Consider the following 128,980-nt stretch of genomic DNA (forward strand, 5'->3'; position numbering starts at 1 on the left):
AAGGGCACATACCTCGGTTACAGACTCCTACCCAACCTGGGCCCAGGTCAGGTCTTCTGCAGGAGGCAACCAATTGATGTGTTTCTCTCACATTGATATTTCTCTCTGTCTTTCCCTCTCTCTTCCACTCTCTGTAAAAAAATCAATGGAAAAATATCCCCAGGTGAGCATTGCTAAATAAATAAATAAATAAATACTGCTGAAATTGTATAGAATGCAGCCAAAACAGTAATAAACAATGAGTGCTTAAAAGAAAAAAAGAAAAAGGGAGAAAAATGTTACCTCTTAAGGTACTGTTATGGGCTTACTTGTTTCCCCCAAATTCATATGTTGAATTCCTAACCCTCAGCACCCCAGAATGTGACTGTATTTGGAAATAGAGTCGTTAAAAAGGCCATTAAGTTAAAATGAAGTCATTAGGGTGGACCCTAATCTAATATGGCCGGTGTCTTTATGAGAAGAGAACGACTGTGACAGAGACAGAGGCAACCATGTGAAAACAAAACGGCCAGATGCAAATCAAGCTTAGAGGCCTTGGAAGAAACCAACCTTTGATCCTGGACTTCTAGCCTCTAGAACGGTAAGAAAATGAATTTGTGTAATTTAAGTCACCTGGTCTTGGACACCTTATTATGGCAACCCTAGAAAATCTCTATAAGTACCTGTCTGAATCTCCTCAGAAAAGTTTATTATTGTCTCCACCATTCCCCTGGCACTTCACTAATATCACTAGTATCACCCAGATCACATGATATTATGATTTAAAATGCCTGTTTCTTCTACCAGACTGAAGCTGTTTAGAGTAGATACAGAAAATGAACATTTTTTAAAAACATGCTTTTCTTTATTTCAGAGAGGAAGAGAGAGAAACATCAATGATGAGAGAGAATCATTGATTGGCTGCCTCCTGCACGCCCCTTGCAGGACATCCCCCTACTGGGGATCCAGCCACAATCGAACCCAGGCCAACGCTCTATCCACGGAGCCAAACCGGTCAGGGCAGAAACTGAACATTTTTGCAAGCCATGCTCATCAATCTCCCTGTAGGTTTTTTCTGCCTTTTCCTCATGATGGGTCCTTTTTCGTAGTTGGCCACCTGCCTACCCAACCCTCCTATGTTATTTGAGATCTCCATGCTTTGATGGACTCCTTCCTGCTGCTGGACCTGAGCCTAGTCTCTGCCTCACCTCCACCACCACCCTCAGTGTGTCTAGGTCCTCTGAACGTTCCGAGTTTGGCTTGTCCAAGTCCCACCTAGCTCTAATGCTCAAACTAGGAAGGGCAGGTTTATGAGACTTAAGGAAGCAGATGTTGGCAGCCCCTGGGGTTTTCTCAGACAGTAATGAGTGAATTTTCAATGCTTTTAGAAAAGTTTCTTGAATTCAGTGGACACAGGAACATGGTAGAATATGAAAAATATTTATGATTGGTGGGGGGATGTAAGGTAACAGTAGCTGTCTTTCAGAGCACAGGTGTTCTAGGCCATTAAACATTAAAAAATGCAGAGTGAAGGTTTCAGAATCCAGAAGGTGCAGATTGTTCTAAAGTTAAGGGAAAAAGAATTGTGAGGCTTCCAAGACGTAAGTAACTTAGAAAGTGTAGGTTCAAATCCAGGTGGCACAGGCAGTCTATTTCAAAGTCTAAGTTGCATGGAGGGCGTGGATTTGGCTGGTGTCCAACGCTCAGGTGATCTGTTAGGAATAAGTTTCTAAGACTTGATAGACTCAAAAGTAGTTGGAGTGTAGGGTTCATATAGGGGAATTGCCATAACAGAAAATATGACTGACTAGAGACTGGCAATACCAATATCTCTACTGTACCTTATGTAGGTTCTCTGAGATTTACTTATATCAGGACTTGAAAAACTAAGTTATTTCCGTATTATTAATAGATAATCTGAGATTACTTTAGAAATGAAGAATTCATTATTGAGTCAATTAGCTTGTATGATGCAGAGATAAGATTTTATCAGAGGTCCTATGACTTTCTAATTTAGTGATTTAGTGTTGTTGGTTTGTTTGTGTGTGTGTGTGTGTGTGTGTGTGTGTCCTCAGGGCTCAATCGGGATGAGGGATGTTCTGGGTGTGTGGGAGGTAATAAGTTATATAGTAAAAATATAGAGCCAGAGTCAGTGGTACCCTGGTAAACAGCTGGCATAGAATTCAGTGACAGCAACATCTCCAAGTGCTGCTACAGTATCAGACAACAAGCATTCTGGAGTCCAGGTATACAAGTTACTACAGGAAATATCAAGGCATGAAGTGGAAAAGCAGGAAGCCAGTGAGAAACCAAGAGAATAGATCCTGGAAGTCCAAATAAGGTGTAGAGGTTAGAAAGAGGCAAAGTCTTAAAAAAAAAAAAAAGAAAGAAAAGAAAAAATGTGAGAAGCCATACAAGGAGTATATTAGTCAGGGTTTTCCAGAAAAAGAGAACCAGGAGAGACAGAGATAGAGATAGAGATAGAGATGAAAGCAAGAGAAGGAGAAGAATTGGCTCACTTGATGGTGGTGGCTGGGTTGGCAAATTCCAAACCCACAGGACAGGGCAGGTTGGCAGGCTCATGCTGTAGTCTTGAGGCAGAATTTCTTTTTCTCTGGTAAACCCATTGTTCTGTTAAATGTGTTTTCTATTTGTGGGGAGCCAATATAGGATTAAGCCTTGGTCTGACCTGTTGGCAAAGTCACAAACAAGTCCCAGCTTAGAGGGCACAGTCCTCTTAGCATAATTAGGCTTGACCCTATAACGCTCCCTAGATCTTATCTGGGAAGCTAATGGGCTGAGGGAAGTGCAGCAAGAACAAAAACCAGTGAAACTCACAAGAACAGTGAAAACAAGTGAAACTCACAAGAACAGTGTAACTATGGTAACCACTACCTTGTTTACCTCTGACTATAAAATAAAGGCTCAGCCTGCCTTGGGATCTTTCTCTGTGGCCTCAGCCAGGCACAGGAAGATCCAAGGAGACTGAAGAGAGCTAGAGAGCTATGAACGCTGTCTCTGTGTAAATCATTCTTCGCAGACTCAGTCCACACCTTTGGGAACCCCTGGACCGCTGGGGCTGGACCCTGGCATCTATTGATTTCAGGGAGGGAGGGAGAGAGAGAAAGAGAGAGAGAGAGAGAGAGAGAGAGAGAGAGAGAGAGAGAGAGAAGCATCAATGATGAGAGAGAATCATTGATTGTCTGCCTCCTGTATGCTCCCTACTGGGGACTGAGCTGGTAACCCAGGCATGTGCCCTGACTGGGAATTGAACTCTGATCTTCTGGTTAATAGGTTGACCCTCAACCACAAAGCCACACTGGCCAGGCTGTTATTGTTGTTAATTCCTGCAACTGATTAGATAAGGCCTATCCAAATTATTGAGGATAATCGCCTTTACTTACTGTAGATGTCACCATATCTACAAAATACGTGCTTGATTAAATGACTGGTAACTAGGCCCTAGCCAAGTCCACACACAAAATTAACCATTGCACAAAGGAATATAAAAGTAGGAGCACTGGGAACCAGAGTCAAGTCAGACTAGATAGATTGTCATAAATGCAAATGGGCAATTAGAACCCAGAAACACAGAAAAATTGAAGGCATATGTCAGATGACTAAGCAAAAGCCATAAATGTTAGTAATCTCCTAATTTTCAAATTGTAATGTAAGCTTGATCTTTCTTTAAAATAATTAGTAATGACACAACCGCAACAATAATAACAGAATACCCTGAAGTGGAAGCCTGAAGATCTGGTGAAATCTCACTTCTGAGATACCACTAACCAAGGTGATCTTGGGCAAGTGACCAAGTGCCCCTGGGATCCTCTAATCTTACCTGTAAAGTTCACAAGCAAAGTGTTCAGACTGACCTGACTACATATGAAATCACTTGGAGGAATATTAAAAAAACTAGAGGCTCAGTGCACGACGAATTCATGCATGGGTGGGGTCCAGCTAGCCGGCCCTGACTGGGGCCGATGTGGGGGGAGGGGCCACAGGTGGTTGGCCGGCTGCCTCACTCCCTGGTTGAATTCCCGGTTGGTTGAATTCCCAGTTGAGAGGACAATTTGCATATTAGCCGTTTATTATACAGGATACTGCTGCCTTAGGCAAAATTCCAGAAAATTCCAATTCAGTTGCAGTGGAGGCTGGACTTCAGAACTTAAAAAAGTTATTTAATGTATTTAAAAAAAAGAAAAAAGAAACTACTTTGGTTGCTTCAAAATTTACCCAGTGTAGAGAACCACTAGCCAAAGGTGTTCAAATATGTTTTTATTTGTGATTTTTATATGGAGGAATCTTTTTTTTTTAAGTGCCTAAGGGGGAATCAAACCAGTGACCTTTTGGTTCCTGGGTCAACACTCAGATTTGTGATTTTTAAGTCCTGATAGTCCATTGTGTGCAAGGAAAGAAGTTTACAAGCCCCTGAATTAGATTATATTCATAAAATCTTCTAACTTTAAGAGGAATTCCTTCTGCTGCGGTAACTCATGCAGATGCTTCCACTGGTTAGGCCTGTAGGTGCAGTGAGTGGAGGAATTCTGGACCGAGGAAGTGAGGGGAAAGAATAGCACAAACCCTCACAGTCATAAAAGGAAACGTGGCTCTAGGCTGCAGATTTTTCCCTAAGGGAGAAATCACAGAAAAAACTCCAGTTACAGGTAAAGGAATTTAGACATGATTTTTAGAAATATCCTTAAGATTTGTACATCACTGTATATTAGGGTAGAGTCTAATTTTTTCACTCCTTTTAGAGTCAGAATAGTTTAGAATAGTGTTTTCCCAAGAATCTACTGAAGCCTACAGTATTTTTCTAATCTTCACGTTAAAAAAGGGTTCTCAAGCTCTATTTGACCAAGGAGTGTGTCATAGGACTAATGTTCCTTGGAATCACACTTTAAGAATTGCTTGCCTTCGGGTCAAACTGTAAGAACTTAACACCCGCCCTGTACTAGAACTCTCTTTCGCCGTGCTGCTAGTAATTTAGCTTCTTTCATCATAAGTGCATGTATCTATAGAAATAATAAAGTAGTTTGTTTAACTCGTTAGCAAAAATGGACTTGGATCTGGGGAGTTAAAAGACTTGCATTCCAGTTCCCCTCAGGCATCCAGTAAATATTTGATTTGGGATATATAAGCTACATAATTTAAACAATCAGAGCCTTACTTTATTTATCTACAAAATAAGGATACAATGTTTGTAAGGGATATTAAGTTTGTAAGGGACATGAGATAATGTGCATAAAACATGCCAAATTGGGACCATTGTAAAATGCAAGACATAAATTAAGTACTCTACATAGGTGTAACAAACAGAGTTGGAATTCCTACTATGGTTAGAGCACATTTTTAATGTTAGTTTTCAACCATGACATAAAATTTATTTCAGTATTGAAGCTCCCTGGAATTTCTGTAAGGAGGCCTTTTGTTTTGTGTTTTTAGTACAAAACAAAAAGAGAGAATGCACAGTTATCTGAAATGTACCGGAAATAAACTTCCTTATCTCAACACTATTGTTATCACAACTTTTTCTTCTCTCTTGATTGTCCAATCACTAACAGGCTGTGATCTTCCATAGCAGTTAAAAGTCAGTCACTCATAGCTCACACAGTTCTCCTTGCCAGACTAGAAAAAGGGAGGAGTAATCTGTTTCTGCTAAAACAGGTTTACACAGCTAAAAATCTGGATTCTCTGCTGACTTTATCAATGGAAGAAACTGTTAAGAAGAGCACTGTTAAGAAATATAAAATAATTTGTATTGTAAGTACAGCTTGTTTCTTACTTTTATTTTACTTTATTGTAGCTTTGTGTCAAATGTTAAATGTATACTCCCTATTTATTTGTTTGTGTTACTATTTAAATGTAAAGTTTTAAGTAATTATGTTCAGTTTTAAAAGAGCTCTAAGGCAGTTAATATTTTTAATCATATTTAACAAGTAAAAAATTTGAGCAACAACAAATGAATATTTGATCAACCTAAAAAGGGCGGATCTGTGGCAGAACAATTTCCAATGTTTCTTTTAGCATGAATACAGTACAATTACTTCCCAAGTTGCATGTTTATTGCATGAACATTTTAAGACCAGAAAGTGAGAAGTTAAAATTACTGTATCTTATATTCTTTGTTGAAAAAAGGAAAAGAAAAAGCTTTTCTTGATTTTATTACACTCTCTTTCCTTTTTTCCATCAAACTTTCAGGAAAAGGGGAGTTCTGTCTATTGCCTTGGTTTTCTCTGGCTCAACCATTCCCTGCTCTCTAGTTTTGCTTTTTCTGTACTGAAGTTACCCCTCCAAAACCACTCCTCCCCTGTCCTGCTCTTTAGCCTTTATAACAACAGGACATAGATGTTGCTGAGTGTTTTCTTTTGTTTTAAATATATATTTTTATTGATGAGAGAGAATCACTGATCCTCTGCCTCCTTCCAGCCCCCTACTGGGGATGGAGCCTGCAACCCGGGCATGTGCCCTTGACCGAAATCGAACCTGCGACCCTTCAGCCAGCAGGCCAACGCTCTGTCCTTTGAACCAAACCAGCTAGGGCTGAGTGTTTTCTTACTTCAAGTTATTCCTTCCTTTTGTTTCCATGGTGGCATTAAAATTCCCATTTTATTGACTTTTCTTCTTATCTTGATTGAACTCTTCTCAATGTGAACAGTCAAATCCTACCTAAAGATCTTTAGACAATTTCATCTTCTTTCATCCTTTTAAGAGTTGCTCTGATCTCTTCCTGAGTTTCTGTCACACAATTTCAACTGCCTGCTGGCTGGGTCCTCATTCCTAAGCCAAAACCAACTGCATAATTTTCCCACATCTACCCAGCTGCTGTTTTCCCCTAAGTTCCTTACTTTAGTTAATATCACCACCATTCTCTGTCACTCAAGCATTGTCGCTAGGGATAAATAAAACAATGCGTGTAAGCATTGAACCCAGGGATTATAATGAAGTTAATCCTCAAGATGCTTTATTCATTATCCTTCTGGGAACTTCGGAGCAACTCTTTTTAGCTCTTATGCTGTTCATTATATTTATCATATCTTATACATTCAGGAAATTATGAACTCCTTGGGAACAAAACTTACGCATCATTTACACCCCTTTGTATCCTTCTAGTGGTTTACTAGTACATATAATAAAAGCTCAATACTTCATAATCACAGTTTCAAATGTACCCTAATGTTTCCAAATTTCAACGTGTTTCATGAAAAGTTTTTTAGGGTATCTACTGTTTCCAGCACTCTTTATTCAACCAAGGTAAAGCCAAATGTTGGATTCTCAGTAATTTTTGGAATCCCTGCTCCACTTTGTAGATAGCATAAGATGTTTAAGATACACACACACTTCAATATCAAGAAGCTTACTCAGAATTACATAATTAGAGTAAATAATTACATGAGATTAAAAATGAACCTCCTTACTCTCGAGGAGCTTACAGAGCAATGCAGAGAGCAAGCTATAAATATATAGAGCAAGTGCAGAGTCAGTTAGGTGTTGTTCATACCAGCTAGTTTGAATTGCCAACGACTACAGATAAGATGTACACGGAAATATGTTACTTGTAAATCTATGATGGATGAGGTTTACCATAGGAAAGTTTTCCAGTGTTTTGTTTCTTTGCAGTATTCCTCGTCTCGGTCACTGGTGGCTTTGAGCATCATAACAAGGGACTAAATGCTAATTATATATATGCTGGTGGCCCAGTGCACAAAAATTTGTGCACTCGGGGCTGGGGGGAGTGTCCCTCAGCCCAGCCTGCACCCTCTCCAATCTGGGACCCCTGGAAGGATGTCCTACTGCTGGTTTACAGGGATCGGGCCTAAACTAGCAGTCGGACATCCCTCTCACAATCTGGGACTGCTGGCTCCTAACCACTCACCTGCCTGCCTGCCTGCTTGCCCCCAACTTCTCCTGCCACCAGCCTACTCACCCCCAAATGCCACCCCCCCACCAGTCTGATCAGCCCCAACTGCCCCCTGTACCAGTGTGCTCACCCCAACTACCCGCCCTGCTGGGCTGCTTGCCCCTAACTGCCCCCACCCCCTGCTGGCCTGCTTGCCCCAACTGCCCCCCCTGCTGGCCTGCTCACTCCAAGTGGCTCCATATTCTATTCCATTTGTGTCCTTTCCACCCCTAAGTTAAAGCCGTGTCCTTAATATGTGGTTATGAGATGTCTCTGTGACTGAGCTGGGAAACCTTTCATGTTTCTCTTTCCTTTCCTTTCATCTCAGGATAACTGAGCTCTGCGGTTTGTGTGGGACCAAAGGCCCTGGGAATACAATGCTGAGCCCTCTGAACTCATTTTATTCTTTATTGTATTATTTGATTCTTGGGGCTGAATTAAACATGAAAACAGGAGAAAATATACCCTTAGATATAGAATCTGAGTCATTTCCCGGAGATTTCTGTGGTAGTTAACACTGAAGCATGAGACAACTGTGTTTATTGGTCAATTTCCTCAACTATGGAACGAAGGTTGATCCTGCCCCTCGGATCCTTTGGAGGTTGGATATGATGCATCCAGAGGGATTAACTGGCAGCTCTGAGAGTAAGATCAGAAATCCATAGACACTTGTTTCCTTTACCCAGACAGAGTTAGAAAAACACAAATCCTTTTATCCTAACAGCAGCCAGGGCCATGCCTGTGGGAGGAGGAGCAGGGAACCAGGGCTTCCCCCTTGCTCCTTCCCCGCCCTCCCTCCCTCCATCCCTGCACTGGTCCAGCTGCTATGCTACGGTGGAACCCCTCACTCAGGCTCTGGCCCCGCCATGTCACAGAGAGGAGCATGCGCAGTTTCTTGCAGACACAGAAGCAGCTGTGGAGTAAGGAGGTGGTGGTTTTCCCCCTGAGCAGGCGCTGAAGTCCTTGTTGAAGTCTCCACTCCAGAGCCTGAGAGTCCTGGGAGGCTGCATAGTGGAGGCGCCACATTCCTTTCAGTAGAAACTGAAGATTGATAGGAGCCTGCCGGCTGAGGGGGAGGGACCAGGAGGTCTGCCTTGTGCCCATTCCCAATCCACAGTCCTGCTTTGCTGGTGGAGCCTCCTGAGCCCAATGCCCATGGCCTGGGTGCACAGGGGGCGGGGCCGCCACCATCGCCATGTTCCCTCTGAGCCCCGCACAGATGGCTGGGGCTGCACTCAGGAAGGGCTGCACACGGAGTGGGCTGCACACGGGGCGGGGACCCCTGCCATCCCCTTGTTCAGCCTGAGCCCAGCAAGGATGGCCTGGCCACACAGGGGGCGGGGCCCCACTATCGCCTCCTTCCATTTGAGCCAGAGGGCCACTTTTGCCCTGCCACCGGGCTCTTAGCTGCCACTTGGGTTTCCGATCACCGAGTGGCAGGCGGCTTCTTCCCCTTTCACCTGCCAGCATTGTGCCTACATATGCAAATTAACCACCATCTTTGTTGGTGGTTAACCACCATCTTAGTTGGCAGTTAATTTGCATATCGCCCTGATTCGCCAATGGGAAGGGTAGCGAAGTTATGGTTAATTACCATGTTTGTCTATTATTAGATAGGATATATCAGAGAGGAAGAGAGAGGGAGAGAGAGAGAGATAGAAACATCAATAATGAGAGAGAATCATTGATTGGCTGCCTCCTACACACTCCTCACTGGGGATTGAGCACACAACCCAGGCATGTGCCCTTGACCAAAATCAAACCTGGGACCCTTCAGTCCCCAGGCTGATGCTCTATCCCAGGGGTGGGCAAACTTTTTGACTCGAGGGCCACAATGGGTTCTTAAACTGGACCGGAGGGCTGGAACAAAAGCATGGATGGAGTGTTTGTGTGAACTAATATAAATTCAAAGTAAACATCATTACATAAAAGGGTACGGTCTTTTTTTTCAATAGTTTTAGTCATTTCAAACGGGCCAGATCCGGCCCGCGGGCCGTAGTTTGCCCATGGCTGCTCTATCCACTGAGTCCAACCAATTAGAGTGCTAATGATATTTAATGATTGTTTGGTTCGATCCTCTGCACTGATAGAACACCTGCTATAAGGTTACTGACCCTTGGATGAACTTGGAGACTTCATATGAGAATTGTTTTCATAATATTTTAACATATTTTCCTAATTGTTGAATTCACTTCTATTGTAAATGTTAGATATATTAATTTTTCAGTTGATTTTTAGAATTCAAACCAAAAATAAAAATCCAATAGTTTATGTAGGTCTTCACTAATTAAGCAAATTTTGATGTGTGTTGTTTTTTTCATAAGAATGATTTTTTTTAAAAGTGTATTGTATTGTAAAAGACTTTCTTATGTGAACTGTGCATCTGTTGTATTCATAGCCTTTATGGTGATACTAGAGGCCTGGTGCATGAAATTCTTGCACTGGGGCGGGGGGGGGGTGGATTTGCATATTAGCCTTTTATTATATAGGATACATTATTCAGGCTCTGTCATCCAGCATGATAACCATTAGACTTAGTGGATGGGGAAAGAGAGGAGTGGGAATTATATAATTATCTTTAATTATATAACAGTTTAACTCTAGTCATAACATAAAGTCCACCACATTGAAGAACTTTGTCAGCAGTAGTGATAATGAATGTTATGCACAATCTCTGGTCACACATCTTCCAAGTTACCCTAAATCATTTTTGTTTGAGCTGAAGAGCAAAGCAGATTATAGGCCAGCTAATTATTTGGACACTATTTTTACATGTGTTAAATATTCTCATTGTCCTCTGATGGACAGAGTGGGGAGAAAGACCTGCACATAGGAATGAGGTAGTTAACAATTTCATAGTTTTGGAAGGTTTTTAGGTAAATGGTCTTCAAGTAGGTATCTAGTTAAGAAAGAAAAATGGGCAAAGGTAAATGGCTCCTTTGGTTTCATGCGTTTTACTCAATTTGGGATGAAGCCAACTGGGACTAATGTACTTACATTTAAAGATCTGTAATAAATGCCATTTTTAAATTCTTCACAAACCTTTCTTATCAGGCCTTAAATAAAATTATGTCAGGGTTGGATCTGGTATCATGCATAACCAGAACACTGTGTGCCCTTAAAATTCACTGAGGGAGGCAGTTATCTGGACCTTTGCATATATATTTTTTAACTGTAAAGGTCACTTTCCATTTTTCTGTAATAGGTTCTTCTCGCTTTGCTGGTGATTGTGACACTTGGATTGGGCCTGAAGCTTGGGCTCAGACAACTAGACGAGCAAGGTACAGCCCTCAGCATTATTTCCTCTTTCTCCTCACCTTCACTTGTTAAAACGTGTGCCCTCTTCCCCGGGTCTCCTCTCTGCTGCAGGGAGCACTTTCCTAGCTTCTCCTTATCCCCACTCCCCCCCTGTGTCAGCTGATTCCCTGTCATTGCCGGACTTGACACTTTGCCCTCATCCCTCTGCCTCTTTGAGAGTCATATCATTCCTGTGTTTTATCTGATGTTTCCTTACCTTCATAGAGGACTTTGATATTAATATCTAATAATCTTTGTTGTGCTTTTCCCAGCACCTCCTACCACCTTTCCTGAATCTTGATGTCACGTGAGAATTGCTCCACCCCTGAAATCTCATGATTTTTTTGGTTAGGCAGTGCCACATTCCTGAAATAAAAGCTTCACAATATTTTTTTCTTAAGAAGCAAAGAAAAAGTAGGAGGTACATTTCCAAAAATATCAAAACACCTCACATCTCTTGCCATATCTCATTAGTATGAACAGAAGTAAGTAATTTACAAGTGACTGTATAAAAAGTGCTTTCCACAATCTTGTTGTGTATTGTTTTGGTACTTTTACTAAGGGGAAATACAAAGTTAAATGTTAGATCATTTATCTTGCTTTTAATTTGATTGATTAACTTCTATTTTGACTCCAGTGGGGAAAGTTTTATCACTTCTTCATGAGGGAGACTCTTGGTGAGGTTAGATGACGATTTTCCAGTTGTGTTTTCACTTAAGAATTAACAAACACTTAGTAGCCCTAGGGTATCATGGCAACACATGGAACTGAAGAGGTGGAACTGAAGAGGTGGAACTCATTACCTGCAAAATTGCTGTCTTCTCTTGGTCTCTTGGCTATTTTGTTTCTGTACTACAGTGCCAGTCTTAGATCTAACAAACATTGGCAGGCCATTTCGGCAGTATTATTCTGATGTTAGTGCACAAAGGTGGGCATCATTTCTTGGTTATTTTATGCCACAAAGTGCAATCTAATGGCAAGAGGTATATATATACTAATCTCTGAACAAAATCTCCAGCTCTTTGACTCTCTTCCTCCTTTTAGTACACCTACTGGCCAGCTTCCCAGAGTTATTGTTTCATATTCATTTCCTCTTACCTCAGTCTATCAGCCCTTATGTGGCATCACTCCCTTCCCCCTCCCACTCAGGGCATTGGTATGTAACTCAAGCTCCTCTTGGTTAGCGTCCCTCACATGCTCAGCTCTCATTCTTGTACCACACTCTCTCCTAATCCTCAACCCTGGACAATTTTCACCATTTTATGCTCCAATTAACACACTTTTTATGGGCAATATATTTTTCTAGTGTGAGGTTTTTAAAAAATATATATATATTATTGATTTCAGACAGGAAGGGAGAGGGAGAGAGAGAGAGAAACATCAATGATGAGAGAGAATCATTGATAGGTTGCCTCTTGCATGCCCCTTACTGGGGATCTAGCAACCTGGGCATGTGCCCTTGACTGGAATTGAGCCCAGGACTCTTCAGGCCGCAGGCCAAAACTCTGTCCACCGAGCCAAACCAGCTAGGGCTAGTGTGAATTTTTAAAGTAGTTTTTCTAGTTTGAGTTTGTTCATACTTTTTACTTATTCTTTAACGATTGAGCACTGACTATGTGCTAGGTACTATTCTAATTAAGGTAATGCTAATACAGTGGGAAAGAAAACAATAATTCTTCAGAGAGTTTACATTCTAGCATGGAAGACAATAAAATATAAATATGCAAAAATATGTAATATGATTAGGGAAAGTGCTAAGGAATAAAACAAAGCTCTAAAGGGGAATATGAGTTATTTTTGAGTCAAGCTGGGGTGGGGCATGTGTGTGAAATAACTTTTAAGCAAAGAGCTAAAGGAGAACCAAGATATTTTGTAGAAGAACATTCCAGGCAAGAGAAAATAAGTGCAAAGACAAAGCAGTAGCTTGCCTGGCAAGTACATTTCAAGAATGACAAGGAGAACGTTGAGCTAGAACTAAGAGGACTAGAGGAAGTGTAGGCATAAATGAGATCAACCAAAGAGGAGCCAGGTCAAGCAGGGTTTGGAAGGTTAAAGTATGGTCTTCAGCTTTCATTCTGAGTGTAATGGCTAGTGATTGGAGGTTTTGAGCAGAGAATGACATGATGTGGCTTGCTTTTCAACATGATTACTTAGGCTATTATATCATTTGTAAGTGGCAGAGTGAAACCATGAGAAGTAGAGACCTATTAGGAAATAATTGCAAAAATACAGACAAGCTTTATGTCTTGGACTAGGATAGTAGTAGCATTGTAACTGGTGAGATATAGTTGGATTTTGAATATCTTTTTTTTTAAAGTTGTTGACACTATTACAGATGTTCCCCATTTTCTCCCTCTTTGCCTACCTCTACCCAGCCTCCACCCCTTCCTCCCCTGGCCTTCACCACAGTGTTGTCTGAGTCCAAGGGCTATGCATATATATTCTTTGGCTAATCTCTTCACCTTCTTTTATCCAGTCCTTCCCTCCCCCTCCCCCTCTGACATCTGCCAATCTGTTCCATGTATCCATGCCTCTGGTTTTATTTTGTTTGGCAGTTTATTTTGCTCATTACATTCCACATATAAGTGATATCATATGGTATTTGTCTTTCTCTGACTGCCTTATTTTGCTTAGCATAATCATCTCCAGGTTCATCTGTGCTGTTACAAAGCTGCATAGTATCCCATTGTGTAAATGTACCACGGCTTTTTTATCCACTCATCTACCAATGGGCACTTGGGCTGTTTCTAGATCTTGGCTGTGTGGTAGATAGATTTTATTGACAGACTGGATATAGAATGAGAAAGAGAGGACTCAAGAATGAAGTTAAGATGTTTGTCATGAACATCTGAAAATATGGCATTTTCATAATTAGTTGGGGAAAACTTTAGAATAAGTTGGTTTGGGGAGGGTAATTAGGAGCTCAGTTTTGGATATGTTACATTTGAAGTACCTACTAGATGTCCAGGTAGGTAGTTGGATATATGAGGCTGGCTTTAGAAGGGAAGTCTTAGATAGACATACAGTGTGGTGATTATCAGCATCATATGTGTGATTTAAAACAATATGATGGGGGATACACGAACCTCAAAGGATTGAGGAGATAAGGGAGAAAAGAGAAGCACAGAGAACTAGGAAGAAAGTGGCCAAGAATGTGGGAGGAAAGGCACATAACTGTTGTATTCTGGAAGCCAAGTATGGAACACTTTTCAAAGGAGGAGAGTGAATGTAAAAATGTAAAGGCCTTTTATGTAAATGATACATAAACTTTTTTCTTACTTTTTTATTGAACATTTTTAAAGATTCATATAAATTTCTATGTGTGGCCCTAACCTGTTTGGCTCAGTGGATAGAGCATCAACCTGCGGACTCAAGGGTCCCAGGTTTGATTCCCATCAAGGGCATATACCTTGGTTGTGGGCACATCCCAGTAGGGAGTGTGCAGGAGGCAGCTGATCGATGTTTCTCTCTCATCGATGTTTCTAACTCTCTATCCCTCTCCCTTCCTCTCTGTAAAAAATAAATAAATACATTTCTATGTGTGCATCTATTCATATGTGTCTGTCTATTTACTATGTAGTCCTTTTTGACTTGTATCCAACATGCCATTTGACCTATGCCCCCTCCGAGTGCTGGAAATTCAGGTTGACTTTAATACCTTAATTCTACATAAATTCTGAAGGTTCTCTTAGACCTGTGTGAGGTTTTCTTTGTCATATACTCAGGAACTGAATTCCTTTTGCACTTTACCTTGGGTAAGTAATCCCAGAAGATTGCTTTCTAGCCTACCTTACCTTCACCACACATCCCGATCAGTCCTTGAAATTATCTAGCTCTCTCATTTTTGGCAGTGTAAAGTTGGATATAGAGTGCTAACTTTTATTTTGATTTTTATTTCTCTATCCTGCTGCTCTAATTAGTGTTGGTTTTTCTCTTGGTTTGTTTGGTGTATTATGATTGGTGTTTCCATAGCCTCTCCATTGTGCTAGATCTTGTATTTTTGGATCTTTCCCTCTGTTCCCCCCCCCCCCGCCCTATTACTGCCTCATTTTGTTAAAGAACATCCTTCATTAGCTTTCTATAATAGAATGTGTGCAACATATAACTTGAGTTTTGGATAATCTAAAGACATTTTCATCATCCTAACCTAGCACTTGATAGTTTGGCTAGATATTGAATTCTAAGATGAATATAAATCCCCTCTGGAAATTTAAAGACATTACTTTCCTGTCTTCTAGCTTACAGTGTTGCTTTTAAGAAATTTGATACCATTCTGACTTGTGATCCTTTATGAATTTGCTCATTAACACTCTCTAGGAGTTTCCAAGATTTCTTTATTCCTGTTGATCCCTTGGTACAAGTTTTGCCCTGGGAAATTAGGTGGTAATTTTTTTTTTAATATATATATTTTATTGATGTTTTACAGAGAGGAAGGGAGAGGGATAGAGAGTTAGAAACATCGATGAGAGAGAAACATCGACCAGCTGCCTCTGCACACCCCCTACTGGGAATGTGCCCACAACTAAGGTACATGCCTTTGATCAGAATCGAACCTGGAACCCTTCAGTCTGCAGGCTGATACTTTATCCACTGAGCCAAACCGGTTAGGGCTTGGTGGGCAATTTTAAGGTAATAATTTATGCTTTTTGGTTCTGGGAAACTTTATGATTCTTTTTTTTTTAAATTAAATCTTTATTGTTCAGGTTATTACAGTTATTCCTCTTTCCCCCCCCCCATAGCTCTCCGCCACCCAGTTCCCACCCCACCCTCTGCCCTTACCCCTCCCACTGTCCTCATCCATAGGTGTACGATTTTTGTCCAGTCTCCTCCTGCACCCCCACATCCCTTTCCCCCCAAGAATTGTCAGTCCACTCCCTTTCCATGCCCCTGGTTCTATAATATTCACCAGTTTACTCTGTTTATCAGATTTTTTATTCACTTGATTTTTAGATTCACTTGTTGATAGATACATATTTGCTGTTCATAATTTTTATCTTTACCTTTTTCTTCTTCCTCTTCTTAAAGAATACCTTTCAGCATTTCATATAATGCTGGTTTGGTGGTGATGAACTCCTTTAGCTTTTTCTTATCTGTGAAGCTCTTTATCTGACCTTCAATTCTGAATGATAGCTTTGCTGGATAAAGTAATCTTGGTTGTAGGTTCCTGCTATTCATCACTTTCAATATGTCTTGCCACTCCCTTCTGGCCTGCAAAGTTTCTGTTGAGAAATCAGCTGACAGTCGTATGGGTACTCCCTTGTAGGCAACTGACTGTCTTTCTCTTGCTGCTTTTAAGATTCTCTCTTTGTCTTTTGCTCTTGGCATTTTAATTATGATGTGTCTTGGTGTGGTCCTCTTTGGATTCCTTTTGTTTGGGGTTCTCTGTGCTTCCTGAACTTGTAAGTCTATTTCTTTCACCAGGTAGGGGAAGATTTCTGTCATTATTTCTTCAAATAGGTTTTCAATATCTTGCTCTCTCTCTTCTTCTGGCACCCCTATAATTTGGATGTTGGTACGCTTGAAGTTGTCCCAGAGGCTCCTTACACTCTCTTCATATTTTGGATTCTTTTTTCTTTTTGTTTTTCCAGTTGGGTATTTTTTTTTATTTTATTGCTTAAAGTATTACAAAGGGTATTACATATGTGTCCGTTTTTCCCCCCCCACCCTTGACAGTCCCCTGGCCTCCCCTACCCCCCAGTGTCTTATGTCCATTGGTTATGCTTATATACATGCATACAAGTCCTTTGGTTGATCTCTTACCCCCCCCCCCCCAAGTTGGGTATTTTTTGTTTCTTCGTATTTCAAATCTTTGACTTGATTCTTGGGATCCTCTTGTCTGCTGTTGGATCTCTCTATATTATTCTTTATTTTAGTCAGAGTATGCTTAATTTCTAGTTGGTCTTTTTTTCATATCCTCCAGGGTCTCACTAAATTTATTGGCAGTTTCCAGAAAATTCTTGAAAAACCTTATAACCGTGGTTTTGAACTCTATATCCAGTCGTTTGCTTTCCTCCATTTCTGTCATTTGTGTCCTGTTTCTTTGTCTCCACATTTTTTTATGCTTCGCTGTGTCGATAGAGTGGCTTTCTGTGCTAGGTGTCCTATAGGGCCAAGTGGCCCAGACTTCCCAATTACCTGAGGTAGACACTCTTGGTGCACCCCCTTGTGGGCTTTGTGCACAGTCTTGTTGTAGTTAAGCCTTGATTGTTGTAGGTAACACTGGGAGAGGTTGACCTCCTGACCACTTGGCTGTGAGAATCAGCTGTGTCTACAGTGGGAGAACTTCTGTGCTGAAGACACCCTTCTGGGGCAAGACTTGCTTCAATGGAGCTTTGGTGCTCACTGTGTCTGCCCCCTGAGTGTGTCCCTTATGGATCTGAGGAGTTGTAATCTGGATGGTCCCACTCTGACCACTGGCTCTTGGATCTAAGGAGGTGCTAATTTAGCCTCTGCCTGAGGCTACCCAGCAGGAGGTACGAAGAGATCTGCAGATTCCCCTTCCTTTTTTGGGGTTTGGAGGTGCCCAGATGAGGCCCAGCTGTGAAGCAATGCAAGCTGCTGTGGGGCCTTGGGCCTTCTCTTGGAAGTTCTGGGTCTTTCTGGCCCAGCTGCAATTTGTTAGGTAGTTTTCAGATTACAAAGGGCCAGGGCATTCCTATGCAAAAGCCTCTGCTGCAGCCTGAGTGGGGCAGGGTCTCAGGGAATCAACAGGGCGGAGCAAGCAGCTATGACTGATCCTCAGCCCTGCCCTAAGGGGCCCAGCATCTCAGTGTCTCAGTGTCCCAGTAATTGCTGCAAGCACCTCTGAGAGAAAGCCGCCCTCAAGTTCCGAGTTCTGCCTGCTGCCAGACAGTCCAGTTTCTCTCTGTATGAGTTCTGGGCCCCCAGAGACTTCCCGGAACTGAAGTTCAGAGCAGTCGGGAGCTTGTGACTCCCTCCCGATTCAAAAAGACAGCCGCTTCCTCAGGTGCCAGCCCCTTTCCACGCACGCTCAAGACTCCGTACCTCTGCACTTTACTTCCGCAGCTCCTCTGAGTCTCGGTATGCTTTTCTCTTTCCTTCTAGTTGTAGAATTTCCACTCAGCCAACCTTCCTGTAGTTCTGGATGATGTCCGTTTTGTCTTTTCATTGTATTTTTGAAGTTGTGGGAGGCAGCAATTTCTGGTGTTTACTTATGCCGCCATCTTGGTTTCTCCCTATGATTCTTTAATAACATTATTTCCATACTCTTTGTTTCCACTTTTTGGCACTCCTTGTTTTTAAAAAATATATATATTTTTTGTATTGATTTCAGAGAGGCAGGGAGAGGGAGAGAGATATAGAAACAACAATGATGAGAGAGAATCATCAATTGGCTGCCTCCTGCACACCCCCTACTGGGGATGTGCCTGCAGTCAAGGTACATGCCCTTGACTGGAATTGAACCTGGGACCCTTTAGTCTGCAAGCTGATGCTCTATCCACTGAGCCAAACCAGTCAGGGAGGCATAGAATCTTTTTAGGAAACATAATTCTGCCTACCACACTTTTCTATTGGATTTTTTTAAAATCTCTGCCCTTACATTTTTATTCCCAAGAGCAGCTTGAATGTTATCTCTCTTTTAAAAATTGTAGCTTTCTTTCTTATTTCATGGATGTAATATTTTCTTTTCTGAGGATCTCAATATTAGCTGTGCATGTGTATGTATGTGTGTGTTGCTGCCTTTTCAACCAAATCTTTCTTTTTTATTCTTGTTTGTTTTGATCTTTTTTTGTTTGTTTGTTTGTTTTTGTGTTGTTTTGATGCAAAAAGCTTTATTGTTTCATTTGGTCCAATGCATGGGAGAGGGCTTCAGGGTGGTTAAAGGAATGGCTAGTGTTTCAGGGAGAGGCTCAGGTAAAAGCCAGACCCCAGGGGGATGCAGAGGGGTCCCTCAGAGGCCTCTGGACTCCAAAGGCTCCTAGTGGTGCTTAAGGGTGAGCCTTTCGAAGGGATCCTCACCCAGCCCAGCCTGGGAGCGGCAGCCTGCAGACGTGAGTCAGGTGTTACCCATCTTCTTGATGAATTTCACCTCCTCACCCCTGAAGTGGTTCTGCAGGAAGCGCCAGAGCTGAGGGTCTGCGCAGGCGAAACCCAGGGCCGGCAGCTCCACAAGGGCCTGGTTCAGGGTCCTCTTCAAGGCCAGGGCAGCTTCCATGGTGCCCTGAGTTTTGCCCACTCCTCTTGGGGAGGCTTCAGCTTGTCCTGGAAGAGAATGAGGCCTCTGTGCTGGTTTTGCATCTTTAACAGACGCTCAGCGCCCTCGGCTTCTTCTCCGCCAACGCGCTGAAGAAGCAGCCCACGCCCTAAGAGCCACATTGTTGGTGGGAATAGAAGCCCAGAGAGAGGTAGGTGTGGGAGGCCTGCAGAGGCAGGCTGGCCAGGTGGTTGACTGCAGCCTCCGCCTCAGTGGACTAATTAGGGAGCTGACGAATTAGGGAGCTGCTGGTTGTTGGGCAATAAGGAGTTAAGGTAGAAAAAGAAAACCCAGTTTGTTGGCTGGTCCCGGAGGTGGTTCTGAAGGTGGTGACTGGAGAGTGGCCGGAGGCTGGGAGAAGGGGCGTCCCTGGGTCTGTTCTGTCCAAACACTGTTGAAGCAAGAGACAGATCTGGGACGGCCGAGGGCACAGCGTGGTCTTTGTCTTTTATGGTGGGTGTTATTCTGCTATGCTCAAATGTCTGGTAACTGTCTGTTTGGCATTGAAGAATAGGACTTGTTCATCTTTTCCCATCATAGCCATCCTCTATGTCTACTGTCTCTATTCCTCCTAAATTCCTCCAGATGATGATCCTTCTATTCTGTAGTGGGAGGTAGGATGGATGTAGTTACTGTCCATAACCACACTTTCAATCAATTCCACTGTGTTTTAGCTTCTGCTTGTCCCTTCTACCCTTATCAAAAGGTACCAGGTGTCTCTGAGTTTGGAACCTGAATGGGGTACTGGGGAAAAATTATTCATTACTTATCACTGAACTGACAGATCATACAAGAAAAACTATCTATCTGTCTGTCTGTCCTAGTCTGTGCGAGGTACTTCTGTGTGCTTCCACCATCTAGCTATGAGAGAGTGAATAACTTCCAAGCATTGGTCTGCTTGTTTTCTCCACTCTACAGGCAGCTGCAGGAAGAAATGCTTCGATTCTTCATACAGAGCTCTGGATGGCTGCCGGTGCGATGTGGGATGTAAAGACCGAGGCGACTGCTGCTGGGATTTTGCAGACACCTGTGTGGAATCAAGTATGAATTCCCAGCGTACATTTATTATCATGTTGGTTGTGCTATCATTAGCACGTCCAAATGTTCGGCTATTGTATGTTAGTTTGCTAGGACTCCCATAACAAAGTGCCAGGAACCGGGTGGATTAAACAACAGGAATTCATTTTCTCAGAGCTCTGGAGGCTAGAAGTCCAAGATCTAGGTGTTGACAGGGTTGGTTCCTTTTGGAGGTTGAGTGGGAGAACCCATTCCATGACCCTGTTCTAGCTTCTGAGAGTTGCTGGCAATCCTTGGAAGCCTTAGGCCGGGACAGGAAAACTCAAAACTCTGCCTTGATCTTCACATGGCATTTTCCTTGAATTTTCTCAGTCCCCCTCTGTGTGTTTCTGTGTCCTAATTTCTCCTTTTCCTGGGAATATCAGTCATACTAGATTAGGGCCCATCCTAATGATCTCGTTTTAACTTGATTATCTGCAAAGATCCTTTTTTAAGTAAGATCACATTCATAGTCATGGGGGTTGGAACTTTCATTTTTGGGGGGATGGACACAATTCAACCCATAACACCTTGTATCCAAGGTCTATTGTTGTCCTTTCCCCTTTTACAGGGGTACAGAGTCCACACTTTAGTTAATGGAGGTTGAGGAATAGCCGTTGTCAGCAGATGACATGCTATATAATTACATAACTTTCAGTGGAGTTTTGCTGTGACTTAAAGTTTGTTATCTTGTTTAGTTTCATTTGTAGTCATTCTCAAATTTCAGGGTGCATCAGATTTACTAGGAAAGTTGGGGCCCTTGGCAATGCTGATGCCAGAGTTCCTTCCATAGAACACAACTTGAGAAACACTGTTCTCAAGGTGGAAGAGGAAGTCTGCACTGTTTAATTTTCTAAGAAATCAGGGAAGGTGGGGAGTGGGGGTCTAGTGGTTCAAGGAGAGGGAAGATTAGAACAGTGGAACTCCTTCTATTATGCCTTCTGAAAAGGCCAAGAGGGGGAGGAATAACTTAGCATAGGTAAGATTTCTATTCCCTTCACTTAATCTCCAAAAATCATTTCTTTCTAAATAATGGGGAATGGAGAATGCAATGCTTAAGGAAGCACACAGCACTCACCTATTCAACATATTTTTCTAAGCACAGGCCTGACGTTGATTTTAGTCACTGTTTCCTAGCAGGTGTCACTAGGAAGCAGCTTCGGTCCAGCCTTGTTGTTTTTAGCACTGGGATTTATTTAAACTATATCTCATATGTAAGTGCTTAGCCTGGGAGAGCACCAGCAGCACCGTGGAAAGCTGGTCTACTATTTCTGTCACTCTCAGGTGGGAGGTTTCCTGACTTGCCTATCTATATTATAAAAGGCCTGTGGCCCTAATGCTGAAATGACCAAAGACCAGTGTGGGTGGGTGGGGCTGAGAGCGGGGCGGGGCAGCGGGCAGGTGTGGCGGGGGGGGGGGGGGGGGGCGGACTGTGAGATTTCATGTGCTGGGCTTCTAGTGTTCTTATAGATATGACTGTGTTCCTGTTACTTCTGTTAAGAGTTTCTCCAAATTCAGAGATGTATCTGCTAAGTGGAGCAGAGCTACAGCTTATAAAGCTTGAGTTCTATCTGCCAACCATACCAAATGAAGAAACGTGGTGGATTGCCCTCATATGTATTATGTAATTTCCTCTTTTTTTTTTTTTTTTTTAAATTGATTTCAGAGAAGAAAGAGAGGGAAAGAGAGATAGAAACATTAATGATGAGAGAGAATCATTGATCAGCTGCCTCCTGTACACCCTCCACTGGGTTTTGAGCCTGCAACCCAGGCATGTGCCCTGACCCGGGATCGAACCTTGACCTCCTGGTTCATAGGTCGATGCTCAACCACTGAGCCATGCCAGCCAGGATTATTATGTATTTTCATTGATGAATGCTGATAAACCAAGAATTTGACTGTGCAGTAATACAGGGAGAAAAGCAAGGAATTTATAATTTTGGTATTGAGTCCTTACAATAAGTTAAATGCTCAGAACCAAATTGTGTAATTTTACAGCTCGAATATGGACGTGCAATAAATTTCGTTGTGGGGAGAGCAGACTGGAATCCAGCCTTTGCTCTTGCTCAGATGACTGCTTGCAGAGGAAGGACTGCTGTGCTGACTACAAGAGTGTCTGCCAAGGTGAGCAGAGTTTGCTGACCCATTTTCCTCTGTGAGATTAGTGGCCCTAGAACTGGCCCAGGCTACAGAAATTGAAACAAGTCAGAGAAGTACTCCATATAGAAAAGAAGACAAAATGTGTACATTGTGGGAAAAAATGTTTTTTTGTGCACTGCATAGCATAGACCAGCCGTGGGCAAACTACGGCCCGCGGGCCGGATCTGGCCCGTTTGAAATGAATAAAACTAAAAAAAAAAGACCGTACCCTTTTATGTAATGATGTTTACTTTGAATTTATATTAGTTCACACAAGCACTCCATCCATGCTTTTGTTCCGGCCCTCCGGTCCAGTTTAAGAACCCATTGTGGCCCTTGAGTCAAAAAGTTTGCCCACCCCTGGCATAGACATTATAGGAAAGAAGAGAAAGCTTCCAGTTTTATATTTGTCTGTAAGGCAAGGTCTTTTTCAGTCCAATGACTAAGCTAGACATATGTGTGGTCTGAGACATTATATGGCAGATCCTATGGATAAGACATCATGAAAGAGGTGACTTGACCCAATTATCAGTTTGTTAAACCAGTTATTATTATTTTTTAAAGACATTTTTATTGATTTCAGAGAGGAAGGGAGAGGGAGATAGAGATAGAAACATCAATGATGAGAGAGAATCATTGATTGGCTGCCTCCTGCACACACCCTACTGGAGATTGAGCCCACAATCCAGGCATGTGCCCTTGACTGGAATCAAACCTGGGACCCTCCAGCCCATAGGCCAACGGTCTATCCACTGAGCCAACCAGGTAGAGTAAACCAGTTATTATTGAAACAACTGTGTCCCGAGTTGTTAAATTATTTCGGACTCTTAGGAATTAACTGAAGCCAAGATTATTCAACTTGGCTTCAGTTGACTCCAGGTTATTCAACTCCTGATTTCACCTGCTTGCCACTCTATAACTAATTTCAATTTTTTTCTTAAATCACCAATCCCTTTGAAAATCGATGGGATTTACAAAAATGCCCATATAAACATAGCAAGAAATTGCTTCAAGCCATAAACCCCTTTTTTCATAACACCATACTGAACTGGGCTAACTTACACTTTGATATTTTTAGGCAAAAATGAGATCATTTGAAGTCTGATTTTTTTAAGTAGGAGGAAAATTTTGAAGTAGAAACATTAACTATATAATACCTTAATAGAATATAGATTTTTGTACTAATAGTTTTTACATAAAATATAATTGAAAATCAGCTAAAAAGGGCAATCAGAAAGGAAAATATAAACCTAAAATGGGAACTCTGTTTTTAAATAATAATTGTTTGATATTTTGATAGAGTGTTTGATGTAGTGGATATTGTATCATTAAAACTTTCTCTAAATTTACGAAGGCAGGTATAGTTTCTAGTTATTTCTCTAATAAGTTCACTGACCATATTGTCTGTCACCTCTGTATTCTCCTGTATTCAAACCCAGTTTTGTAACTCTTAAGTATTATCTTAAGATTAATCCTCAGATCATGTGGAAAATTTCTCCACTGAGTTAGTTGCATATTACACAATTTCACAGAAACAAAAGTGATTGTTAGAAGCAGTGTTAAGGTTTATCATTACCAATAATTGAGCAGTGTTGAAATTTACCATTAATACCAGTTAATCATTTTAGTTTATTTTTTAAACAAAAGTAAATGTTTTCTCACTCTAAGAATGAACACATTATATTTAAAGATGTTAAGTTAACCTTGACAAAATTATACCTTCAGAAAATTATTTAAGGGGATTTTAATAATTTTTTATGCATGAAACCAGCTGGTCACTTTTTATGTTTAAAATTTTAAAAAGAACTTTATGATAAATGTCTAACATACAAAGGGGAGAATGGTATGATGTTTTCCCATATGTTAGTCACTTAGCTTCAGCAATGATCCACTCCTGGCCAATCTTGTCTCAATGACACAGTATAATTTGAAAAAAGATAAAACATGAATCTCATGAGAAAAAGTGAACATGTCAAAGATTTATTAAGGCATTAATGAGATACCCAACTAGGATGTTAAGCTGGCTCAAAAAGAGGCTAAGTATATGTGAGACTGAAAGAATGTTGGAATAAAATGAGTAAAACTATAACTTTTGATGGAACAGAAATGATTTGCATTTCTACAGAACAATTAAAAAATAAATTTTGTTAATCCTTCCCTGAGGATTTTTCCATTTATTGTTAAGGAGAGTGGAAGAGAGAGGGAAAGACAGAGAGAAACATCGATGTGAGAGAAATACATTGACTGGTTGCCTCTTGTATGAGCCCCGGACCAGGGCCTGGGCTGGGGAGGAGCCTGTAACCAAGGTAGATGCCCTTGATGGGAATTGAACCTGGGACCCTTTGGTCCACAGGCCAACACTATCCATTGAGCCAAACCAGCTAGGGCTATAGAACAATTTATTTGCTATCAAACAAGAATCAGTTATGTTGCCGTTAGTGTTCTACCAGTTAACTGCTATCCTTACTGAGTTGTAAAGTGAATGGTAAAAATAAGCTAGATAAAGGTATCTACTCCTAGGTCAGTGGTTGGCAAACTGTGGCTCACGAGTCACATGCGGCTCTTTGGCCCCTTGAGTGTGGCTCTTCCACAAAATACCACGTGCAGGCGCGCACGTACAGTGCGATTGAAACTTCGTGGCCCATGCACAGAAGTCGGTATTTTGTGGAAGAGCCACACTCAAGGGCCGAAGAGCCGCATGTGGCTTGCGAGCCGCAGTTTGCCGACCACTGTCCTAGGTAATTGGATAACCCATGTGTGGGCTTTTTAGATAATTTCCAGTGTGATATTGAAATGAAATTTACTGATCAGTCCTCCTTTTGCCTATTTTCAAGTTTTGGATTATTTTTATTTTTAAAATGTTTTATGATTTTTATTTATTTATTATTATTATTTTTAATATATTTTTACTGATTTCAGAGAGGAAGGGAGAGGGAGAGAGAGATAGAAACATCAATGATGAGAGAGAATCATTGATTGGCTGCCTCTTGCAGCCAATCTGGCGATCGAGCCCACAACTCTGGCATGTGCCCTTGACTTGAATTGAACCTGGGACCTTTCAGTCCCCAGGCCGATGCTCTATCCACTGAGCCAAACCAGCTAGGGCTGTTTTTATTGATTTTTAGAGAGAGGAAGAGAGAGGGAGAGAAATATTGATTGGCTGCCGGCCTCCTGCAGGCCCCCTACTGGGATCAAGTCTGAAACTGAGCATGTTGCCCTGATTCAGAATCAAACTGGTGACATGGAACAATGCTCAATCAACTGAGCCATACTGGGCAGGGTTGGGTTGTTTCTCTTAACAAAATATACTTTTTATTTCCCCCAACCCCTTTCCCAAAATTTTAGATTATTTTGAAGCAAATTCTTGAGTTAATATAATTCATCTATAAATATTTTCAGTGTGTATCTAAAAACGATGAGAATTTAACAAAATTACAATATCATTAACATATCTAAAATATAGTTGATGATAATTTGCCATCAAATATCCATTGTGTTCAATATTTTCTGATTGTCTCATAATATTTATTTAAAAGCTTGTCTGAGGTATGATCTAAATACATTCCATACATAGTAACAGGCTAATATATTCTTTAAAAGTAGGTTCTCCTTTTTTTTCCCCCCTTGCAATTTACATTTTGGAGAAATCGGGTCATTTGTCTTGCAGAGTTTTCTATCTGGGTGTTGCATATTGCATCCCCTGTGATAGGTATCATATCATCCCCTATATCCCCTGCAAATTGGCAGTTAGAACCTGAGGATGGTTCAGATTCTGGTGCAATTTATTTATTTTGCAAGCATATTTCATAGATGGTGTGTAACTTCCATCAAGAGGCACATCTTGTCACCCTAACAGGTTTTGCTTAGTGGGTAGAGCACTGGCTCATGGACTAAAAGGTCCTGGGTTCGATTCCAGTCAAGGGCATGTACCTTGGTTGTGGGCTCAAACCCTAGTAGGGGCTGTGCAGGAGGCAGCTGATTGATGTTTTAGTCTCATCGATGTTTCTAACTCTCTATCCCTCTCCCTTACTCTCTGTAAAAAAATCAATAAAATGTATTAAAAAAAAAAAGAGGCACATCTTGTCTGCTTATCTCTTTTTGGGGAGATGTTAGCTATTGATGATCATTGCCTAGATCCATTAGAGTATGCAAATGATGACATTCATATTCTATCATTTATACTTTATTAATTAGCTGGAATGTTCTATAAACAGAAACATCTATGGAATAAGAATTTTTAAGTTAAGACCTTTGAAATTTGTTCAATTTTCCCCTATTTTTATATCAATTATTATCATTGGCTATTTCTCTTTTTAATGATTTCTTTTCTTTTTTTCAGACTCTATATCTATATTTATTTAGCTTTTTTTCTAATGGGAAAATATTGTTTTTGAGGGTAAAACCATTATTAATAAAAGAAAAAGGAATTGTCCCTTTTCTAAGGCTCAAGGAATTCCCTTTGTTTTTCTTAGTAAAGATGAGCTTCCTGGTATTCAGTTAGTGTAGATTACTGATCGGAACAAATCTCCAGAGGCACTGGCCTTGCCAACATATGAAACAGCACTTAACATGTTCTGGAAGAATTTACTCATTGGAGTAACACAAATTGTAGTTTGGAAAGATCATGTCCATTGAGCATTTGTTTCTCTTTTCTTGTTGTAGGGCAGCAATCTAAAGAGTTTTATCTTATGCTTTTCAGGAGCAACCCCATGGGTGAAAGAGAAGTGTGGCACAGCCCCGACGGCTCAGTGTCCAGAAGGGTGAGAATGAAGGGACATTTTCTTCCTCTTTAACAGGTGGCATGTGGGAATGTAACTGAGAGGCAGGATGGAATTTCCTCTGCTCTGTTTACATTTCAAAACAAAAAAGTTAACATAAGATTGGATTTCTTATGACTCAAACTCAAGTTCAGTAGATTTCGTGTGAGAAATGTCAACAAAATAATGAACCGTCTATAGAAAAGTTTTGTTAGTTTATTTGAGCCAAAAGTTTGAGGACATGCTGGGAAGCAAAATCTCAATGGATGGAGAAAATACTCTGGAGAATGGCAATTTTGCAGCTTATGTATAATAATAAAAGCATAATATGCTAATTAGACCCAACATCCCCCCCCACGACCTTCCGGACAAAGCCAGGGCTGCGAGGGAAGCCTGGGTCCCGGGTGCCACAGGAAAGCCAATGCCAGCAGCCGGGGGAAGGAAGGCCTACTCTTGCATGAATTTCGTGCATCGGGCCTCTAGTCTATACATATAAGAAGCTAGCTACCATAATGGCTATAACGACCTAATGCAGTGATGGCGAACCTATGACATGCGTATCAGAGTTAACATGCGAACTCATTTTTTGGTTGATTTTTCTTTGTTAAATGGCATTTAAATATATAAAATAAATATCAAAAATATGTCTTTGTTTTACTATGGTTTCAAATATCAAAAAATTTCCATATGTGACACAGCACCAGAGTTGTTAGGGTTTTTCAAAATGCTGGCATACCGAGCTCAAAAGGTTCGCCATCACTGACCTAATGACTGGTTTCTATGACGCCCACTGTGGCCAGTGAACCAGTGATCAAGGGGGGGGGGCCTGGTGGCCAACCTTGCATCCCCTCCCCTCTGCTGGCCTGCTCCTGATGGCACCCCCCCACCCTAATATGGGGTGGGACTGGCTGGCCAACCTCCTGCAGCCCCTCCCCCCACCCAGCCAAACCCCAGATCAGCCCCCCCATCCCTATTAGGGGCAGGGCCAGCTGGCCAACCACCCATGGTCCCTCCCTTAAGACACTGGCCCCCAATCGGCACCCCAACCCCAATCGGTGGGGCCTGCTAACCAATCGCCCGCGGCCCCTTACCCCAGCCGGCCTGGCCCTGATCGGGCCCTGATCGGGGAGGGCTGGCTGGCCAACCTCCTGCCATCTCCTCCTCCCGACAGGTCCAGCCCTGACCCACCCCGATTGGGCTGGGTCAGCTGGCTGGACCCCACCTGTGCATGAATTTGTGCACTGGGCCTATGGTTTTATATATTAGAATCAAAGGAGAAGATGTAAGGAGAGTTACATGAAATCCACCAGAGGTAAATTAGAGAGGCAGAAGGTTTGGATAAAAAGCAAAATGGAGAAACACACACTTTAAAAATTTTATTTATTTATTTATTTATTTATTTATTTATTTATTTATTAAACACCTACTTTTTTTTTACATTGATGGGTGCAGGGTAGTTAAAAATTAACATTTACAGCACATAGCAATGGTATGCAGGAAAAAGGCTCAGTTGTCTTGTGCTCTGGGGCCTGCGGTTGTGCCGCCAGGGATCTAGGACAGAAAATTACTCTGACATTTCAAAGGCATTTATCCTGGATGGTTAAGAGCAGTGGACAGGGTTCACTCAAGGTAAAGACTGACCTTTGCTAAAGAAGCTCTATGTCCGGAATGTGACTACCTGATAAGACCTGCCCAGCTAGGAATCAGTGATCAGAGCATCCTGTGTGGCTGCTCCCCCATAGCTTGTCAGGCTTATTACACAGCTCCTTTTCTATTCATATAATTAAATCAACATCTTGATCTCATAGATGTTTGATCCTGTTCTGAAGCTGCAAGGTTATTGTGATAGCATATTGATAAACACATTTTTAAAAAAATTAGCATTATAATAAAAATAAGTATTTTCCAATGCAAATTGCAATACACCACTTTAATTTCTTAATGAATTTTCTTTACATAATAGTTAAAACAGTCCCAATTTTCCATTTTTGACTTTTGAGATATAATTCATAGACATTGAAATGTTCACACTTATGTGTACAGTATAATGAGATTTGGAAGTTCAGAAACTAGTGTAACCCACAGGTATGGAATATTTCCAAGATGCAGAATATTTCCATCACCCCAGAAAAATGCCTCATGTTCTGATTTCTATCACTATAGATTCCTATTCTTAACTTTCATATAAATGGAATTATACTATATGTTTTCTTGTGTTTTTTAAATATATATGTTATTTTTTTCATCATCATTTATCCCCCTGTACCTATACTTTTCCACCTCTACAACCCCCTCCCCATTTTTGTTGTTGTTGTTATTTTTGTGTGTGTACATTTTTTTCTTTTTTTTTTTTGTTAATCCTCACCTGAGGATATTTTTCCATTGATTTTTAATGAGAGTGGAAGGGAAGAGGAGAGACAGAGAGAGAGAAACATCGATGTGAGAAAGACACATCAATTGGTTGCCTCCTGCACATGCTCCTACCAGGGCTGGGACTGAACCTACAACCAAGGTTCCCTTGACAGAAATTGAACCTGGGACCCTTCAGTCTGCAGGCTGATGCTCTATTCACTGAACCAAATCGGCTAGGGCTGAAATTATTTTCTTATTTTTAGCTGCTATCAGCATTCTGAATATTCTTTATAAGAACATTGGGGCCCTCTCTCTCATGTACGGGATGAAATTGTTTTCCTTTTGGCGGGGGGTATGAAATGGTTAAGTAAAAGAAGCCGGACATACCAAAATACAAACTAAATGATTGTGTTTGTACATAATTGGGCACAGCTAAAATATGCTGTTGGAATTCAAGATTCTGATCACCCTTGGTGGGGTGTGGTTTGTGACTAGAAGAGAACACAAGGGAGGGTTCCAGGGTGCTGGTAATATTGTGTCTCGTTCTACATGATGACTACACAGTGGAGTTCAGTTAGGAAAAAATTATAAACTGTACATCTAAAATGTGTCTGTATATGGAATACAGGTAAGAATTTTAAAGTAAAAATATATTGAACACAAAAAAAAGACTGTCTCTGGCTCTAATCCAAAAGTTACCTTCTATAGTTTTAACTTAAATACTGGTCTGAAAAGAGATTGTAATGCTTTTGAGGTTAATATTAATATCCTGTGATATTAGAATAGTCAAAATGTAGAACTGTATTTATTTTTAATTTATCTTTATTGTTGAAAGTATTACAGATGTTGCCCTAGCTGTTTGGCTCCATGGATAGGCCTGTGGCCTGAAGGGTCCCAGGTTCGATTCCAGTCAAGGGCACATGCCTGGGTTGTGGGCTCGATTCCTAGTAGGGGGTGTGCAAGAGGCAGCCGATTGATGATTCTCTCTCATCGTTGATATTTCTATCTCTCTCTCCCTCTCCCTTCCTCTCTGAAATCAATTAAAATATATTTTAAAAAAGAAAGTATTACAGATGTCCCTCCTTTTCCCTCCACTGACCCCCTCTATCCTGCTCCCACCCCCACCCCCAGGCCTTCACCCCTCTATTGTCTGTGTCCATGGGTCATGCACATATGCATATAAGCTCTTTGTTTAATTTCTTCTTGCCCTCTCCCCTCTGAGATTTGACAGTTTGTCCCATACTTCCATGTCTCTGCATCTATTTTATTCATCAGTTTATTTTGTTTGTTAGATTCCACATATAAGTGAGAACATATAATACTTGTCTTTCTCTGACTGTCTTGTTTTGCTTAGCATAACACTCTCCAGGTCCCTGCATACTGTCTCAAAGAGTAAGAGATCTTTTTCACAGCTGCATAGTATTCCACTGTGTAAATATACCACAGCTTTTTTTATCCACTCATCTACTAGATGGGCACTAGATACGTGGAAAGACAGAATGTAGAACTTTAGAATAACAAAACATCTCAAAAGCTTACAGTTCTTAAATTTCATATCATAATTATAATCAAAAGATGGTAGAATAATTGTAACTTCTCTAATTTTTGAGTGTGAGCATTGGATTCAGTAAGCATTGCTTTTGTCTCCTTATCCAAAGCCAGGACCATGAAAGGTCAGCAATATAGATCCCCTTTTCTGGTCATGTGCTATTAATACTTTGCTTGCTTGCATGCTGGTAACCAGTATAGTAAAACTACATTTAATTAGTTCCGTGTATATCTACTATTGTAAAATGCTAAATATACTTAAGGTGACACAATGTACTAATGTGCTATGCTAGAATGATTCTAACGTATTGGGTGAGTGGGTTGGGATAAAGTTTTGAGAGATTAGGTAACTGCTTAGGGTTAAGTAAGTAGTAAAGAATGAAGTTGAAAATTGAACTTAAGTCTTTCTGAGGCCCAAATCCTTTTCCTTTCTCCATAGCACAGTACCTTGTCATAAATTTTCAGGGTTAGAGAAAATTCACCCATGGTATACCTGGGTGTCATAGTTAGCCAATGCCAAGAAGTAAATGGAAATAAAGAAAGCTGGTCAAACTTATGTTAACTCAAAGGGTAGTAGATCTCAAAGGGTAGTAGATCTCAAATTGAAAGTCCCGGGTAATTTATGTAATACTTGTTTTTAAAAATGTTGTCTATTTTTTTAGATTACTAAAATACCTGAAATACTAATAATTAAGGGAAATAACAATTTTAAAAAATAGAAAGGGAAACTTGACCTAGAACTATTTTTTCCTTAAGAACTTTTTAACTTAGAGAACAGAAGAGTATTTTTTTTAACAATCATAATAATGATCTAATTTCTTGTTTTCCATTTTTAGATTTGATCTGCCACCAGTTATCTTGTTTTCCATGGATGGATTTAGAGCAGAATATTTACAGACATGGAGTACTCTGATGCCTAATATTGATAAAATGAGTAAGTCTTCTAAAACCAAAGGCATGCAAATGATAAGGACACCTAGTTAGTCAATCTCTAGGTGGTGCACCTCTTTCTTACCTTAACGTTAATGGTTTGTCTTAGCCTGATTCCTCTCAAGATCCTGATGACTTTACTACATCATATCTGTTTTTCATACTTATTGGCTCCTCTCTCTTTTTGTAGCATGTTTGTCTCTTTGTTTATTTTGATTTGTTTTTTGTATTTTTAAGTATAGTTTTATTGGTTTCAGAGAGGAAGGGAGAAAGATAGAAACATCAGTGATGAGAGAGAATCATTGATCAGCTACATCCTGCATGCGCCCTATGAAATCTGAGCATGTGCCCAGACCAGGAATTGAACCATGACCTCCTGGTTCATAGATCGACACTCAACCACTGAGCCACACTGGCTGGGCTTGTTTTGTATTTGAATATATCTTTTGTCTCAAAGCTGGTGTTTGTCAGACCTAGGTTCTGGGTCTTAGCAGAGACATGATACTGAAGAAGCCTGAGTAGACTGGACAGAGTCAGCACATACCAATACTCCAGTAGTGAATAGTCCATTATCTATGTCCAGTTCAATCAAAGTACCTGGAACTAGGCTCTACCATTTACTAGTTGTGAGATCACCCACAAGTTTGCCTTACCTATGGGTACTGTCTTCTCTTCATCTGTAAAATGGTCACTTCCTATTTGAGAATATAGCTGTAGTGCACATTGGATGATTTTAACTTATCACTATAATCATTTTTATCATCTTTATTATGATATTGTACTTCTTCTTTCTTTAATGTATTTTTTTAATATTTTTTATTGATTTTTTACAGACAGGAAGGGAGAGAGATAGAGAGTTAGAAACATCGATGAGAGAGAAACATCGATCAGCTGCCTCCTGCACATCTCCTACTGGGGATGTGCCCGCAACCCAGGTACATGCTCTTGACCGGAATTAAACCCGGGACCTTTCAGTCCACAGGCCGACGCTCTAGCGATATTGTACTTCTGTGTTAGTGTACTTGGCCTTCATACAGTTTTATAAAATTAATAGAAAAAAGAAATTGAATGCCAAGGACACAGTGTTAAGAAGTATCAAAGGGCCTGTCCAGCTTGGCTCAGTGGTTGAATGTTGACCTATGAACCAGGAGGTCGTGGTTCCTGGTCAAGGCACATGCCCAGGTTACAGGCTTGATCTCCAGTAGTGGGCATGCAGGAGGCAGTGTATCAGTGATTCTCTCTCATCATTGATGTTTCTATCTCTCCCTTTCCCTTCCTCTTTGAAAGTAATAACAATATATATTTTTTAAAAATATCAAAGGATTAGCTCCAGGGTCTATACTCTTCACTGCTCTCCAATTCCTGTATTCCTTCCCCATTCTAGTAGGCCTCCCCTCATCGCCTTTTTTAAAAAAAAATGTATTTTATTGATTTTCCACAGAGAGGAAGGGAGAGGGATAGAGAGTTAGAAACATCGATGAGAGAGAAACATCGATCAGCTGCCTCCTACACACCCCCTATTGGGGATGTGCCCACAACTAAGGTACATGCCCTTGATTGGAATCAAACCTGAGACCCTTCAGTCTGCAGGCAGACGCTCTATCCACTGAGCCAAACTGGTTAGGGCCCCTCAGCACCTTTATTATTATTTTTTAATCTCCAAGTTCCTAAAATTTTATGATAATTTTCTTGGTTTCCAGTTTTTATTATTCTCCAAATTAAAAATTTTATATTTGACCCTGAGTAAGTCAGTTACCGCTTCTGAGTCTCAGTTTCCTCATTTGTAAAATGTGAGTATTAGATTTAATGATTTCTACTATTACTTCCAGCTGTAAAATTCCATGATGGTAGACAGATAAACTACTTCCCCTACAATACAAGGCATTTTATCTCTTGAGCTTCTCACTCTGAGCCAGATCTTTAGCAAAGAGATTAAGAGTTTGGGACTCTGATAGATTTGGCTCAAAAAGCAGTACTTGTCATATGTTGCTGAATTACTTTGGCCTGGAAAGTTAGTTAAAACCTCTCAGTTTCTATTTCCTTATCTGAATTTCCCTTGATAATCTAGATATAAAATTCTGCGTCCTAAAGTGAGTTTAACTAGCCAGGTTGAACGGAGGCCCTTAACGTGGAATTATCTATTTTCTCATGCCATTGAGAATTGGAAATAATGCCAAGGAAATATTGGGCCATTGAGAGTTTTCCCCAAAAGTTTAAAATATTTTTTTAAGTCATCAAGACAACATCTTGTGTGAAAACATTACTAACTAGGCCAACCAAGGCAAAATGGGCTTTTAGTTTCCAGGAGGCCCAATTAAGAGCAGATATGGCTAAAGAGTTAGAATTAGGACCTCCCAGAATGGTAGGCTTCAGGTCAGGTACATGACAGCAGGCATCACTTTAAGGAAGTCTAGAACCCCATCTCTAGTGTCCCTTTAAGCTGCCTCAATTGGGTAGGGCTATAGTGGTTGTAGAAACTGAGCATGAACTAATACCACAGCTCAGTGAGTCATATCACTGTCTACCAAGGGGACTCTTGGCACTCAACTCCCAAGAATTAAGAAGGCGAGGTCATTGTTTTGTCTCAGTGTGAGTGGAACAAAGGGCCAGGCCCAAGATCAGGAAATAACAGGTGAAATACTGATAGAAGTGATCTGGCTTGAGCTGGAAGTCAGACTTTCTGGAAAGTTAGGTAGGAAAGAAGGGATAGAACAAGAGTAGTAGTAACAAGTAGGTCTGGCTGGTAACATATGCAGAGTTTTTTTAAAAAAATATATATTTTATTGATTTTTTACAGAGAGGAAGGGAGAGGGATAGAGAGTTAGAAACATCGATGAGAGAGAAACATCGATCAGCTGCCTCCTGCACAGCCCCTACTGGGGATTTGCTCTCAACTAAGGTACATGCCCTTGACCGAAATCGAACCTGGGACCTTTCAGTCTGCAGGCGGATGCTCTATCCACTGAGCCAAACTGGTTAGGGCATATATGCAGAGTTTTGAAGATTAGAGTTAGCAAGGTTGGCATTCATGAACAGTAGAACACTTAAATTCTCCACAGCAGATGCTATTTGCTGTCTGCCTTCTCTTGTTTTAAAATTTTTATTGTGTTTAGAACACTTATTATGAGATTCACCCACTTAACAGATTTTAATTATCTAATGCAATATAGTTATGTATAAGCACAATGTTGTATAGCAGATTTCTAGAATTGATTCATCTCATGTAACTGAAGTTTTATACTTACTGATTAGCAGCTCTTCAATTATTCTTCCCTCCAGCCTCGGCCAACCATTATTCTATTCTTTGCTTCTATGAGTTGGACTCTTTTTTTAAAAAAATGTATTTTTATTGATTTCAGAGAGGAAGGGAGAAGGAGAGAGATAGAAACATCAATGATGAGAGAGAACCATTGTTTGGCTCCCTCATGCATGCCCCCATTGGGCACTGAGCCCACAGCCTAGGCATGTGCCCTTGACCGGAACCAAACCCAGGACCCTTCAGACCACAGGTCACTGCTCTGTCCACTGAGCCAAACCAGCTAGGGCTGAGTTGGACTTTTAGATACTTCATCTGTGTGATATGATGCAGTATTTGCCTTTCTGTGACAGGCTTATATTATGTATATGTCCTCAAGTTTCATATATGTGGTAGGATTAGATTTTCTTCCTTTTTTAAAGCTGAATAAAATTTCATTTTACATTTATACCACTTTTTAAAAAATCCATTTTTCCTTTTTTTATTTTGTAATTCATTTTTTCTGCTATAATCTTTTATTTTTTTAATTCTTACCTGAGGATATTTTTTCAATGATTTTTAGAGAGAGTGAAAGAGAGAGAGAAAGACAGAGAGAAATATTGATGTGAGAGAAACACATAGATTGGTTGCCTCCTGCATGAGCCCTGACCAGAGCTTGGATTGGAGAGGCACCCACAACCAAGGTACATGCCCTTGGCCAGAACTGAACCCAGGACCCTTTGGTCCGCAGGTCGGTGCTCTATCCACGGAACCAAACTGGCCAGGGCTCTGCTATAATCTTTATTGTGTTTTTTTCTCCTGCTAACTTAGGTTTTGTTTGTTTTTCTTTTCTGTTTTTTTGATGTGCAAAATTAGGCTATTTGAAATTTCTTTTTTAATGCAGGTGTTTATTACTATAAACTTCCTTCCTAGTACTACTTTTGCTGTATCTGTACTGTCTTCAGCTATTTCACCTACTCATCCATTTAGCCTTCTGTTCCTTCTTATAGTTCATAGTTATTATGGATATATGTTTACCCCACTTATATTTTCAAATTTTTTGATTGGTACTTAAAAAATGTTTTCTTAAGGAGTAAACTATGCAAAGTATATGCATTAAAGGGTGTACAGTAAAGATCAACCAGCCAACCACCACCAACAAAACACTCTTATTCTTCTTGATATTCCTATTTTTCTCTGCGGAAGCAACTACACTCATTGATTTATCATGTGTTCTTTCAGAATTATTCTATTCAGTCACACTTTAGGTCCCTAACATCCAAAAGAAAAAATGGCAGATCTTGTTTTCTGTGAGTTGTTCCATAATAGCTCCTCTGAGGCTATAGATCATTAGCAGGTGTGTCCTGTTTGAGACTAGGGAGGTGTCATGTTTTCACATTACCAGTAGTTTAGTTTGTATTTTATTTATACTCTGCCTTTGGGTATTAAGAACTTTACAGTGTCATTCATGTTTCAAGGAAATAAGAACAGAAACTGACTGTATCTCTGTTTATTGTAGGATTTTCCCACCACTTAAATTCTTTTAATCATAAGTGGATTATATTTTATTTCATTTCCTTGTATGACTTCTCAACAATATTAAAATTGTCTTTCCCTGATTGAGGACAATATTTATTTATTGGAGTTACTGACTTTTAAAAAGTCTTTTAATCTCTCTCTCTCTCTCTCTCTCTCTCTCTCTCTCTCTCTCTCTCTCTCTTTCTCTTAAAATTATACCTTCTGAGTCAGTTTTTACAGCAGGCTTCAAACTTGAGTACACCAGAACCACTTGGGGTGCTTGTTAAAAATGTAGACTTTTTCTGAGCTCCCTTTTCTTCACTTTCTACCCAGTCCCTCATCCCACCAAAGTCCCATTCAATAGACTTGATATGGATCCCAAGAAGGTTCTGAAGGAGAAAATTCCTGGATCATACTGGAAACACTGGACTTGAGGCTGGGAAGGAGATTAACTCCAAACATGTTTGAGAAACATTCGTTATTTCAAGCTGCAAAGTTTGTTACTTTCTGGACAACCATCATTTCCACTTTTAATGTTAGCCTAAAGGGAACTATAATGGTGAAACTCTCTTTGAGAATTAGTGGACAGGATTAGGATGAAAAACTTCTTGTGTTTCACTGCTGCAGAGGAAATGGCAATGCTCTAATGCTTCTGACATCCTTGCACAGAATGCTTGCACAGACAGAAAACAACAGAACAATTGAAAGCAAAATTAATGCCATGCTTTGTGGAAAACAGATTACAGGAAACTTAGCTCACCAAATGAAAACTACTGGAAATAATAAGCAGCAAAGTTAGCTCATTTTGTAAACATTACTACATGACATGGGCTTATGTGTTTATACAAATCAAATTCCTACTACTTTTGTTGACTTTGGTTCTATTGGATACTTTACATGTAAGAACTATTAGCTGAGATGCAAATGTTATATAAAAATTCTAATGTAATGGCCTGGGTCAGGAAGAGGGAAGCAGCAAAAACAAAGCCGGCTATGTATCATTTAGGGAATGTTTAGTTCAGGGGTTAGCAAGCTGTGGTCCATGGGCCAAATCCAGCCTACCCTCCCCGTTTTTATATGACCTAGTAAATGCTAAGAATTGTTTCTCATTCTTAATGGTTAGGAAAAAAGAGAATACTTTGTGACACGAAAAAATTATGTGAAATTCAAATGTCAATGACCATAAATAAAGTTTTATTGGAACACAACCATGTTTTTTTTTGCTTAAGTATTGTCCATGGATGCTTTTGGATCTCAAGAGCACAATTTGAGCTGTTGCAATGGAGATCATAAGGACTTGCAAAGCCTAACCTATTTATTATCTGGCTCTTTACAGAAAAATTATTTGCGGACCCTTGACTTATCTCACTCCTCTCCTAAAAATTGAGATTCCTTGGAATTGAGAAATTCTGGGTGTCAGAATTTTAAACCCTTTCTATCTTCAATCCACTCTGGGAAACTTATGTTCAGATTTTTAGTTATCTGAAAAACTTCTTAATTTCTCACTATACTTTGTTGCAGAAACATGTGGAATTCATTCCAAATACCTGAGATCTGTCTATCCAACCAAGACCTTTCCAAATCATTACACCATTGTCACGGTAAGTTCTTGGCCCAGTGGAAGACTGACAGGCAGCTGTCCACACCACCAGACATGCTTAGGCAGGAACTGCATGGAGGAGCCCCATGGCACATGTTTTACCAGCACATGTGGCGATAGTTCATGGCTTAGTTTGGGATAGGAAGGGTCAGTATGAGGCCAATCCAGTGCTGTGAGGTGATAACTATGAATGAGTGTCCAGGCATTAGGTTAGCTCACCCTTATCATAAGCCAGGTAGCATCTTGGGTGTGAGAAATAACATTGTTCTCTGATCTCTTGATGAGCCTCCACTTATCTGAAGGTCTGCTGGGAATGCCAGGCTATGAATGAGGACAGCCACTTTGATATGGGGAAAGATCTTTCTTTTCTTTTCATTATATGTAACTTGATAAAATTGTTTTATAAATCAATTGATTCTGGCTATATCTCTTTAGATAAAGTAAATAAATTCTCCTCAATGTATAAAAAGATATAGGTGAAATGATCAAAATGAACTCAAAGGAAAATTAAGTTATTTAACATTTATAGATTTAGAAGACTTCTTAAGGAGACCTCGGCCTCAGCCTTTATTGCCAAAGTCATAACTTTGTCTTTACTCCTTTGCATTCAGTCTTTCTTTTTTAAAATCTTATTCAGTGTTTTATTTTTTTAAATATATTTTTATTGATTTCAGAGAGGAAGGGAGAGGGAGAGAGAGATAGAAACATCAATGATGAGAGAGAATCATTGATGGGCTGCCTTAAACTAATTTAATATTATGTTCTGAAATATCTGAAAGTTACTACAACTGCATGGGATATCATAGAAAATGTGTGTTCAATGGTTAGGGCGAGGGTTTAAGAATACAAACCATATACTAAACTTACTGGGGTGAACACTTTGTAAGTTATAAAAATGTCTAAGCACTATATTTTATACCTTAAATTAATTTAATGTTATGTGAAAAAAAAGAAAGAAAATGTGTGGAATGATTGAATAAATATTTGTAATTGGATTGAAGGAATGATTGGATTGATGGGTGGATGAAAGGAAGATGGATAGAGACTTGGAAGGTTCTCTTTTAATTTGCTGGTGACACGTTTTCACCTATTTAGCCAAGACATTCCATGCTTAAAAGCTTCTGTGTAGTAAATTTCTTGACATTATTGCCAACATAACCAGTGGCTAATCCTTATTGTGATATGGAAACCTTAATTAACAAATAGCTATTATCTTTTCTTTTTTTAAAAAAAAATATTTTTATTGATTTTAGAGAAGGGAGAGGGAGAGAGAGATGGAAACATCAATGATGAGAGAGAATCATTGACTGGCTGTTTCCTGCACGCCCCCCACTGGGGATCGAGTCTGCAACTCAGGCATGTGCCCTTGATCAGAATCAAACTTGGGCCCTTCAGTCCACAGGCCGACGCTCTACCCACTGAGCAAACCCAGCAAGGGCAACAAATAGCTATTAATCTCACAAGGGTTATATTAACACCCTCAACACATACCACCTACCTAATATCATTCATTTACTGCTGTATGGTAGAACTAGGTAAGCCATATCTAGTGTATGTATGTATTTGAATTCATATTCAGGGGTTTATGTTGAAATGTATATGATATTTTTCCAAGATATGAGTTATAGATTTTATGCTATTGCAATTTAAATATATGCCTTATTAATGTGTTAGTTTATCTTAAATCTTTTTTTGAAATTATTATTTTAGGGCTTATACCCGGAATCACATGGCATCATTGACAATAATATGTATGACGTAAACCTCAACAAGAATTTTTCACTTTCTTCGAAGGAGAAAAATAACCCAGCTTGGTGGCAAGGGCAACCAGTATGTAGCATCCGCCTGGGGCACCAAAGTAACCTCCATTTCCCATTGTGACAGTGGACCCCCTTCTCTCTCCACTTTGAGTTTCACATTAGTTTTCTAATCCTAAGGACTGGGGGTGGGAAGGTATTTAACAACCGTTTATAACCTTTTAAATATTTATGATTATTCAACAAGATCCTGTTGGATCTTGGATGCTGTATCAATTTGGAAGTTACTTGGAAAGATTATCTGTTAATTTCCCCCCTCATTCTGTTTTATAATTCTTTAAAAGGGAAAGATAAATTATAATTTACCAATTAAAAAAGTATCTTCTTCCTTACCACTTTACTACATTTTGTTTTATTTTTCAGGTGGATTCCTGGATAATTATGTTTTTTTTTACTGCTACAAAGAAAATTTTTAATAGTTTAAATACACTTTAATAATTAAATATAATTTGAAACTGTTAATATCATTTAGTTTCTAATAAGTGGCACCATTTCTACCTAAACTGATTTATTCCCTTGATTTCTTAACATTTCTCTTCTTATAGATCTGGCTGACAGCAATGTATCAAGGCTTAAAAGCTGGCACCTACTTTTGGCCAGGATCAGACGTGGCTGTAAATGGCTCCTTTCCTACCATGTATGAGCCTTACAACAGGTAGTGAAGCACTTGCAGATATAACCCCATCTCCACAAGAATGATTAGCGTTTTTTTCCCTTTTGTGGTTTTAATCTTGATGCTAATTCTATTCTTTCAGTGTGGGGGCCCAAAATCTTGAAGTGATCATTGAATCCTTCTCTTAGATCCCTCATCCAGTCTGGCAGTAAATGCTTGTAGCTCTAATTCAAAATATGTGCTGTCTGAGAACTTTTAATTACCTCCAACATAAACACTCTGGCTTGAGCTGTCATCATCTTTTGCCTGTATTACTTTGCTAGCCCTTTTATTTTAAAATATATTTGTATTGATTTCAGAGAGAAAAGGAGAGGGAGAGAAACATCAATGATGAGAGAGAATCCTTGATTGGCTGCCCCCTACACACACGCCCTCCCCCCACCAGGGATAGAGCCCACAACCTGGGCATGTGCCCTGACCAGGAATCGAACCAGGACCTCCTGTTCATAGGTCGATGCTCAACCACTGAGCCACCCCAGCTGGGCAATGGTAGCCTCTTTATACGTCTCCCTGCTTCTGTTCTTGTCCCCTATTACCTATTCCCAATCTACCAGCCAGAATGAGTACTTACACAAAAACCTCAAACAGGTTCAATGAAGACACTCCTTTGTACCCCAAAATGCAACGGCCCCCTGTTTCACTCAGTGTAAAATCCTACGAGGCCCTACCTGGTATGAACCCCACTGTCCCTCCCCCCACCTCTCAAACCCCCTCTCTCACTGCTTCCCCGGGTACTCACTGTGCTTGAGCCACGCTCACCTTCTTAGTGGGCCTCCACACACCAGGCTTGAGCGCGCATTGGTGGTTCAGTGGTAGAATCCACACACCAGGCTTGAGCGCGCATTGGTGGTTCAGTGGTAGAATCCACACACCAGGCTTGAGCGCGCATTGGTGGTTCAGTGGTAGAATCCACACACCAGGCTTGCTTCTGCTGTTGGGTCTGCGCTGGCTGTTCTCTATTTGAAGTAATCTCACCTCTTGTACCTGCGTAGCCTCTTCCCTCACCTCCTTAAGGCCATTCCTCAAAAAATTACCTTCTCAATTTGTCTTGGCCTGATCACACTAAGACTTTAAACTCCAAACCACCCCACCCCACTTTCTCAGGGTCCCTTTCTCTGCTCATCTCTCTCATTTTTCATAGAAGTTTAGTTTTAGTAAACCGTGTATCTTATGTATTAGATTTCTTGTTTATTATTTGACTTCCTCCAAGAGAATGTAATCTCTAGGAAGAAAAGCGTCTTTGGTTTGCTCACTAATAAATTCTGTTCAAAATGAACAAATAGTGTTTGGCAATAGGAGCTTCATCTATAAATGCACAAGTGAATGAAATAAATAAAAATAAACAAATTAAATGAATGACTAATCATTATCGGTCTTTTATTTTAGTTGGGGGAAAATTGAAGGAGACAAAGATGAGAAAGGAGGAAAACTATATTTGATTTATAGAGAGGCAACTTTATATATGGGTATTGAAAACAGGAATCCCTTTAAGTAATACTGAGCCCCTTTCAGTATTTTGATCATATTTGAACACAAATGGATATCCAAAAAATATCAACCTGCCTTTCTGAGTAAGAATCTAATGGGATTATTCTTGATTTGCTTACTTAAAAACAATTATTTACTCTACTTTGCAGTAGTGTCCCATATGAACAGAGGATCTCTACACTGTTAAAATGGCTGGACCTGCCCAAAGCTGAAAGGTAACATCAGGGACATGCTGGCACAACAGGATACTTGTGGGTATAAAATGAAATTATCTCTTTATTTTAAATGACCACTTTTGAAAAAGACATTTTTTTTAATTGGCACTTTTTTTCCTTTTTTAAAAAATATATTTTTATTGATTTCAGAGAGGAAGGGAAAGAGAAAGAGAGAGAAACATCAATGATGAGAGAGAATCATTGACCGGCTGCCTCCTGCACATCTACTGGGGATTGAACCTGCAACCTGGGCATGTGCCCTTGACCAGAATCAAACCCAGGACCCTTCAGTCCACAGGCCAATGTTGTATCCACTGAGCCAAACCGGCTAGGGCCCAAGACAACTCTTAATAGAAAGAACAAGACAGATTTTGTTACTGAGTCAGACCCACGCTTGCGTCTGGAAGGTCTTATTTCATTCCCATTTGGAGAGTCTCCCTGCTGAGGTGGACCTCTGGTCCTGGAGGAATGGAAAGAGGCCAGAGAAAAAGAGAAGAAAACTGCCACAAAGTTCTAGATTTACCACCTTCCCAGGTCCAACCTATAAGTTTATTCCAAGTCAATAATGTCTTCCTCTGTTTCAATTTTACCCTTAGGCCCAGTTTTTATACACTATACGTGGAACAGCCTGATTCTGCAGGACATAGTTTTGGACCAGTCAGTGGTGGAGTAAGTTTTTTTTTTTTTTTTTAAACACACATATAAATGTCATATCATCTAGCCCTAACCTACAAAATAAAATGGTATTCTTTAATTCCCAGTCAATGCATATAAAGGTATTTGATGTATATACATGTGGCGATAAAAATAGTTAAAAGTCTGAAAAGGCTATCTGCCTTATTAACCATACAATAGTTTAATGTCTAGAAAGGATATCTATCTTATTAACCACATTTTGGCTCATTTAGTAAACACTTATTGAATGCTTAGATGTAGCACTGTTATTTCATATAATGAAAACATCAAGGCTAGATATTGCATGTGCCAATCTAATATGATTTTTATTTTTTGAATATATTTTTATTGATTTCAGAAAGGAAGGGAGAGGGAGAGAGAAATAGAAACATCCATGATGGGAGAGAAACATTGATCCGCTGCCTCCTGCATGCCTCCTCACTGGGGATCAAGCTCACAACTTGGGCATGTGCTCTTGACTGGAATTAAACTCGGATCCTTCAGTCCGCGGGCTGATGCTCTATCCACTGAGCCAAACCAGCTAGGGCTGCCCATCTAATGTTGCTGTGACCCATTTCAAGCTAAGTCACCTGCAAGTCCATGTAGGATACCCAGCTGCCTATTCTTGCCCAGCTCCCTTTATAAGCTCCTTGTAATTGGATTTAATATGCTATTGTCTCAGGCAGAATTATTCCCCTCCTGGATTTCCATTATAACTAAAGTAGACTTCTTAACATTAGTTTTTTCATTATCTAACCATTCTGTTATGCTCTGACAACAGAAATCTAAGTCTTCAATGTTACTTAAAAAAAAAAAGTTATGTCTTTTCTAAAATCCACTGATATAAAGATGAAAAGGCATTTCCCCACCCCATGGAAACTCATGTAACAATTATCCTGAACTGTTCTCCGTTGGAACACAAGCATATTTATTCTGGCAGCATGACTACTATTTATCAGAAATGCCTTTTCTCTTTCTTCCCATTAAACCAAAATGAGTTCTAATAGAAGACCCAGCCCATTGATACCACTTTAACCCTTCAGTTGCTTCATAACCTGATTAAGTGTTTAATTCTATGCTACAATGGTATCCCACTCGAAACTTTGTTCTGCTCGAAACTGTGGCACAGAATTAAACAGTTAATCAGGTGATTGTTACAGTGAATGGCTCAGTAACTATCTAAAGCTGATTCACCATTTCTCTTTTTCTAGTTGAATTGTTATTCATTTTTGATATGCTTAATCCCTTGAGAGAGTATGCTATAATCTACAATTCTGACCCCCAGAATTGACAATAAAAGGCACCATGTCTTATTTTTAATCAATGCTTTAGTTTAGCACTCAAATACATCTTAAGTATATAATTATGAAAAATACTGCAAAGGAAAAGATCAGGGTGCCCTGAGAAGAATTTGAGGAGCTTCTAAACTAGTTGGGGAGGGTGAGGGCTGGGGCTGGTTAGAAAGTTCTCCTCTGAATGACAACAGGAAAAAAGTTCACAAACAGCCTGATCAAGGGTGGAGCTGTGCACACTAGAGAATCACATAGGATAAGCAAATGGACAGACAGACAAACGGACAGATGGCTAGACAAATACGGTAATGGTAAGAATAATAACAGCAGCTAACCCCTTTGTCTGGGCTAGAGTTGGGGCTGGCATCCGGTCACTTCCTGGTCAGTAAAATGTGCCATCTATGGAGCGTGTACTTTGCAAAGACTCTGCTTCCTTAGAAGCCTGTGATGAGCTAGGTTGCACAGTCCCTTCCCTGCAGGAGCACACACTGGGCTCCGGAGGTGGTCATATGCACAGATGATTTCAAAACTGTGGAGAGTTAACAGTAGCAGAATGCCTGGTGCTGGGAGAGGACGGGTTGGACGGGCTCTTGGTGTAGTAGGGAGGAGTGAGTAGGGTGACTGTGAAAGGGGACATAATTATGCCGTGACAGTAGGTAGAAACTGACTCTCACTGGCAAACCAGAGTGTAAGGTCACCCTAAGAATGAGGGTCAGGAAAACATCTCGAGTTGATGGATTTAGCAGTAGATAAGGATGGTTTGAGTTCAAGTGCTCCTCTGTCTCTTATTAAAGGTAGGGCCATGAGCATATTAACTTCTTTAAGCCTCTGATTTCCTGGTCTCTACAACTAGAAGTTCCAGTAATACCAGCCATGAATGTTTGCTATGAGGATTTCATGAGATAATGCACTAAAGCTCTTAATAGAAATTGGCTAGTAGAATTCTTTCTTAAAAAAGAAAAAAAAAAGGCAATCATTGTTATAATAGTACCAAGAGAGATTAAACATTCCCTCTCCCCCCATCCATGGCTATTACACTTGCTTATTCACTGAAGAAAAAAAAAAGATAGAAAGTTATTCATTTAAAACTTGTCATTTCAATGTGCTATATTGATAAAGTGTAGAACAATTTAAAAACACAAAATATTATGGGCAATAAACTACTCCAATTCACTATTCAGAAGCAACCACTGTTAATAATACCTTGATATATTTCTTTTTAATTTTCTGTTCGTGTGTGTGCTTACTAAGAAATGCTAACTATATATATTTAAAAATAAAATCAGGATTATGCAATATGTATTAGTGTGTATGTGTACAATTTGGTTTGAATTTTCAGTGTTTGACATTGTAGTGCAAGATTTTCCTAGGCCATTGTGCTTTAAAATTATTTTGTAATGGCTGCCGAGTATGTCTTCTTAAAGCTGTGGTATAATTTATTTATTTTTGTATTTAAATAAGTAATGTGATGACTATCTTTGTATGTAAATCTCTATTTCTACTCTAAATGATTATTTAGGACAAGTGCCCAGAAGTGGAGTTATTAAGTTACAGGACATGCCCCCTTTTACCTTTCTGATTACACATGGTCTTATTGTTATAAGATCTTCCAGAATGTGTGTACTCATTTAGGTTCCCGTAGACGTTTCCACTCCCCAATACTGGACACTGTCATCAAAACTTCTGCAGTTGAGTCATGGTTGTTGAGGCTGAACATTTTTCTCAGATGTTTACTGGACAGTAGTTTATCTTCCTTTGTAGGGAACACAATTTACATTTTTGTCTATAGAAACTTAGGGAATTGATATTTGGTAAACGTGGTAAACCAGGCACTGGTCTCTCTGATGTTCTATTTAAAATACCAGCAATTTCAGAGAAGAAAATGTGTTTAGTTTTCACGTGATTAGATAATGATTTGGTTTGTTAAACCTTAATTCATGAAGACAATCTAAACTTCTTTTCCCCCCCTTAGGTAATTAAAGCCTTAGAGGTAGTAGATAACGCTTTTGGAATGTTGATGGAAGGTCTAAAACAGCGGAACTTAGACAATTGTGTCAATATAATCCTTTTGGCTGACCATGGTATGCTTTTTAAAAATATTATGTTTATCATTGATTATATCTTACAAAAAGAGTAGTGATATTTTAAATTGTCTAAGACCTGGAAACTGTTGAATAAGCCAAGAATGGGTTTTAGATAGGCTTTGATGAATAGAGGACTGAAAGTTTAAACTTCTAGTTTAATTATTCTAACGTTCTTTTGAAAATCCATTCATACACTTATATTTTTGGTAAAAATGGAGTTAGTAGTACTGAATGGATGTGGTTGGATTGTTATTCATTCATTAAAAAAGTGTTTTTTGGGGGGCCTTCTTATTGGTGGGTGATTTGTCCAAATAGATCGCCTATGTTGGCTAGTCTTACCTTGTCCTGTGGGTGTTTGTTTGTTTTCTTTTTTTAGTTACGTAAATACAATTCTATAAAGTCCTTGTCCCTTCATATTTGTCTACTTGAGGCCCACTCTTCACTTCGGTTAACCTGAGCGTTAAATGACAAGGAACAGCTGCCACACCCTCTGCCACTCACCCAATTGTAAAGTACTCGGCCATTTAACAGATGCTTTTCAAGTGCTTACTTAATGCTGAGTACTGTATTAGAGATGGTGTGTGTGAAAGTACAGAAGGCAGAAATGGACCTTTTTCAACTGGGCTGGTCAGCACCGTCTTCTCTAGGAGGGTACTCAGTGTCCCCCAAAGGCTACGAAGGAGCCAGGATGGGCGAGGCAGGGAAAAGGAGCGCGTTTGCAGAACTTTTGTTTATCTTTTAGAACATTAAGATCATATGAAACATAGTAGTGATTTATTTTTAAATTCTCTAAAAAGATGCCCTAACACTTTGGCCTATTATTTTAAAATTAAAGGAGATAGTCTAATAAAATTAGATAAAAATAAATGTAAAGAATAAAATACTTAAAAAATTTAGATGTAGTTGGAAGAATCTTCAGATGCAATGGTTTAACTACCAAATTGTTTTTAGAGGACATGCTACTTATATAAATTTAAATAATACACTTATGAAACGTGAACATTCTCTAGCCCTTATTCTCTTCATGGATTGTTTTTTAAAAATGCATGTTACTTTTTTATTTTAAAATATATCCTGTTACCTCAGGGACAAGTCAGATATTGTAAAATCTAATTCGATTCCTACAGAGGATTTTCTTTGAAATTACTTTAATTGACCCACATCAAACAAATGATCTATTTATAATTCCTGTCCAGTCTCCTCTTATAAACCCTTCTCTTCATCTGCCAGGACATTCAGAGTCTGCCATTTATTTTTTTAAAAAAATATATTTTTATTGATTTCAGAGAGGAAGGGAGAGGGAGAGAGAGGTAGAAACATCAATGATGAGAGATTCATTGATCGGCTGCCTCCTACATGCCCCCTACTGGGGATCGAGCTTGCAACTGGGGCATGTGCCTTTGACCAGAATCAAACCTGGGACCCTTCAGTCTGCAGGACAACACTCTATCCACTGAGCCAAATTGGCTAGGGCTCAGGGTCTGCCATTTAGAGTACAGTAATAGAGTAATCTGTAGAGGTTCTCAGCAAAACTTGGTTTGAGATCTTTAACATAAAATGTCTCCTACTTGACAGGATCAATATATATATATATATATATATTTAATTTCAGGAATGGCTCAGACTTACTGTGACCAGGTGGAATATATGACAGATTACTTTTCCCAAGTAAACTTCTACATGTATCAAGGGCCTTCTCCCCGCATCAGAACTCGTAATATACCTAACGACTTCTACAGCTGTAAGTATAAAGATGCCTATGGGGGGGGGGGGGAGTAAAACTGAGTAATCTTAGCCCCCTATTCTGAGGATGTAGGGATTACCAGGCCCGCTCTTCTGACTTCTTGGGAAGACCACAGAGAAGCAAATGAGAAATTTGTTCAGTCTATAAAGACTGTGGTAATACCCAATATTTTTAGGTTACAATAATATATCTACTCCATTCTTAAATGCTAAAATAATTATTTTCTTGAAGTAATTTTTTATTTACTTTTACCAAATCATAGTCATTAATAAATGTTTGTGTCAAATTCATCTTAGTCGGTCACATTTTGTGCAGTTATTAAGAATCCATTGTAATGTGGATTATGTTTTTTCTTTTGAAACAGTTGATTCTGAAGAAATTATTAGGAACCTCAGTGTAAGTATACAGTCTCCTAACACATATATTGAAGTTAATGTAATGTCCTTAATCTGGGTGTTAGGAAATTCATATTCTATATTTCTGAGTCCAAAACTCTTGTCAACATTACCTTACATGCATATCAGTTGCTTTTATTTTGGTTGTTTTCCTTTTGGAGTTGACACCACTACAGGAAATCAGTTTGGGGTAACATGGCACTGACTCCTAGCTTTCACCGAATGGGCTGATGTTTCATTCCAAGCGGCCAGGCTAGTGAGCTTCAGGCAACATTGCCTTCCACATTTCTTTTGTGTGTTTTTTTTTTTGTGGGGGACTTAATATCAGAACATAATGAATCATAGAATCCTACAGATCATTTTGTACTGGTCAGAAAAATCATCTCTGCCTTTTAAGTGCAATTGCAACTGCTTTTTGTTGGTTCCCACATCCCAGATTGTAAGAAAATAAGCGGGGCAAATTCCAGAGAAATTAAAGCAATCTGAATTTTTCAAGGTAGAGTTCATGATAGTTGGAAAGCCCTGAAGATAGTCTTGTGTGATAGTTTTAGTAGTTCTGTATTTAAAGTCTATTAATAAATATATGTCTACTATATCCATGTATTCCAACTACTATATTCATGAGTTTACCATTGCTTGGGATGGGGCTAATTATTTTTAAAAAGTATAGGTGATATGCAATTAGCGTACAAACTGTCAGGTTGAAATGTGAATGATTATGGATACACCGGGTGAAGAATAACCTTACTATCACCTGGGACCCATTACAAGTTTGAAGTAGGAATGACCACTAGAGCGGAAATCCTTTAGAGCAGTGGTTCTCAACCTTCCTAATGTCGAGACCCTTTAATACAGTTCCTCATGTTGTGGTGACCCCCAATTTCATTGTTACAAATTGAACATAATTAAAGCATAGTGATTAATCACAAAAACAATATGTAATTATATATGTGTTTTCCGATGGTCTTAGGCGACCCCTGTGAAAGGATCATTCGACCCCCAAAGGGGTCGCGACCCACAGGTTGAGAACCGCTGCTTTAGAGCGTTAATCACTCCCTTTTTCTCCGACACCTTCAAATATTCTGATCTTGAGTAGCATGCAATGCTCTCTCACCCCCTACTGGTGACGGGCATACATGCAGTGTGTTCATGCTGATTATTGCATGAGCAGTTGAGAGTTTGGATTCTCTAAATCCATATATTGTTTTCCTTTTTATCCCTCACCTCATGATCTGTATAGCTAAAGTCTTGTTGGTGAGATGAGGAAGGGAAAAATTCAAATAATCCCACTGATGCAGGGGATTGGATGCCATAGGCTTTGGAAATCCATTACATGGCGTGACAGATATGGACTAGACCTGAAAAAATGGACCACCATTACATAAAGTAGTCCATTATTTCCAGGAAAATATTTCTTGTGGTAGTACAATATTCCCAGTACTGCTGTTTCAGGACCTATATTGAGTTTATATTGGACAAACATAACCAAATACAAACTGGCAACTCAGTGAATTCCACTACATTCTGCATGACAGACAACAGTATCAACTTTTTCTTAGGATAAAATAACCAAAATTTCATCCCAACTCTAGTGTCTTCACCTGAAATTCTCAAGTGCAAAAGGTAATAATGTACTTCTTCATGGGTTAGCAGTGTACCTCAAATTTTCTCTGGATTTACTCTGGCTACATACTCGCCCAGCTAGGAAAGTGTGACTTGTCAAATTATCTGTGGTCCTTGTGAGCACATTCTAGTCCCTTGTAACTGAGGAAGCTGCACACTCAGCAGCTGCCAACATATGTTTGCCTGGAAGTTACAAAAATACTGGCTGAGGAGGAAGTAATAATAAATGGAAAAGCAAAAAAATAAACCTAGGAAAGATAGCAAAGTAAGCAAGAAAAAAATGGCAGAAATATCTGTGCAATAATTTTTTTCTCTTCCCCCCTTCATTCTATAACATACTTTGTCTTCCTACTTTCTGTACTTCCTCTAAAATTGTTTTTGTTGTTGTTCATAGTGCCTTGTTTTTATTATATAATTTGAGCATGAGATAATAGTGACACAGACTTGAAATATTTATGAGATTATTAAGGCTCAAAATAAACGAGAATATAAGAAAGTAGAAAAAAATCATTTCCTCATGTCTGCGTAAGAAACATCCAAACGTGTAGAAACATCCAAAAATGACAACAGTTGCCAAAAAGCAAACTCTCAAGTGCCTCGGAGAATAGCAGGGTTGACAGTTTCTTTTATGATTTGAAATTAAGGAGGGAAATAAGGATGATTACAAAAAGGTGGGAGAAAGCAAAGCAGAGATTGGATCACAGGATAGTTAACAAGGTTATGTGTTCTCTTGAGGGTGGTTTTGTTTATTTGAAAGGTGTGTTAAGCGAGATGCACAAGAACAATGGACAGGGCTTGCTTGAAACACCTTTCGCTAAAGAATTTATATGCCTGGGGAGTGACTACCATCATGACCTACCCAGTTAGGAATTTATGATTTATTACAGCACCCCTTATGATCAAATCACCCTGTGAGGTGACTTTCTGTAGAACTCCTTTTTCATCCATACCTATAATTCTTTTTATTTTATTTTTTAATTGATTAAAGTATTACATATGTGTCCTTATTCCCCCAGTGCCCCCCACCCGCACACATACCCTCCCCCCCCCTGTGTCTGTGTCCATTGGTTAGGCTTATATGAGTGCAGATAAGTCCTTTGGTTGATCTCCCCCTTACCCCCACCCTCCCCTACCTTCCCTCTGAGGTTTGACACTCTGATTGATGCTTCTCTGTCTCTGGATCTGGTTTTATTCATCAGTTTATGTTGTTCATTATATTCCACAAACGAGTGAGATCATGTGATATTTATCTTTCTCTGACTGGCTTATTTAGCTTAGCATAATGCTCTCCAGTTCCATCCATGGTAAGAACTCCTTCTTTTATACCACAGCATAGTATTCCATTGTGTAGATGTACCACAGTTTTATAATCCATTCATCTGCTGATGGGCACTTAGGCTGTTTCCAAATCTTAGCTATGGTAAACTGTGCTGCTATGAACATAGGGGTGCATATATCCTTTCTGATTGGTGTTTCTAGTTTCTTGGGATATATTCCTAGAAGTGGGATCACTGGGTCAAATGGGAGTTCCACTTTTATTTTTTTGAGGAAACTCCATACTGTTCTCCACAGTGGCTGCACCAGTCTGCATTCCCACCAGCAGCGCACGAGGGTTCCTTTATCTTTGAATCCTCGCCAGCACTTGTCATTTGTTGATTTGTTGATGATAACCATTCTGACAGGTGTGAGGTGGTACAGCCTTGTCGTTTTGATTTGCATCTCTCGGATGATTAGTGACTTTGAGCATGTTTTCATATGTCTCTTGGCCTTCCTATGTCCTCTCTCGAAAAGTATCTATTTAGGTCCATTGCCCATTTTTTTTATTGGCTTGTTTACCTTTCTTTTGTTAAGTTGTATGAGTTCCCATACCTATATTCTTTATCTGAATTATTTTTTTTCTTCTTAAAAAGGTCATATGGGAGAAAAAGTTCCTTCATAGTCTATTTCTCATTACCTCATTTTTTTTTACATAGATACCAGTTTGATTTTTACATACTTTTAAAATATGCTAGATACAGCAGCAATAATTAAAGAAACAACATTACTTTCTAATTTGTGAGAAATTCAGAATATTTTGCAAATAGGGAGACTACTAGATCTCAAAACCTACTGAGTTGATTTGAAAAGTAAGCAAATGTGGGTGATTTAAAGTGTAAATGAGTCAATTGTGAAGGGATTTTTGGTGCAATTAAAGTAATTTTTAAAATTTTTACTTATTATACTAGTGTAGTATATATTTTTCATATGTAATTTAGGCTCAAAAATACCATTGTAAATCTAGACTTATATTTATTTTATCTCAAAAAAGGAAGGGAAGTTTATGGTGTGTAAAGATAAAGATATATATAAAACTTAGAATATCAAACAATATAATTTACATCACATTTTTAATTGTAATCTAAATATTGTTGCAATAATAGAAATAATAATTAGGGAATGAGACCACATTGATAATAGTTTTAATATTCCTATTGTATTAGCTAAGCTTGACTCTTCTTGTGTATTTTTAAATATGTTGTCATTGATTTCAGAGAGAAGAAGGGAGAGGGAGAGAGAGAGAGAAACATTAATGCTGAGAGAGAATCATCGATCAGCTGCCTCCTGCATGTCCCCCTATTGGGGACCAAGCCCAAAACACCGGCATGTGCCCTGACCGGGAATTGAACTGTGACCTCCTGATTCATGGGTCGATGCTCAACCACTGAACCACACTAGCCAGCAAATCTTGTTTTTAAAAAGTGCTTAATAAATTGTTGAAGTAAAATTGTTGAATTAGCAACCCTCATGCACTGTTGATGGGAATGGATTGGTGCTACCACTATGGAAAACTGTATGGAGGTTCCCCCCAAAATTAAAAATTAAACTGCCCTATGACCCAGCAATTCCACCCAAAACACTAAAATGGGAGAATATATGCACCCTATGTTCATTGCAGCATTATTTACAATAGACTGAACCCAGGACTTCTTCAGATAAGACCCTGAAGAAGACTTGGAAGCAACCCAAGTGCCCATCAATAGACGAACGAATAAAAAGGTGGTGTAATATAATGGACAAAAAGGCGGCATCCCAACAAATGTATACTCACTTTGAATAATTATTAATTCCAATAGATTAAATCTGAAAAGAAAGAAACATCAATTCAACTATTAGAAAAAAGTTTGTATACTTTTTTTTGGGACACCCTACATAATGGAATGTTACTCCGCCATAAAAAGGAGTGAAATCTTACCATTTGCACAACATGGTTGGCACTAGGGAGTATTACACTAAGCGAAATAAGTCAGTTAGAGGCAGACAAATACCACATGATTTCACTTATATGTGGGATCTAAAGAAAAAAATAAATACATGAACAAAAATAGAAACAGACTCATAGATACAGAGAACAGACTGATGATTGCCAGATAGCAGGGGGTTTGGGGGCTGAGTGAAAAAAGGTGAAGGGATTAAGAATTACAAATTGGTAGTTACAAAATAGTCGTGGGGATGTGAAGTACAGCATAGGGAATATAGTCAATAATATTGCAATAACATGTATGGTGCCAGGTAGGTACTTGAAATATCGGAGGGTAGGGGAAAATCACTTTGTAAAGTAGATGATAGTCTAACCACTATGCTGTATGCCTGAAACCAATACAAAGTGGTTTTGAATATAAACTGGCATAGAAAAACAAAATTAAAATTTTTTTTATCTGTTTTTCAGTGCCGAAAACCTGATCAGCATTTCAAACCTTATTTGACTCCCAACTTGCCAAAACGACTACACTTTGCCAACAATGTCAGAATTGACAAAGCTCATCTTTTGATGGATCGCCAGTGGCTGGCTGCGAGGTTTGTGTGTCCCTTTACTTATAATACTTTTAACAACGATCTTTCATTACGAAGTTACTTGACCTTACCCTGTTATTGTGATCACATACATTTTTTTTGAGCATGACATTTTCTTGACCTTTTTATATGCTACCCAGAACTTCTGTATTTGAAGTGAGTGTTATTAGGTTGCTGATTTTAGCTTCCTAATCTTCATGATATAGATGAGAATTGAGAAAGGAGGCTGAGATGGTTCATTGATTGTTCCAGAGATTGTCAGTACCAATACATTCTACGCCCCACCCCCCCAATCATGGTCTACTTTAGGCAGCAGATATAAAGATATCAGTTGTCTTCCAGGCTGGCTTTTTAAGATATTTGTCATCTTTGTGGTTTTTGTAAAAGAACATGTTTATGGCTGTAAAGGCAAGCCAATGATTGGCTGTTGCATTTCATTTTCTAGTTATCATTGTAATTCATGTTGATCATTGAGCCTTTGAAAAATATGTGTGTTTACAGAAAATAAAAATCATTGCATTCCCAAATAACCAATTCATTGATTTAACAAGATGTTACTGACACTTGCTTGTGCCAGACCCTGTTCTGGGCATTTGAGATACAGAAATGATTCCCGCTCTCTTTGTCAAATGGAAAAGACTGATCATCAGTCAGTAAACAAAAGATACACACTTTCTGGTAGTTTAATGTTTCCTACTTAAAAATTTTATTCTAGCATTTTTTCCAGGTGTGTAAGTGGATATAAAGAGAATCAGGGTCATATTATGTTTTCTGGACTATCTTATTTGTTGTATGCTACATAAAGCCAGGGGACATGCAGAGGACAGTGAGAATACTGTGGCTGAAAGGTGTTTAACAAAGAAAGAGGAGATGAAGGGAGAGGAGGGAGTTGGGTTCTAATATAACTGTGTGCAGGACGAAGAACCGGAGATTTGGCCTAGCCTAATTTTTTAAAATACATTTTTATTGACTTCAGAGAGGAAGGGAGAGGAAGAGAAAGAGAGAAGCATCAATGATGAGAGAGAATCATTGATCGGCTGCCTCCTGCATGCCCCCTACTGGGGACCGAGCCCGCAACCCAGGCATGCGCCCTGACTGGGAATTGAACCGTGACTTCCTGGTTCACAGGTGGACTTTCAACCACTGGCCATGCCAGCCAGACAGCCTACTCTATTTTATAAGGTTCTAGAAAACCAAGCAGGTTCATTGCTAGGCCAGAGAGTGCAGTTTCACACCTGGTCACTAGATGGCACCAGGCTCTTCTTGATGTTAGAATATCTTAACCTTTGTGTGCCTCAGTGGGCTATACCGCGGCTCAGAACAGCATTCTCTAAATTTTAGAGTCTAAAAGAAGGATAACATATGTGAACAAAGCTAAGCTTTACTAATATTAAATATATAGGATTACTAGTAGTGTATGTATGTTCTATATAAATAAATATACGTCCAAATGTGGGTAAGTTCTCCAAATTGTTATCGTTAGGAGCAGGGGTCCTCAAACTACGGCCCGCGGGCCACATGCGGCCCGCCAAAAACATTTATCCGGCCCGCCGGGTGTTTTTGCCGCCGCTGTGTGCATAGGAATTTGTTCATAGTTTTTTTTTAAAACTATAGTCTGGCCCTCCAACGGTCTGAGGGACAGTGAATTGGCCCCCTGTTTAAAAAGTTTGAGGACCCCTGGTTAGGAGTATGAGATCAAAGAGTTAGGAGACCAAATGAGAAAGGACCCATCCATCCCACAGCATGACCTATGGGTTATAGAAGGAGAGTCCAGCCACCAGAATACTTCTGGGTTTCATGCATGAATACCCAGTCTCAAATGATGAGTTTTGTCCGTTTATTTTATTTTTTAAAAAAATATTCATTTTTTTACAGAGAGGAAGGGAGAGGGATAGAGAGTTAGAAACATCGATGAGAGAGAAACATCGATCAGCTGCCTCCTGCACACCCACTACTGGGGATGTGCCTGCAACCAAGGTACATGCCCTTGACTGGAATCGAACCTGAGGCTCTTCAGTCCGCAGGCCGACGCTCTATCCACTGAGCCAAACCGGTTAGGGCTGAGCTTTGTCCATTTAATAGCTAGTAGCGTGATGTAAAATAAAAACTGCAGCAGGAGAGTTCAAGACCAGGCTCTGCACCTAGCTTCTTATGAGAACTTGGACAAATTAGTATCCCAGGACTTCGTTTTTCTCACCTGTAACCCAAAATGAGCCTGGTTTTATTATTCTCTTGCTATTAGCACACCAATTAAACCAACTTAGATTATAAAAAATGCTGAGTGCAGCCCAAACCAGAACAACCCCGGAGTCTTGTCTGAAGAAGTCCTGGGGGTCAGTCTGTTCCCAATGCTTAACACCTGAGTCCCAGACTACGGGTTTTCTAAGTTAAAGTATGCATCTTCAGTTACAGTGTTCAAAATTTGGTAACTAGATTAGACTCCCATTTCAAATTATTGCAAATCTCATCATTTCAGTGTAATCTATTTCATTCATCATCCTCCTTCTCATCATCATACTTATTTTACCCAACATGTGTTATGTTTTATTAATTTGGGAAAACCCAATTATTTGAAACTCTAGTTGAAGTATTGTGAAAGTACCCTTCCAGAGAAACATGAATAACTGTTTGTTGGGAATATTTGTTGGAAATAAGCCTTGTATTTATTAGAAGCTGACAAATCTGTTGTGTAGATGTGTATGTTTCCCCACGTCCCGTGTGGTTCAGGGTTCAGGATCTGGAAGAGGGGCCGCACACAAATGAAAGAGACGAGACAAGAAACAATAAATTGGAAATTGGGGGGCCAGGTGAGAGCCCATCCCAGGAGGATGGACTCCGCTTGTGTTCAGGCCTTGTTATCATTTTATTGAGTTTGGGATACACCCATAGTCCTTAGGCAGGCAAGTTCCAGTAACAGACAGACTATCTTATCAGTAAGGATTTGCATGACTATCTGGTGGGGAAGTTGCTTCAGCTACCATTGTCTCAACTAAACAGTGGGTGCATAGCCCTGGCCTTTGCCAGGGCTTCAAGGGTCACCAGCATTCCCGGCTCCTTGTCCACACCTCTCTGCTAGAGAAGACAATAGGCAACTTCCCACAATCTGTCCCAGGTACCTTTCTAAGAAATGGAAATAGGACACAGTTCCCACACTAAAGGTCTTAGCCCAGGTGGGGAGGGCGACCACAGCTGTAATCAGGTGTAACAACTGCTGCACTAGGATCAAGCCCATGGCACAGGTGTGGCCAGAGAGAGCCAGAGAATGCTTCCTGGAAGCGTGATTACTGCTCTGTGTTTTGAAGACTTGGAGTGTGTTAGTCTGAATGTTGCCACACACAGCGGTTCCACCCTGTGCAGTGGTGCAGTCTGTGCATTGCAAGAGGCACTCAGCCAGGAAGATGGGTGCAAGCAGCTCACCAAGCCCTGACATGGGCTGGAGCTGGAGGAGGAAAGAAATATTTCCCTTTGCTGGAAGGCATCTATCTGCTTGCCAAGCTCTGAGCACTGCCAGGCCTTGTCTTCTCAGAGGTGCTTCTTTCTCTAAATGCTCAGCAGCAGCCCAGGGGACAAGAAATGGCAGAAAGAACTAGACTTCAGCAATTGCAAGTAGTCCTGTGTCACCAGGGCACTGGGTGGAATGAAGCTGCCTTCTGCATGAAGGACCTTATCTGACATGACTAAGGAGTGTGACTTTGACCCGGAAGAAAGAGACCACTGGTAAATACCAGGTGACTGGAGGTGAATATTGTGGGACTTACATTTCAGAAAGCTCACTGCAGCAACCTATGGAGGAGATGGTCAAGTGAGTGGTAGGGAGACCAGTTGGGAAGAGGTGTAGGGATCCGTGCTTCAGTGTATCACAGCCCCAGGACAGGCTGTGGGGCAGAGGGGCAACAATGGTAACTCATTATCAGAAAAGTAATTTTAGTGAACTCCTAACTTACTAGGTAGTACTAGTTCATCATATTCTGTCCCACATTTGTATTCATTAAAACACAATCCATTTGCAGCAGTGATAAATAGCGTTAAATAGGATTAGGGGTGTGTGTGTTTATAGGGAGATTCTGAGTCACATAACCAATTAGGAAATTTGTTCAGATGAGAGTTAATGAGGGATCTAGCTTAGCAGGGTGTCAGCAGAAGTGAAAGGGAAAATGTGCAAGATACTATGGGGAGAGATAGGACTTGGCAACTGGGTACCGTGAAAAAAGTCTTGCTCGTTTCCTATTTGTGTCATTACCCAGCTGTGGTGGAGACTTGGCCTTGATCTCGACTTTATTAATTAGACATGAAGAAAATTAAGAAGAATCTGTTCCAAAAGATTTTAGATAGTACTTGGAAGTTGAGCTAAATTATGACACATAAAATCAACTCATCTTTTCCAAATGACAGCTTCCATTTTCCCAGATGTCATTTCCAGAGCCAAATTAATGGTTGGAAACATAAGCAGAATAGTTAGATGAACAAGTTTTTAAAGTTTTCACTTGCAATAGGAAATGGGGCTTTTTAAAGCAATATTTTTTAAAAAAATATATATTTTTGTAGATTTCAGAGAGGAAGGGAGAGGGAGAGAGAGATAGAAACATCAATGATGGGAGATAATCATTGATTGGCTGCCTCCTGCACGTCCCACATGGGGATCGGGCCCACAACCTGGACATGTGCCCTGACTGGGAATCGAACCGTGTCCATAGGACAATGCTCAACCACTGAGTCATGCTGACTCAGCTCAAACAATATTTTTTATCTTTTGGTTCTGAATAAAGATTTTCAATACTTACTAAAGTTTTCTAATTGAGTTGGGTTAAGAGTAATATTAAGATTACTCTATACAGATTTTTCTGAAAATAGGTAAGTAAAGGATCACTTTTAGAAAATTTTACCAATGACTTGGTTCAAAAGACCTTTTCTTTCACTAATGAATAGTCTAGCTTCCCACAGAGAATTAAAACCTTAATTATTACTAGTCAGTAATTTTGGGGGGCCAAATATTTATGTAGTAAGGATAAAAGTAGTTTTTAAACAGCTTTTACCTTAGACCAGCGGTTCTCAGCCTGTGGGTCGCGACCGCTTTGGCAGTCAAACGGCCCTTTCACAGGGGTCGCCTAAGACCATCCTGCATATCAGATATTTACATTACAATTCATAACAGTAGAAACATTACAGTTGTGAAGTAGCAACGAAAATAATTTTATGGTTGGGTCACAACATGAGGAACTGTATTTAAAGGGCCAGAAGGTTGAGAACCACTGCCTTAGATCAACAATTTTATTGGAATTAACTAAGGTAAGGACATGATATGGCACTTTAGGGTAATCAAATTTAAACGTCTTATAAATAGGACTCCTCTTGCCTCCCCATTCCTGGTATTACTTAACGTCTTTCTTTTCTCTATTGGGTAAAATTGAGTGTGGCCTGCTCAGTGTTGTGATTTATTTTTTTTTATCTTATGATTTATTTTTATTTAAGCTGAGTGAGTTACTTATGACTTTTATAAAAGTTTATTTTTTTAAAGTTACAAATTAAAGTCCTGCTCTCAGCTGATCCTACAATTTAAAACCAAACAAAAACATTGTGTGTGTGTGTATGTATGTGTGTGTGTGTGTGTGTGTGTGTGTGTGTGTGTGTTAGTCTGGGGAATGGGACGTGAGGAGTGGGAAAGCAAATGAGAGAAATCCTTTTTTTTAAATGTATTTTTATTGATTTCAGAGAGGAAGGGAGAGGGAGAAAAAGACAGAAACAATAATGATGTGAGAGAACCACTGACCAGCTGCCTCCTGCACGCCCCCCACTGGGGATTGAGCCTGCAATCCGGGCATGTGCCCTTGACCAGAATCAAACCCAGGACCCTTAAGTCCGCAGGCCATCACTCTATCCATTGAGCCAAACCAGCTAGGGCTGGTTTTGAACTCTATATCCAGTTGTTTGCTTTCCTCCATTTCTGTCACTTGTGATCTGTTTCTTTGTCTCCGCATTTTTTATGCTTCCCTGTGTTGATAGAGTGGCTTTGTGTGCTAGGTGTCCTATAGGGCCCAGTGGCTCAGCCTCTCCAATTACCTGAGGTGGATACTCTTGGTACACCCCTTTGTGGGCTTTGTGCATAGTCTTGTTGTAGTTAAGCCTTGATTGTTGTTGGTATCACTGCGAAGAATTGACCTCCAGGCCAATTGGCTGTGAGAATCGGCTGTGTCTGTAGTGGGAGAACTTCTGTGCTGAAGACATCCTTCTGGGGCAAGACTTGCTTCAGTGGGGCTTTGGTGCTCACTGAGTCTGCCCCTGAGTGTGTCCCTTATGGATCTGAGGAGTTGTAATCTGGATGGTCCCACTCTGACCACTGGGTACACTGGCTCTTGGATCTCTAAGGAGGTGCTAATTTAGCCTCTGCCTGAGGCTACCCAGCAGGAACTACAGAGAGATCTGCAGATTCCTCTTTCTTGTTTGTGGTTTGGAGGTGCCCAGATGAGGCCCATGAAAGCTGTGAAGCAATGCAAGCTGCTGTGGGGCCTTGGGCCTTCTTTTGGATGTTCTGAGTCTCTCTGACCCAGCTGCAGTTTGTTAGGTAATTTTAGATCTCAAAGGGCCAGCCCATTCATATGCAAAAGCCTCTGCTAGCAGCTTGGGTGGGGCGGGGTCTCAGGGAATCAACAGGGTAGAGCAAAAGGCTATGGCTGATCCTCAGAGGCCCTAAGAGGCCCCCGGGTCTCAGTGTCCCATCTCAGTATCCTGCGGTAATCGCTGCAAGCACCTCTGAGAGAAAGCCGCCCTCGAGTTCAGTTTCTCCCCATATGAGTCTGGGTCTCCAGAGGCTTGCCTGGAACTGGAGTTCAGAGCAGTCGGGAGCTTGAGACTCCCTCCCGATTGAAAAAGACACTGGTGTCCTCCGTTGCCAGCCCTTTCTGCGTGTGCCTCCATACCTCTGCACTTTACTTCCACACATCCTCTGAGACTCAGTGTGCTTTTCTCTTTCCTTCTAGTTGTAGAATTTCCACTCAGCCAGCTTTCCTGTGGTTCTGGATGATGTCTGTTTTGTCTTTAGTTGTAGTTTTGAAGTGGTTCAATATTTTTTCCAGCCCTAGCTGGTTTGGTCACTGGATAGAGCGTCAGCCTGTAGACTGAAGGGTCCCGGGTTCAGTTCTGGTCAAGGGCACGTACCTCTATTTCAGGCTCCTCCCTGGCCCAGACCCTGGTTAGGGCACATGCAGGAGGCAACCAATCGATGTGTTTCTCTCACATCAATATTTCTCTGTCTTTTCCTCTCTGGTCCACTCTCTAAATATTTATAAAAAAAAATCCTTGGGTGAGGATTAAAAAAAAAAAAGATTTTTTCCAGTTCCAAAAATGTATTTCTAAAACAAAGTAACATATTAATAAAACTATTCTTAATAACACAGGCATTAATGTGTTAATGTACAGGTAAGTATGAAGACAAATTCTTATTTTTAACCCTTTTTTATTATCCTTTGTCAATGTCAAAGAGGCAAATGCTTTTGACTTCTTTTTGTAGACCCTGGAATTCTCCTTCCTTCTCTTCTACTATTCTGTTTGTTTCTCTGGGGTTATGAATTTGAGCATAAAAAAACTATATTTATGCTGTTGTTGACAGAAAAATTTACTCATATAAATGCAGAAGCTACATAAAAATCTACTGAAGCCAAGTTTGCAATAAGATCATATCAATACATTATCAGAGTGTAATAATATTATTTCTTTATAGGAGTAAATCAAGTTCATCCTGTGGAGGAGGCAATCATGGTTTTGACAATAAGTTTAAGGCCATGGAGGTAACTTGCTGTTTGTTTGTTTGTTATTGTTTTTGGTCAACAAATATTAATTGAGCACCTACTTTGTGATAGCCAATGTTCAGGACTCCTGACTACCTCTATAAACAAAACCAAAACAGATGAAGATCCCTGCCCTCAAAAGCTTTCTTTCTAGATAATTGGCATAATAAAGGAATATATTATTTGGTATGTGAGGGGATAAGTGCTACTGGAAATAAAATATAAAGCAGAGTAGGTTAAAATTGGGGGTGTTTCACGATGCCATGGGGGCAATATGCAGCTGAAAATAAGGTGGATAAGATAAGATTTATTGAGTTGACACTTGAACAGAGACTTTAAAAAGGTGAAAGAAAGAAACTTTCAGGGGACAGGTGTCCCAGGCAGAGGAAAGTGCAGTGCCAAGGCGGTTAGGTGGGAATGAGTCTGATGTGTTGGGGGCAGGAGAGCCTTCATAGACTATTGCAAGGCTGTTAGACCGTGGCTGCAGCTGATTGGAGGAGAAAAGGTGAGAGTTCAGTTGGACATGTTTAGTTCAAAATATGCCTTAGACATCTAAATGGAGATATTATGTAGGTAATTAAAGAGAAAGTCTATCCAGAGATGAAAATGTGAATTCTAGGTATATAAACTATGTATAGAGATGTGACTAGATAAGATCCTCAGAGATTAAGTATAGGCAGAGAGAAGGACCAAGAACTGAGCCCTACACACTTTTACTTGAAGAGCTTGAGAGAAAAAGAATTACTAGCAAAGAGGCCTAGAAGTAGAACCAGTGAGGAAGGAAGAAAACCATGTGGTGTTCTAGAAGCCCGGGAAAGAAACTACTCAGAGGAGTCCAGGAGTAAGTGCAGCCAGGATTCCCCCCCAGGAAAAACTTGATGTGTGTAAACTATTGTCTTATCTAGTTCCATTTGTAATACACACACACACACACACACACACACACACACACACACACACTCCTACACTCCTTTCCAAATAGAGAAAAATGTGTTAGGCTCTTTATGAATATACTGCCTCTTCACATTGTCATGATGAGTTATATGTTTTGGTAAATATTTTTTTAAAACCTCTGGAGACAGAGCGCTTCTCTATTATTTAGGGAACCATTTGATAAATAAGTTAATTCAAGAAAAATCTATGCTTCCAATTCTTTGCTGATTATCTTAGAAAATTATATATATTCCTGTGACCAGAAAAGAATTGTGCATATATGCTTGATACTTTTATTCTAGTTATTTGCAATCTAAAGCAATTAAGTCTGTTATAAATAATGAAGTTAACATTACTTAACAAAAAAAATAGATCATTTCACCCTAATAATAAAAGGGATAGATATTTGAGAAATCAGTAGGTTAGTACAAGTTGTGCAAAAAAAATGTAATCCTCAGAAACTTCAACATTTTTGTCAAGTATTAACATATTTGAGCAATGATAGGAAAGGACTATGAAAAGAGTATCTAATGGCATATGATGAATTTCTAATTTATATTGTCCAGATGTTGTAGAATTGGGCTGGTTTTGGTTGTCCAATGTAGCTTATATTCTCCTGGTCTGTTGACATATGAGGTGCTGTGGAAACAGGTAGCTTTAGAAAAAGTTTACACAGTATATATAGATTATATTTTATTGGGGTTGGTACAACTTCCAGTGGAAATGATATAAAAGTAATTTTTAAATCTGAAAAGAAACACTTATGGAGGTGTATATACAAGCAGGAGAGCTATCACAAAAAGACAATTGTGTCACTTCCAACATCTGTTTTTGAGTTTAAATTGCATCTAGTAATAATAGAATTATTGCCACCTAGGCTATCTTTTTGGCACATGGACCCAGTTTTAAAGAGAAGACTGAAGTTGAACCATTTGACAATATCGAAGTCTATAACCTAATGTGTGGTAAGTACATCTACATAAATTCAATAGAAAAATGTGTCTATAATTTAAATGTATTTTGAAATTGGTGCTAAATTGAATCCCAGAGGTGGAGGCTGTGCACTATGTAGACAGAAAGGAGAAAACATGTGGAAGAATTATTTATTATTCAGAGCTATTCATCCTACGAGTGAATTCTCTCCTTTTTTTCTTGTAATGCTACACATTAGATCTCAGGAGACCAGCTTTTCTGTTAGTTAGGCACTAGATGAAAATTGAATAAAACTTAGATGAATAAAATGACTCTTTCAACTTTTCAAAGCAGGAAAAATACACTTAGAAACATAAGTATTTTCTTATAATTACAGAGAGAATGTTTCTGACATAAAAGGAAAGTAAGAAAGTCCTATTTGGTTAGACACTTATAATTAGTTTTAGGGAATCTAATCTACATTCCTGATTACATGCTTACCTCAGATCATTGTATTAACAAAATATTTATGTAGGTAAGGCAATAAGTAAGTTAGCTTTAAGAATTCAGAAGTAGTCCTAACCGGTTTGGCTCAATGGATAGAGCATCGGCCTGCGGACTCAAGGGTCCCAGGTTCAATTCTGGTCAAGGGCATGTACCTTGGTTGCAGGCACATACCCAATAGGGAGTGTGCAGTAGGCAGCTGATCGATGTTTCTAACTCTCTATCCCTCTCCCTTCCTCTCTGTAAGAAATCAATAAAATATATTTTTTAAAAAATCTTAAAAAAAGAATTCAGAAATAAATATGCTCACAATGCCATTCTTTTAACAAATATATATATATGTATATATATATATATACATATATATATATACATATATATATATATGTATATATATATATATATATATATATATATATATATATATATATATACTTTTTTGATTTCAGAGAAGAAGGGAGAAAGAGAAATAGAAACATCAATGATGAGAGAGAATCATTGATCGGCTGCCCATACATCCCACACTGGGGACCGAAGCCGTGATTGGGGCATGTGCCCTGACTGGGAATCAAACCATGACCTCCTGGTTCATAAGTAGATGCTCAACCACTGAGCCACGCTGGCTGGGTGACACTATGCCATTCTTAATCTTACCAAGGCCTATGGAAATTGAATATGACTTAGAAACCAAAGCATATCCATTTAAATATAATGTGCCATTGCCTTAGCAATTTAAATTTTGGGTCCCATGCTGAGTGTGTGGTCAGGGCTGCTGGCCCTGTGTGGGGAGGGTCCGAGGGAACCAGGTGGGCTCCCAGCTCACGGAGAGATTTGTTTGGTCATTCTCAGCAGGAGCCACGTTAAAGCTATGTTTGTAAAAATATCTGTGTATTTTGCTTGTATAGGAAAAAATTAGAAAACATTAGAGTTAAAAGCTTTTAAAAAGTACCTGTCCTTCGAGAATTTTCACATACTAGAAGAAAGATCACTTAACTTCTTTAAACTTGTTTTGCCAAAAGTATAGATTTTTTGTGCTAGAAAACCATATTCTGGTTTTCTAGCACAAAATAAGGAACAAAGTGATCATTGTAGCAGTGATGCTTTCCTTTGGAGAAATGGAAACATTCCGGAAAGTTCCCGCAGCCCATCCACAGCAATGGTTCCTATTCTCTAGAAAGACTAGGCAGTGGAAACTCTGGGGGACGAAAGTCCAGAAACCGAGTGGCATATGCAGCTTGCAGCTGCATCACAGCAGAATTTATTAAAGGAAGCGGACAGTGGATGCTTGTGTTCTTCCGTCTCCCACACAGATGCTGTTGCCTTCCAACCTAAACCTACTTTGAACTTCTTTTTCAAAACAGATCTTCTACACATTCAGCCAGCACCAAACAACGGTACCCACGGTAGTTTAAACCATCTTCTGAAGGTGCCTTTTTATGAGCCATCCCATGCAGCAGAAGTGTCCAAGTTGTCAGTTTGTGGCTTTACTGTTCCACTGCCCACAGACACTCTTGATTGTTCATGCGCAGCATTACCAAACGTAAGTAATAACTTTATGTGTCTGTAAGAATGTAAAGGGGGCAAGCTAATCTATGAGCAGGGAAGGGAGCTGTCAACCAGGTTTGTGTTCTAGCCCGGATATTGACTAGATAAATCTATGTGGGTTCATCTGGAAATGAGAGATACACCGCAAGATTAAATACGTGGATTTGCTTCGTAAACTGGAAAGCACTGTTTGGAAATTGTTAATTCTCTTGTGAGCTAACTGTCCCTAACCATTTAAAACAGTAGAATCTTGAAGCTCTCTTGATTTCCCTCCTAAATCATCTCTCTTCTTATATTGTAAGAATCAGATGGTCCTGGATGGTTATTTAGAGCAGAAAGAGCAGGGAGGGTACAGGGATGGTGATCTGGGGTAGGTGCTGTGGAGTTTACTCAGCCAAATGCCTAGCATTCAAAATGGGAGGTAACAGTGAGAGCTGTCCTTCAGGCAGTACTTAGAGGCTGGCTGACAAACAGCACTGGGAATTTCATTTTAGTGGGCTGGGTGACTTGCTGAGTTCAGGGGCAAAACTTTAGATCCCAGGAGACTTTCAGCAAAGGGAGATTCCAGTTCAAGGAAGGAGCCCCAACCACTCAGAGTCAGTACAGGAGGTTAAAATGCAAGGATCAAGCCTATCTGTGAGAATTAGAGCCCATGGGCAGGGCTAAGATTTCAGAATGGAGTGGGAGCCCAGTTATTAGGAGACTATGAAGCTAAAACGAATGTCAAGGGGCCAAGTTCAAAATGTGGTTGTAGAGCTAAATAAACTACCTGCTGCCTCAGGTAAGAGTTTGTAGCTAGGAGTCAGCAAAGACTTTACATTCTTCAATCCTCAAAATAACATCACACCACATAAGTAAATAAATACACAAATAACCAATAAAAAGAGGCTTCAAGGGCCAAAAATCCAGTCAAGCTTCCCAATAAAAAGCAAACACACAGCAAAGATCAGAATACAAGTGTGGGCTTCTTACCTACTACTTCAGATAACCTCAATGGAATTTCACTTCAAATAATCCTATATAATAAAAGGCTAGTATGCAAATTGACCAAACTGTGGAATGACCGGATGCTATGATGCACATTGACCACCAGGGTGCAGACGCTCAACCCAGGAGCTGCCCCCTGGTGGTCAGTGTGCTCCCACAGGGGGAGCACCGCTCAGCCAGAAGCTGGGCTCACACCTGGCAAGCACAGCGCTAAGGATGTCCAACTGATCACTTAGGCCAGCTCCCCATCAGTTGGAAATCCCCTGAGGACTCCCAGACTGCAAGAGGGCACAGGCCGGGTTGAGGGAATCTCCGCCCGCCCCCCCTTCCAGTGCATGATTTCGTGCACAAGGCCTCTAGTAATAATCATAAAACATTACAAAGCAGACACTTCAGTCCCCATTTTAAAGATAAAGAGGGCTCAGAGAAGTTAGATAAATTATCCAAGGTCACAGAAGCTTGGTCTACCTAACTGCAAGGCCAAGTTCTTCTCTGTAAAGCTCTTTGCTACTCAAACTCCCACACAAAAGTATTCCAAGGAATAGTGCTATATTTCTAAGTGGCAGAATTAGTCTATAAATTCAAGTTAGTCTGGCTTCTTTGTTCAATAGTAAAGCATTCATGTGATTACTGCAGAAATAATTTTGACTACCTTCTAAAATATGTGTTACTATCTTGACTGACTTTTCCCCCTACCACATTATCTTACAGAATTCTGATGTAGAATGGGTGAATCAAAGGCTAAATCTCCCTCAAGATGCAGGTAAGTGAATAGAATACATGTTCAGTCTTTGGTATTTTGACCTCACAAAATACAATATTACCTTTTTGGAATCCTTCAAAAATAAGCTCACAGGGACTTTTGTTCATAAAGATTTTATTGTCAATGTAAAGAGGAAAAACAAACAAACCCAGAACTATTAACAACAGTAGCAACCTGGGCCAAATCATGTAACCTCGGTGTGCCTCCATCTCCTCATCAATAACAATGGTATTCACTTCATGTAGTTATATTAAAAGAGTTAATCCATGGAAAGAATTTAGAACAGTGCCTGGCCTAGAGCAATGTTATTATTACCTAATATCTTTTAAGAGTTCTTGTAGGCCTGTTTCATCAATTATAAAATGGAGATACCTACTTTATAGAGTTGTTTTGAAGATTAAATGAGTTAATATATGTGTGCCCTTAGAATAGTGCCTGGCACACAGTAAGAGTTCAGTAAGTATGCTGGTTGTTTGATAATCTTATAACCTGTTGAGTGTTATTCCACAGCACAAATACCCCATAGGTTTTTTAAAATATCAACAATTGATATAACTTTAGATTATAATAACAAATAAGTAAAACTAAATACATTAGGATATACCTATCATACAATTCCAATATCTTTCCTATGACAATTATTAAAGTAGATCCTCTTTGTCATAAAGTTTGTGCTTTTGAGGTTTTATCTCTTTAAATATATCCTGTGAGCTGTTAGCTGCGTGGTTAAATTACATATCTAAATCTTAGTTTTGTTATCTGTAGAATAGAATAATAATCCTCATAGGATTGTTATAAATATTAAAAGAGATTAAAGCCCAGCTGGTGTAGCTCAGTGGTTGAGCATAGACCCATGAACCAAAAGGTCACTGGTTTGATTCCCAGTCAGAGTACATGCCTGGGTTGTAAACTCGATCCCCAGTAGGGGGCAGGCATGCAGGAGGCAGCCAATCAATATTTCTCTCTCATCAATGTTTCTATCTCTCTATCCCTTTCCCTTCCTCTCTCTCTAAAAATCAATAAAAACATTTTCAAAAAGAGGTTAAAGATGTAAAATATTTTCAAAAAAGAGGTTAAAGATATAAAATATTTATCAGAGTACCTGGCACATAATAAATAAGTCATCTGAGAATGGTAGTTACTATGCATAGAAAGAAGCATTTGCTAATTTCACAAATATTTTTATTTTGTTGTTTTTATTTTAGTAACAGCAACAGAGAAACTAAACTTGCCATATGGGAGGCCCAAGATTCTGCAGAAGAACAAGGAGCACTGTCTCCTTTATCACAGGGAATATGTCAGTGGATTTGGAAAAGCTACCCGAATGCCCATGTGGAGCTCATATACAATCCCCAAACCGGTGAGTTCCTGTGTCCCTTGATCCACACAAGCTGGGAAAAATATGTAGTTCTCTAATATCTTAAGACTTAAATTTTGATTTTTGGTAGAGATCCCAAAGGGATTTCACTGGCCTGTGTTTTGTAAGAAAATGCCCCAGGTATTGTTTAAAGGTATTTATAGGTACTGTGTGGGTGCAAAAGAGGAACACATTGTGCTTTGACTGGAAAAATTGTTTATAATTTCCAATTGGTAAGGCAGGTAGAAAAGATTTCAAAGAGAAGCAACAGGAAGTACAGAGGCACACTATTCATTTCATGTATTCTAAGTACAGGGTGGGGAAAAAGTAGGTTTATATTTGTTTGTACGGAAAATAATGCAATAATTAACAAATAATAATACAAGAATAAACTGTGTTTTGCATACTCACAACTATAAACCTACTTTTCCCCACCCTGTATATGGTGGGTGTACCTAGAAGGGATGGTAACTAGATTATAAAAGCCTTTGTATTTATTTGATTATTTAACAGATAATCTGCTATCTGCTGTGTACTACAAGTAACACAGTGTGAATAAGAGGTGATTCTTCCCTGAAGGATCCCGCATTCTAGTACGTCATACTAGAGTTACATGTACAGGTGTTCTCTCTCTCAGATCTCTCCAGATAGGTTGAGAATCCAGTTGTTTAAACCCTCTTCCTTCTTCACTATTTGGAAAACTCATTTTCAATAAATGACAGGGACATTTTACTACCACAAGAAAGAAAATACTAGATCTCTACCTCACACCATATACAATATTAAATTGCTGCTAGATTTATAGACCTAAATGTGAACAGAAAATCTATATTTTCTTTTGTGCATATCTTTATAACATTAAGATAGAGAAGGAGTTCTTAGGGCAAAGAACAAAATACAAAGGAAATGGATTAATTTGACTATATTAATGTGTTAGAAATAGACAAAGTTATGAAGGGGACAATATATTTGCACTGCATATAAGAAACAAGATGAGGATCCAGAATAATAAGTAGGCTCTAGAATAGCTAATACATTTCTACCAATAAATAAGAGAATAAGTATCTTAGTTAATAAATGAGCAAAGGATATGAGACAAGAAAGTAAACCTCATTAGCAATCAGAAATGTAAATTAAAGCAAAAGTCAAAGTCTGTCAAAAATCAGTTGAAACAATCCTTCAGAGCAGGGATAGTTTTATTTAATACTAGAGGCCCAGTGCACGAAATTTATGCACAGGTAGGGTCCCTAGGCTTGGCTGGCGATCAGGGCCGATCTGTGGGGCGACCAGCGGGGCGATTGGGCGGGCCCTCTATTGGCACCCGCCTTGGCCGGCCTGGCGCCGCTTGCCAGCCAGCCCCACCCCCCCCACCGCCGCCCACCGCCGCCCACCGCCGCCCACTCACCGGCCAGCCCCACCCCTTGCCGCCGCTGTTGGTCACCTCCCTCGGCGGGGCAACTGGTAGGGTGATCGGGGGCTCCCGCTGGCACCTGCCTTGGCTGGCCTGGGCCCTGCAGGCTGGAGGCAGCTTTTGCATTGAGCATCTGCCCCCTCATGGTCAGTGTGTTTCATAGCGACTGGTCGTTCCACCGGTTGTTCTGCTGTTCGGTCGATTTGCGTATTAGGCTTTTATTATATAGGATATCCCCCAACACATTGGAGTTGACCCAGTAAATGCTTAAGGAATAAATGCATTGGATGAATTGATCCCAACCAGTATTTTTAAAGGCTTAAAGACAAAGCAGTGCTTTTAACCAGAAGGGTAAGGAAATAACCAGGAAACTGTTTTTATAGAAAAAAGTATTTTTTTTTATCCTTTAAGTTTACATATTTTTTAACTTTTTTAAAAAAAATATATTTTATTGATTTTTTACAGAGAGGAAGGGAGAGGGAGAGGAATACAGAGTTAGAAACATCGATGAGAGAGAAACATCAATTCAGCTGCCTCTTGCACACCCCCTACTGGGGATGTGCCCGCAACCTAGGTACATGCCCTTGACTGGAATCGAACCTGGGACCCTTCAGTCCGCAGGCCAACGCTTTATCCGCTGAGCAAAACCGGTTAGGGAAGAAAAAATTTTAATCCAAGGATTCAGATGACAAACCTCAACCCATTACTATTCTTGCTAAGGGTACAGATGTTCTACTTCTTTTATGGAAGGGAAGTGATTGGTTGTATCTGATTTATTTACTCTTGTTCCAATTCAAGATTTTTGGAGAAAATAAGCATGGCTTTCCACTACTAATTAGAGCTTTGTGTGTTCTGAACACCAATTGTGCTGCTGACAATGGCTTAATTGTGGTCAGTGGTAGAAGAGCACTAATGTTGATTCCCAATGTGGGCAAATATTTTACAGTTACCTGAGTCCATGTGTGTGGTTAATGGTGAAGGGGTTTAGGACAGGCCTTCCCGAGATAGACCACGGTGGCATGTGAATTATTTTGATGTGAAGGCAAGAGGGACCCTGCAAGCTCATGAGAAACTTTTAGCTCTCCCTTAAAGAACTTAAATTAGGGGCCTTGTCCATATTAAGAGTTATCACCAGAACTTTTTATGACCTACCTATAGAGCAGGGCAAACTTCTAATTACTGAACAGCCGCTCTTAACATCCTGTGAATGACCTTCCTCTCTGGAGCCCCAAGGTGCCTTACCTCATCCTTACCTCAGAATGCCATATATAACCTCATTTTCCCTTTCTGGCTCTGAGCCTCTCATAGACGAGGGGTTCCCACACAGATGCAATTAAATTTGGTTATTTTCTCTTGTGAATCTGTCTCATGTAGATTTAATTACTAGACCAAGTGAGAGAACCTAGAGAGGTGAAGGAAAGTTTCTTTGTCCCCCACAAGGACAGCATCACTTTCTTAATATGCACCATGCTCAGTTGCTTGTGATTTTCTTCAGCGCACTGTGAAACATACTAAGAAATAACAATGTGAAGTTACTTATTCCTTAAAATAGTATCTATTTGTTTCTGTTTTTGAGAGGAGCAGTATATTCAAGGGCAGTCTTAATATTCAGGTCTCTATTTTGAGAAGTCCAGGTATCAGGGATTATGTGGAATGTTCATGTTTTTAATACGTTCCCCTGCTGTCTTGCATTCCTAAATTTCTATGAGTTTTGGCGGAAACCAAGGGCGGAGAGGTTTTAAGTGGACTCAGACTGGGAGTTTAGTACAATTCTCTTTTGTTATTGTTTTAAAAGTAGCTTCTTTGTTACCAAAAGTTCCTGTCCTTTCACTGATCCCACAGAACTGCTGTGTATTTCTCCCTACATGTGACAGGATGGAATTCTAGCAATTTTCTGCTTTCTAATTCAGAAATTACTCTGTTAGTATGTTGTGGCTCAAGAAAATTACATACAAGGATGTTTTGAGATTCACCTAAAAATGTTGTAAATCAGCTCTGTGTTTGAAAAATCAGACTTTAAATAAGCACTTTTTGGAGCATGGGCCCACTTGGCTGGTGCCATTAAGTTTTATGGAGCTTTTGTTTTTCTGTGGTTTGGGTGGGTTTTTCTAATTGTTGTTGTTATCTCCAAAGAGTTCTGGGGGAATAGTTGTGATTTGAAATCATAGTTCTCAAATGCTTCAAAGCCATTAAGATTGGTCAGACTGTATGTGGGTGGGTCTTGCTTCTGGGCCAACTTGGAAGATGTGAACTGTTTTTTTTCTGTTGCTAGGTGAAAATTTGAAAATAAGAGCAAGGATTATGATTATTATTTAGAATCTATATTTTACAATTTTTTAAACTTTCCTTTTTTGATTGAATTTATTAAGGTTATATTGGTTAATAGCATATGTTTCAGGGGTACAATTCTATAATACATCATCTGTATATTGTATTGTGTGTTCACCATCCCAAGTCAGGTTTCCTTCCATCACCGTTTTATCCTCCTCTTTTTCCCCATGACTATACTTGATAAATTTAATATGAAATCAAAGGGCTTTTTCAGAGAAGAAAATCTAGAAGACTTTGAAAAATCTCTCCCTTTCTCTCTCTTTATCTATAAATGTATATATCTCCCATATCATTGAAGTTTTTTATAAGCCTTTTTTGTTTCTAAAGCTTGTTAGTTGCAATATTATAAGTTATAACCCAATTATGTTTATGTAATGTCTCTTTAAAAATGAGGGACATTATTGTGTATTGTAAATGTTTTTTAATTTTAACCATAAGAAATACTGTCCCTATAAAAAAAAAGTCACATTACATGACCAGAAAAATAATTAAAAATGTATATAGTTTTATTATCCTACCATAAGTCATGATCATAACTACCTAATCTTCAATTACTTTTAGCTTTTACATTCAGTCTATAGGTAAGGAGAGTCTATACCTTCAATAGAAATATTTTTATTCTCTGTTCAAGTTTTATTTGATTCCCATGCCAGATTAGAAATGAAAGCATCTGGATTTCTTGTATATACTTATCAGCTTCTCTTAAAAAATTTTGAGAGAGGTCAGATTTTACCTGAGTATTAAGTTCTATTTATTGTTTTCTTGACTTTCTAGCCCAGGGGTGGGCAAACTTTTTGACTCGAGGGCCACAATGGGTTCTTAAACTGGACTGGAGGGCTGGAACCAAAGCATGGATGGAGTGTTTGTGTGAACTAATATAAATTCAAAGTAAACATCATTACATAAAAGGGTATGGTCTTTTATTTCAATAGTTTTATTCATTTCAAATGGGCTGGATCCGGCCTGCGGGCTGTAGTTTGCCCACGGCTGTTCTAGCCCCTGGCTTAAAAAACTTTAAGGAATTCTGAGAAGATGGCAAAATTGGAGGTGTTTATATGTGTACTAGGGGCCCAGTGCACGAAATTCGTGCACTGGGTGTGTGTGTGTGGGGGGGGGGGAGTGTCCCTCAGCCCAGCCTGCCCCCTCTCACATACTGGGAGCCCTCAGGCGTTGACCCCCATCACCCTCCAATCGCAGGATCGGCCCCTTGCCCAGGCCTGACGCCTCTAACAGAGGCGTCAGGCCTGGGCAGGGGACCCTCATTTCCCCCCATCACTGGTTCTGCCCCCAGCCCAGGCAGGGGACCCTCATTTCCCCCCATCACTGGTTCTGCCCCCAGCCCAGGCCTTATGCCTCTGACCCAGGCTTCAGGCCTGGGCAAGGGGACCATCATATCCCCCCAATCCCCGGCTCCGCCCCGCACCCAGGCCTGATGCCTCTGGCCCAGGCCAGAGGAGTTGACCCTCATCACCTTCCGATCACCAATCACCGATCGGCCCCTTGACCAGGCCTGAGGCCTCTGGCAGAGGTGTCAGGCCTGGGCAGGGGACCCCCAGCTGCAGCGGCCCCGTGATCGTGGGCTCCGCTTTAGGCCCAGGCAAGGGACCCCTAGCTCCCGGAACTGCCAGCTTCTACCTTGCCCAGCTCCCATCACTGGCTCCACCCCTACTTCCTGCTATCACTGGCCAGGGCGGAAAAGGCACCTGATTCTCTAATCATGGCTGGGGGGCAGGGCAAAGGCGGCCCCAGGGCCGCCTTTGCCCTGCCCCCCAGCTCTTAACTCCCCCCTGGGTTTCCATCACTGTCAGTGGCAGGGGGCTTCTTCCTGCTTTCCCTTTCGCCTCCCTGCATTGTGCCTACATATGCAAATTAACCGCCATCTTGTTGGCAGTTAACTGCCAATCTTAGTTGTCAGTTAACTGCCAATCTTAGTTGTCAGTTAATTTGCATATAGCCCTGATTAGCCAATGAAAAGGGTATCGTCGTACGCCAATTACCATTTTTCTCTTTTATTAGTGTTGATGTGGTGGGGGGGGGGGTGGTTTGGGAGGGGGTTGGGGGACAGGGGGAGTTGGTTGGTAGCCCAAGACTCAGAATTGAAGTGACCTTACCTCCTCTCCATCCTTCTAGAGGGCTGCCTGTTACCTAAGCTTACCTTTGCAAAGGATGCCACATCCTATCTTTCTTAGTTTTGATGCACTTATTATATTTAGGAGTTCAAGTCCGGTATGTAAGATTTTCAGTTAGCACAGAACATGTAACCCTTTTTCAGTACTTTCTGGCCAATACCATCCTAGTCCATTTCCCCCAATCCAAAAATCTATGCCACTTTGAGAAAATAGTAAACATTTTGAGCCCAACTTTCACAGCTGCAGTCTCATGGAAAATTATAATCAACTTCCTTCCTTACCATTTTCATAATTTTAACTGTTGAAGACAGCCATTTCATTTTCCTCGCATTATAGAAAATGCATCAATGGGTACATTTCTGTATTGTGCATTTCTTCAAATAAAACTTAACCATATGAAGTGTTAGAGTAAAATGATAAAAGATGTGTGATAGGAAACATCAACTCACAATGCTCTGGAGTCTGTGGGGCTAACTCAGTCAGCGATCAATAGTCCTGGTTCTCCCATTTCACATCTTTGTGTCTCCATTTATGCCAACCAAAGAAACTTAGCCATTCAGGACTGTTTGCTGTGATGGATTTTTTTTGAAAGAATATAAACAAATGTTTTTAGCTTTTTGGTGTCTGCCACCAGGAAAGTGAAATAAATGGTGAGAGTTAATCCACTGCCTCTAACACAAATATCTTCATATTTCTTGGTTTACTTCTTGTTTTGGTGGATTATTTCACTCAGCAGCTTCCTGAGAAAAGAAGAAGAGAAGACACATTGTTGAGACTTTGTGTGTCTCAAAAGGTTCTTATTCTATGTATATGCTTAATTGATGGTTTAGCTTTAGAATTTTAGAAATAATTCCTTCTTCAAAATTACTAGGACAGTGGACTTTTTGGACTGATCTAATGTTTTTACATGTTCCCTACTTTTTTTCTATTTCTCATCTTTAATTCAACTTTTTGAGAGACATTAGCAACTTAATCTTATAGATCTTATTGAATATTTTATTTCTGCTGTCATAGTTCTAAATCCCAAGAGCTCTTTCTGTGATCTCTATCCTTTTCTATTGCTTCCTGCTTCTTCTATGTGGATGCTATAAATACTCTCACCTCTCTGAGGAGCTAGCCACCCCCACAAAATGTCTGGTGGTCCCTGGCTATCAGCTCATATTTTAACTAGTGGCCCGGTGCACAAAATTCATGCACATTAAAAGGGGATTAATTAGAGGAAATATTTTAATATTGCTATTTGCCCTTTCTCTATAATAGAAGTGTCAGTGATGAAAGAAAATTAGTAAAATGTATATGAAAATTTTTCTCCTGTCAGAGTCTGGGGCGTGTTGCGGGACCCAGAATCAAGTCCCAACCCACCCATGGCACCTCAAAATCATGCAAGACCCAAACCCAGCTGGCATCCCCTCCCCCCCCCCTCCCCACTGGGTGAGATTCAGACCCAGCCGGCCCCATCCTTGTCAAGCCCCACTGGGTGGTGGTGGGGGGGAGGTGCAGCCTCAGGTCCCCTGACCTGGTGCGGGGGCGGGGGGAGCAGCCTGAGGTCCCCTGGCAAACCCCACCGGGTGTGTGGGGGGGGGCACAGCCCCAGGTCCCTGCCCTGGCTCAGTGCCACACAGCCTCAGGTCCCTGCTGATTGTTCATTAAGGCTTGTTACAGGAACTCAGCCTCTGCTGTGGGCGCAGCCATCTTGTGTTGCAGAAACCCCGCCTCCACTGTGGGTGCTGCCATCTTTGTGATGGTGTGATGGTCAATTTGCATATTCCTTCTTTATTAGGTAGGATGGTGAGGCACTAAGCTGCATAGCTGGGCTTGCCAGCTGATAGGCTTTGCTATAGGTTGATCAGGATAAAAATCAGACTATGTATCAAGTACTCCCAATTGTCAGTATCTAATCTGCCTTTTAGGATGGTGTGTTTTCCAAAAAGGGATACTTTTTAAAATATATATATATTTTTATTGATTTCAGGAAGGGAGAGAGGTAGAGAGATAGAAACATCAATGATGAGAAAGAATCATTGATTGACTGCCTTCTGCATGCCCCCTACTGGGCGGGGGGGGGGGAGGGGGGGAATCAAGCCCACAACCCAGGCATATGCCCTTGGCCAGAATTGAACCTGGGACCCTTTAGTCCACAGGCCAATGCTCTAGCCACTGAGTCAAACCAGGTAGGGACAAAAAGGGACACTTTTAATCTGACCCATGGTGTAGGATTGGCAGGCTACATAGGGACAGTGAGACGGGGAGAATCTTATCATTTAGTATATAGATTTTTATTTAATTCCATTGCTTTTAGGATGGTGCACCTGCTCTCTGGAGTGTCCTTTAGTCTGATTACTCCTTTGGTTCAGCCTCTCCTGTGAGTGAAGATTCTGTTTAGCCTGTTCTACGGACTTTCAACCTATCCTCTTCTTTACATCCCTATACACATCCCTTGTCTTAAAGAGACATCAAGTTCTACCTTGGGGTTCTGTAGTAGGAATCTACTTCTTTGTGCTTTCCTCAACCATAGATGTTTATTTGTAGGTGTTTACTGGTCTAAGTCAGGTTACAATTGTAAACAAATATATTTATCTGAAAGTTTCTTGTCATCCGTTACACATCTTTAGCATTACTGTCCTTTTAATAGGATTTCAGAAGGGAGCAAAGAAAAGTGTATTCAATCAAGTTGAGAAGTCTACTCACTCCACTATGGTGGTTTTTAAAAAAAGATGTTTTCATTGATTTTAGAGAGAGAAAGGGAAGTAGGGGGAGAGAGAAACATCGATCTACTGCCTCCTGGATGCCCCCATGCTGAGAATGGAGCCCGCAACCTGGGCACGTACCCTGACTGGGAATTGAACCTGTGACATGGGATGATGCTCAATGAACTAAGCCACAGTGGCCAGGGCCATATCGTGTTTTCCAACTGCACCATGTTAGAAGGTCCATTCTTTGTTTGGCTTTCCCCAGGTTTATCTTCATGTCCTACCTATTCCATATCTCCTCATGGTATTTTCTGTCTATGATTATAGCACACAATGTATGTTGCCTTTTCCTTTGTGAATTGATCTGTTTGTTTTTTTCTCAGCTTTATCGAGATATAAATTGACTTATAACATTGTGTAAGCTTAAGGTATTCATTGCGAATGTTTGACAGAATGATTACTGAATTTTAGACTCCAGAGCTAATTTTTGCTTTTAGTGCAAAGCAGTAAATAGAAGAAGGATATCGTAATTTAAAATTATTTTTATAAATTATAAAATTTGTTAAGAAATATATACATTGTAGGCATTTGAGGGCATATAAGTAAAAAATCTCTGGAAAAAAAATAAATGAATAGCAAAGTTTTTACTTACTCATGATTATATGCTAATCAAAATATAATAATAACTTCATACTATGTTACCTTAAATATTGGTGTTAGCACATTTATAAGATGCTTACTAGTGGAATACATTATGGTATTAGAGTTACAAAGGAAAGTATTTAAAAAATTTTTATATTTCATGATGAACAAAGCATAACTAAAATTTACTGAAATCTCCAAATAAGTAAGTTTAGACCACTTACAGCTTCTGTGAATTAATCTTAGGTTCATAGATGTTCTTGCCCAATGGAAGAATAATATCTTAGTTCAATATGTATTTTCTTAAAGTTTAGATTTTATTTTCAATTTTTATTTGCAAGTACAACATATATCACCCCCCTGAAGTTATATCCTAAAAAGGATTTTGTTTTTTAGCAGTAGCTCCCATTATTCCTCTGCTCTCGATTCAGGTTTTACACCACAAGTATTCCTTTCCAAGGTGTATTTGATTTGCCCTCCTGGTGTCCCTAGCCAGAAGGGAACCACAGAAGAAAACATTGCTGAAGACATCCATTTTCATTGCTTGCGTAGACCTGATTCACTAAGAAAATAGGAAAAAGGTGAAATGAAAAACATTCTAGGGAAGTTACAAACCATATAAGGTGATGGGTGAGCCACAACTGTGGGCGTAATTTTTTTTTTTTCTTTTCTCTCTTTCAACAGGGAGACACATCACCTCTTCCTCCCACTGTCCCAGACTGTCTGCGGGCTGATGTCAGGGTTGCTCCTTCTGAGAGCCAAAAATGTTCCTTCTATTTACCACACCAGAATATCACCCACGGCTTCCTCTATCCTCCGGGTTAGTATAACTCTTTTTTAGAGCAGCAGCTTAGAAAGCCCTCATCAGCTGGATGTGGGCTTGTGCCTTAAACATATACTCGCCAGCGAAACTATCTGCTTGGGCTGAAGCAGCTGCCCAGGAGGCTTCCAGTGGTTGTGGACTGGCCCGAAGCAGGGCAACAGCTATAATAAAGACTAATAAATTTTGCAGCGGGAACCACACATGAGCTCTAATCTGGCCCAGATGTTCAGAAAGTTCGGCAGGTTTAAATTTAATTTTAAAACTGAAGATTCTTTGGAGAGGGAAATAAGCGTCTGAAAAAACGTTTTTTCTGGCTGCTGCCCAAGCTAAGGACTGTATCGAGGATGCAGCTGTGCCCCTGAAAAGAAATCCGGCTGGAATTCAGGCCTCTCACTCACTCATGCTGTATAGCCAACACTTTCAAACTGTGGATTAAGCAGCAGAATGAACTTGAAGTTTTTGTTGTTGTTTGTTTGTTGTTTTAGAAAGCATCTCTTTTGGGAACATGCAAAAACCAGTGTGATTTTTCTAAAACTCACCTCTCTTCCCTGCTCAGCAGGAAATGTTATTTTAATTAATTCACCTATGAGATTTTCAACCATTTCAGCTTCTGGCAATGGGTTTACTCCTGATATTTGGCTTCACTTTTCTTTTTTGTTGTTGTTGTTAATCCTCACCCGAGGATTTTTTTTTTTTTTTTTTTTTTTTTTTTTTTTTTTTTTTTTTTTTAGAGGGAGTGAAAAGGAGAGGAAGAAACAGAGAGAGAATCATTGAGGTGAGAGAGACACGGATTGGTTGCCTACCGCACACACCCTGACCAGGGTGAGGGATTGAGCCTGCAACCTAGGTGTGTGTCCTTGACTGAAATCGAACCCAGAACCCTTCAGTCTGCAGGCCAATGCTCTGTCTACTGAGCCAAACCGGCTAAGGCTGGCTTCATTTTTCTGGAAGCCATGACCAAAGAGATCAATGTAGAGATCTATAATTTTAAGATTTTGAAATTCATGGTTGGAGGGAAAAGGGTTAATGACAGCAAGTAGCATTACAATGTAAACTTCTAACACAGAATTAGGATAAGTAAATTGATATATCTTATTAAAATATCTAGAGACAATTAGAGCTACTGAATTTATGCAAACCCTAGGATAAACCTTAAAAGACTTGAGCAATTTATTAATAAGTGTTTTTAAATTGGCATATAAATTTGTATCTGTTAAGCCATGGGATGCTGGTTGGTACCTATATATTTGCTTCAACAAGGGAATGAAATTGTAACTACACAGTTTGTCTTAAAAATATTAAGGATAAAGTGAAACTTTCTTCTAACTTTTCACTATAAATTCTGTTAAAAATGCCACAATAAGCTAATTCTTGTGGGTTTGTTTGTTTTTTTCCTCTCTGAAAATGGGGGTAATGCTATATCGCCCTCCCAACTTTCAGGGCTTAGTTTAAAAGTAGAAGAGCCTTATAGGGGATCTGAGGACTGTGAACAGCACGTGAAATCAACCAACAACTTATATTTTCCTTGTTCTTTGGTACCCATCCACTGGTCTTTCGTTTCAGTTTTACTTCAGACTCAAAGGTAGTTTAAATATAAAAAGTACAGTGGGGCCTTGACTTATGAGTTTAATTCGTTCCGATACTGAACTCATTAAGGAGCTCGTTAAGGAGCTCATTAACTCAAATTACTCTGTCAACTCAATGCAAAAAGTCTGCTGGTATCTCAAAAAACTCGTTAGTCGGGATACTCGTAAGTCAAGGCCCCACTGTATTGTAATACACATGTATGTATAGGCTTGCATTTTCTTTAGCCCTCACAGTACTTCCATGGATAGATGCCATGAGACAAATGAAACAGAGGCACATAGCACTTAGCTCAGTGGTTCAGCTGGCAGGCAGGGAGGGGGGCTCCAGAGCACACACCCAGCGCTCACCGTGCTGGCGTCCTCAGCATGAGTCCATGAGTCCTCAAAGCCAACCCTTTGGAGTGTCATCTGCAGTCTTCACTGAGTTAAAACTCACTTTTAAAGAAAATTTTATTTGGGAAGAGTTCTTTAGAATAGCATTATTGTTTTGTGCACATTCAATAACTACGCATTCATATTGGCATTATACTAGTTTCCTAGAGCCGCGGTAAGAGACTTGGTGGCCTTGAAACAACCGAAATGCCTTCTCTCACAGTTCTGGAGGCCAGAGGCCCAAAGTCACGGTGTCTGCAGGGCCATGTGCCCCCTGAAGGAGAGAATAGAGGGAGGGGAGAATTCTTTACCTCTTCCAGCTTCCAGGGGCTCCAGGTGTCGCTTGGCTTGAAGTTGCATCCCTCTGATCTCTGCCTTGGCTTCCCATGGCCTTCTCCCTGAGTCTCCCCTCTTCTCAACCTTTCCCTCTTTATAAGGATTTGAGTCACTGGATTTAGAGTCTACTCTACTCTAAATCCAGGATAACTTCATCTTGAGACTCTTAACTTGATTGTATCTACAAAGATTCTATTTTCCTACCTATCAGATTCACAGATACAGGAAGGTTGGTATCAAGTGCCTAAAACTGCATTAGTGATGGCCCCTAACGGAGAGTACTTAGTATTTTTGTTAGTACTACTAATTTACATTAGTATGTAATAGTCATTTGCCTATTATGTAGTATGTCATATTTTCTCTTGTAGCTAGATTTAATACAATTAATTTTTTTTGCAGCATACAATAGAACTTCTGATAGTCAATATGATGCCTTAATTACAAGTAATTTGGTCCCTATGTATGAAGCATTCCAAAGTAAGTATATGTTTAGATTATTAACTTAAAAATATTGAAGCGGCTCTTTAATGTTACAAACTAAACATCTCTTATTGAAATTTGTTCCTGATACTGAGTCATCTCATTTTAATGTTTTAAATATAGGAACAAGAGGCTCTCTGACATAATTTCTTTTTAACTTACTTCACCTAGGTGACTTGTTAAAATTTTGATAAATTTTTAAAAAATATATTTTTATTCATTTCAAAGAGGAAGGGAGAGGGAGAGAGAGATAGAAACATCAATGGTGAGAGAGAATCATTGATTGGCTGCCTCCTGCATGCCCCACATTGGGGATCCAGTCTGTAACCCCGGCATGTGCCCTTGATTAGAATCAAACCTGGGACCCTTCAGTCCACAGGCCAATGCTCTATCCACTGAGCCAAACCAGCTAGGGCAGAATTTTGATACTTTTTTTTTTATCCTAACTTAACTGTGAAGAACTATTCACAAGACAACATTTTACTGACACTCACCATAAGTAAATAAAAGGTATTTATCCTTAGAGTCATAAGGCAGTATGTGTATTCTGACCTTTTTTTTTTTTTTTTTTTTTTTTTTTTTTTTTTTTTTTTTTTAATATTCACTGTCTCCAAAGCAACTCAGCCCTGAGGAGAAATTTAGAGACATATTTTATAGTAATTCAAGACTGCACTACATTCACAACAAAAGGCTTTTTATCAATGTGGCTATTTATGTATTTATTCATTTTAATATACTTTCATTGGTTTCAGAGAGGAAGGGAGAGGTAGAGACATAGAAACATCAATGATGAGAGAGAACCATTGATCAGCTGCTGCCTCCTGCATGCCCCCTACTGGGGACCGAGTCTGCAACCCAGGCATACGCCCTGACCCAGAGATGAACCGTGACCTCAACCACTGAGCAGCACCAGCCAGGTGTGGCTGTTTATTTTTGTTGCATGGATTATTTTGCAGAATTACCCAATTAGCACTGATAATTATTGAAGCAGAACTTGATGCTATTTAAAGTACATGTCTATAATAGAAAATATTTGCATGTTCAATAGAGGTAGATATTTTTAACACCTTATTTTTTTTTATTTTTAGAAATATGGGATTACTTCCACAGTGTTCTTCTTCTAGAACATGCCAAGGAAAGAAATGGAGTAAATGTTGTTAGTGGACCAGTATTTGATTATAATTATGATGGTCATTTTGATGATCCAAGTGAAATTACAGAGTAAGTAATTTGAAACCAAGTGGACTTTTTGATTTAGCAATTGAGCATCATGAAGGGAAGTCTCAATATTTTAAATAAAAGCTCAGTATTCTAAATATTACATAGTATATTTACATAAAAACGTCATTGTTGACTGTTTTTAACTAGTCTATCTAAATATTTAGCAAAAATTTTACATGGCAAAAATTTAAACTAATGGGCAAAGAAATAATGAAGTCTAGGAAAAGTTTAGCAAAATTTATATTTGGAAAAATTCTAAACTAACGGGCAAAAGAATAAGTGTAATTTTGTAAAGGTTGAGATGGGGAAGACACTGTACTGCTGATAAATATAGAACCAGTCCAGCAATAAAAAATAAAACAAAAAAACAACTAGTGACAATTCATAATATTGTCCAATAGTAGATGACTCATAAAAGTATCTTCCAAGAGAGGGTGTAGGCTTCATGTTGAAAGCTAGTCCTACTTCACTACATTTTTGTACTAAACCTGGTCATAATAGGTTGCGAAGAATTACCTTTGAATGCAGCACAGAGGAATAGAGAGATTTAAAAGCTTCATCCATTATTTCTCTTTATTATCAAAATGTATAAAAGGCCAAAGTAAACAATTGTATTGTCTAAGCCTAGATCATGTAAGTAAAGCAATGATTTCTACCGGTACCTTCTGATAAAGTAACATATATGACTACTCAGTATGTGGCTTGTTGGTGTTTTGTTTGCCTTGTCCTTATTTCAGTGTGTATCCATTGTATATTACACTATTTCATAATTCTGCAGACAGTTGGATAGCACTTTGCTCCCCGCTAGGTGTTTTCTAAGCACTCACATATATTTCATTTAGTCCACAAAACATCCTTTGTTAGATTCCATTAGCCCCCATTTAGAGATGAGGAAACTGAAGCACAGAAAAATTAAATAACTTGCCTATGTTCCACAACTGGTAAGTGGTAAAGCCAGTATACAAAGCCAGGGTAGTGCTGAGTCCATGCAGAAATTCTCAGTCACAATCATATGTTACTACTTACACCAGCTCATATTGCTTTTAGAGGACTCATACTAGCTTAACTTTATTTTGCACTTAAAACTTTCAAAAGCACTTTCATGTTTGTTATCTGAAAATGCAGGAATGTCATATCAGTTGTATGGATTTATCCCCATGTCTACACTGTGAAGTTGAGGAAACTCAGTAAGGCATGGAATGCTAGAGGATTAGAACACATCAGACATCCAGTGGGAGTGCATAGCTAGAGCTGGAGTCTATTCCGGGCTTCTTTCTCAGCCTCTGCTTTTAGACAATGTCACTATGAAGTACAAAGTCAACAAAACTAGGAAACACAGGAGGCATGATATCATGCTCTACTTTTCTTTGTAGTTTAACGTTTCCCCATAAAGGCAAAATAACCAAGCTTGGACTTCAATAGATCTCTGTTCTGCTCATTGCCACCCAAAAGTACATGGTATGCTTTTGTACTTTCTAGTCATTTACTTTCTTTTTACTTTGGCATTTCTTTAAGATATATATCGAGGCGTTTATAATCTTTAGAAGTAAATGTATGACATCAAATCTTTTCAATTTTGTTTTTAGATATGTCAACGGTAGTGTTCCCATCCCAACACACTACTTTGTGGTGCTGACTAGTTGTAAAAATAAGAGCTACACCCCCGACACCTGCCCTGGGTGGCTGGACGTTCTATCCTTTGTCATCCCTCACCGACCTACTAATGTGGAGAGCTGCCCGGTGAGTATGCAGTGGGAGAGTCCCTGAGACCTAAGGAAACAATCAGTCAGAGCTCATCTGGACTCTCATAAAAGTGGCTCTGACTACAATATATTCTGTTAGGTGTTTCTGGGTGGAGGTGTATGAAAAATATCTAACTTAAAAACCTTTCCTTAGACTATTGGTCTTTATGTAATTAATTACAATTTAAACATGTATGTGCCTACATGAACATGTGTTTATATATGCATATTTTATGTACTTATACTTTATTCACACTCACTAATAAGGGAGGGGGGTGTCTTATTAATATTTTGATTCTGAACACAAACTTGAAGGTTCTGTCCCAAAGTTGGCACTAGATTAATGTTTCTTGAATGAATGTGTAAATATAAAAACTTCAACTTGAAACATGAGATCTGAAATTAAATATACATATATAAAAATATAAATATACAAAATAACTTAGTTCAAGTAACATTCCCTTTCAAATATCATGCATTAGTCCACCGTAAAAATCTTTCTGGATCAAGGCAAATTATCTATAAACTAGAGGCCCCGTGCACAAAAATTTGTGCACTTGGGTAGGGGGGGAGAGTCCCTTAGCCCGGCCTGTGCCCTCTGGCATACTGGGATCCCTCGGGAGATAACGACCTGATGGCTTAGGCCTGCTCCCAGGTGGCAGAGGGCAGGCCCAATCCCTAGGTGCAGCCCCTGGTCGGGCTCAGAGCAGGGCCCATTGGAGAGTTGGGGCGCCGCCCCCTGTCATGCACAGAGCAGGGCGGATCGGGAGGTTGCGATGCCACCCTCAGTCACGCTCAGGGTAGGGCCAATTGGGGGGTTGGGTCACCGCCTCCTGTCACACTCAAGGCAGGGTCGATGGGGAGGTTGTGGCACCACCCCCTGTCACGCACAGAGCAGAGCCAATCAGGGGGTTGGGGCGCTGCCCCCTGTCACGCACAGAGCAGGGCCCATCAGGGGGTTGGGGAGCTCCCCCCGTCACGCACAGAGTAGGGCCGATCAGGGAGTTGAGGAGCTCCCCCCTGTCACTCACAAGGTAGGGCCGATAGGGGAGTTGGGGCACCACCCCCTGTCACACTCAGAGCAGGGCAGATCAGGGGGTTGGGGTGCCACCCTCTATCACCCACAGAGCAGGGCCGATCAGGGGGTTGGGGCGCCGCCACTGTCACACTCAGGGCAGGACTGATGGGGAGGTTATGGCTCTACCCCATCACAGAGCAGGGCCCGTGGGGGTGGGGGGGTGTAGGGGCGCTGCACCCTGTCACACACAGAGCCACAGGGCGATCAGGGGGTTGGAGAGCTCCCCTCTATCAGGCATAGAGCAGGGCTGATCAGGGGGTTTGGGCGCTGCCCCCGTCACGCTGATCCCGGTGCCGGGAGGCCTCGCGGCTCCACTGATCCCGGTGCTGGGAGGCATATTACCCTTTTACTATATAGGATAGAGGCCTGGTGCATGGGTGGGGGCCGGCTGGTTTGCCCTTAAGGGTGTCCTGGATCAGGGTGGGGGTCCCCACTGGGGTGCCTGGACAGCCTGGGTGAGGGGATGATGGCTGTTTGCAGCTGGTCACACACCCTTCAGGGTGGGGGTCCCCACTGGGGTGCCTGGCCAGTCTGGGTGAGGGGCTGAGGGCTGTTTTCAGGCTGGCGGGTGACTGAAGCTCCCAACCGCTCCTTTTTTTCTTTTTTTTTAATTCTGGGCCAGCTTTAGCTCTGGCTCCAGCTCTGAGGCCTCTGCTGCTGAAAGCAGGTATCTGGTTTGTTTGAGTTCTATAATCGAAACACTGTATCAACTCCAGCTCTGTGATCCTGGCTGGCTGAAAGCAGGTTTCTGGGGTTATGTTTAGCTTCTATATTGTAACAATGTTTCAAACTGCAAGCTCAGAGGCCGGCAAGGCAGGCGGGGTATGTTGGAGTTCTCCATCACTGAAGCAAGCAAGCCTCATGTTAGCTTCAAGCTGCCTGGCTGCCGGCCGCCATCTTGGCTGGCTGTTAATTTGCATATCGCCCTGATTAGCCAATGGGAAGGGTAGCGGACATACGGCTAATTACCATGTTTCTCTTTTATTAGACAGGATTAGAGGCCCGGTTCTCGAATTCGTGCATGGGTGGGGTCCCTCTGGGTGGTCTGTAGGGATTGGGCCAAAACCCACAGTCCAATGCTGCCTACAGCTCCTACCTGCCGCTGCCTGCCACGGGCTTGTGCCCAATCTGTCTAATCGGCCTGCAGCTGGGCTTTCCAGCCATGAGCCCTGCATCTGGTGCCCTCCTAAGAGGAGTGGCTTGTGGGATCGGGCTGAAACCAGCTCTCCGACATCCCCCGAGGGGTCCCAGGTTGCGAGAAGGCTCAAGCCAGGCTAAGGGACCCCACCGGTGCACGCTTGGGCTGGGGAAGGACAGCGGGAGGGCTCCAGGGCGTATCCGGCCCATCTTGCTCAGTCCTGATCGGACGGACCCCAGCAGCAAGCTAACCTACCGGTTGGAGCATCTGTCCCCTGGTGGTCAGTGCAAGTCATAGCGACTGGTTGACTGTCTGCCCCCTGGTGATCAGTGCACATCAAAGTGAGCGGTTGAGCCGAAACCGGTTTGGCTCAGTGGATAAAGCGTTGGCCTGTGGACTGAAGGGTCCCAGGTTCGATTCCGGTCAAGGGCATGTTCTGTGGTTGCGGGCACATCCCCAGTGGGGGATGTGCAGGAGGCAGCTGATCGATGTTTCTTTCTCATTGATGTTTCTGACTATCTCTCTCCCTTCCTCTCTGTAAAAAATCAATAAAATATATTTAAAAAAACAAAAAAACAAAAAACAAAAAAAAAGCAAAGTGAGCAGTTGAGCAATCTTAGCATATCATTAGCATATTACGCTTTGATTGGTTGTTCGGTTGTTCTGCTGTTTGGTCTATTTGCATATTACTCTTTTATTATATAGGATAATTACTTCAACTTGCATATATGTTATTTTTTTTAATTTAAATTCTTTATTGTTTAAAATATTATATAAGTCTCCTTTTCCCCCCATTGACTTCTCTCCAGCTGCTCCCACCCCCCACACACATGCCCTCACCCCTCACCCCGCTACTGTCTGTTTCCATTGGTTATGCTCATATGCATGCATACAAGTCCTTTGGTTGATCTCTTACACCATCCTCCCCCACCCCCCCACCCCCGTGTTCCCTCTTAGGTTGGGTGGTTTGTTTGATGCTTCTATGTCTCTGGCTCTATTTTTGTTCATCAGTTTATGTTGTTCATTATATTCCACAAATAAGTGAGATCATTTGGTATTTATCTTTCTCTGACCGGCTTATTTCAGTTAGCATAATGCTCTCCAGTTCCATCCATGCTGTTGCAAATGGTAAGAATTCCTTCTTGCCGAAACCGGTTTGGCTCAGTGGATAGAGCGTCAGCCTGCGGACTGAAAGGTCCCAGGTTCGATTCGGGTCAAGGGCATGTACCTGGGTTGTGGGCACATCCCCAGTAGGAGATGTGCAGGAGGCAGCTGATCGGTGTATCTCTCACATAGATGTTTCTAACTCTCTATCTCTCTCCCTTCCTCTCTGTAAAAAATCAATAAAATATATTTAAAAAAAAAAAGAATTCCTTCTCTTTTACAGCAGCATAGTATTTCATTGTGTAGATGTACCACAGTTTTCTAATCCACTCATCTGCTGATGGGCACTTAGGCTGTTTCCAAATCTTAGCTATTGTAAATTATGTTGCTATGAACATAGGGGTGCATATGTCTTTTCTGATTGGTGTTTCTTATTTCTTGGCATGTATTCCTAGAAGTGGGATTACTGGGTCAAATGGGAGTTCCATTTTTAACTTTTTGAGGAAACTCCATACTGTTTTCCACAGTGGCCGCATCAGTCTGCATTCCCATCCGCAGTGCATGAGGGTTCCTTTTTCTACACATCCCCGCCAGCACTTGTCGTTTGTTGATTTGTTGATGCTAGCCATTCTGACAGGTGTGAGATGGTAACTCATTGTTGTTTAGATTTGTATCTCTTGGATGATTAGTGACTTCAAGCATGTTTTCATATGTCTCTTGGCCTTCTGTATGTCCACTTTTGAAAAGTGTCTAATTAGGTCCTTTGCCCATTTTTGATTGGATCGTTTATCTTCCTTTTGTTAAGTTGCATATTTGTTCTTTGTAGAAAAAATATGTATCCTGATAATTGTGTTTTACTGCAGTTATTCAACAATTATACTGAGCACCTATTAAGTGCACAGTATTGTAATAGAAACTTTTTAGAATGCACAAAGGAGGAATACAATGTTTCTTCCCTTAAGAAGTTCACAAATAACTTTGATATGTAAATGAGATACATAAATGAAATATAAATAAATATAAATGAAATATAGACATGTAAATGGGCCAGTCGATAATAGAATTCTTTTTCAAATTAAAAAATAAGAGATGTCACAAAGTTAGAATTAATTGCCAAATAAGGTTGTAGTGTTTCAAATTCAAAACACATTTGGCTGGAGTGATCATTAAGGGTAACATAAAATGTGGCGAGAGTAGGGATTGGCCCTGAAGGATGGGCAGAACTTGAACAGACTGAAAGGATTAGGAAGAATCATTCAAGAAGGGAGTGTAGAATGGAGAGGGTTTGCTATTTTACTGGATGCAAGAGCCAAAGGGAAAGCAAGAGAGACTTAAAGATGAATCAGAGATTTTAAATGTAGATAATTATGAAAAAGAAAGAGGGGAATTAGGAATGAGAACTATTCGGGTAGGAAGATAGAATAATTAAGTTCAGGCATGTCCAGTTTTTGTAGAAACAGGCATTCACATGGACAATCTCATAGGTTAGTAGAGACTGGAAATTAAAGTTTAGGTTCTAGGCCAGATTAGAATTCATCTCTGTTCTTTCAGGTGTTCCCCACATAACTGTCTTCACTATCCTATGTACTGTGGGAGACACACAGATACATCAGACATGAATTCTATCAAAAGAGCTCATTGTCTAGCACTTAGAAGCCTAGTCAAATAGAAGAAGTGATCAGTGGCACACAGTGCTACTGACCAAATTGCTATAAGATTTCAAAGGAAAAATACTTCCTGATAGGGCAGGTGACATTTTGACAAGACCTTGAAGATAGAATTTGAACTTGAGTGTTTTGAGTGGCCTTTTACTGACTAAAGATAGAAGGCAAAGGTTAGAGGCTACACATTGGGTCAATCATAGTCCTAGAGTGAGAAAGAGTTTCCAAACATGACACTCTCGGGAGATATAGTCTATATATAGACTAGATAGAGTCTAGTCTAGAATCTCTTCCTTTTTTCTTGTCAGAGTTTTATTTAGTTGATATAAGAGTAAGCCATTAGTCTTCACTTCCTCTCCCAGTGGCAGACTTGGGTGACTGATAGAAAGAGGGTGGTCCCCTTTATCCCTGAAGGAGGAATAGATTGTTGTTTATCACAGGAGTTCTAGTTAGCCATTATGGACTGATTAGAATGGGTGTGCAAAAAAGGAACTCTTTGCTATCCCTGGTCTAGGCCCTTATCACCTTCTGAAAATCAATCTGAAGTGGCTTCATTGTCTTTTGTTCTCCCTCCTTTTCTTCACCTCTGTGCACCACTACCAACTTATTAAAATTTAGTTTTTTATTATCATGTACCATACTTTCTTATACCCAACTCTATCTACCTCAAATAAAAGAATAAACAAACACAAATCTCCCAACCTGTATACATTTACCTTCAGTTGACCCTTGCTGACCCAAGTTCTGGGCCAACCAAAGTCCTTAACTTTAATGCATCTTGGGTTTCCCTACCTCGACATCATTGCTCATGCTCTTCTGTCCTCTAGATTGCCCTTTTATTACCCATCTTCTAAAATTTTTTACTTATACTCCAAGGTAAAGTACAAATGATCAAAACTTTCCCTGATCATCCGAAGTAGAAGTGATCTCATATTAATAGGACATCCTCTCTATTGTGTAGGACATCATCACTAATGAATTGGACATTTTCCAAAATGTTGAGGAAGTTGCATTATAGTAATAAGGATATAAAATCTATAAAGATACTTATGAGACATGATGAGTACCAAGTGAACTTACACTAAGTTATTATTATAAGAGAAATTGTGAAGTTAATAAGATGTGGCTGTAAATTAGGTATGAGGGAAGAGAAAGGCAAGATGAGAGTCAAAACTGACTGAAATTGAGGCATGACTGGCCAGGATATATATAAGACCAGTTGTTTTGGGAAGGATGAATTTGTTTTGGGAAGGATGAATTTGTTCTTGATGGTCTTCAGATTGGAAGTCTAAGAGGATATATGAGGAGTAGGATAGAATAAAGTGAATAAGTTTTAGAATTGAAAATCCTGGGTTCAGTTATTGACTTGGCCTCTTTGGGTAAATAACTGAATGTCATTTTCCTCAACTGTATTAAAAAAATCAGCTCCCGCCCTGACCGGTTTGGCTCAGTGGATAGAGCGTTGGCCTGCGGACTGAAGGGTCCCGGGTTCGATTCCAGTTAAGGGCATGTACCTTGGTTGCGGGCACATCCCCAGTAGGAGGTGTGCAGGAGGCAGCTGATCGGTGCTTCTCTCTCATTGATGTTTCTAACTTTCTATCCCTCTCCCTTTCTCTCTGTAGAAAATCAATAAAATATATCTTAAAAAAAAAAAAAGATCTTTATAAAAAAAAAAATCAGCTCCCTTATGAAACTGTTGAGGATTAAATTAGATATTTCATATAAAATCCTAAGATTTCTTAATAAATAATAAGCTAATTGTGCCATTAACAAGAAATCACTTCTAGTTATGAAGTTAACATTCTAAAGTCAGCATGAAGTAAAATTGTATATAGGTAAAAACCCTGTATAATCAAATCGCCGCAAAAGCACAGTACATATGCAAACCGTACCAGTAATAAGTCCAAATCAGCCAATACTTCCTCTGGCATTAGAATTAGGTGATTGTGCTATAAGCACACAATGAAATAGTTGGCTTGCTTTAAGGAGCATGTTGTATGAAAAGTATGCACTTTTAAACATTCTAACCACTTAATCTGGGGAGGTATTCCCACTATCAGAGGTTTAAGGGAATAGACAGATGTAGAAATGATAGTTTATAATCCCACTTCACACTTGATCTAGGGAACTAGATTCATATTGCTATATTTATTTTCTTTTTTCCCTTATCCCTACCATCTTTTCTGCCCTCCTTATCCCTTTTCTTTTCCCTTCAATTGTGTATTATTAAATTCCTCTCAAATAAATGAAAATGTTGCCACAAGACCAAGTGACTATGATTATTGTAAGTTATTCAGCAGATATTAAACAATATAAGTATAGTCCTTGGAAGAAATATCAGCATTGTAGAGATAGATTTGGTATTAAACAATGGAAGTTAAATAAAAATCAAATTGAGGGAAATATCTATACTTCCAGAATGGAAAAAATCTAGATCAGTTGAGGAAATCTCTACCTCAAATATAAAAGAAACAAACAAACACAAACAAGTAAGTCATCAAACAAGTAGTTAGAGTTATGGAAATAAAAGGAGGAATTTTCAGAAGTTTGATGTGATCATCTATAATTGAAAGATCTAAAAAATATATATATACTCAATTAGGTCTTCTTTGACAAAGCAGTTTTGTTAGTGTGTTAGAAGTAATAACCAGACTATAAGTGGTTAAGGAGAGAGTATAAGAGAGTGGTTAGGGGAGAAAAATTCTGAAACTAATATTGCCTCAAAAAACTAACAAGCAAATTGTATTTGGGGATATAAAATACTTCTATTTATGTAACAGTTCTAACACACATATAATCAAATATATATAAACTAGAGGCCCAGTGCACGAAATTCATGCATGGTTATGATCCCTAGGCCTGGTGTTCGATCAAGACCATCTTCCCCAGCTGCTGGCAGCTGGCCCCGCCCCCCACTGCCACTTCTCCCCCTCCTTCCACCCCCCCCAGTTCCCTGTTCACCATAGGGCAATTGGAGCCTGCCAGCTTGGGGGACGGACCAAGAGGTTGGCCATTCCCACCCGCTCGCTGGCCCCATCCCCCGCTGCCAGTTGCCCTCTGTGTGGGGGGTGACTGGCAGGGTGGGGGCCTTGACCTGGCTCTGCCCACATCTGCCGCCACCCACCCTCGGTTCTCCATTCCCTGTGGGGCTATTGGGGCCTGTGGGCTGGGGACAGTTCCTGTGTTGAGTGTCTGCCCCCCCCGCCCCCCCCCCCTCGCTGGTCAGTGTGCATCATAGCAACCAGTTCTGCTGTTTGGTTGATTTGCATATTACCCTTTTATTATGTAGGATAGATTTTATATAATCAAAAGTATGATTTAAATACAGCTTATAAAATCTGTGTACATTCAAGGCTGCTTTCTGTTGGGACGTATTGGTGCAACTAGAGCAGTGCCTATAGCTGGGTCTCTGCAAATTGGTTGGTGCTATTGAACTCTCTGGTATCAAAGAGCTTGAGTATCACCCCTGCAAGGTAAAGCTTTGTGTTATATTTTAAGACAATTTAATTGCAATTTTAAAAGAGGGCAAACTGTCAGATGTTCAGTAAACATTTAGTTGGATGGGTACCAAATGAGCCAGGAGAGAGAAGAGTAATGTAAACTCAGTGGGAGAAAACTTTACGAAAAAAGCAATCGCCCTAGCTGGTTAGGCTCAGGGGATAGAGCATCAGCCTGCGGATTGAAGAGTCCCGGTTCGATTCTGGCCAAGGTCACGTACCTTGGTTGCAGGTTCCCCAGCCCTGGTGGGGTGCATGCAGAAGGCAACCAATTGATGTATTTCTCTAAAATGATGCTTTTCTCTGTTTCTCCCTCTCCATGTTACTCTCTCTAAAAATCAAATATCCTTGGGTGAGGATTAACAAACAAAACAAAAAACAAAAAAAAAGCAAAGAAAAAAATAGTAATAAAAAATATTAAATGCTACTGAAATGTAAAATAGTAAAGGCAGGAAAAAAAGGATGAATTAGAATCCCATTGGAAATAGGAACTTTAATTGGTATACTGCATATTTATTTTAAAAAATTAACATATTATGAATCTCACACAGAGAAATGCTTTAATGGTTAGAAACAAAAAGTAATTTCCTCTTACACTTCCTCTGGCTCAAATAATAGCTGCCTATTTTGAGCATGCATATTTAAAAAACAAGTATGCCACTGTGCTAAAGCCAAGTGAGAGTTATTAAGACACACTCATCTAATTACACAAAATTTAAGGCTTTCTAACTTGAAAAATTTTAACTGAAAATTACCAATATGATATGAATATTAGAAAATGAATAAATAAAGAATTTGGGATTTCATAGAAATCCATGACTCTAAATTACTGAACTTACTTTTGCATAGTAAAAAAATTATTAAAATTCAAATGGCCAGTAAATAACTCAAAAGATACCAACCTGCAATAGCGCGGGGATAAAACACTATTTCACACCATAGTTTGGGGAGGATGATGGGAAACAGAGGTATCACCTACTGCCAATGGAAGTGCAAATTGGTATAAACCCTTTGTGCTAGGCTTATATATGGTAAAGTTAAAGTTTCATGGACTCTCTGACCCAGAAATTTTATTTGTATATGCTAGAAACTCATGTTCTTGAACTCAGGAGGCATGTGCCAAGTCACTTATTACAGCATTATTATTGGGCATTTATAATGCCCAAAATACTATTAATATGGCAATAAGAAATAAATAAACTGTGCTTTTACAAAACACAGCTGAAAACAGATGATTTAACTAGATATAGATATATCATTATGAATAGATTACAAACAATGTTGAATGAAAAAGCAATTATCCAATACCACTTATATTACTTATGTAAATTTGAAAACCCATAAATCAGTAGTATATATTGTATATTAATATGCACCTACTAGCTTCACAATGACTCACAAAATAATAAGTTCAGAGTAGACTTAAGTTCATCTGTAATATTAACTTCTTTGGGGACTTAACTGTCTGTAATATTTCATTTTTTAAAATGTACATCCGAAGTGGATATAAAATGGCTAAGTTTGATGACTTTGTGGTAGTCTGTATTTGCTGTAATATACTTTGTACTGTAGATCTTTTTATTTTAATATACAAAATTTAGCTGTATCAAATTAAGATTTAAGGCAATCACAACCACAGGAACAAATATCAAATTATGTTGTACACCTGAAACTAATAGAATATTGTATGTCAATTACACCAAAATGTTTAAAAACCAAAACAAAAATCACAGGAAAAAGCACAACTTCTAAGTAATGAGAGATCTTTCTATTAATTAAAAAATATGCCCCATGAAAAATGGTCTTTTGTTTCTCCTTTTTAGGAACATAAACCAGAAGCTGTTTGGATTGAAGAAAGGTTGAAAGCTCATGTTGTCCGGGTCCGAGATGTGGAACTTCTTACTGGGCTAGATTTCTATCAAGGAAAAGCACAGCCTGTCTCTGAAATCTTGCAGCTAAAGACGTATTTACCCACATTTGAAACCATTGTTTAACTAAATATATAAAACAATGTTGACAATATGTAAATGATTTTTTCTGTTGAGGAATCATAAAATAAAGTTTTCTATTTTTCCCTAATTCCTCTGTAAGCCATATTTTATTATTTTCATTGTTCTCTTTTCCTTATACTTCCTTTGGAACATGTGTTACTTTATTTTTTAAAATATATTTTTATTGGGGGTGTCAATCAGGGGAAAAGGAGACATATGTAATACTTTAAACAATTTTATATATATATATATATATATATATATATATATATATATATATATATATATATATATATATAGTGATTTCAGAGAGGAGAGGAAAGGAGAGAGAGAGAGAGAGAGAGAGAGAGAGAGAGAGAGAGAGAGAGAGAGAGAGAGAGAGAGAGAACATCAATGATGAGAGAGAACCATTGATTAGCTGCTTCCTACATGCCCCCCACTAGGGATCTAGCCCACAACTGGGCATGTGCCCTGATCAGGAATCAAATTGTGACCTCCCTGTTCATAGGTCGACATGACAGCCACTGAGCAACATGGGCCGGACCATTGGTATTTAAAAAAAAAAGAAAGAGAAAAAGGTTTTCTTTACTTGTAAGATTTAGTTTTAAAATATATGCAGTGAAAAATATGCAATACAGACAGTCTGAAAGACAGGACACAAACTGAAAACTATTTTAGCTATATAGTAAAATGTGGAGATAGATAAAATCCCTCTAAACAATGTTCCGCTGCCCGACTGAGGCCTGACACTAGATAAAATCACCCAGAATGTAGGCCCCAGTGTGGGGAGACAAGTGGAGGACATTCATAAACCTGAACTGAGTCTAACTGGGTGTCCTCATTGCTTCTGAGTTTCTCTAAAAGTGACTAAATCATTTTCTAAATCACTTTTAGGTTGTTACTCAACCAAGAAATATAAATTTCAGTCAGAAAAATTAAAATTACATTTTTCACAGATATTGTGATATTCTATTTTCCTTTTGTATACTCACTAACCCCCTAAAAAGGAATATTTATGTGTGAAATTATTCTGAAAGAAGGACACCAATTCCAACAGGTCATGGAATTACAGATTTGTAACTGCTACTTTTTTAATTTTAAGTATGTAACCTATTTTTATAATGAGCTTGTTTTATTTTTTAAATTTGAAAGTGTTGACAATAAAGTTAGTCTCATTTAAAAATATTTATTTAGAAACAATTTCAAAGATACAGGAAGTTTGCAAGAATAGGATAAAGAACTCTTGTATAACATTCACCCAGCTTCATTAATTATTAACACTCTCGTTATGTATCTTTATGTGTATCTTTATTTTTCCCCTAAAGTTTCCTAGAATACATTGTAGTCATAATGCCTATTTAATCCCCTTCCCCTCCCCAGTACATCAGTGTGTATTTCCTAAGATCAAGGACATAATTCACAAAACCACAGTCAGGAAGTTCAATCTTGATACTATACTATTATTTAATATATAGCTCTAATTCAAAATTGTCTCATATTTTCATTAATGTCCTTTACAATTTTCATTCTGGGGTCTAAAACAGAATCATTCATAGCATTAAGTATTTTTTCTCTTTGATCTTTTATAATGCACTACAATTTCTTAGCTTTTAACAAATACGTTGACATTTTTGAAGAGGGCAAGGGATTTATCTGTAGACTGCCCTTTGATCTGGGTCTGTTTGACATTTCCTCATGATTTGATCTCTGTGTGGTATTTTTGGCAGGAGCACTACCTCAGTGATAAAGTGTCCTCAGTGCTTCATAACTGGAAGCACTAGATGTTCATTAATTTTTTTTAATCCTCACCCAAGGGCATTTTTCCATTGATTTTTTTAGAGAGAGTGGAAGGGAGGGGAAGAGACCAAGAGAGAAACATCAATGTGACAGAGAGATGTCGATTGGTTGCCTCCTGCATACCCCAACTAGGGCCAGGAATCCAGCCTGCTACGGAGATACATGTCCTTGATCAGAATCGAACCCAAGCCCATTGAGCCATGCTGGCTGAGCTGCCTACATTTATTTTTTTTGGGGGGGGGGGAAGAGATAGCTACTTTTGCCTGGCTGGTGTGCTCAGTGGTTGAGCATTGACCTATGAACCAGGAAGTCATGGTTCAATTCCCAGTCAGGGCACATGCCTGGGTTAAAGGCTCCATCCCCAGTAGGAGCGTGCAGGAGGCAGCCAATCAATGAGTCTCTCTTATCATTGCTGTTTCTATCTCTCTCCCTCTCCCTTCCTCTCTGAAATCAATGAAATATCCTATCTAATAAAAGAGAAACATGGTAATTAGCCGTACGTCCGCTACCCTTCCCATTGGCTAATCAGCGAGATATGCAAATTAACTGCCAGCCAAGATGGCGGCCGGCAGCCAGGCAGCTTGAAGCTGTTCCCCCGCCTCCTCCTCCCCTTCTCCTCCCCCTTCCTCCTCCCACCTCCTCCTCCTCCCCCCTCCTCTTTATTATTTTATTTTCCCCATCACCTGCCCTGCAATCCCCACATTGTTGTCTGTGTCCATGAGTTCTCTTTCTTTTTTTTTTCTGCTCAGTCCCTCTACCCCCACAACACTGCTTCTCCCTGCATTTCTAGGTTCATGATTTTTATGTTTTAATTAGTTTTCCATTTTTATTGAACTTCACTTTTATGATTCGTAATCTTGTATCTTGAAGGCGAGTAAGCAGTGTATATATAAATCAATGAAAATATCTCTACACTAAGAAATGTAAACTTACCTTGGTTATAGTACACTTATTTATCTTAATTTTATTTTTTTAAATTTCTTTATTGAGTAAGTTATTACATATGTGTCCTTATCCCCACATTACCCCCCCACCCCACACACATACCCTTCCCCCCTCCCTACCCCCTCACCCCCCCGGTGTCTGTGTCCATTGGTTAGGCTTATATGAGTGCATATAAGTCCTTTGGTTGATCTCCTCCTTACCCCCACTCTCCCCTACCTTCCCTCTAAGGTTTGACACTCTGATCGATGCTTCTCTGTCTTTGGATCTGGTTTTATTCATCAGCTTATGTTGTTCATTATATTCCACAAATGAGTGAGATCATGTGATATTTATCTTTCTCTGTCTGGCTTATTTCGCTTAGCATAATGCTCTCCAGTTCCATCCATGCTGTTGCAAATGGTAAGAACTCCTTCTTTTTTACCACAGTATAGTATTCCATTGTGTAGATGTACCACAGTTTTATAATCCATTCATCGGCTGATGGGCACTTAGGCTGTTTCCAAATCTTAGCTATGGTAAATTGTGCTGCTATGAACATAGGGGTGCATATATTCTTTCTGACTGGTGTTTCTAGTTTCTTGGGATATATTCCTAGAAGTGGGATCACTGGGTCAAATGGGAGTTCCATATTTAGTTTTTTGAGGAAACTCCATACTGTCCTCCACAGTGGCTGCACCACCAGTCTGCATTCCCACCAGCAGTGAACGAGGGTTCCTTTTTCTCCACATCCTCGCCAGCACTAGTCAACTTTGTTGATTTGTTGATGATAGCCATTCTGACAGGTGTGAAATGGTACCTCATTGTCATTTTGATTTGCATCTCTCAGATGATTAGTGACTTTGAGCATGTTTTCATATGTCTCTTGGCCTTTCTTCTGTCTTCTTTTAAAAAGTATCTATTTAGGCTCATTGTCCATTTTTGATTGGGTTGTTTATCTTCCTTTTGTTAAGTTGTATGAGTTCCCTATAAATGTTGGAGATTACACCCTTATCAGTGATAACATTGGCAAATATGTTCTCCCATGCAGTGGGCTCTCTTGTTGTTTTGTTGATAGTTTCTTTTGCTGTGCAAAAGCTTTTTATTTTGATGTAGTCCCGTTTGTTTATTTTCTCTTTAGTTTCTATTGCCCGAGGAGCAATATCAGTGAAGAAATTGCATCGGCATATTGCTGAGATTTTGCTGCCTGTGTATTCCTCTAGTATTTTTATGGTTTCCTGTCTTATGTTTAAGTCCTTTATCTATTTTGAGTTTATTTTTGTGTATGGTGTAATTTGGTGGTCTAGTTTCATTTTTTTTTGCATGTATCTGTCCTATTTTCCCAATACCATTTATTGAAGAGACTGTCTTGACTCCATTGTATGTTCATGCCTCCTTTGTCGAATATTAATTGAGCATAGTGGCTTGGGTCGATTTCTGGGTTCTCTATTCTATTCCATTGATCTATTTGTCTGTTCTTCATTTTAATTTTAGAAACCTATTAATTCTTTACTTACAGGCTGTTAATGACTAAGTTTAATTTTTTTGTTATTCACAATGTATGTACATTACTGAGAGTAGGTTTTAGGTTTTAATGTCAGAAATATTGGAGCCAGGGTCTCAATTTTGAGGTTGGTGAATGATAGAAGTGTGAACTGAATGAGTCGATGTTGTATGAATTTTAACAAAAATAGCTGTGGCAGACTACTCTGCCAATTCACAAAATGGCTGATTTTACACTTGTGATGTGATATTCTATACAGGTCTTTATTTTGTGACTGAGATCATATCTGTGAAAACTAAGGCTTTAAAAAGAGTGTAGGAAAAATTGAGAACAACTATTTGTTGGCTCCCCCACACACTTTGTTGTGATATAATTGACATATTACAACATATGTAAGTTTAAGGTGTACACATTGATTTGATACACATATATACTGTATAATGATGACCACCATAACATTAGCTAAAATCTGCATCATGCCACCTAATTACTATTTCTTTTTTTGTGGGAAGTACATTTAAGATCTACTCTTTTAGTGACTTTCAAGTACTTTTTATGCCTTTTAACTAATAAAATGTTGGTTCTACCAAGTGGATTAATTCTGGTCTCTGAGATGCAGATTTGTTCTCCTGGAAGTCAAGATTGAACATTTATTTTTAATCCCGTCTAGGATTAGGTTTAGAATATTCAAATTGTTGAGCTACTAGTCCTTAAAAAGTTTTCATAGTTTTTTGTATGAAAGTTTTAAATTCACAGAACACCTTAGGATATTTCTTTTTTCTTTTCTTTTTTTTTTTTTGGCTTCAGTACTATTAAATGGCTTTTTAAAAAGGTAACAAAATACTGGAAAATGTTCTTATTCTTTCTTTTTAATCCTCACCTGAGGTTATGTTTTTATTAATTTTAGAGAGATTGGAAGGGAGGTGGGGAGAGATAAACATCCATTGGTAGTCTTCCCTATGCTCCCCAACCATGGATCCAACCTACCACCTGGGTATGTGCCCTGACCGGGAATCAACCCACAACCTTTGGGTGTACAGGACAACCCTCCAACCACCTGCATCACACCAGCCAGGGTGGGGCATTCAATTAGCATATTCACTCCTTATTGGCTGTGGGTGCTGCCATCTTTGAGGGTGGGGCAGTCAATTAGCATATTCCCTCCTTATTGGCTGTGGAGGGAATATATATAATAAACTATCACATAATTTATCAACCAATGATTATAACTATTAAAGACTACTGACCCATGGTCCCTGGGCATAGCTTTCCTTTAAATGTAATATTTGAACATGATATTTGAGGAAATGCTAATCTGTGTTCCTTTGGTTCAGATTCAAATATTTTGTTTTGTCTTTGCCCCAGGGGAACTTCAAATTACTTAGGAAAATACTTGTATTTTGGAGATTTAGAAAATAGTTTTTATCAGAAAGTGTAACTTATTGGAGCAAGTAAGAAAATGACTACTTGACATTTCAATGAACATCTTGATTTTTTTTACAAATTTGTACCCAAGAGATGTGTAGCTGAGAATTAATGAAGACTCATGTGGGTGGTGAACAATCATCACCCCAGTCTTCTTGAGTTATTATTATTATTTTTTTTTACTTTTGGACAATAGAACTATGCCATCTCATGTAATATCTTTACTTTTTATTCTGCTGACATTGAAATATTGATCAATTAAATTTTGACAAGTGTTTTTTATATACATGATAATTTACTATAACAGTGTTTCTTGCTTTTAAGTAGAGAGACCACATATTATTCCAATTTTTAGTTATATGTATTTTGGTACACAGGCATACAAAGAGGGACATTTTTGTGAGTCCCAATTTTACTGAATCAAGGATTACAATTAATTCTGGTTTGTAGAAAGAGAACTTTCCAATCAAAGTGAGGTCAACTAAGGTCTTGGGAGCAGACTTAGAAAGAAGGGAAATTCTAAATGTTGGCTTATTTTGCAGACTTAGTTAAAATTCTGGAAATTTATTTTCTCAATTCACTTGTTTCTTTTTTTAAAAAAAAGTAAATGTTCAGGGTATTTAGTACCATAGTTGGAATTAAGACAGCTCAGTGTCTGCTTTAGAAAATATCAGAAACACATGAGTTTTCTGAGTGAGTAGAAGTAGATAGATGGGGATGAGTGGAATAAGGAGGTGCACTGATTAATGTGCCAATGATTCCTCTTTAGCCACTAAGCTAGCTGGACTTTCATATAAGAATGTCCATGAAGTCTTTATTTCTCCATTTAGATTGGACTGATCTTGATGCTATAAGTCTCATCTGGTTTTGGCACTAAAGTTTATTTCCAAATTGCATTTGAGTTCTTTGAAAATCCTCTTGCCCTGGGGAAATCTCTTTCCTTCCTCCACCTCCATCCTCGCCCCTGCATCACCGCTACCCCACCACCACGACTTGTCATCTGTTTACTTTGGGAGGGCTGGGCATGGGAATGGAAATAGGACATAAACTGAAACAGTTTTCAAAAACACAAACAAGGCTATTGGAAGACACAACTTCCTTTTTACACAGCACCCTTGGCAGACCACAATCACTCCCTCAATCAGTGGATTCACGCTTGGACAAACTTCCAGACAGGAACAAACCTCAGCCTTCCAGTGACAGAGAATTCGTGCTGTTCTGACTTGTTCCAAATCTGCAGTGTCAACGTAGCTGATGACAACTAGTAAGGTGTGACACCGGACTTAGAGCTAGGCTGGTTCAGTTATCCTAAGATGGTATGTTTCTAAATGTGTAAGTTAAAGAGTCACAGGTCTAGAAATCTGGAGAGGCCAGCTAATCCATCTCTTAAAGTTCACTTTTTTAAAGAACTAGAGGCTCAATGCATGAAATTCATGCAAGAGTAGGCCTTCCTTTCCCTGGCTGCCAGCACTGGCATCCCTCTGGCCACTGGCAGGCACCCGGGACCCGGGCTTCCCTCGCAGCCCCTGCTTTGTCCAGAAGGTTATCTGGAAGGATGTCTGGTCTAATTAGCATATTATTCTTTTATTATTATAGATAAAGCTCTATATCTTTAAGGCAAGGGTGGAGAACATCTAGCCCATGGGCCCATAAGACCCACAAAATAGTTTGGTCTGGCCCTGCCAAGGCAGTAGGGGTGAGTTAATTAAATGTTTGACCGAATATAGCAGGCTAATTTTTAAGTTGGTAATTTTGTATGGCCCTCAAATCACGTTATAAATATCCAAATGGCCCCTGACAGAAAAAAGGTTCCCCACCCCTGCAAGGATGAACAAAGAAAGACCTTAAACGTTTTTTTCATATTTCTTGAGATTAAGAAGTTTTGCCTAATAATTAGCAGTGTCTTGTCTATTTAATGTGATATCTGTAAAGTTTGCATACAATAGTATCCTAATGAATCATTTTTTTCTCATTTGAATGTGATAACAGTGAGAGTAAATTGATAAGAACATGAGTTCCTAAGTTACAGACACCAGGGTTTAAATCCTGGCTTTTAAGCTGTGAAAACTGGAACAAGTTTCTTACACTCCACCACTCAGTTTTCTCATCTGTGGAAGGGGACTCATTTAGTACCTACCTCACAGAGTTGTTGTGGAGATTCAGTAAGTTACCAGATACAGAATATGTACCACAGAGGCTGTAACATGGTACCACTGCCCTCTCTTCATCATATCATTGAAAGCATCCTCTTTGAATTAACCAGGCAATTGTTTCTGCTTCGCTTCAGCTTAGGCACAATTTCCGTGACTTAAATTTGTGGATTGTGTCTGGTTGATCTTTGCCCTGTGATTTGGAGCACTGAGTCCTATATTTCCTGCCAGATGAGTTAGTCACATTAGTAGCATCCTCCATCATGGTTTGTGGTTGCCCCAATCTTTAAATTTGGCCTGTGATATTACATTCTCTATTCATTGGTTAGGTCCAAGAATATTTTTATAAGTTATGACCACATTAGCAATTTAAGGTGAAAAAAATGGACCCATGGCATGTCTAATCCCGTTACTCTGGAATACTGAATTAAACAAAAACAAAAAAACCACACAGAGAAATAGATTGGCCACAGTGGCTCAGATGGACTGGCCTTGGCAATAGATTCATAGCCTCCATTTCTCTTGGGATCTCATTTCAGAAAATGGGTTCATTCTGCAGAGATTTCATCAACTATCACTTCAGATTCTGACTTCAGCCTCTTATAGCATTTAAGCAGCGTTTCCCACAAATTAAGAACAGAAATTTAAAACGAAATCTTTAATTCATTGCTTTGATACTATATGTCTTTCTTTCTTGCTGTCCCTTTGAATCTGAACCCAACTATCTTTTCCTAGTCAATCAGCAACATGTTTTGACTATTCATTGAAGAGAAGCTAGGCCTCCATGAGAAGGTGAGATCTGAGCAAAGACTTGGAGGAGATGAGATGTTAACCAAGCAGGTACATGGAAGGTATCAAGGCACATGCCTGGTGTGTTCAAAGACCAGTAGGAAACCAGCATGGTTGTTAGAAAACAAATTATTTTCTTCTCATAGCTCTCATAACCATTTCCTGGAATCCACCTTAAGAATAAAAAACTAGATAAAAGAGATATTTTTTAAAATTTTCAACTCAAATAAATGATCAATATTTTTCTGTTATTGTTGTGTTTCACAGGTACTCTGGGTCATCCTATCCCAAAATAATTTTTCTTTGTAGTAGAGACAAATGGGGTATATCAAGTTCTAGCTGGCAATAACAAGTTTGTTAGCAATAATCCCAAATATAACTCTGCATGTTACCTTCTAGTCAAATTATAATATTAGGATAAGCCATATGAAATTGTCATTCTTATAACTCAAAAACTGTTAACCGTTGTCCGTTTTATATGGTTTAACTTATACCCCATTTTGGTAATATTAAAATAATGCAAAGTGTGTTGACTTCCAGAGATATACTTTGGCATTGTCGTATTTTGGAGTTATGATTGCTTTGTGAAACACTTTTTTCAATTTATGTATCAAACACTTTCACATGTCTCCTTATTTAACTCTACAACTTTTGATACAGGTTTGATGATTCTCAGCTCACATATAACAAACCTGACAAAAATGGGGTTTGAATTATTTATTAAACCACAAAGTTACTAGAGTGCTGAGCCAGGATAATATATGTTTTCTTTTACGCCACGTCCAGTGCTCATTCTATCGTCCCACAATTACAGTCTATTACTATCAGTTAATCAAGATATTTAGGGAGACAAGAGTTTCAATTGCCTATAATCCAGCTAAAGCAGTATTTCCTAAAGTGAGTTTGTGGGATCCTACTCTCCGGGTGTGATCATTAATTTTATGTGTTAACTTGGCTGGACCTATTCTGGATGCTTCTGTGAAGGTGTTTTGAATAAGATTTAGATTTAAATTGGTGGACTTTGAGAAAGGCAGATTGCCCTCTATAATGCAGGTGGGCCTCATCTAATCAGTTGGAGATCTAAATAGAATGGAAGGCTGACCAACCCAAGCAAGGGGGTATTTTCCAGCAGACTTCCTTCAGATTTCATCTGCAACATCCCGTCTTTGGACTTGAACTACATATTGGCTCCTCCCTTGTTGAAGGAGCCTATATATAGCATATACATATATAGTAAGTATATAATGCATACATATACAATAAGATATTTGTTTTGTTTCTCTGGAGAACCTTGACTAATAGACCTGGGATGTTTAATCAGAAAAAGTTTATATGTTTGAAAAGTTCTAAGCATCATTTGTTCTTTGAAAAGGCTCCAAGAATACTTTTTTGTTTTAAAAAAATACTTTGAATTTAATTAAAACAAAAGGTACCAGCAACCTGTGCATATAGTTCTAGTGTTCTAAAGAATACACTTTTGTAAATGCGGAGGAATGGAGCCAATTTGTACAAACTAATACCCAGAAGGGCCTGCCAAGTGCTTTAGGAAAAACACAAGGAAGAGGAAGTGCAGCGCAATGGTTAAAGACAGGGCTCTTGTATCATATTGCATAAACTTTGTGTGGTTCATGTTCAGGGGTAAAATTAGATAGTTTAATAGCTGTTGTAAGGAGTAAGTGATATAACACATAAAACATATTTTAAAAAGTGATAAGTACAGGGGGATGAGAGCATGAATGGGGGGAGGATGGGGGTTTAATGGGGGGGGATGAGGACACATTTGTAATACCTTAACTAATAAAGAATTTTAAAAAAAGTGATAAGTGCTCCTTTTATAAATGTTACTTGCTCTGAAAATTACCATGAGCTTATATACCTCAATGTGAAAAGAATTTAGACTAGTCTTAAAATTTAGATTACAGAGAAAGAATGTATTTTATTGAAACTATAAAATAATTCACAATTTTTAAAATATAATTTTTTGAACAACTATGGGTGTACTATTATAAGACATATTATGGATTCAGTTACATTGTTGGCAAGAGACCTAGTAAAAAAATAGCTAATGGATTTTTTTGTTTGTATGTTTTGTACCTTAACTTCAGAACTTCTGTCGACATCATTGCTCTTAAAAGTAATTTTGGTGCATGTATTATACCACATTCATGTAGATGCCTGTGAGCAATTTGAGGAAAGGAACCTTGTCTTAGTCTCCATTGTACCAGTAACTATCAATGTGTCTCATTGAGAAGGAGCTTAGCAAATACTAAGTAAACTTATCTGTTCCAATTTAAGCTTTATTATAAAAGCACTAAGAGTTTCGATTCTTCTGAACTATGCTTAGAGAGACTTCAGATGTAAGGATGCAATAACACGATCTATCCTGCCATATATTTAAATCTGAGTGAGAACAAATCCTGTTTAATTTTAATCTTTCTTCTGATTCACTCAATTCTTTTTCTGGGATTTCATGAGAGGATAGTTGCCTGAGACGTGTTGGTAAAACTTTGAGGATAGGATGCTGATAGCGGGGGAAGGATCAGGAGAAGGAGAACCTGGGGCGGTCCAGGACCAATAGATCTGCTGCGGGGAACATGTATTCATTAGGTACGTCTAGAACAACTGTGGAAGTGGCCACCTCAGACAGGGTGGGTGACTTAGGTTTTGAGAAGACATGGCAAATGAAGAAGTCACATAAAATCTAAAATTGTGTCTTTCTTTTAAAATGGGAATAACCTAGATAATATGCAAGCACAAATTTTGAAATCCCTACTCAGCAAGGATGAAAGTGGAAGAATTAAACTCTCTTATGTTCCAAAAAGCAGTAAGAGAAAAACACATTAGACTGGAAACCAGCTGTGTGGAGGTTTCAGCAGTGCCAATGAGTAGAAAAAGTTTCCATATAATTTTAATAACCAAGTAGAGTCAGAGTGAGTGACTCAAGCCATGTCTGGAGTGTAGACTTATTTGATGGAAACTTTGTAGGCTGGCTTTTCCTCTTTCCCCACTCTGACTTTATAAGCCAGAGCCCACATACTTGGAAAGAGTAACTGGGCAATTACTAAATGGTTGCTGGGTGATGGGGTAAATAGTTGGGAAAAGGCTTGAATTTGGATTTATGACAGCTCTCAAGGTAAGTCTTCTTACTCTCATGTTATAGATAGTTTTCTATATAATAGAAAACACTATTAAAGGAAAGCAGAAGTTTGCTATGTATTTCCAATGAAAATTCATCTTGTTCAGTCAAATGTGTTATACAAAAGTATAGACATTGTCTTTTTAAGTTTTCAAAAAAGTTTCCTTAATAAAATACTTAAGACTCCATGTGTTCTCAGAAGCCACGGCAACGTGCTTTATGAGAAGAAAGAGAAGAGAGACTCTTGCACTCCAAGTCAAAGAGCTCCAGTCCTGTCACGGGGGGCTCCACAGCTGCCCAGCTCATTTTCATCAGAAGCCAAAGCTCAGGGCAAAGGCAGGTTGAGAGCAGAATTGAAAGAGGTCATGTCACAATACTTTATATTTATCCATATGTGTTTAAGGATATAGGACTACACTGTATATTTATCTATCTGGTGAGAATAATATTCTTTTAGCTGAAGAATTTCACCACCACCACCACCATACATATACCTGTTTGTATGGTGAATCTTTTGATAAGCGGCTTGAGATGAAGCATAAAACACTCACAGGCCAGACTTGACTAACACTAGTTATTGATCTGTTTTTTATTGTGGTGGTGATGGCTGTTGTTTGTGAGGAGTATTGTTGGTGACCTGGCTGGGTATCTTTTTGGTAACTGAAGAATTCAAGCCAAAGACTGGATTTGTAAGTTAAGAATATAAGAAAACATTTTTTGATTGGCAGGCAAGAGAAGAGACTGTGGGGCAAACTGGGAAGATTCGCTTTTATTAAGTTTTTCTAGGTTATATGTGATATAATTTCTTTTCCTCATTTCCTCTAGAAATCTTTGGTAAAATTGGTTATTACTCAAGAATACAGTGTAGTGTTAGACTTTGGGGATGTGGCAAAAGCTGAGTTTGGCTCAGAGTAGGCACAGGGTGGAACAGAAGCCACCCAGGGTGGAATTTCAGGCACATCTGGGTTACCTAGACTTTCGGGTAGCGATCCAACTCTTAAGGAAAATGCCGTTCTGATGATCGTGTTATTTGCCATTAGTATTTTCCCTGCAAATTACAATGTTGAAGCAAAAAGAAATTACATAGGTAAGCTCCATTGTCACTTATGTTACAGCACTCACCAGATACTGGCCTAAATTGAAGAATTTCATAAGGATATTTCAGGAATATAAAGAAATCCAGACCAAAGCCAAACCTCTTAGTCTACTGAGGAAAAAATTCAGGAATATCTAATGTACTAAAAGTTCTGTGTTCATTGATTGGAATACAGTAGAACACATTCTCATACTTGGCCTGTTTTCAAATATGAAAGTAATAGGATTGCTGGAAAAAATGCTGAGCCATCCCAAATAAAATTGTTGTGTTTGGTCATTATGTATTTTTGGTATATTTGTTAAAAATACTTAGCATTCCCATAATTAATACAATTGTTGATAATAATTATGGTTTCAGAAATGAATGTAGATGAGTGTATGCTGAAGTGAAAATAGGCTACAAAAAGTATGTAACACTTTCCAGATTTAACAAGCCATGTACTAGTGTATCATGTTTAAATTTCTTAACAGACATTACATATTTGGAGTAAGTGAAAATGTTGTCCTAAATGAAATTGTTAAAGGCAAAGTATATGAAATATGAGTCACCTGCTAGATTTCCAAGAAACCAATACTCTTGGGTTTCCTTACGCATGGTGATTCACTATTCCAGGATGTTTAAGCGGATGTCCTGAAAAGTGGTTGCCAAAGGAGAGAAATAAAGAGCAAGAGCAGGAATTAAAGAATAGAATGTGTATTTTACATATTCGTGTTTCCTACCTGAATGCATATCCTTGGTATTTTCACCCATTTGGGGGAACTAACTTTTCAGGGTTTTGTCATCTCTCTTTCTCTCTGGGCTATTGCTTAAAAACAGATGACACAGGCCTGAAAAGGAAGGAGAGTGGAGGACTGAGCAGAAGAGAAGCAATGTAATAATTGATTACTCTGGAGGGATAACAGGATGTGGAGGCTGATAGAAAGGGAGGAGTCGAGAGTGACTTTAAGTTTCTGTGTGGAGTGGATCAACTGCCTGCCTCTCAGAGGCACAAAAGAAAAAGCAGATTTGAGTAAAGGAAGGAATTAGGTTTGGAAATGCTGAATTTAAAATGTCAGTGGCCCATTCAGATGAACATATACAGCATGTCATTGGAATCACAGATCTGAAAGTCAAAATTCTGGGTACAGAATTCTGGGTTGCTGATTTCTGAGTCATTGTTGTCTGATAATGACCACACAGGAAGTGCACATTAGGGTAAGAAAGGAGACAAGACAGACCTATGATAACTCTGATATTTAAAGGGCAAGGAATGGAAGAGGAGCAAAGAGGAAGAGAAGCGATAGAATGTGATGCCACCAAAGAAAAGGGAAGTTGAGAAAGAAAGGTAGTGACTTCCCATTTCAGATGATTAGAAGGACCAGCTAACCTGAAAACGTCCTTGCTACGTAACACCTAAATATCCTATATAATAAAAGGCTAATATGCAAATTGACCGAAGAGCAGAACAGTCACTATGAATCAAACTGACCACTAGGGGGCAGACACTCAACACAGGAGCTGCCCCCTGGTGGTCAGTGCGCTCCCACAGGGGGAGCACTGCACAGCCAGAAGCCAGGCTCATGGCTGGCAAGTGCAGGAGGCAGCTGATCAATGATTCTCTCTCATCAGCACTTAGGATGTCTGACTGCTGGCCGTCAGTTGGACATCCCGTGAGGGCTCCCAGACTGTGAAAGGGCGCAGGCCAGGCTGAGGCTGCCCCCCTCTCCAGTGCAAGAATTTCATGCACCAGGTCTCTAGTACTGGATAAAAGATAATAAAACATGCTTTAAATGTGTTAAATTGCAAAAAGTTAAATTGCAAAAAGTGAGAGACAGTCTCATGGTCTACACATTGAGAGGGAGCTCAACACCTGAGTGTTGAGTGTGTGAGCTTGTGCTGTTGTAGCCCCGGGGAGTTTAGCATTCTGGGATGAGGGGCTTAGTTTCTGTGAAGGAGCAGGACATACAATCCTGGAATTAAAAAAAAATTAGAAATAACCTACATAAAAAGGTAACTGTATAAACAAATTATAGCATGTACATACCATGGCATACTACCAAATGCAGTTACAATTATGACTGCATGTATTGTTGGTGGTGAAATGGCACCAGTGTTAGATGTCCAGAAACCTTGGTTTAGCAACCTTAGTACTTGAATTTTGGCTAAAAAAGAATTCAGAGATGAGATTCAAACTATAAGATAAAATATATTTAGAAAGTCACAGAGGTAGAGGTGAGTCATAGAAGAAATGAGCTCAGGAAACAAGTTACAGAGGCAGAAGAAGAGCCCTAGGAGCTTACTAGAAAGAAAACATGCCTGGGGGAATGGGGTGGGGAAAGGCACAGGGGTGCTCCATAGAGAACCACAATGAGTTCTTGTCTTCAGTGTGTTACCTGTAGGTCTCGGGAGAATCCAACAGACTATTCATCAGCTTTCCAGGTGTGTCCTTTCAGGGCTGTGGTCTCTACTGATTGGTTGGCACAGGGCCAGGGCCATTTGTCAGTGCAGTTGCTCCTGACATCAGCCAAGATGTCCCTTGTCTGGTTTTTCTGCTTTTCTGTGCCTGAAGCTGAAACATAACTGATGCCTAGATATATTTGATGCAGGTCAGAACCTCATTGTCCTGGGGGCTTAATGCTTCAGGGCTATTCTCCAGACTCCTTGTTTGTTCCCCCTCTGAGGGGGTCCGATCCATATGACTAGCGACATGCCAGAGGAATGGTCAGGGGAGGGTCTGAGAGCCATATGACCAGCAGTATGCTGCAGGAGGAAAGGTTATCCTGGGGACAAGGTGCTTGTTTTTCCAGTTTTGCACAAGGCTAGGCACCCGGGCTTTCTTGCCCTGGTGACCTTCTGTACCTGGCCCATCGTCCTTGCTCTGCTCATGCCTATCTGACTGTCCACCACAGTATCATCATGAGTAAACCTGAAAAGCAATGTTCAAATAACAAGAAAGGTCTGAGAATGATATTCCAGTGTTCCATTTAAAGAAAATTTTTAAAAGTACAAAGGATTAAATAGTTCATACATGTATAAATAATAAAAAATGTAAACCATATATGACATAGTCATGTCAATGGCTACCTTCAGTGAGGGAGAGAAAGAAAAAGGGTTAAAGAGAGGTATCCAAGAGATTCTATGGTACTCATAATGTTTATTCCTCTAATAAGAGGGAAAAATTGAGGTAAACTATTATGGTTCATCAAAGCTAGGTGGTTAGTATATGGGTTAGTATGCTGGAGACATCTTAACATAATATTTTAATAAATCAGAGAAAATTTGAGATATCAGCTGTATACTATAGAAGCCAGCGGGAATGCAAGATTGCAGGGTGTAGGTGTGTACATGCATGCATACATGCTTGTGTGTGTGTGTATATGTTGAGAGAGACTAAGGGTATTTATGCAAGTTGGTAGAAGGTGCTAGGGTAAATTCACCCATATGAGTGAACACATGAATAAACGAATAAAAGATGGCCTTAACTTTCTCTGTCAACTGCAGAGAGAAAAGAAGCCAAAGAGCATGAGATGTGGTGAAATTTAAGGATCAATGCTGTGTTGTATGGCAGAGGAAGCTGACTGGAGGTGAGCTAGTCAATCAATCAGTTGGTCAGGTGGTCTTGAGTTCTGGAAGGTGAGTTCACCAGATGGTTGCATTCAAAATCTATGAAATATTATATTGTATGGGTATGTGTAGACATTTACCTATCAATCTAACTACTATGTATTTTATTTTTTATTTTTTAAAAATATATTTTATTGATTTTTTACAGAGAGGAAGGGAGAGAGATAGAGAGTTAGAAACATCGATGAGAGAGAAACATCGATCAGCCGCCTCCTGCACATCTCCTACTGGGGATGTGCCCGCAACCCAGGTACATGCCCTTGACCGGAATCGAACCTAGGACCTTTCAGTCCGCAGGCCGACGCTCTATCCACTGAGCCAAACCGGTTTCAGCTAACTACTATGTATTTTAGTATATTAGTGCACTTCTTTACATTTCTGCTTGGTTTTGATGCCTGTTGCCAACTCATAGAGACCAGGAGATATGATGGGAGTGGAGAAGTAGAAGATACATGTTCATGTCCTGCCTCTCTAATCTATACACCCAAGTGACCATAAGCCATAAACAAACCATTTAGCTTTTCTAAACCTCATTACCTCCAAAATTTGTTGTTTGGGAAATTCAATGGTATGTCACAGAGCTTTGGAAAGTAGAAGGCCTTGCCCAGCCGGTGTAGCTCAGTGGTTGAGCATCAAACCAGTAGGTCATGGTTCGATTCCTGGTCAGGGCACATGCGCAGGTTGCAGGCTTGATCCCCAGTGTGGGCGTGCAGGAGGCAGCCAATCAAAGATTCTCTCTCATAACTGATGTTTCTATCTATCTATCCTCTCCCTTCTTCTCTGAAATCAATTAAAAAATATATGTACATTAAAAAAAAAAAGTAGAAGGCCTTAAATGATCCAGTTTACTAAAGGAAAAGTTGAATGTGCCCAAGAAAAGAAATAGTTAAAGTTAATAAATGGCAAACAAAACCTGGGCTAAATCAAGTACAGGGAACATATTGTTATCTAAAATCATTTAAATTATCTTAAGTATGACTTTTTGTGCATAAAGTTCAGTTTTCATTCTTTTTTCCTGTGACAATACCAGTTGAATGGTGCTTCCTGATTGATTGGAAAATTGAGTGTTTACTATCCTACATATGTGGGAGCAGTTGGGGGTGTTCAAAGCTGGATCAGAGATATTCCCTGATAGGCAACAGGGTTAGACGCACAAGCTCTAGAACTAATTCCAATTTACTTACTCCCCATATGTAAAATAAGAATAAAAGTGGTATCTGCCTTTTTGTAGGGTTATTGTGAGAATTAAATACTTTGAGATTTATAAAGCACTTAGAGTGACTGGTGCACAATAAGAGCTGTCTACGTATTGGATTAGTAAGTAAACTCTGTACCTCTGAGCTTTCGCCAGCTACTGCAGACGAGTTTTACACCAAATGCTGGCTCTGTTTTCTCACTGCAAGGCCCCTGGGACTCTGTATTGTTCTGGGATAATCATCTAACTCTGCTCCTGTCTCATGTTACACGTTTGGGATGGGGACAACTGAGTGACAATCGTTTACATTATTTTAGTGATGTATGAGAGCTGGGGGGTGGCTCCCGACAAAGCTGTGAGGGGCCTCTTCCCTCTCCTGAGGTTATTTTGGGGCTCCTTGGTTTGCTATGCTGAAAGCTTTATGATACTTGCAAACAATGCTTATGAAATCAGTGTGGGATAAGCTTTCTGGAAGACAGTGGTGTCTCAGAAACCTTAATAAACTGCTGGCTTCAGCTTTGGCAATTTATTTTGAGGTAAAAATGGCAAGTGCTTAAGCATGTTTGTATGATTCCATAATGTTGTTGCTAAGTGCTATGGTGAAAAGGCACTACCTACATGGTCAACAATACTAAACTGATTAATAAATGATGGGGTGCTAATATATTTCAATTTCTAGGGCGGTAAGAGAAATTTTTACATAAAAAATTATTCATGGCTTATTGTTAAACAAGAAGCAAGTTACAATACTGTGTGTAGAATTTGATCCTCCCCTTTAAAAAAAAAAAGATGAAAGTTTTATATGTTTGTCTTTGAATAGAAAAACCTTGGAAGAATCTGTACGAAATAATTAATAGCAATTATCTCTGAGTAGTGGTATTTTTTTTCTCTTTTTATGTGCCTCAGGCATGAAACAGCTCTGGCCACCGACACAGGCATCAAGCTAGGATGAACTAAGGACTGTACATCTGCTTTGCCCCTGACTGATATAAGAGCAACACCACCAATCAGGTGTCTCCTTGCCCATTGCCAGGGGGAGAGTAGTGGTGTTTTGAATGGTTTTAATTTTACCTATTTTCTTTTTGTTTATCTGTATGTCTAAATTTTCTTCAATGATCATAAATAGAATGCATAAGGACAAAAAGGGAGAAAAATATTTTGAAGGGACTTGTCATCACTTTGGCTAGTTTATGTCATCAGTTATTTGGAAAAAAACAGTTTCCATGCATTCCAAGAGGGCTTGAGGGAAAGATAAACTTCCTTTCACCTCTTAGGTTCTGTGGCTGAGCCTAGGAATTAAACTGACAAAAGACAGATTAACAGGAGAAAAGCATCCACATTTTGTTTGATATTTTTATGCGTACATGGGAGTCTTCAAAAGGAAAACAATGAGCAGAAGAAGCCCCACAGCTTATATATCTTTTTAAACAAAGAATGGTAAGTTGGGAGGAGGTAATAAGACAAAGGAGGTTGGGCTGGGGGCAGCAAACTGTGAGACAGTGAGGAGACAATGCTTGGGGGAAACTAGTGGAAGTTAGGGGTTGTTTTAATAGGTTTGTTTGTACACAAGTCTCTGGTGATAAGAATGTTCTCTCCCTGGTACAGGGAGGGCACCTTTCTCATGGGAGGTTTTATGGTCTGTTTTTAGGTATAAAGGGAGAGGTCAGAGAGCCCTTCCTGCATCTCCTATTTCTCCAGTGCCTTTAGCTTCAAATAACCAATATTTTGGGTTGGCATGGCCGAATCCCTTCAGGGCCAAGGCTGGCCTTAGAAATGCCATGGTTCTTCCTGACTGCTGGTGAGAACCACTTGCCTGTGGGCTAAGTGAAGGCTGATGCTGTAAACATGAATGCTGAGAAGTGGTGCAATGGACATTTGGCTGCTTGCCGCCTCTCACCTCTTTCTCCCCATGTTATTCTCAGTGGGAAAGAGGATCTCTATGCACAAGGTCAAAAGTACTTCACTATCTAACGTCTCAAGAGGGGGAAAAAAGGAGAGAACAGTCCTTATCTCGACCTAGTAATCAAAGGTGAACGCTTAAGCCACAATGACTCCATTGCTCAACTAATGATCTTGGTTGAAAGAATACCTTTGAGTTACTCCCAGCAGACAAGTCTCAAGATGAGGCAAGGATTAACGCTTTTGGCTAACAACTCCTCAGGAAGTTGCCAACAGGTCTCCTAAGGTTGTTCTCAGGCTTTGTTGGCAGATTTCCAAGCCCAGAAATCTATAAAGATAAAAATGAAAAAGGACAGAAAAAGACTGGATTCTTTCCTCAGTGCATGTGCGGCTACCCTCCAGCTCTTCTTCCCGGCTGAGGCCAAGGCCATGGCTGTGCACGAACCAGCCAGAATAGCTGATGTCACACCTGATACTGTCTCTCCTGCCAGAAGGTTCTTTTTAAAAAAATTTTTATTTTTCAGTTACAGTTGATTTACAATATTATATTGGTTTCAGGTGTACTACCCAGTCATTAGACATTTATACAACTTACAAAGTGATCACCTCAATAAGTTTAGCACCCATCTCACCTATACATAATTATTATGAAATTATGAGAGGCCCCGTGCACAAAATTTGTGCACTGGAGGGGTTGTTCCTCAGCCCAGCCTGCACCCTCTCCAATCTGGGACCCCTTGGGGGTTGTCTGACTGCTGGTTTAGGCCCAATTCTTGTGGGATCGGGCCTAAACCAGCAGTCGGACATCTCTCTCACAATCCAGGACTGCTGGCTCTCAACTGCTCGCCTGCCTGCCTGCCTGATTGCCCCTAACTGCTTCTGCCTGCCAGCCTGATCACCCCCTAACCACTCCCCTGCCAGCCTGATTGACACCTAACTGCTCCCCCGTTGGTCCGATCACTCCCAACTGACCTCCCCTGCCAGCCTGGTCATCCCTAACTGCCTTTCCCTGCAGGCTTGGTCACCCACAACTGCCCTCCCCTGCCATCCTGGTCACTCCTAAATGCCCTCCCCTACTGGCCTGGCTGCCTACAACTGCCCTCCCCTGACAACCATCTTGTGGCAGCCATCTTTGACCACATGGGGGTGGCCATCTTGTGCCAGGGCATGACGGTCAATTTGCATATTACCTCTTTATTATATAAGATTAACTACATTCCTTATGCTGTACTTTACATCCCTGTGCCTATTCTGTAATTACCAATTTATACTTCTTAATCCCTTCACCTTTTTCACCCATTCCCCCAAACCACCTGCCACCTGGCAATTGCCAACATGTTCTGCCAGAGGGATCCTTTTGTTGTTAGTGGTTAGAGCTTCTAGGTGCCACTAACTCATTTCCTACCCAGGATTTTCCTTTCCATTAGAATACTTTAGATTAAATTCAGGAGCCCATGGACCTACACTGCATGGAAGGAGTGTGTCTGGAAGACACATTTTAGTCTAATAATAAAGATTCACAGCTCTGGGCCTGAGTTACCACTTAGCAGACAATTGTTTCAGCAGAATTTCTAAGCCCCCGTCTCTGCCTTGGTAAAAGGAGAATAAAAATAGTACCCACTTCCAGTGGTTACTGTGAGGATTAAATCTCATTGTGTCCGTAAGTGCTGGCATGTAATAAGTATTTGATAGAAGTCAATGTGAGCTAAGAACAGCGTGGGAGGAGTTAAGGATTTGATTCTGGTTTCAGAGGCAGCCGAAGGGCAGATTGGATTGAGTTTATGACCAGAATTCTTTGAGTTGGGGAATGTGACCACCCCTCCCTGGCCCTCGAGTAGAGTCAGCTAGGCAGTTACTTTAGTAAAAGTACTTCTTTCTACTCCCAAACCCCAAACCATAGTATTTAACACAGCACTACCACTCATGAGGTGATGTTTTGGATGTCTGTTTTCTTGAGTCGTTCTTAAATTTATGCCCTTTAACCACAGAACCTCAGATGGGCCGACATCTGCTGGGAACATTACCAGGGAAAAAGAATGCTTCTTCTCATGCTGTCAGTTTCCTTGTAAAGGGAGCACCAGGAAGCTCAGAATGTTCAGGTTATTTGAGAATAGTAGGAAAAAATCAACTATTAAATAAAAAATTTTAAAAAGCCATTGAATCTACTTAAACAGATCACTGCAGCTGGCAGCAGTGCATTGAAAGTCAGTTGCAAAATGTGATGACTTTCAAAGAACCTTTTCATATATTCTCTGAGGTCTTTCTGAAAGGATTCCTTTCTTCATGAACATGGCTGTTTAGGGCGGCCTCTATAAACTAAGATGAATTCGAAGATAAGCATGGTTCTTAAAGGGATAGAAGCTTGATCCAGAAATGTTTCCTTTGGGGTGGTAAACACACAGTACAATATACAGATGAAGTATTGTAGAAACGGGATTTGGGGGTGGTCGGGGTTGCCTCTCACCCCCAGGCCCCACCTCTTTACCTCTTTGACCTCATCTGCTCTGATCATCCTTCACTAACTGGGCTCCAGCCAGGTGGGCCTCTTGGGCATCCCTCCAACAAGCTCCCACCTCAGAGCTGCACTTGCTGAGTCCCCCTTTCTGTAACATTCTTCCCCCAGATATCTCCCACCTCCTTCAGGTCTTTAGTCCAATGTCACCTTCTCAGTGAGGCCTTTCCTGGCCACCATGATTAAAATTGCAACCACCTCTCCCTAATACACTTTCTCCACTTCTCTGCTTATTTTTCACCATAGACCTTACCGCATGAAACACAATGTCCCAAAAGTGCGGGCCACACAATGCACTATAGAGTATCAGTTGCTTACCCTCTTAATGGCATGGCTGACTGGGAACTGTGGCTCACTGCTACTGCCCAGCATCTCAAGACAGTATCGTACCTCATATCGCCAGCCCAAGGAAAGATCAAAATTCAAAATTCGAAGTATATTGCTTTAGCACCACCGTAGTCATAAGTAAGTGGAACTATCGTAAGTCAGGGACTGTCTATAGAGGTAAATAAAGCACTACGCCGATCAAAGGCATGCCTAATGTAGTAATCATGTCCGTCAGCATCTGCTGGGTGATGGGGGATGCTGGCTGGAATCTGGAGGCTTTGGTTTCTGACATCAGAGTCTATGCTGGTGAGCGCATAGAAGAGATTCGGCCACTCTTCTCTGGCACCAGATCTGTGCTTCTGGAGGCTGGGGATCCTCAGGACTCTCAAAAGATTAATCTGTGCGCAATAGGTGCTTTTTAAAAAATATATATATATTATTGATTTTCCAGAGAGGAAGGGAGAGAGACAGAGAGTTAGAAACATCGATGAGAGAGAAACATCGATCAGCTGCCTCCTGCACATCTCCCACTGGGGATGTGCCCACAACCCAAGCACATGCCCTTGACCGGAACCGAACCTGGGACCCTTCAGTCCACAGACAGATGCTCTATCCACTGATCCAAACCGGTTTCGGCTGTTTGTTTGTTTTTTATTAGAGAACGTAGAGACCACAAAATCTTTAGACTTTACTCCTCTGGACTCAACATTGATTGAGAAGAAGTGGGAATATTCAGTAAACCTTAGGTATAGAAATCTATCCAATTCATGATCCTTTTTGTCAATTCCTGTTGGTTCTTCTGTGTGGTAAACTGACTTCCATCTTTATTTCTCCGTAAGAAATAATCAAGATTACATGATTATATGTATGCATTAATATATCCTGATATTTCCAGCATATGTGATTTTATCCTTGTCCCCAGGTTTTCTGAGAACTCTTAGTACATTCTCAGTAGCAGAGCTATATTTTAGGGGTTGAAGACTCTGAAGCAATTAATCATGACAAATTCTTTCCGGTTGCAGTAATGAAGTCTGGTTTCGATGTATTTTACTATGGTTACTTAGCAAAACACTTAAGTAAGCTCATATTGATAAATGTGAATTGGTTTCCCCTCTCTCTCTTCCTTCCTACTTTTATCTCGGGGGACTGGGAAGGAAGAAGACTGCTCTGCCTGGAATGACCACCTCCTGGTATCCAAACTCTCATCCAGAGCTCCATCAGCTCACTCCCTAGGCACATGGCTTCAGCTTCACGTGGGGCCCTGGGCATTGGGTTTACAGTTTCTGCAGGAAAGCTGATCGAGGAAAAAAAGTGTGGGCCAAACACAGGGCCTCTGTGCCCTGGGCCAGGGAGCTGACTGGGGCTGGATTTCTCTCCTTTGCACACTGGGAAGCTGGTGGTCTTGCTGACATCAACTCTCAGTTACAGGTCCTGGCTCTGGCATGAAAATCAGGCAAATTCTCATAGGAGCAGAAAGGATGAAAAAGTATGAACATCATTCAATGTTTCGAAATCCATCTTCCCCCTAGAAAACCAAATGAAGAACAAGAACAAATTTCAAAATAAGCATTTTTGTTTGGTTTTCCAAATATAAAATTGCTTCATAATATTGATTTTTGGGGGCTGTTTTTCCCCCCCTCTGAAACACACATGCCTCCCTGAAAATCCAATATACCCTTTGATCTGAAAATATGGGGGATTTCATCAGGGGTCCTAGTCCCCATGGGGTTTGAGGATAAGGTGTATAGAACCACTGGAATTCCCAGTTCCCTGCTGAGCAGAGGGCTCACCTTTATAAACACTCCTGGTATGTTGGTTCTACGAGGAGTGTGTGGCATGCCACCCAAGGGAATGGATTTGGCAGTTATCCCAGTGCTATGATTAAGGGAACAGCCAACTGAAATAATTCAACTTGATAAACATTACTTTCTTTCTCCCCTTCCAGTTTGCCTGATATCTTTGGAATAAACTGGATGATTCCCAAATTTAAAACTTGTGGACAGATTGGTCCTCATACTGGTGAAAAATTTAAAAACCTGGGATGCTATACCAGCCACGTAATTATTTTTTATGAACTTAATTATTTCCCATTGTAAGCCTGTTGTTATGAAGGAGAGTCATGTCAAAGGGCTGTTTCTTTAACAGGATGATATCCGTCAAGGACTTCTTTCTACTGTGAGTCAGAGTAATCTAAAATCCGCAAAACCTTCACTTCACGTGAAATTGTAATGATACAATTTCCTATTATTGTATCTAATTATGTTATGTATATCATATAACAATAGCGTATCTCTGGAAGGAAAGAAACAGGAGATATTAAGGGAAAGAGGATCAAGGACTGACTATCCAGAATCTTTCTTATGAAAGGATACTTGAATGCTGCTTATTATCTGATGTCACCTTGGAATAACAGACCCAAAAGAAGTGGCAATAGGCCAGGATATGGTCGAAATAATGTTCATCAGCAAACAAATCTTATGTGATTTCTTTAGGAATGGAGATCATTACGCCTGAGGGAAGGAAAGAAAAGTTAGATCTGTTTACCTCAGCATATATAAAAAAAGACACTGATTTTTCTTTTTAAACCCAAATTTTACTTTGACATAAAGGGTCATCTTCTTGTGTAGAACTTTTCATACTTAGAAATTTACTTTTGATCCTCAGACATATCTACAAATGTATACAAAGAATGTCCTTTGGAGCAATTAAGAAAGGCCTGTTTGCCTTCCCTGTGGTTAAGACCTACAGATTTTTTTTCCAGGGTAAAAGAAAAAATAGTCATGGTAGGAAATGAAAAATGAACATTAATTTAAACATGTAATGTTTACAAGTTATTTTACCAATACATATTTAGTTTGAAACACTAAAAAATAAAAATCCTAAGAATTTTTAAAAATATATACTTTATTGATTTTTTTACAGAGAGGAAGGGAGAGGGATAAAGAGTTAGAAACATCGATGAGAGAGAAACATCGATCAGCTGCCTCCTGCACATCTCCTACTGGGGATGTGCCCGCAACCAAGGTACATCGAACCTGGGACCCTTGAGTCCGCAGGCCGACACTCTATCCACTGAGCCAAACCAGTTAGGGCAAAATCCTAGGAATGTTAAAGGAAACAAAGCACCACCCCATAGTGGCAAATTCACACTGTAGGAATAAACAGTTTGCCTTCCATTTATAACTATTCCATAGTAATTACAACAGGAACATTGTCACAACCCAAATGGGACTTGAAAAATTTACAAAGACATTCATGTCTATAATATTAATTAACATTTTAACAGCCTATTTTTTTTTTTGAGATTGGCACATCTCATAGCATTATTATCCTCACTTTTAAAATGTGGAAACCAAAGGGGAAAGCAGTTAAGTGACTTGGTTAAGGTGATCCAACTATTAAATAGAGAAACTAGGACTTTAGCAAAGGTGTACTGAATCCAGAGCTTTTCTCACCACAAATATTTCTTCAACTACCTTTATTTACAAACAGCCACAGATCTCCCCCCTCAATCCCCAAATAAATTACATTGGGTACAGTCCAGTTGACACTCACCGATATTGGTACAACCTAAGCATGTACTTCCTTCCTGCCACCCCCTCCTCTTCTCTTCACCCACTCTTCAAACAAAACTCTCCCAGTATCCTGGCTGGTATGGCTCAGCAATGGCCCATGAATGGGTTCAATGCCTGGTCAGGGCACATGCCTGGGTTGCAGGCTTGATCCCCAGTAGGGAGCCTGCAGGAGGCAGCCGATCGATGGTGTTTCTCTTTCATCACTGTTCTGTGTCTCTCTCCCTTGCCCTTCCTCTCTCTCTCTAAAATCAATAAAAACACATTTAAAAAATGTCCCAATAAAATATCTGCTAGGTAAGGAGGAAGTAGTGTGAGTAATTATATTTCAGGAAATAGATTTTCCAAATGCTGAAGTTTGAGAAACATTTATTTATTTTTTAATATATTTTTATTGATTTCAGAGAGGAAGGGAGAGGGAGGGAGAGATAGAAACATCAATGATGAGAGAGAATCATTGATCGGCTGCCTCCTGCACGCCCCCTACTGGGGATCGAGCCCACAATGTAAGCATGTGCCCTTGACTGGAAATGAATCCGGGACCCTTCAGTCTGCAGGCAGATGCTCTATCCACTGAGCCAAATCGGCTAGGGTGAAACAACTATTTTTTAATAGGTTTTGTGATCGTCCTAAGAGTCCATATAAACAGATAGACACATAAATACTTAGGATGTCTTCAAAACATCCTAGGAATGATATAAAGAAAACAAAACTAGAAAATTATGTGAAGTATCTAAGCAGTAATTAAGCATCCTGACGCAGAAATAACTTCCTTGTAGTTTCTTGTAAGGATCAAAAATATAGTTTCACATTCTTCCCAGAGATGACCAGAAGAATTAGGCAACAACTTTTAATATGCTGTGTCTGTATTCTACTTTGGGTCCATGACTCTTCTCTCAGAGGAATTTATCTTATTACTAGGGGCCCGGTGCACGAAATTCGTGCACTGTGTGTGTGTGGGGGGGGGGGGGGAGTGTCCCTCAGCCCAGCCTGCCCCCTCTCACATACTGGGAGCCCTCAGGCGTTGACCCCATCACCCTCCGATCGCCTGATCGGCCCCTTGCCCAGGCCTGACGCCTCCGCCAGAGGTGTCAGGCTTGGACAGGGGACCCCCATCTCCCCCTGATCACTGGCTCTGGCCCCCACCCAGGCCTGAGGCCTCTGGCCCAGGAATCATGCCTGGGCAGGGGACCCCCATCTCCCTCTGATCGCTTGCTCCACCCCCCACCCAAGCCTGACACCTCTGACCCAGGCTTCAGGCCTGGGCAAGGGGACCATCATATCCCCCCAATCCCTGGCTCAGCCCCCCACCCAGGCCTGATGCCTCGGCCAGAGGAGTTGACCCTCATCACCCTCCGATCACCAATCACCGGATCGGCCCCTTGACCAGGCCTGAGGCCTCTGGCCTAAGCGTCCAGCCCGGGCAGCGGGGACCCACAGCTGCAGTGGCCCCGCGATCATGGGCTACGCTTTAGGCCCTGGCAAGGGACCCCTAGCTCCTGGGACTGCCAGCTTTACCATGCCCAGCTCCCATCGCCGGCTCCACCCCTACTTTCTGCTATCACTGGCCAGGGCGGAAAAGGCACCTGATTCTCCAATCATGGCTGGGGGCCAGGGCCGCCTTTGCCCTGCCCCCCAGCTCTTAGCTCCCCCCTGGGTTTCCGATCACTGTCAGTGGCAGGGGGCTTCTTCCTGCTTTCCCTTTCGCCTCCCTGCATTGTGCCTACATATGCAAATTAACCGCCATCTTGTTGGCAGTTAACTGCCAATCTTAGTTGGCAGTTAACTGCCAATCATAGTTGGCAGTTAATTTGCATATAGCCCTGATTAGCCAATGAAAAGGGTATCGTCGTACGCCAATTACCATTTTTCTCTTTTATTAGATAGGATTCTTCAAAAACTACCTGTTCTCAGATGGAAAGCAGGGCTCCAAAGAAGCAGAATGGACTCATTCTTCCTTTTTAGAGACTAGTATTCTCACCTTGTAGATGATGCTGAGGCCTAGCAAAGAAAAAGCTCAGGATATATACCTCAGGATATAACCACCCCTCCTATCCCCACACCTGCCAGCCAGGCCAATAACTAGGGGAAATGATATCTAGCTGGGGAACTGCTGGGCTTCCTAGAGGAGAAAAGGGACATCCTATGTAATAAAAGGCTAATATGCAAATCAACTGAATGGCAGAACGACCAGTCGCAATGACGTGCACTGACCACCAGGGGGCAGGCGCTCAATGCAGGAGCTGCCTCCTGGTGGTCAGTGTGCTCCCACAGGGGGAGTGAGCGCAGCAGTGGTGGCGTGAGCTTCTCCCGCCTCCACGGCAGTGCTAAGGATGTCTGACTGACAGCTTAGGCCTGCTCCCCGAGCTCTCAGTCAGACATCCCCTAAGGGCTCCCAGACTGCAAGAGGGCACAGGCCAGGCTGAGGGATCCCCCCCTCCAGTGCACAAATTTTGTGCACCAGGCCTCTAGTTACACTATATGCTAACATATATTGGCGGTTTCTAAGAGAACTCTTGGAAGTGAGCCAAATCAGGTGGCATAAAATATATAATATTAATGTAGTAAAATAAGAGTTTATTGATACAGGAACCCTCTCTCTTGACACAGGATTTAAACTGGCAGCGTCCACTGAAGAGGGTGCTAATACATTGCTAGACTTAGGCTGGCTCTGGAGACCTTAGGGAAATGATGGCTCACATTCACTTAAGTAGAAATTCCAGAAGTCCATGAGAAAAGTTTGAGCAAGGAATTAAAGGCTCATAGATGTGGGCATGCTAGAGTGAATATCCTCTGTAGGGCCAGAAAGCCCATCTGCTGTGGGAGAGACCAGAACAATGCATTAAACTAAATCTACAAAGAATGCACTGCTGAGGGTGCACCAGTGTTGTGTAGAGCTCAATGCAATTTTTTTCTGGAGGCCATTCTTTTGTCAGAATGGGAATGGCTTTATAGAACTGGGCTCCCTGAAAGCCACAGAAAAATGAAGCCAGATGATGGCATTTAATTCTTTGAAGCAAGTGGGTGCAATTATCACAATGAACAGTGTGGTAGGATTGGCAATGGGACACCAAGAGTATGAAGATGGTTAATGGAGCATGATGTTCCTAGGGCAAGGTAGCTGGGCAGGCAACAAGGATATTGTTCAATGTAAACTACAAAAAACAATAAAGAATGATTAATTAGGAGGGTGAGGGCACAGAGCCCAATAAGATGTCACAATCCCTAGCCTAGTTTACAGAACTGTAGCAGTTCTAAGACACATAAGATATTGACTGAAGGAGAGGCTGGGTCCCCATGAGGATGGACCATTGTAACACCACAGTAAATGGATGCATTGATGATTCTTTCCCAAAGGAATCTAGAGCCATCTACCAGGTGAGCATACTCTGGGAAAGGAGCTACTTATACCCAGACATTCTGAGAACTGCTGAACCTAAGTCTGACTTGACTTTGATAGTCAAGGACCTGAAGTCTCATCTGGATTTCTCTAGTAGAGTAAGGTCCTATGTTGGCCAAGCAATGAATGGAGTCTTGGCTCATGTCTGGCTCATGGGGACCCATGGATTAACAGAGTGTTCAGGTCCCAGAATGTATAATTGAAGTGGATACACGTGGTAGTTGTCAGATGCTCATTTGGACTCCTTGGCCTGTGTGGGAAGAGCTATCCCATAATGGGAAGGCCAAGTATAAGCTCTAGAACTGCCTTCCTCCAGACAAAATACTAATATTAAAACAATTTCACAGCCCAGCAGAAATGGCAGAAATTTGTGCTGCTGCAAAGGACCTAAACGACTCCTGGGTGGTAGTCCCTTTCGTGTCCCCAATTAATTTACTGGCAAAGTAAGTGAATGGTCCCTACATAAACCAGATAGATCACAGCAGATAAACCAGACTACTGCAAGGACAAGTCAGAATCCCAATTAGAGTTACTGTTTATACATGGCAGTGAGCAGTGGTGGCCTTTTGAGATGGTTTGAAGAAAGTTGATAAAGATTAGCACAGTTATAGTTAAAAACAAGTACAATTGAATGATGTTAAGGATCCAAGTAAAATTGAAGAGCATGAATGAATGGTGCCAGCCATTTTCTGATTATGTGAGTTTTGTGTTTTTTTTTTTTTTTAATCCTCATCCGAGGATATTTTTCCATTGATTTTTAGGGGGAGTGAAAGAGAGAGGGAAAAACAGAGAGAAATATTGATGTGAGAGAAACATATCGACTGGTTGCCTTCTTCATGAGCCCTGACCAGAGCCTGGGTTGGGGAGGAGCCTGCAACCAAGGCATGTGCCCTTGACTGGAATTGAACCCCAGACCCTTCGGTCTGCAGGCCAATGCTCTATCCACTGAGCCAAACTGTCTAGGGCTGATTATGTGAGTTTTCATGCTCAGAAGCAAAGATACAGGATCTAAACAACTGTATTCATTTATTAAGGCTGCTTTAACAAAGTACCATAAACCAGGAGGCTTAAAACGACAGGAATTCATTCTCTCACAGTTCTGGGAAGCTGGAAGTTCAAAACCCAGGTGTTGGTGTCAGTAGAGCCACGCTCTCTCTGAAGGCTAGAGGAGGCTCCTTCTTTGCCTCTTCCTAGCTGCCGGTGACTCCCAGCAGTCATTGGCATCACTTGCCTTGCAGAAACATAATACCAGCATCCGTGATGGTCTTTCTTGTACGTCTTCACAGCCAGATGAAGAGAGACACAGGGGGAGGTCTGGGAGGGTCCTGAATGGAGGAGCTTCTGTCTCTATGAGTTGGGCGTGTCACCCTCCCAGTACATGGATGTGTTGACCAACCTGGAAGCTCTTCAAACCCCTTCCTAGTAGGATTTTGTATGGAGGCGTCCACATGTAGGCAGGATCCATTTTTAACTCCATGTGGAGCCCCTCACCTTTCTTTGGTGAAGTGGGGAGGGCAGGGCTGAAAATTCCAAGCTTCAAATGATGGTTTGGTCTTTCTGGTGACCAGCCCCGACCCAGGAGCCATGCAGGAGCCCACCTAGAGTCACCTCATTAAAATAAGAGGTGCTCCTAGTGCTCTTATCACTTAGGAATTTACAAGCGTTTTAGGAGCCCGTGCCAGCAGCCGGGGGCAGAGACCACAAATTATATTAACTATTATCTCACAGGCTGAACATTTCAAGCCTGTAATCATCGCTTGGTCTTTCTGGTGGCCAGCCCCCATCCAGGAGCCCACCAAGAGTCACCTCCTGAAAACGCGTTACCAATGGGGATAGGGACAGAAGCACTCATGCATTGCTTGTGGGAGAGTAAACTCATTATCCTAAGTAGAGGGCCATTTGCCAGGACCCTTAGAAACTAAAATAAGTGACAATCCAGCATTTCCTACAAATGTAGTCACACATGTGAGAGATGTGGTACATGCGGAGGTATTCATTGTATCATTGAAGTAATGAGATTAGAAACAACCTCATAGCCCACTCCATCCACAAGGAATTGGTTTAAATATGTGGTTCCTTGGTACAACTGAACATTGTGAACCTAGTGAAAACTTTTCATCTCCTCACCAGTAAATAGAGTTGATGAGACCTGCCTTCTGCCTGTGGGTGGTGGGGGCACAGCTTTCTAGCTGTTGCCGGTTTGTGAAGAGAAGTGATCACAGAGCATCTGTAAATGGCACAGCTCAATGCCTAGCATACTGTAAACACCCCTAAAGTGATACCTAGTATCATTTTACTTTTTGCCATCATTTATTTTCTCCGTGTAATAGAGTCACATCGCAACAAGGCACCTACAATTGCTTGTGTCAGAGCCTGTTAGAGATGCCATTGGCTTTAAGCCTTTGCTCAGAGAGAGCACCTCCACGTCTCAGTGGCTTGCCTGATAGGTCTGCCAGCAGCAGCTGTTTCCCAGCCAGGCCCAGTCATGGCTTACTCCCCAGAGCAGGAGAGCATGCCTGAGTGAATCCGTAAAGTCCTTTTTGTCTCCACTTGGGGTGACTTCACTTGTGTTTACAATACAGCAGCTGCTAGAGACCAGGGTGGCCCATTCTGTTGTTGTGGCAGCCGCTGCTCCAGGCTGGGAAGCCAATTGCTTTCTTGTGGACAGTCAGACAAAGGCCTAAACATTGTGGCCCACAGCGTCCACATCCCCTTGCCTGGGAAGACACATGATAATTTACTAAAATGAAATTTTGATACATTTTACCACTTCATATGTATAAGGTTCAAACATGTCTATTCTGAAGAAAGTGTAAAAATAACCAAAATGAATCTTTTTGTTGCATTTTGTTTGTTTGTTTATCAAGCATTTATTTGTATGAAATGTCTTTGTAAGTTTAACTTTATATGATTGAGGAGAAAAAACACAAGACATTCAATTTCCTATTATAACCTACTATAGGCCATTTGTTTCTTTTTTAAAAATATTTTTTTATTGATTTCAGAGAGGAAGGGAGAAGAGGAGAGAGATAGAAATGTCAATGATGAGAATTATTGATAGGCTGCCTCCTGCATGCCCCCTATTGGGGATGGAGCCCACAACTCAGGCATGTGCCCTGACCAGGAATCCAATGGTGACCTCCTGGTTCATAGGTCAATGCTCAACCACTGAACCAGGCCAGCTGAGTTGCCATTTATTTCTTACAGTGTCTCACAACTCAAGTTAAATAAAAATAAAAATATCTTACTGATTTCCATCCTCAACATTGTTCTGTGATGTGCCTTCTTTCTGAATCTCCTTTGTATTTAATGTGACTCTCCTTATTTTCAAAATATATATTTGATCCTATGTTCAAATGTATATTTTACCTGATTTACAATCTCTCTTCCTATTTTCAAAATGTTTATACCTGAATTACATTTCAAATGTATATTATTATAATCCCTTTGAAAAAAATTTAACTTGTTAATTCAAGTGTTTCTTACTCTCTGGATACCAAAACTAGTTCTGGCAATGTTGAGTCGAGGCGGGGGGTGGGGGGAGAGGGAGGGCAGGCCATCAGTTTTTGAATTGTTCTCATGTATGAAAGAGAATGAATAAAAATTGGTGGATTAAGAACTGATAGTCTCCAGTTTATGACTCATGCTCAATCTATGTCATTTCTTCCTATATACAGATCTTACACAACCAACAAAAGGCATATTTCAAAATCATCTGGCTCTGTGGTCTTAGTTCCACTTCCTCTAGTTAAGCCCTACTTATCTCAAATCTTGGCTTGAGCCTCATTTCTTCAGGGAAATCTTCACTGACCACATCCTACCCCTACCACAGATTGGTTCAGACACTCATTTTAGCCTCCCATACATTTTCACCGTAGTATTTATTATCATTTGTTATTATAATTCTCAATACTTATTTGATTAAGATCCAGATACCTTCACTAGATTGTTAAACTCCTTGAGGAGAATGATGTTCTCTTACCTTTGTAGACTGAGCCTAGAATAATTCTTGGCCCATATTAATGATTCAATAAATAGTTAATGAATAAATGAATAAATAAATGAAAGAATAAAGAGGTAAAACAAATGGATGAACAACTGAAGTTCATGGAAACATGACCAGTACACCAATAAAATGATAGCTAATGTTATTATTGTTAGTTTCCATTCCAGATCAAATCAATTTGCTGAGTATTTTAGTTTATTGCAGACCTGACTATGGCTTCAAAAACTGAAAGTTATGTGCTCCTTCAAGTATGTTGTTTTCTATAGTT

The 128,980-nt window shown here is 40.1% G+C and overlaps 1 protein-coding gene, 1 long non-coding RNA gene and 1 pseudogene across 2 annotated transcripts; 2 read left to right on the forward strand and 1 right to left on the reverse strand.

Annotated features, from left to right (window-relative positions):
* Positions 1-5,553: 5,553 nt before the first annotated feature.
* Positions 5,554-95,468, forward strand: ENPP3 (ectonucleotide pyrophosphatase/phosphodiesterase 3; the record flags this gene model as incomplete). The annotated part of the gene is made up of 25 exons (XM_059700353.1): positions 5,554-5,745; positions 11,088-11,163; positions 20,313-20,435; positions 22,449-22,574; positions 27,289-27,349; positions 32,083-32,180; positions 38,451-38,530; positions 40,240-40,359; positions 40,892-41,001; positions 42,657-42,722; positions 43,319-43,391; positions 46,662-46,770; positions 48,386-48,514; positions 48,882-48,913; positions 54,242-54,369; positions 62,081-62,147; positions 63,958-64,045; positions 65,858-66,036; positions 67,740-67,791; positions 68,997-69,151; positions 79,036-79,171; positions 81,868-81,945; positions 83,037-83,169; positions 84,756-84,909; positions 95,213-95,468. Coding segments are annotated over 25 exons (2,736 nt in total), but the record flags the coding sequence as incomplete, so codon positions are not given.
* Positions 91,567-94,103, forward strand: LOC132236890 (uncharacterized). Its single transcript, XR_009453401.1, has 2 exons — positions 91,567-91,832; positions 93,294-94,103. It is a non-coding gene; the product is annotated as an uncharacterized LOC132236890 (long non-coding RNA).
* Positions 95,469-113,889: 18,421 nt separating the features above from the next.
* LOC132237829 (small nucleolar RNA SNORA48) lies at positions 113,890-114,034 on the reverse strand (annotated as a pseudogene).
* Positions 114,035-128,980: the final 14,946 nt, after the last annotated feature.

This window comes from Myotis daubentonii, chromosome 6 (assembly GCF_963259705.1).
Source record: "Myotis daubentonii chromosome 6, mMyoDau2.1, whole genome shotgun sequence".
Classification (NCBI taxonomy): domain Eukaryota; kingdom Metazoa; phylum Chordata; class Mammalia; order Chiroptera; family Vespertilionidae; genus Myotis; species Myotis daubentonii.